The sequence below is a fragment of the Ovis canadensis genome, chromosome 1 (assembly GCF_042477335.2).
Source record: "Ovis canadensis isolate MfBH-ARS-UI-01 breed Bighorn chromosome 1, ARS-UI_OviCan_v2, whole genome shotgun sequence".
NCBI lineage: Eukaryota > Metazoa > Chordata > Mammalia > Artiodactyla > Bovidae > Ovis > Ovis canadensis.
In genome coordinates, this window is record NC_091245.1 from 243,954,776 (window position 1) to 244,098,954 (window position 144,179).

At 42.6% G+C, this 144,179-nt stretch overlaps 2 protein-coding genes and 1 pseudogene across 2 annotated transcripts; 2 read left to right on the forward strand and 1 right to left on the reverse strand.

Annotated features, from left to right (window-relative positions):
• Positions 1-56,888: 56,888 nt before the first annotated feature.
• On the forward strand, positions 56,889-57,434 carry LOC138443918 (large ribosomal subunit protein uL23-like; annotated as a pseudogene).
• A 27,521-nt stretch (positions 57,435-84,955) lies between these two features.
• ZIC1 (Zic family member 1) lies at positions 84,956-88,427 on the reverse strand. Its single transcript, XM_069593440.1, has 3 exons — positions 87,446-88,427; positions 85,869-86,032; positions 84,956-85,153 (listed from the first exon to the last, which is right to left on the reverse strand). Exons 1-3 carry the CDS (start codon positions 88,425-88,427, stop codon positions 84,956-84,958), a joined length of 1,344 nt encoding a protein of 447 aa, XP_069449541.1.
• A 6,119-nt stretch (positions 88,428-94,546) lies between these two features.
• Positions 94,547-113,923, forward strand: ZIC4 (Zic family member 4). Its single transcript, XM_069597313.1, is given in 9 exon segments — positions 94,547-94,660; positions 94,662-94,682; positions 95,862-95,946; positions 101,881-102,498; positions 107,006-107,508; positions 108,197-108,344; positions 109,418-109,540; positions 112,311-112,458; positions 113,668-113,923. Coding segments are annotated over 9 exon segments (2,016 nt in total).
• The last annotated feature ends 30,256 nt before the right edge of the window (positions 113,924-144,179 follow it).

Here is a 144,179-nt window from a genome sequence, read left to right on the forward strand (position 1 = left end):
CACAAATTAATCTTGTCTCTTGTTTATCACGATTCTCACATGCATCTTCTCTATCTAGAAAAAATTGTCATTAAGGCCCAGCAAATATGGCAATGGTTTATGAAACTTGCATATGGATATGAGAATATTTCTTAAACTCTACATCACAACTAAATATCTGAACTTATGTTTTGTGTAGTGAGGGAAAAATCCACCTGAACTGAAATTACAATCTCATATTTACCCATATCTTAATTATACTGCCATGATACCAAAGCCTACAACATTAGTAGAATTTTTATCATGACTCTGATTTAGCTTCATTTTTTTCTCACCCAGCCCCCAGGAAAATATTCATGAGATAAAACTGGCAATACAAAAATAATTATTTGAAAAACATTATATGAGGTGAGTTGTTGCTTCTCTACTGGATGCCAGTTTAAATTGAGCTAATTTGTTTTACCAGTAGCTTAAGAAAACCCCAGCACAGCGGCACAACAATTATATCCAGGTGCAAGGACTTAATTCAACAAATTCTAGGTGGATCCTTCCAGTCTGCATGGCGGGCCCCGTTCTCAGCTGTGGCTAAGAACAGATGCCTTGAAAAGCCTCTGTAAACACGATCCCATCAGTCCTTGAATAGAGATGTTGAAATGTTTCCAAAAAAAATAATGAATGTGATATCCCGAAGACCATAATTCCAATACACACATCACTGAAAAAAATGATGTGGTAGGAATGATTTTAAATATATGAACAAAATAAGGAAAACAATTTGTTTCTTTGCATTATTTTTCTTTATTATGCAAGGTATTAATACACATACATTTGAAAATGATAAATATTCATATAAATTTTAAGAGGATTTGTAATGCTATATATCATATATATACAAACTAAATGCAAACTAAATTATATATAAACTAAAACCATAAGTATCAATATACATATAGCAAAAGTTTCTGAAAGGACTTTAGTGCTGCTCAAGACAAGGAAAGATTAGAATGTCAGATGAGGAAAAAGAGCCTCTGAATAATAAATATGCTTGCCGAAGATCATGAAGCAGCTTAGCTGGAAAGACAAGCCCATAGTACAAGAGCCTGTAACCTCCCATTTTTAAAGTCATGCCTTGTAAAATCAAATAAATTTCATGTTCTTGCCTTATTTACTTTTTAAATAACTTTTTAAAATGACACTGAGCAAAATAAACAAAAGCATATTATGATTTCATGGCTAGAAACATAGAGCCATACAATGAGTATTTTATTTTTCCACTCTTTTAAATAATAATTTTCTCAGAAACTGTTGTTTTTCATTCACCATTAGGTTGGAACTAGAAAAAAATCTAAATATTTTAGCAAACTGCCTTTATTTAAATTGCCAAAATACTTACAGATGTGAGGCATATACTGTATTTGGACATAATTAAAGTTTACTGGTAATTACTAAGATAGCAAGACTAGGTAAGGATTCTCTATCTACATCTCTATAACCTTCAGTTTGCAATGTTGCTAAGTCTAAACATATTAATAGTTAAGACTGGGCATTGTATTGTAAGACAGTTATTTTCCTACTCTGTCATTTCTAATTTTACCCCAACAAAGAGTTTTCTATCAAAGCTAGTTTTTTCAAACAAATTTTTCTGTAAAACTTATGATAATTTCCACATTTATTTATCTAAAATTTTTGTTATAATTTTTTTGTTTCAAAATTAAACCAGAACGCTTTATTTTATTAAGAATAATCTGTAAACATTAATAATACTAATTAGAGATATGTCAGACAATTTGAATTAAGCCATTGGATAGTGCTTATTCAGATGTAATGTGAATAGTCTGGACATTTTGAAAAACATCCAAACGGGACGCAAATAAAAAACTGTCAAAATTCTAAACCAAGTTCAACCAGGCGTATAAGACCAGTTCCCATGAACTGAAAGGAAAAATTAAAAGCAGTACGAGGTCCTGAAAAATCTTACAGCTGGATAACTTTTCTCATCTTTTGCAAGTGGATCCTAAAGAAGACATTAATAAGCTTTAATAGATAGACTAAAGTCTCTGGGGCAGAGCTTTTAGATAATAATCTAGCAATCTCCATCCTCATTATGCCCAATTTCCTCATATGTAAAAAAGTAATTTGGATGTGATATTCAACTCATAACACTGAGATCATAATTCTATTGTAATATCCATATCCAAATAATAAACCTGAACTCAAAGAACCAAGCCTAATTGTTTCACTGTAGAACATTTAAGTTGCCACAAAGAAAGTCAACTTCCTATTTGAAGGAGAAAAACATTTTACCCTGAAAACAGTTTAAAACAACACAGTAACAGACAGAATGTCCCAAAACAAAGATATATTGACAGCCATGTTTTTTTCTTCTTTCAACAAATATCTTTTGAACACTAACATGTGCTAACAGGTATGAAAATACATAAAAATTCTGATCCTGCAGGAACTCAAATTCTCATTAGGAACAAGATACTATAATAAATAAAATCATTACACTTTACTAAGTATTTTAACTAAAAATTATATCATTCTAAGTATTATTTTTTAAGTTTATTTGAAAATGTATACATTTCAAGTTATCCAGGTTTAGATGTTCGTGCCAATTTTCCTACTCAGGTGAACAAGAATTTATTATTCTTTTCAGTGTCCAAGTATTTGATAAGGACTGAGAATCAAAGGTTAAAAAAAATCTGACTTATAAACTGAACTACAAATAATAAAAATGATCTAAAAATTTTAATGTTTCCACACAACTACGTAACCAGAGATAAAAGAGAGAATTCCCAGTCTCCTATGATCCTTATCACAAAGCTTACCATAGCACATCAACACCTATGAGTGACCTTGCAGAGCATCTAATACAAAGGTCCCATTACTCAAGTCAAATAATCAAGGCCCAGAGACAGTGAGTGACTTGCCAGCTCATTAGTGACACAGATCCTTGATCTCCTCTATTTCAGTCTGAAGAACCACAATACTGTATTATGCTAACCCTTAGCTAAAATTCATTATTCTTTCCACATGTATAAAGTAAATTGCTGAAGTTGTTGGCAGTCTAAAGAAAAAGGAGTTTCAAATCACTCAACTTTACAAAATCAAATTGTATCATATGGAAATTGTGTGAATGTTTATCACCACCCTCTATCCCAAGATATAGTGGGCAGCATTACAGGAAAATTACTGTTTATTTTGATAAACGAATGAGATAAATGAAGTTTGAGCATTAAAAAGTATTGATCTTGCTAAAAGTGCCAAGTGACCCAGAATTTCTTAAGCATAGGTAGTTATAAAGAAGTCACTGAGAAGAAAAAGAAAATCTCCTCAAGAATGAAGAAGGAAATATTGCTTTCTGGCATAAAAAAACTTTTTTAACTTCTTGAAATCATTGAAAATTATGCTACCCATGTTAAGATAACTGTGCCACAAATACCCCAAAATCATATCTAAAAATAAACACACGTACTATTCTTCATGATGTAAAACAGCAAAAAAAAAAAAATGTCTCTTGTAACTTACATGAAATTGGTGGGGATAATGATAAAGTCATGAAATATCATTTCTCTGTTGAGTTGTTAATGTGATTTTGAGGACAGTTTAACAATACAGTTTAATTTTAGCTTCAGAGAACATTGTTTTTAATGTCATTTTTTTCTGCTTATACTTCACAATAGGTAATTACAAGTGTAATCATTATTGGTCATTGGCCATTAATTTGTTTCAGCGTATGTACCTCAGTGGGCAGTAATTACTGCACAGCCTTCAATAAGATATCATTAACAAAATGAGAAGACCAGAGAAAATATGTTAATTACTGTAAGTGCTCCATTGGTTCCTCCCTGGAATAAACAAGTCTAACAATTAAGATCACACTTACTTTATGCCAGACTATATTATGAAGTGAAAAAAAGAAGAGAAAAAATATGGCAATGCTACATAATTTGAAGATATTTGGGAGGATTAATATTATTTTCCTTTTAAATTCAAATCAGCAAATCTAATGACCCAGAGATAGAAAACAGTTCTTGAACCAAGCAGCAATTTCATAAAAGCTCATTGTTAATAATGAAGGAAAAAATTAATTGACTACTGTACCTATTAAAATTATGATGAAAAATATCTCAAAATTATGGAAATGTTTTCATATTTTTAAACTACTGTTGAGCAAGTTATATTGATTTCCTATTAGTCCATGTATCAATAAACTGGAGAATGTTTTAAATGCCCCAATTAAGAACTTACAATATACCAAACTCACTTAGAACATTTTGGTGGCCAGTGTAGAGTTCTAAGTATTTCTTAGCATGGTATTTACAGAATGTTACTAACATGAAAGCATAATCAAAATACCTGTCATACCAATATAAAATTTTTTTGGTGTTAAAAAATTAAAATTAAAAAAAAAAACCTGTCAATTCAATTCTCTCTGGCTTTTAATCCTCATTCCTCCAGTGCATTGCTCAGAACTTTCTAGGTATGGTAGTTTTTCCTAAGCATTTGTTTTCTGTGTCTTCAAATATATATATACATATATATATATATATATATATATATATATATACATTTCCCATTGCTGTTTGTTTCAGCTTTGCCTGCAAACTCAGTTTGCCGTGCATCTCAGATCCAAACCCTGCAGCTGTTCCTGCCTTTCTTTATTGTCCTGAGCAAATCACATCTCATTTCACCCTCATTCTTCTGCAGTTTCAGGCCTTCCCAGTCTCCCTTTCAACTGCTCCAACTGTACCTTTTACAACCCAGCTGTTGGGGGCCCTTTATAGAGACCCTCCCGCCTCCTGACCTCGGGCAACTCAAACCCTAAGTTGCAGATTCTCTGGTCCTTTTTACGTTCACTCAGTCCAATTCAAGTCCTTAAAATCCCCCTTGACCTGAGCAGTTTCAAGTCTATTTGGACCTAATTGTGATCACTTGTAAAATTATAGGATTGACTATAAACAATTAAATGTTGATGATTCTCACACATCATCATAATCATTAATATTTACACAGTATACAGTTTTCCTAAGTTAGATGTATACACTTTAATAAGATTTGCAAATAGGGTTGTCTGGAATAGTAACATCAACAATAATTGAAGGCAAAAGATGACAAGCTACACAGACCACTATGGTTCATTACAGACTACCTTCAGATACTTTTTTTTGTTTCCAGATACTTTTTAAGTCCTTAATCAGAAACTTGAATAGCTGGATGTCTTCGTCTTCAAATGGTCAGAAAAGTCTTTTGTTGTTGTTCAGTCACTAAATGATGTACATCTCTTTGCGAACCATGGACTGTAGCCTGCCAGGCTCCTCTCTCCATGAGGTTCTCCAGGCAAGAATACTGGAGTGGGTTGCTATTTCCTACTCCAGGGCATCTTCTCGATCCAGGCGGCAAACCCACATCTCTTGCATTTCCTGCAATGGCCAGCGTTTTCTTTACCACGTCACCACAAGAGAAGCCCAAACTTCTCCTTCAGGAAGTCCTTTTGGGTATTCTAGATTCAGTCTCAAAGAACCCAGGACTTCCTTCTATGAGAGAACGTATCATTTTGAATTGTGTTTCTCTATTTGTCTTCTCCAGTGGATTATGAAGGGCTACAAAAACTGATTACGTATCTCACATACAATGTGTGCTCCATAAATTAGTTGAGTCAATGTCCTCAGGTGAGTATAAGTTTTAAAAAAATGTTTTTGAAGCTATCAAGTAGTTGAGAGACAAGTTTAGGCATTGAGAATTTTGGCTTAGGTATTTTATAAGGAATGGGATGCCTTTTTCCTGTGATTTATTTGTCTGTTGTTATTTATAGAGTTAGCCCTCTGTACCCACAGGTTCTCCAACTCAGGATAGAAAATATTCAGGAAAAAAATTCCAGAAAGTTCCAAAAGGCAAAACTTGAGTCTGCCATATGCCCTCAGTTATTTACACAGCATTCACATTGTATCAGATATTACAAGTTATTTAGAGATGATCTAAAGAACATGGAAGAATATGTGCAGATGACATGCAATACTACACTGTTCTATATAAGTGACTTAAGCATCTGCAGATGTTGGTATCTATTGAGAGGTTGGTTCCTGGAACCAAACCCCCACAGGTATGGAGGGACAGTTGTAACTAGTATCTCAGCTCCAATTCATGTGCCTATTAGTTTGAAAACTACTCTATCATTCTTTTAACCTTGTTAGGACCATTCTGAGTATTTAGAAACTAGAGTATCTGAAAAGTTTCAGATTTCTAACAACATGTATCAATTTATCTGTTCATAGAAATGTTTATATATCACAGAGGTGTATATCTACATACTTACAACTCGCCTATCTAATAACAAGGCCCATATTTCCATTTGATGGAAATAGCATTTCTATAAACACTTTATCTCAGGGAGACACAGTCTTACTTTCACTAAAAATTTATATATCTTGTAATAGGAAAACAAATAAGAATATAATTAATTAATTTCATAATAAATTATTCCCATTTAATATACACAGAAACATAGGAACAAGTCTAAATCTGAGAAATCCATAATTTTAAAAGTTAAATCCAATATAATTTTAAATAATGAAAGACAAGATAGAGTTATCACTGAAATAAAACCAACCTATGTGGTTTCAGGGTGTACCCAAACATTATATTTTTTTTTCAAACATATTTTTAAATGAGCACATAATGATCATTAACTACTTAGAAAATTATCATCGGAATAATGAGAAAAAGTTAGTTAGATAGCTTATGTGAAAGAAAGTGAAAGTCACTCAGTCCTGTCTGACTCTTTGCAGCTTCATGGACTGGAACCTGCCAGGCTCCTCTGTTCTACTGGAGTGGGTAGTCATTCTCCTTTCCAAGGGATCTTCCCAACCCAGGGATCAAACCCAGGTCTCCCACATTGCAGGCAGATTCTTTACCATCTGAGCCAGCAGGTAATCCCAAAAATACTGGCGTGGGTAGCTTATCCCTTCTCCAGGGGATCTTCCTGACCCAGGTTATCAAACCAAGGTCTCCTGCATTGCAGGTGGATTCTTTACCAACTCCTTAACTGTAGCTACTACTAGCCATGGGGATTCATAACTTAATTACAACAGTAATGTAATTACATATTCTATTTTTTCATGAAATATATGAAGCCAGATCTGAGGCATGATTCTGAGGTCCTCTCTAGACATTCCTTAGATTATTAGGGTTGCCTTGACCTAATTTTGTGACTTGTGGCCATCTGTACTCAGAAATCATTTTGAACTCATTATCACAATAAAAATAAAGTTCAATACCTTATTTTTTCATTTGAATTTATTATAGCATAGTCAAAGTTATGGTTTTTTCAGTAGTGTACAGATGTTAAAGTTGGGCCATAAAGAAGGCTGAGCATTGAAGAATTGATGCTTTAGAATTGTGTTTCTGAAGAAGACTCCTGAGAGTCCCTTGGACTGCAAGGAGATAAAACCAGTCAACCATAAAGGAAATGAACCCTGAATATTCATTAGAAGGATTAATGCTGAAGCTGAAGCTCCAATACTTTGGCCAACTGATATGAAGAGCTGACTTATTGGAAAAGACCCTGATGTTGGGAAAGATTGAAAGTGAAAGAAAAGGGGGCTGGCAGAAGATGAGATGGTTAGAAAGTATCGTTAACTCAATGGACATAAACCTGTGCAAATTCCAGGAGACAGAGAAGGATAGGGAAACCTGGCATGCTGCAGTCCATAGGGTCACAGAGTCAGACACGATTTAATGACTGAACAACAATAAATAGCATAAGCGCCTCATCTTTCATAATTTTAAGAAAAACCCTTACTCTCCCTGCCTCTTTAAATAATGCAATAAAACCCAAAGCATCCATCACTGAATTGGGAAGAGGCAGGAAACCAAAATTCCCTTTTTGTGTTAAATATATAGAATAGAGTATTGTTTCCCGATAAAAACAACCCTACTTAATTTTCTTGAGATCCTGATAGCACAAGCCAGTCACGATGCTCAATAAGTACATGATAATTGATTCTTTAGTGTGTTAGTCACTCAGTCATGTCCAACTCTCTGCGATACCATGAACTGTAGCCCCCCAGTCTCCTCTGTCCATGCAATTATCCAGGCAAGAATACTGGAGTGGGTTGCCATTCCCTTCTCCAGAATTAATTCCTTAATTCACACCAAAATAAAAAGGACACTGTAAGTACAATTTTCAGTTTCCATCTATAAGCCACATTACTCTAGAGGAAAATGTCAGCAACTGGCATACTCATTGATGGTAGGAATATAAATTTCTGGAGAAAATTTGGTAAAGTGTCAAAAGTCTTTTTTTTTAATTACATACCTTTTGATAGAGCAATTTTACTTCTGGAGACTTTTTTAAGAGAGCAACTTGGCTAGTAAGCAAAAGTGTAAGAATGTTAATAGAATATTGCACTCACTCATGAAAACTGGTAATAAAATGTTTGATAAGAAAAACAAATCACAGTACCATGAAACAACGATGATATAAATAACAAAAAGAAGTTAAGACATAATGACCAAATAAATCAACAATATTGTACATATAGAATGTAGAGTAAACCAAATGTATAATAGTATGTGAGCATGTTTACACACATATTTGCTATGGCAAAGAGATAATATGTACATCAAACCTGCTTTCCCTCCAGGCTGGGCACACTGCTCTGTGTAAGCAGAAATGTGGGTAATCATTTTTGGTCTGAAATTATAAACACGTCTCTTGCTATCCTCTCCCTTTCTCCCTGGCTGGAGATCAATGGGTAGGGATCTCTAGTAGCAGGCTTTCATGCCAGCACTGCCCTGAACAACGGCATGGAGCACAGCACCCCTGCACTGCTACCCCCACTGCTGGCAATGCCCTCTGGAGTAAGAGATAAACTCTCATGTTAAGCCACTGATATTTTAGAGGATATCTGTTTCAGCAGTTGAGATATCCTGACTAATAGCATTTATTCAAAAGAGTGAAAATACTATACATATCAAAATATTACAGGTAGTAATAGATGATTTTTTATATTTTACATTGTTCTTGCTTAAACACCTGTTTTACAATAAAAACCTCACAAATGAGTTTTCTGACCTCTAAAGGTATGATTTCCAAATACAGAAAAATGAATGTCTGTCTTTCATCACCACAAGAAGTCAATGAAATCTAAGGGACACACAGAATTTCACTAATGCTTCCTAAATCATGCCATGTTCTGGTGTGACCATATTCTTCAGAAAATAACTTGAACATAATATGCAATTAGTTGCTTTTAGGGGTATTTTAGCCTTGCTTAATATCCTTGACAAAAGCCACGAGTTATCCTTTGAACTGCTGCTAATACGGAGCAGAAGCTCTACTGTGAGTTCATTCGCACTCCTCAAATCCTGAGCAAATTAGACACCATCCTGCCCCATCTCTCCGACATCTCCACACTTGGATGGATTATCTCAACTAAACATGTCAGACCTGACAAATTCTTTAGCTCTTAGAATGACTTTGACTCAGTTTTTAAGCCCTCTGACATACCAGTCAAAACTCTGCTAATGTGATTTACAGTTAAATTCAACATAAAAACATCATTAAAATAATGAGAAGAGGTTAAGGCCTCGAACTACAGATGCAAGGAAGAGAAGGCCATGCTGTGCTCTTGAGCTCAGGCAGCACTGCTTGGGGTGGGGGCCTCAGAGGGTCTTCTGTCAGGGGCACCTTATTCAGAGCCAACAACCTCCAACGTATTTATAGTCTCTGCATAAAAGTAAGCTAAAATGTCTTGATTTGTTAAAAACTGGTGACTCAGACAGTCAAGAATCTGCCTGCAGTACTCCACTATCCACTCCAGTATTCTTGCCCGGAGAATCCCACAAAGGAGCCTGGCGGGCTAGAGTCCATGGAGTTGCAAAAAGTCAGACACGACTGGGTGACTAATACTTGCACTTTTCATTTATATACTGTATTATTGTCTGATTCTTACTTTGCCTAGAGATTTTACATCATCCTTCCTCTATACCCACTTTACAGGTGAGGAAACTGAGGCTTAGTTCAGGACAGTGTCAGAAGCTTATAGGGAACAAAGGTGTAACCCTTCTACCTCCACCACCATAATCTGTCTCAAGCAGTCTTTCTCACCGTTTTCCTTTTCTTTCTTCCATGAAAATCCTTTCCAGAAAAATAAATCACCCAAGTCTGAACTCTTGCCCACCTTGAGGGTTCCTGGGAACTTTCGGCTTGCCATTTTCTCCCATCCTGCTTTAGTCTGAAGATTTGATTTAAGTTGTCTGTTTCTCTTTGAGGATTTTTCTTCATGTACTAGGCTAAATTCTCATCACTCAAAATCTTTCATCCCCATAGAATTGTCTGCTAGTCATAGTATTACCTCTGACCAGACTGTGAACCCTCAGAGACAAAACATGTGTTGTATCTAGCCTTGTTTCCACAGAGCCTAACCTAGGGCTTGGCTTATTATAATTTCTCAAAAATAAACATGTAAATGAATGACAGAAGCTGCTTTATTTCTAAAGAGATATCAATTGAAATGAAATTCACAGTTTCTGAATGACTCATTGCAGTATGCACAAACATTTCTGGTTCTGTTAGAATAGTCATTTCAATATTTTCTTACCTACTAAGAGTATATTTCTAACCCTGGCTTTGTCTATCCAGCAGTTAAAGGCTTTGTATTGAAGCTCACAAGTATTGCAAATCTGGGACTCAAAACATTTCCTTTCATAAAATTATCTGAGTTGACTTTCCCTAATTGTAGATATACAAGTTACTGAAGTCACTTCAGTCATTCATTCTTTCCAAAATTATTTCCTGAACAGTGACTCAGTTCTGGGAACATGGAATTTTATGATGCATCCAGTCCAGTCTCTGTAAGCAAACAAGTGAGAGGCTGGTTGAGAAGAAAAACATCCAAAATAATGCAATAATAATGCAATGGAGAAATGCAGTGAGTATTAAGGGTAGAAGTGAGGACATAAAGGAAGGCTTCCTAGAGGAGGCACCCCTTGATCTGAACCTTAATATAAGGCCTGCGTTAGACAGACAAAAAAGAAACTGAAGTTCCAAATGCAGAAGAGATGACATGCAAAGCCACAGAAATGGGGAAAAAACGAGTAGGTGTGGAGAATAATAGGGCTATTTACTAGTAATGAAACATAAAAATGTGAAGACAGGAGAATTTTTAAAAGGAGACTGGTAAAAGAGGCAAAGAGGAAGCAAGTGAGAGATCACTATGCACCATGTTAGATTTTAGTCTTTGACTTCAAAGAATCATTTTGTACACAAAATTCTATTTTTGAGATGAATATTTATCATTGAAAATTTATATACTCTCCAATTTATAAGGATTTGATTATTTTATGCTATTATTAAAATGCTTTACTTAAATAATCTTGGAAGGGACTGTGAATCCCTCATTTATATATTTTATTAAGTGCTTGATCTTCTTTCTAGGAAGGAATCAGGTACTTAGTCCTTTTTGAAGGTAACTGCTACATGTAAGGAATTATCTCAATCCTGTAGGTCCTATTGGTATTCTGTCACTCACTGGCTTGCTTTCTCTCTCACCCTCGCTATTGCTGTCTCTCTTTTCCCCTTTATCAACCATTTTGCCTTTGATACCCTTTTTCACAAAGAGGCTTAGTAACCGTCTTTGTTTCTCCTGAAATGGTTTCCTAAGCCAACAATATGGAACGTTGCTCTCTGCTGACCATCTTTGTACATCCAGCTCCATCTTTTTCAGTTGTCATGTTGGCATTCATAAAGCACATCTGGGACCTCGGGCTGCCCTGAATCTTGCAAGAGGAGGGCATAAACCAAATTTTGGAATCCTCTGTTGGTAATAATCCATTCAATATAGCACCTGGAGTGTTTTTTTATTAGAGAGAGTAAATGCTGTGCTAAGCGATGGTGACGCAGTTTGATGGAGCTGCCCCTGGAATGTAATAAAGAACAGGGGACACGCTCCTCAGAGTGTGTTGCTGAATTAAAAGCCAAGGGTTTAAGAGTTCACTGGAGAACCCAGACAGGGAGAGGTACTTACTCCACGGCTCTTGGCGACAGTGAGCACATCATTAGTCTATTCTAGTTAGCTATTTACTTCCAGGTGCAATGCAAAGTGTAGTGCAAAAAAAAAAAAACAAAAAACTTTATATTATGTTTGGTCTTAGCTACCTTGAAAACAGATTCAAGCCTATGTACTCCTTCAACCATGAAAATGTTTTTACTGCTACTGAGTTCAAAATATAAGACCCTGGAAGCTGGAAGCTGTGTGCTCTCCTCCACCTACCCTTTGGAGATACAGTATGAAATCCTGTATTTTCTATTTGAAAACATGATATCATTGAGGGGGAGGAGTAGTATATGAAATATTGATTTTTTTACCTTATTTGCAATTATTATTAAAAACAAGGATCTAACTAGAGATTCTTATCCTTTTTAAACAAAATTAGCAGCTCGACCACTTACTTTTTCAGAATGAAAAAAAAAATCCAAGATTTTTTTTAATCTAAACAGTCTGGGAAAACTGATGATAATCTAAATCCTAGGTTCACATGATTTAACTCAATCATGCTTTATTTGCAAACAAGAAGTATTTCAGTAATCATTAACAGTCCCTTTAGTAACGTAAGGTTGAAACCTCTAAAAAGAAACATTGATTTTATTATTTCTTTCACTTTTGTGCAAGAGTATATTTTGCAAAAATGATTATAACTAACTCCATTATTCAGGGTATCTCTGAGTAATTCAAATGAGTTTTTTCCACAAAGAATCAGCATGTACATTAAATCACTCATCACATAAAATGGAATTCTTTCACAAGCATATTGACTATTTCCTATCATAATCAGGACCCTATTCTGAAATTATCTTGTTATATGCACTGCTGCTGAACCTTCTTCATTGAACAGCATCAAAATAACTGTGAAATAAGCTTTTAAATAATAGCAAAATCATCAGCTATTGGTATAAATCATATTTATGGTAAAAAGAAACCTAAAGAACACAAGCTTGACAACTTGAAAAATGAGCAGATGTCTTCTTAAGAACTAAAACCTCAATTCATAATTTTTGAAAGAATTAAATGCTTTAGATACTTCTGTATCACCTAGACAACATAGCTCAATTTCTCCTGACGCAGCCTGACATGGCATAACTCCTAAAATCAAATCCACCTCAAATCCTATTTTAATTGATCAGAGTAAATTGATATTTTCAGAGAGAAAAAAAGTACACATCTTCATTATAGCTTCTATTCTCTTTTCCACTTAAAAATGATAAATGTTTATGATACAGCAAAATGATACATCTGTCTGCACTATTTGGGAACTTCCATGATTTGTAGAAAAGTTTTGTTTTTAATTAAAGTGTATTATACAGCATCAGAATTCTTCTTTATTATGCCAAGGAAGCATATGGAAGTCTGATTTATTCTGATTCTAGAGTATTTTGCTCCTATGTAAACATTTCTTGTGACATGAATATGATAACTTTGTGCCCTAAAAATGTCCATTATTATAAGTAGCATATGGTTTTGCCTCCTGAACCACGAGAAATATGCAAAACTCCAGTTTGCCAAACAAGTAATTGTAAACATTTGGTGCACCCTTAAGCTAAAGACAGAGAAAATGACTGAATCTGCTTTTCTTTTCTTCTTTTCTAAGTAGCCAGCTCAATTGTAGTCTCTCCTTTCTTTTGCATTTATTTTTTCAGAAGCTGCGTTGAAGTCTCCCTGCATGATCCATGGATATTAACCAAATATTCTGGTCCTGCAGCCAACTAACTCTGAACATATAGATGTCAACATCAAGATAACTAACTCTGAACATATAGATGTCAACATCAAGACAATGAACAATGATATATTAATGATATTATGATATTATATATATTACCATATTAATGATATATACAAATGATATATTAATGATATATTTTACCCCAAGGATTGTGTTAAAAGTATATACTCTTTTAATTGAATCTTGCATAATCATAAAAATATCCACTTTCACAAAAGACATGGACTATACCTTTTGACATATATTTTTTAAAAAATGAAAGTAAGTAAAATGATTCAATTTTTATGACTTTTCAAAGGGTCCTGGACTTTTCTGAATTATAAAATGCTAAATATGGAGTCCAAAATACTAAATTTAGAGTTAAATATAAATTCATATTTAAAATAATTTAAAATAATATATTAATTTTAATATTATAGGAGCTATTTTTCTGCTAAAAGGAGAATAATTTATACATGCATTAACTCATTGATTTCAGTGTTTCCCATGCATCCTTGATCCATAAGAATCACCCTGTTTTTGTTTAGTCACTAAGTTGTGTTTGATGCTTTGAGACCCCATGGAGTGAGGGTCCAGGCTTCTCTGTCCATGGAATTCTCTAGGCAAGAATATTGGAATGGGTTGCCACTTCCTCCTCCAAAGAATCATCCTAGGAGCTTATCAAAATACAGATTCCTGGATCTAGTGGCTTAGATTAACACTATAAAAACCTTACCTGGGTAAAATGGCTACTATCAAAAAGATAAGAGATAAGTGTTGGTGAGGGTGTGGGAAAAAAGGGAACCCTTGTATACTGTTGGTGGGAATGTTAACTAGTAAAGCCATTGGAAAACAATATAGTAGTTCCTCAAAAATTAAAAATAGCTTAATTCCATTTTCATGATCCACCATTGCTACTATTGGATATATATATATATATATATATATACACATATATATATATATAAATGTGTGTATATATATATGTGTGTGTGTGTGTGTGTGTGTGTGTGTATATATCTCCAAAGAAAATGAAATCAATATGTATCACAATAGCCAAAATTTTGTTTGGCTATTGTTTATCACAATAGCCAAAATTTTGTTTGGCTACTGTTTATCACAATAGCCAAAATATGGAAACAATCTTCCATTAACAGATAAAAAGACAAAGAACTGTGATATATGTAGACATACACACAATGAATATTATTTAGCATTCAAAAGAAAGAAATTCTACCATTTGTGACAAGATAGATGAACCTATAGAACATTATGCCAAGTAAAATTAGTTAGCCAGAGTAAAACAAATACTGTATGGTATCACATATGTGAAATATTACGAAAAATCAAATTCATAAAACCAGAGAGTATAATGGCGGTCACCAAAGGTTGGGAGGTGGGGAAAATGGGGAGATACTGATCAAAAGATACAAAAATTTCAGTTATAAAATGAATAAGTTCTAGGGATCTAATGTACAGCATAGAGACTATGCTTAAAATATTAGATTATATTTGGGAATAACATATACACATATTAATAATACATATACACATAATAATACATATTAAAAAAATATGCTATACTTGAAATTTCCTGAGAGTAGATCTTAAGTGCTCTTATCACAGACACACACACACACACACACAAACCAACTCTTCAGCAAATCCATGGACTGCAGCCCGACAGGCTCCTCTATCCATGGGACTTCTCAGGCAAGAATACTGGAGTAGGTTGCCATTTCCTTTTCCAAGGGATCTTGCCAACCCAGGGATCTAACCCACATCTCCTGCATTGGCAGGAAGATTCTTTACCACTGAGCCACCAGGGAAGCCCCCATAAGAGAGACAGTGATCAAGTATTTCTAATAGTAATAAAGAATTTTTACTTCAGAATTTGAATTTGGAGCAAAATTAAAACATAATAATTTTGACCCTGTGTAGCACAGAAATTAGCTTGATATATTGTAGTCAAAATTAGGTTGGTGTTTGTAAACAATTCACTTTTCATACAAACGAGAGCAGATTCAAGAATTACCTTTATTTTTTTTTAATTTTTACTTTATTTTACTTTACAATACTGTATTGGTTTTGCCATACATTGACATGAATCTGCCACGGGTGTACATGAGTTCCCAATCATAAATCCCCTCCCACCTCCCACCCCATATCATCTCTCTGGATCATCCCCATGCACCAGCCCCAAGCATCCTGTATCCTGTATCAAACATAGACTGACGGTTCGTTTCTTACATGATAGTATACATATTTCAATGCCATTCTCCCAAATCGTCCCACCCTCTCCCTCTCCCTGAGTCCAAAAGTCCATTCTACACATCTGTGTCTCTTTTGCTGTCTCACATACAGGGTCATCATTACCATCTTTCTAAATTCCATATATATGTGTTAGTATACTGTATTGGTGTTTTTCTTTCTGGCTTACTTCACTCTGTATAATCAGCTGGAGTTTCATCCATCTCATTAGAACTGATTCAAATATATTCTTTTTAATGGCTGAGTAATACTCCATTGTGTATATGTACCACGGCTTTCTTATCCATTCATCTGCTAATGGACATCTAGGTTGTTTCCATGTCCTGGCTATTATAAACAGTGCTGCACTGAACACTGGGGTACATGTGTCTCTTTCAATTCTGGTTTCCTCGGTGTGTATGCCCAGCAGTGGGATTGCTGGGTCATAAGGCACTTCTATTTGCAATTTTTTAAGAAATCTCCACACTGTTCTCCATAGTGGCTGTTCTAGTTTGCATTTCCACCAACAGTGTAAAAGGGTTCCCTTTTCTCCACACCCTCTCCAGCATTTATTGCTTGTAGACTTTTGGATCACAGCCATTCTGACTGGTGTGAAATGGTACTTCATTGTGGTTTTGATTTGCATTTCTCTGATAATGAGTGATGTTGAGCATCTTTTCATGTGTTTGTTAGCCATCCATATGTCTTCTTTGGAGAAATGTCTATTTAGTTCTTTGGCCCATTTTTTGATTGGGTCGTTTATTTTTCTGGAATTGAGCTGCATAAGTTGCTTGTATATTTTTGAGATTAGTTGTTTATCAGTTGCTTCATTAGCTATTATTTTCTCCCATTCAGAAGACTGTCTTTTCACCTTTCTTATAGTTTCCTTGTTGTGCAGAAGCTTTTAATTAGATCCCATTTGTTCATTTTTGCTTTTATTTCCAGAATTCTGGGAGGTGGATCATAGAGGATCCTGCTGTGATTTATGTCGGAGAGTGTTTTGCCTATGTTCTCCTCTAGGAGTTTTATAGTTTCTGGTCTTACGTTTAGATCTTTAATCCATTTTGAGTTTATTTTTGTGTGTGGTGTTAGAAAGTGATCTAGTTTCATTGTTTTAGAAGTGGTTGATCAGTTTTCCCAGTACCACTTGTTAAAGAGATTGTCTTTACTCCATTGTATATTCTTGCCTCCTTTGTCAAAGATAAGGTGTCCATATGTGTGTGGATTTATCTCTGGGCTTTCTATTTTGTTCCATTGATCTATATTTCTGTCTTTGTGCCAGTACCATACTGTCTTGATGACTGTGGCTTTGTAGAAAACTATAAAACACTGATGAAAGAAATCAAAGAGGACACTAATAGATGGAGAAATATACCATGTTCAAGGATCGGAAGAATCAATATAGTGAAAATGAGAATACTACCCAAAGCAATCCACAGATTCAATGCAATCCCTATCAAGCTACCAGTGGTATTTTTCACAGAACTAGAAAAAATAATTTCAAGATTTGTATGGAAATATAAAATACCTAGAATAGCCAAAGCAATCTTGAGAAAGAAGAATGGAACTGGAGGAATCAACTTGCCTGACTTCAGGCTCTACTACAAAGCCACAGTCATCAAGAATTACCTTTAAAATAATGTCATTCTTGCTTGCATTCCCACATGTTTTTTGAATAGAGGAAGTAAGGTTAATAAGCCAAAAATATATACAAAATCTGCAGGCTACAATATCCATGCAATATCCATGCCTGTTCATAATATGTTGCTCATGGAACAACACTGATGAATTTCTCAGTGGATAGAAAGCTCAGTATAAAGAACTGAACACTAGAATGCAAGGTTAATCACATATAAGAATATGTTGCTGAGATATTCTCATTTCGTTTCAAAAATAAAAGCTTTAAATTATTATCTTGGATGGTTTCAAGTTTTAAAATGTCACTATCATAATATATTCTAGAGATTTTAAATTTTCTTTAAGTCCTTTTAATTTTTTTATAAATTTAATTATACACTGTGGCAATTCTTTTGCATTCTGGTTTGCAAGCTGGAAAAGTCAAAGGCTATGTTTTCATTTATATTAAAGGTTATAGTACCCCACAGGCTTCCCAGGTAAATTAATGGTAAAGAACCTGCCTGCCAATGATGGAAAGATGGGTTCAATCCCTGGTTCAGGAAGATTCCTTGAGGGAGATCATGGCAACCCATTCCAGTATGCTTGCCTAGAGAATCCCATGGACAGAGTAGCCTGGTGGGCTACAGTTCACAGGGTGGCAAAGAGTCAGACACAAGTGAAACAATTTAGCATGCACCCATGTCTAGGTATGTGGGATACCCATACAGGGTATTGGATACCCTTAAGTATCCCACAGTACCTAACACAGAGTCTATACTCAAAATCCAGTGAATGAGTTTATTGGATTCTTTATCTTCAACATAGTCATTCTCTCTAGAATATCTACCTAGAATTCAGATCCTCTTATATAAAAGGACACATTGTACCGCTTATAATTTCTCTTGAAGAGAGCATAAGAAGAGAAAAGGTAGAAGAAGGATTAAGTTCTATTCTCTTTACGTTTACTCTTAGTTATTGATATGAATTAAGATGGCTGAAGCGAATAACATGCAAAGTACACTTAATAAATTAGAAAAATAGAATCAAAAAGAAGAGAAAAACTAAATATTTTCACCAAAAATATTACTTAGTTCATATGAAAAAATATCCAGTTTAACTCTGAGCTTTAGTCAGTGAAAAAAACTTGTAAAGGTGTATAATTTTTATTAATTGAAGTAGTAAGCACATTAATTCCTCACAGAAGAAAATTCTAACAGTTTCTAAATTCCAAGAGAAATTATCCTGTGAAATTTAATCTGGGAACTGAGAGAAAGAAAGTCTACTGTTGCTACTTTTTGTGATCTCTTTCGATAAAAGTTAGAGGCAGGGAGAGTAATTCCACCAAGTCTAAGCTAATATAGATGACTATTACTGTCATTCATAGGCTTCCCTGTTGGCTCAGACGGTAAAGCGCCTGTCTGCAATGCAGGAGACCCGGGTTCGATCCCTGGGTTGGGAAGATCCCCTGCAGAAGGAAATGCCAGCCCACTCCAGTACTCTTGCCTGGAAAATCCCATGGATGACGGAGCCTGGTAAGCTACAGTCCATGGGGGTCGCAAAGAGTCGGACACGACTGAGCGACTTCACTTTCACTGTCATTCTAGCTTCAAATTGGATCCAGTGACAAAACATATGAGTACTCAAAGAAGTTGATGGAGTTCAGGTTCTTGAACCAAAAAATCACATCTCACACTCAGACTTTGGATGAATGGTAGCACATGAAAAGGATCACAGTCTCTGGAATCCAGGAAATCCAGATTTGACAGTCTATTGGGGCTTCCCTGATGGCTCCCACGGTAAAGCATCTGTCTGAGATGTGGGAGACCCAGGTTTGATTCCTGGGTCAAGAAGATCCCCTGGAGAAGGAAATGGCAATCCACTCCTGCACTCTTGCCTGGAAAATCCCATGGACAGTCCACGGGGTCGCAAAGAGTAGAACACGACTGAGTGACTTCACTTCATCTTGGACAGCTCATTTCACTTCCTTTGCCTCAGTTTCTTAGAGGAAATATGCAGTTAAGAAATAGAGGCAGAATATAAAAATAATCTGGCACACACAAAAAATAATAATGATCTGACATATGTTTTGAAGGAGATATTAGTTGCTGCAGAAAAATAAGAAGGGGCATTGCATTCCAGATGAGCAGATAAAACTGTTAACAATTTTTGTGATGCCTGAAAAGCCTATCTAAGATTGTCCTATGGAAGAACTGCCTACCAACTCAAGGAGAGGAGGCAAAGCCAGGACCCCCTATCCCCAGGAACAACTGGGCTTCACTTTCAGTACTTAGACAAGGATTCACCTGAGATCCCAGATTTCCACACCATATAACCAGTTTAATATCATCATAGGAACTGTACACAGCAGACTCTTCCAATTGCCCATATTGGCTGCAGAAAAACCTCCATGAAACTTCCAATTCTTTAGATGATTCTGAGCTGCTTAGCTTTCCCATGAACATGCCAGAGTTAGTTAGCTGCAAATATATGCCCAGATCATTGAATATGTGGACCAGATATATGCAGACATTTAGTGGTCACTGTTCTAATGTTAGGAGCATGTCTTTGTCAGATAGTGAGTTTCACTTTTCCTAGTTAATGTTGACGCAATCTTCTTGGCAATAAAGTTTAAGGTGATTTGCCTGATGGAGCCATCAAACCAGGTCATCAGACTATGGAAGGTCACCTTTTTCACTATGGATAAGAAAAAATACTAATATGTACATGAAACAAAGCTAGAAAATGGTAAACCCTGTTTTCCACCACTTAATACTATTATCTGACCACTACGTCATGTAATTATATTCCTTGCAGATTCAGAAGTGTGAATCACAACAAATCAAATAATAACATTGATTTCATACAAAACTATTTCCCATAAAATAATGTTTCTTATAATCAAACCTAAATTTTATCATGCCTCTATTGGTTATAAAGAGCTCTACCAGAAGACACACCTTCTTCTAAGTTCAACTGAATTCAATGTGTTTGATAATATTTTGTTTTAGAATAAATCCAGTATCACATAAAATGCAAGCAAGGGACAAACAAGTCCACATTCTTTACAAGTTGGTATTAATTTTGCATTTATTTATTTATACTGGTTTTCTTGCTTGGCACTCCATTCATATTTGAACTCAAAATTAATTTCACTTCTAACCCTCTACCACCACCAGCACTAACTGTTCCCCCTCAGAAAAAATAAAACCTAATTGGGATAAATGGTCCAAATACCCCCAAGGGAAATCTTCTCCACTTTAATCCACATAGAGAAAAAAATGTATATCATCTGCTGATGGCTCAGCAGCCTGTGAACTATGTGTTGGTGAGCTTAGCCTTGTTGTGAGTGACAGAAATAATCATGTTTTTGTATTTATGTAATACCTTTCTTCTGTAGACCTTGCAGGATATTATGTGTCTTGCATCACTAATCTTCATAACATCCCTGTATTTATGGGAATCAATTGAGGTAAGGAGCACATTTAAACCTGAAAGATCATGAAGTGGACAAAACTGATAAAGAAAGATGCCAAACACAGCTGATCTTGTTAAGGGTATGGAAATGTCATGGGGCCAGTCTCTCATTCCCCGTCACACTATATGCACCATTTTCCATAAGTGAATCTTTCTTTCAATCTAGAGAGCCATGACTGAAAGCTGAAAAGAAGAAAGATTCAGTGACTAGGCAGCAGAGTGGAACCTCAGGGCCTCTGCGTTTTCTTTTTAATTCTGTTCCTAATTTGTGATGTGACCCCAAGAAACCTTTTGCCCTCTTTAAGCCTCAATTGTTTTACTTACAAAATAGTATTGTAAAAGCATGCTGCCCTGTATCTTGGCTCTGGCTTCCAACACTCTATCTTTTGTAATGTCCTTTAATTAATTTGTTCATCTATTCAACAAATATATATTGAGCATCTTCCATGTTTAAGGCACTGGGGCAGCCGCTTTGGGACTCTAAAGAAAATTAAGACATTATCTGGAACTTAAAAAATAGAAACAGGAGCTCTTACATGTCTAAAAATAACTATACAATAAGCCACTATATGTTAAGTGTTATTGAATGGTGCAAATGATATACCAAACAAATTCTGAGGATTTGCTTCTGGCAGGCTAGGGTAGCAGAAAGAGCACTGAACAAAGGGTAAAACCTCATCTATAGATCCAGGTCTGCCACCTGTAAAATGGATGCAATAACTGCAGAACTCACAAGATTGTTGAGATCATAAAATAAAATATTATAGGAGAAAGCACTTTATAAATGTAAAAGTTTTTAATTGCAACCAAAGAGACCAGAGAATGCTTCAGGCAAACAACACTCAGAATAATCCTTGGATGCTGAAGAGTATTTCAATAGGTGGATAGCATTCTGCACAGAAAGACTGACATAAACTAAGACATAGAGCAGGAAACATATACAGACAACTAAGAAGTCAAAGGATCAGAAGTCATAATGAGGGGATGAACAATTTCAGAGGTGTAGGATGGTAGCAGAAGTTGAAGGATTGAAAGATATGAAATCGAGGAAATTACAATTAGGGGATTTGTTAGTTTAAGATATAAATTTTCAAAATGTTGGCATGATTTAAGACAGGATGGTGGTTGATCCGTGACTGAAATGAGCTGGGGATTTAACTCAGCAAAACAGAAATGACTCAGGAAATATGAATTCATGATTTATGAATCAGGCACAAAGACAGAGATGAGAATTCAGAGTAGAGAAGAAAATACCAAACTCCGTGCAGGCATCATCAAAGTAGTGAGAGTTGGCGTTGGTAAGCCATTATAGAAAGAGAAGGCAAGCCAATGAATGGTAGAAATAAGGCAGATGAAAAACTGAAAAAAGTCGAGTTACAGAAAATTGGAAGAAATGATAGAAAAGGTTGAAGATATACAGGCTGGAGCTCCAATATTTTGGCCACCTGATGTGAAGAGCCAACTCACTGGAAAAGAGCTGATTCACTGGAAAACATCTTGATGGTGAGAAAGTTTGAGGGCAGGAGGAGAAGGGGGTGACAGAGGATGAGATGGTTGGATGGTATAATCAACTCAATGGACATGAGTGTGAGCAAAGTCTGGGAGGTAGTGAAGGACAGGGAAGCCTGGCATGCTGCGGTCCATGGGGTCACAAAGAGCAACTGAACAACAACAGTACAAAATTCCATAGTTTGCTTATAGAGATGCTCTGTTTGAGGTTCTCCTCAGATAAAATTCTTCAACAACAATCTCCAATCTACCCATCAATCTGGAAGTCTTGAAGGACAACATGCAAGCCATGACCGCACAACATTCTCCATATCTTAGACTTACTACAACACAGCTGGCAGCTGTACACTTCTCTGTGATCAAAGACTTTCTGGTCAGGACATCTTCCAGATCTCCCCGCTTTCCTCTTCTCCTCCCACAACACACTTTTACATACCTACTTTTAATAGGTCAGAAGTAGCTAAAACTCAGGAAGAAGTTAGGATTTTTCACCCTCAAAGAAAGAACTCTGTGCTGCTTGGTTGAATAGTATCTACCATGGCAGTAGAGTCATGGACAAAATTTTAAAGTTAATGCTCAATTATTTCATCCACATTACATGATCATATAATAGCAATTGTAAAATACTCTAAATTATAAATTCTGGGTAGATTCAGAGTGGCAAGATTACCTCTTTTCCACAATTGCAAAGTATGCTATTTGTCACATTTATAAATTATTGTCTAATATATAGAACACCACAGATTCTGTTCATGGGTCTAAATGGGTGAAAACTAGTATAATTCATGGTATCTTACAATAACTAAAATATTTAAATATGTTTTTTTAAAAAAAAACACATGATTAACTAATGATCTAGGAATGAGAGATATTTTCTTTTGGTTTATTCCCATGTGTTTTTCACCTTTTGATCTAGTTTTTCTTTCTTCTTTTGATAACTGGTTTGCCTTTGATCAACAAGAGTGAATGTTCATTGATCAGAATGCAAGTTTTACTTCAAAGATCAGAACAATTTCGTGATGGCCAGTTTTATGAGTAATTCAGTGTTAACTGGTCCATTTAGCTAGAGTATGTCACCATTCAGATTTTTCACATACATTTTTCATTATAAAAAAAATTACTTTAAAATGCCATACCTAGTCATGAGTAGACCTCCTACAGACTACCAAAATGTAAGTGTAATGATCATTATTGTGTTCAAGCTATATCTTTCAGAATGACCAGACTTGATACTTTAGGTTTTTATATGATCTAATTTCTAAATAAAGACAAGGCAGTCTTTCTCGAAAGCACCCCCATATATAATACTTTTGTTAATGTGATTTGCTTTTTCTCAAATATTCACCTTTTTGCTGAAACATCAAATTGACATGATTTTTTTCAGTATTTAATTTGTCAAGCTAAATTTTCTTCTAATTGGCTCCAAATCAATCACTAAATAAAAAGAGAAGTTCTTAACAAGCATATGACTATTTAGACAGTTATTTATGGATAAAATAGCTCCCTTAAAACAATTCCAAAGAGACAGATGCAATAACTCCTTTATAAAGGATGTATAATTTAATCTATGCATGTCAATTTACAATATTTGCTTTCACATATTATCTTTCATTTGTTCTTCACAACATCTCGGTAAACTGTTTGCAAATGTTCTTATTATCCCTATTCTCATATGAGGAAACTGAGACTCAGTTAAACAATTACTTGCTCAAGTTTACACAGATTATAAGTAGCACAAACTAGAATTCATATCTTCAAAGGGCACCATATCATTGGCCTGTTTGATCCAAAATGAACACTAGGGAAAGAACCTTAATGATCAGTTGGTTCAAAAATGCATTTAATTTCAGTGTAATATAATATTAACAGAGAAATAAGAGGTTCAGTTCAGTTCAGTTCAGCAGCTCAGTCGTGTTCAACTCTTTGTGACCCCATGAATTGCAGCATGCCAGGCCTCCCTGTCCATCACCAAATCCCGGAGTTCCCTCAAACTCATATCCATCGAGTCGGTGATGCCATCCAGCCATCTCATCCTCTGTCCTCCCCTTCTCTTCCTGCGCCCAATCCCTCCCAGCATCAGAGTCTTTTCCAATGAGTCAACTCTTCACATGAGGTGGCCTAAGTACTAGAGTTTCAGCTTTAGCATCACTCCTTCCAAAGAACACCCAAGAGTGATCTCCTTTAGAATGGACTGGTTGGATCTCCTTGCAGTTCAAGGAACTCTCAAGAGTCTTCTCCAACACCACAGTTCAAAAGCATCAATTCTTTGGCGCTCAGCTGTCTTCACAGTCCAACTTTCACATCCACACATGACCACTGAAAAAACCATAACCTTGCCACGACAGACCTTTGGTGGCAAAGTAATGTCTCTGCTTTTTAATATGCTATCTAGGTTGGTCATAATTTTCCTTCCAAGGAGTAAGCGTCTTTTAATTTCATGGCTGCAGTCACCATCTGCAGTGATTTTGGAGCCCCAAAAAATAAAAGTTTGACACTGTTTCCACTGTTTCCCCATCTATTTCCCATGAAGTGATAGGACCAGATGCCATGATCTTCGTTTTCTGAACGTTGAGCTTTAAGCCAACTTTTTTATTCTCCTCTTTCACTTTCATCAAGAGGCTTTTTAGTTCCTCTTCACTTTCTGCCATAAGGGTGGTGTCATCTGCATATCTGAGGTTATTGATATTTCTCCTGGCAATCTTGATTCCAGCTTGTGTTTCTTCCAGCCCAGCATTTCTCATGATGTACCCTGCATAGAAGTTAAATAAGCAGGATGACAATATACAGGCTTGACGTACTCCTTTTCCTATTTGGAACCAGTCTGCTGTTCCACGTCCAGTTCTAACTGTTGCTTCCTGACCTGCATACAGATTTCTCAAGAGGCAGGTTAGGTGGTCTGGTATTCCCATCTCTTTCAGAATTTTCCACATAAATAAGAGGTTATAGGATTGGAAAAGATGGGAAAAAATGTCATTTACAAGCAAAATGGTTGCCTATGGAGAAAATGTAAGTGAATCTATAGATAAACTATTGAAAGAAATGGGTTTTTCAAAGAGATTGAATGAAACTAAAATAATCAACAATATTTTTTAAATGTATAATAAAGTATATGTAAAATATTATTTTTAAAATTATATTTATAATAATGAAAAAAACTTTCAGAGTAACTAAAACTAGAATACCAAAAATATACAAGACCTGCATATGAAAATTATAAAACTTCATGAAAGCCATAAAAAGGACCCATAAATAACATTTTCTCTAACCTAGGAATGGTCATTTTAATTAGAAAACCATGAGATAAAAATGTTCCTGACATCATCAAGTGTTTTAAAAATTGAATATATTATACAACAAAATAAAAAAAGGCTAAAACCTTTTAACGTGCCTATGTGCTTACTAAGTCACTTCAGTTCTGTCCTACTCTTCAGGACCCCATGGACTGTAGACCACCAGGCTCCTCTGTCCATGGTATCCTCCAGGCAAGAATACTGGAGTTGGCTGCCATGCCCTCCTCCAGGGGATCTTTCCAAGGACTGAACCCACATCTCTGAGGCTTCTGTATTTCTAGCAGATTCTTTACCACTGAGCCACCAGGGAAGCCCACCCTTTTGACATTTTTAGCCTAATACTACCCTAGTTTGAAGATTTACACCACCAAAAAGAAAAGATTCTTTAACTTGTTAATATCACTTTAAAATGGTAGGTAGACCAGAATGGCTCAAGTTAAGAGTCTGACCTTTCCACGGGTAGAGGAGAGTACAGGTAATTGGAACTCTCATGCTCTACTGGTGGGACTGTAGAATGGTAAAACTCTGTTAAACAGCTTAGTAATTTCTCAAAAAGTTAAATGATCCAGCCATTCCACTCCTAGGTATTTTACTAAGAAAAAACAAAGTGTATGTCCATATAGCAAATTGTAGAGCAATGTTCACAACAGCTTTATTTGTAATAACCAAACATTATAAGCTACCTAAATATCTATGAACAGGATGGATAAACACATTGTGGTAAATACATATCATGGAATACTTGGCTATTTTTGTTTAGTCACTAAGTCGTGTCTGACTCTTTGTGACCCCATGGACTGTAGCCCTCTAGGCTCCTCTATCCATAGGATTCTCCAGGCAAGAACACTGGGGTGGGTTGTCATGTCCTCCTCCAGGGGATCTTCCTGACCCAGGGATCGAATACAGGTCTCCTGCATTGGCAGGCAGGTTCTTTACCATCTGAGCCACCAGGGAAGCCTCACCAGGGAATTACTACTCAACAGTAAAAAGAAAGGACTTTGATACACACAAAACAAAAGAGGAATTTTAAATAATTATGCAAAAAGAGTCCAAACAAAAAAAAAGAATATACACTATACAATTAAATTTATATAAAACTCTGGAAACTACAAAATCATCTGTAGTGACAGAAAATGGATCAGTAGTTTTCTGGGGGTCAAAAGGAAGAGAAGAAAAGATGAGAGGGGACTTTTCATTACAGCATGAAGACAGTGAGGTGACAGACATTGTGGTGATAACTTCACATGCATATGCTTACCAAATTGGACACTTTTAAATTATGCAATTTAAAGTATATGTCAAAACTGTTTTAAAGTGATAGGTAGACCAGAATAGTTCAGCAGAGGGTAAATTTCCAACCTACAACATGCAGAATACTACACTCTTATTTTATTAATTTTAAAAAAGAAATTTCCTTCTATAAAAGATATTTATGCCAGGTATCTATAGAGAAATAAATTTATAGAATTTACTACAATAGGTCATTGCATTTGGCCAGTAGGAGACTAACTTCATCCATTAGTCTTTTAATAGCATCTAATCTTTTGTGAAATTACAGAGATTCAGAAACCAAAGTTTATTATTCCCCTGCCCTGATTGAAAGCAGAACAACTTTGGAATTAAATAAACAGGTTCAAATTTAACAGCTTACTAGTTATATGAGCCTGTGAAAATCACTTCAACTCTCTAGGCCTCATCTGTAAATTTGAGAAATTGTTCACCTTTCTTGGCTGGTGTTATAAAGAGAATTTATATCTGTATGGCATTGTGTACAACAGTAGGTATATAATAAACGGTTACTATTATTACATAGTATTATGAGATGAAGAAATTCCATGGAAGATTTTGGTATTTATTTCTAGTCTCTTCCTAGCCAATTGAGCCAATTATGGTTGTTTACACATATAAATAAAAGAGCATTATTAATGTACATGTATATACATTCATTTATTCAAAAAATACTTATTAAACCTCTATAGAACTGCAAGGCAGGCCATGAATTTTTGTCGTATTTTGTATATTCAATTTCAGAGTACTACTTATCCAGAGTAGTAGCCAGTCCTTTAGAATTCTAACCATTAAATTCCAACCTTCACAATAATTATTACAATTACATTTTTAAAATTTCAAAGCATTGTTTAAAGATTGATAAATTAATAAAAGTTATATGTGTGCATTCAAAGAAGTAAATTCAGTTAAGCGATTTTTTTATAATTAGCAATTATTCTTTAATTTTTCTTTCTTGCCTCACTATAATGCCAATTCTTTGAAAGTATGCAACTTCTTTAAAATGAAAGATAAATCTCAAATAATGAATGAAGTATATACTGCCTAAATTTGGCCGTGTCCACAACGGTTACATTTAGAAACGTCACTTGGATTCTAGCTCCTGCTCATTTCCCGTCACACTATATGCACCAACTTTCATAAGTAAATCTGTCTTTCAATCCAAAGGGAGAACCATGACTGAAGGCTGAATAGAGGAAGGATTCAGTGACTAGGCAACAGACTGGAACCTCAGTGCTTATGAATTTCATTCTAATTCTGTCCCTAATTTGTGATGTACTCTAGGGAATTTCACAGCCAGTTTCTGCCCTTCTTACTTGGTTTATAAAATGGTGGCATTCACACTTAACTCTTCACCCTGACCCTACCTGGTTTCTGAGCAAGTATTGTGTATGCAATTCAGCAGCATATGGGTTGCTCACAGTGATGCCTAGTAGAGATCACATTCTCCCACTCAGAGCTCAGCTTGCAAATATGCAAACAACTATCAAACAGTCACTCTTTCAGACTGACAAACAAGTTAATCAGTATCACACCATCATTCAGTTTTCACTGAGAAAAAGTTCAATATTGGTTGGCTCATCTTCATGTCACTCTCTATATCCCAAGTGGATTTATCAGTGGTTATAAGCCCCAAGAACATTTCCATTAACAGTACTAACTGACCATATCTCCTTGTCCCCTAAACATGCTAAGACATGAAAAAACTGAAAAGTAGCTCCTTCTCCAAGAAAATGAGATTCCGTCTTGAAGGTGAGGAGCTTTTTATTTCACACATTCAATCACTACTTACCACAACATGTTTAATAAAATCCTATTTGAAAATTTTAAAAATTAGTATAGCCCAAGCTAGGGGATCTTAAATTAAAATTTAGGATCATTCAACAAGCTATATCATCTCTTCCAACCTCACGCCAAGTTGCAATTCATAAATACATTTTACCATATTAGCAACAAATTTCTCCCAAACTTCAAACTCTGATACTGAGAAATAAATATCTAAAGTTCCAATAAAGTCATATAGAGCAACTACAGATGCTTTCTGCATCTATAAATACCTATAAATAATGGTAGTGGTTAGAAATCAAGGCCCACCCTGTGGTATCAGGTATGTCATCCAGTGCTGGTTGGGGGCAAGGAGGACTGTGACCGTGGTAGAGACCAGAATGACAGAGCCCTGGCAAAGGAATAGTTTTTAATCTCTTGAGCAAACTTGATTTAAGTTAGTAAACGATATCCTGTGCTGTAAGTCATAAAGCCACTGAAGGAAAGATAACCAGTTTCAAAGATATTTGTTCAGAAAACCTAGCTTTAATTACAGATGTTATTGGCTTTCCATGAGGGAGAGTGAGATATACAGGTTAGTAATTAGCAGAAACCCTTTAGGACCTTTTGCTAGAATGGTGTCATGTTAACAGTTAGCCAGATTCAGAATGAAGAAAATGTTTACAATTTTTCACTGATATTCTGGCCCATGGTTCCACATTTTACTTCCTGAGAGCCTGCAGGTTTCTCATTGATCATTATCTGGTGATACTGCCACATTTTCATTCACAAATAAGGTTTGGAGGACTCTGAATTTACTCTTTTTTCAGGTAGTCCCCAGCTATCAATTTGAAAACAGAATTCAGATATCTTCAATTTATGATGACATCTAGAAAACAGTCACCCACACAGGTTTCCCTATTTCCCACTAAAATATACAGGAAAAAAAAAAAAAAAACCCACCAAATCCCACATCAAAACTAAAATTGAGACTGAATAAAAAATACCTCATACAAAATTAGGGTGAAAACCCCATGAACTATGAATTGTTAAAGGAATATAACTGTCCTGATGTTTTTTAACAATCTAGACTTCATCTCGGAAAATACAGACTACCTTTTAAAGGAAAATATATTGATGATTGGGCTTCCCTGATGCTCAAACAGTAAAGAATCTTCCTGCAATGCTGGAGGCCCAGGTTTGATCCCTGGGTTGGGAAGCTCTCCTGGAGAAAGGAACGGCTACTCACTCCAGTATTCTTGCTTGGCAAATCCCATGGACAGAGAGTCTGGTGGACTATAATCAGTGGGATCACAAAGAGTTGGACATGACTGAGCCACTAACACTTTCACACTTTTACATACTGATTCTCTAATTTGCACTCAAAAACACTCAACACACCAGCAAATTTGGGAAAGTCAGCAGTGGCCACAGGACTGGAAAAGGTCAGTTTTCATTCCAATCCTAAAGAAAGGCAATGCTGAAGAATGTTCAAGTGAAAGTGAAGTTGCTCAGTCGTGTCCGACTCTTTGTGACACCCTGGACTGTAGCCTATCAGGCTTCTCAGTCCATAGGATTCTCCAGGCAAGAATACTGGAGTGGGTTACCATTTCCTTCTCCAGGTGATCTTCCCAACCCAGGGATCGAACCCAGGTCTCCTGCATTGTAGGAAGACGCTTTAACCTCTGAGCCACCAGGGAAGCCACCATTCTCTAATTTAGACACCCACAAATTGTAGCAATCTGGATATCAAGTATATATTTCTTTACAGGCTTAAGATGTTTCATTGTTAATTATTCAGAAACCTATTTTATATTCCACACACAGAGAAACTCCTCCTCATCCCTACTCCCCAGATTTATACTCCACACCACTTATACACCATCTGAAAGGATGGGGAGTGGCAAGTTGTCTCTTGGGATGTGTGCAAGCTTTTGCAAGCGAAAGCCAGGAAGCAACGCATGCTGAGATTTGCAGTTTTGAAATACATTCCATTAGTGCAGGGAATTAAGATCAAATGGAAGAAGTATAAAAAGGTACCTTGAGGGCAGAATTTTACAGGGAAAATTTTTGCTAGAAATGGGAATGTGTGTGCTGAGTCACTCAGTTTAGTTCAGTTCAGTCGCTCAGTCATGTCTGAATCTTTGTGACCCCATGAATTGCAGCACGCCAGGCCTCCCTGTCCATCACCAACTCCCAGAGTTCACTCAAACTCATGTCCATCGACTCAGTGATGCCATCCAGCCATCTCATCCTCTGTCATCCCCTTCTCCTTCTGCCCCCAATTCAGAGTCTTTTCCAATGAGTCAACTCTTTGCATGAGGTGGCCTAAGTACTGGAGCTTCAGCTTTAGCATCATTCCTTCCAAAGAACACCCAAGAGTGATCTCCTTTAGAATGGACTGGTTGGATCCCCTTGCAGTCCAAGGGACTTTCAAGAGTCTTCTCCAACACCATAGTTCAAAAGCATCAATTCTTCGGCGCTCTGCTTTCTTCACAGTCCAACTTTCACATCCATACATGACCAATGGAAAAACCATAGCCTTGACTAGACGGACCTTTGTTGGCAAAGTAATGTCTCTGCTTTTCAATATGCTATCTAGGTTGGTCATAACTTTCCTTCCAAGGAGTAAGCTAAGTCACTTAGTCATGTCCAATTCTGTGATTCCATGGACTGTAGTCTGCCAGGCTCCTCTGTCTATGGGATTTCCCAGGCAAGAATACTAGAGTGGGTTGCCATTTCCTTCTCCAGGGGATCTTCCAGACCCAGGGATCGAATATGCATCTCCTGTGTCCTTGTATTGCTAACAGATTCTTTACCTCTGAAAAGGTAATAGAATGTTAATTTTCCTTCTGACTTCTGATCTGAAAAAAATTCAACTACTATTCATACAGATAAGAATAGGTCCAGGACTAACCATGTTTAAAATCTTGAGTGTAGCTAGATCTTGTCATATTGATAAATACATATACAAGTTTAACTTAATGTCTCTGAGAAACATAATGAATAAAGGAAAGCTAGAGAAAATTCTAAAACGATTTACTCATCTGTTCAACAAATATTTTTTGAACTTGTTCTATGTAATCAGTACTGTGTGAGGCACTGGACATAGAAGGGGAAAGAAATTAGACACAGGCTTTCTGCATTAAGTTTAAAGTCAAATTAGGCAAGACAGGTATTAGCAAAAAAAGAAAAAGTACAGATATATTTAAAAGCAGCTGCAAATATAAAGAGATACAGAGGGAAATAGCTGTATTACAGTACTCAAGACAAAATTTTTAAAAATTGCTTGCTATTCTCATGTATGGCACTGTGTATAAATACACTTTGTACTCATAAATGTAAAATGAAGTGCAAAAATATGTCACCTTTATGAAAAGAAACAAAAGATCATAGTAAGAGAACAAGTCAAGATAAAGAACTGTATGTACATTATGGACTTAATACAAAGAAATTAAAATCAATGATGAAATAAAAATTCATAATGGAGAAAAATAGAACTGAACCAGTAATTTAGAAACAGAATCAGTAATGTATAGAACAAAATTAAGAAATTTCCCTAGAATAAAGAGGATATGGACACAGAGATGGAAATGATAGAAATGAAGATAACAGTTTTGGAAAGCACAAAACAAAGAACCAACATGTGACTAGCCTGAGTTTCTAAAAAGTGACCACAGAAACTAGAATCCCCCAAAATAGTCTAAAAGTGGTAGGAGAGATAGAAGTAAATGGAATACTCTAAACTATAAAAAAAATCTGTGTAGCTAGCATCACACTCAATGGTGAAACGCTAAAAGTGTTTCCTTGAGATCACGAACAGGGCAAAGATGGTTACTTTCACCATTTCTATTCAACATGGTCCTAGAAATTCTAGCAGAGCAATTAGGAAGACAAAAAATAAAAAACATTCAAATTGGAAAGGAAGAAATATAAGTATTTCTATTCACAGATAGCACACACTTGGTTAGCAAATATTTGGTCCCATTCAAAACATCCATAAAATATTTGGTTTATGTCAAAAGGTCCTTGATATTTCAGTTCAGTTCAGTCGCTCAGTCATGTCTGACTCTTTGCGACCCATGAATCACAGCATGCCAGAACTCCCTGTCTATCACCAACTCCTGGAGTTCACTCAAACTCATGTCCACCGAATCAGTGATGCCATCCAGCCATCTGATCCTCTGTGGTCCCCTTCTCCTCTTGCCCCCAATCCCTCCCAGCATCAGAGTCTTTTCCAATGAGTCAACTCTTCACGTGAGGTGGCCAAAGTATTGGAGTTTCAGCTTTAGAATCAGTCCTTCCAATGAACACCCAGGACTTATCTCCTTTAGAATGGACTGGTTGGATCTCCTTGCAGTTCAAGGAACTCTCAAGAGTCTTCTCCAACACCACAGTTCAAAAGCATCAATTCTTTGGCGCTCAGCTTTCTTCACAGTCCAACTCTCACATCCATACATGGCCGCTGGAAAAACCATAGACTTGACTAGCTGACTTTTGTTGGCAAAGTAATGTCTCTGCTTTTGAATATCTTATCTAGGTTGGTCATAACTTTCCTTCCAAGGAGTAAGCGTCTTTTAATTTCATGGCTGCAATCACCATCTGCAGTGATTTGGAAGCCCAAAAATATAAAGTCTGACACTGTTTCCACTGTTTCCCCATCTATTTCCCATGAAGTGATGGGACCAGATGCCATGATCTTTGTTTTCTGAATGTTGAGCTTTAAGCCAACTTTTTCGCTCTCCTCTTTCACTTTTATCAAGAGGCTTTTTAGTTCCTCTTCACTTTCTGCCATAAGGGTGGTGTCATCTGCATATCTGAGGTTACTCATATTTCTCCCAGAAATCTTGATTCCAGCTTGTGCTGCTTTCAGCCCAGCATTTCTCATGATGTACTCCGCATAGAAGTTAAATAAGCAGGGTGACAATATACAGCCTTGACGTACTCCTTTTACAATTTTAAGCCAGTCTGTTGTTCCATGTCCAGTTCTAACTGTTGCTTCCTGACCTGCATACAGATTTCTGAAGAGGCAGGTCAGGTGGTCTGGTATTTCCATCTCTTGAAGAATTTTCCACAGTTTATTGTGATCCACACAGTCAAAGGCTTTGGCATAGTCAATAAAGCAGAAATAAATGTTTTTCTGGAACTCTCTTGCTTTTTCCATGATCCAGCGGACGTTGGCAATTTGATCTCTGGCTCCTCTGCCTTTTCTGAAACCAGCTTGAACATCTGGGAGCTCACGGTTCATGTACTGCTGAAGCCTGGCTTGGAGAATTTTGAGCATTACTTTACTAGCGTGTGAAATGAGTGCAACTGTGCGGTAATTTGAGCATTCTTTAGCATTGCCTTTCTTTGGGATTGGAATGAAAACTGACCTTTTCCAGTCCTGTGGCCACTGCTGAGTTTTCCAAATTTGCTGGCATATTGAGTGCAGCACTTTCACAGCATCATTTTCCAGGATTTGAAATAGCTCAACTGGAACTCCATCACGTCCACTAGCTTTGTTCATAGTGATGCTTTCTAAGGCCCACTTGACTTCACATTCCAGGATGTCTGGCTCTAAGTGAGTGATCATACCATCGTGATTACCTTGGTCATTAAGATCTTTTTTGTACAGTTCTTTTGTGTATTCTTGCCACCTCTACTTAATATCTTCTGCTTCTCTTAGGTCCATACCATTTATGTCTTTTATCGAGCCCATCTTTGCAAGAAATGTTCCCTTTGTATCTCTAATTTTCTTGAAGAGATTGCTAGTCTTTCTCATTTGTTGTTTTCCTCTATTTCTTTGCATTGATCACTGAGGAAGGCTTTCTTATCTCTCCTTGCTGTTCTTTGGAACTCTGCATTCAGATGCTTATATCTTTCCTTTTCTCCTTTGCTTTTCACTTCTCTTCTTTTCACAGCTATTTGTAAGGCCTCCCCAGATAGCCATTTTGCTTTTTGCATTTCTTTTCCATGGGGATGGTCTTGATCCCTGTCTCCTGTAAAATGTTACGAACCTCCGTCCATAGTTCATCAGGATAGATAGTTCATATCTATCATATCTAGTCCCTTAACTCTATTTCTCACTTCCACTGTATAGTCATAAGGGATTTGATTTAGGTCATACCTGAATGGTCTAATGGTTTTTACTACTTTCTTCAGTTTAAGTCTGAATTTGGAAATATCTGAGCCACACTCAGTTCCTGGTCTATTCTTGCTGACTGTATAGAGCTTCTCCATCTTTTGTCCAAAATATCCATAAGACTTTTGATCTAAGCTGAAAGGTCCTTATATTTGTAGGATATTTTGTTTCTGTCCAAAACATCCATGGATGTATTTGATTCAAAATGTCCTTGATGGTTGGTCCTGTTCAAACCATGAACCAAACCTGAGCATCAACTAAATATACTCATAAATGGGACTGGACAAAGGAGTAGACATTCAGCAATCTTAGCAATTCTGCCCCTCTCTCTTTATTTATTTATTCTAAATGAACTAGTGAGCATTAATTGAACATAACCTCTAAGAAACTCAAGAATAATATCTTGCTGTTTAAATTGATTCAAAAAATGTATACAGACAACTACAATATGTTTAGAAATTTTCCAATGATTGGAAAATGAGAAATACCCAAGGCCTTGATTATAATCATCAAAGAGAGTTAAGAGATGCATGAACAGTTGATAACACCCCCATCTGGTGTACCCCTACTGTGTGTAGTCTTTAAGGTAGTGACCCCTCCCACCATGGAAGTCCAAGGGAGCAGAACAGACCTGTCCCTGCCCCTGTCCTGCCAGTAATCATGTGCTTGACTTAGATTCCTCAATCAGAAATACAGCTTCATACAAGGAACTTCAAGTTCTGAACAAGCGACTTAACCATATAAAGACTGCTGCTGTTGCTGCTGCTGCTGCTAAGTCGCTTCAGTCGTGTTCGACTCTGCGAGACCCCATAGATGGCAGCCCACCAGGCTCCCCTGTCCCTGAGATTCTCCAGGCAAGAACACTAGAGTGGGTTGCCATTTCCTTCTCCAATGCATGAAAGTGAAAAGAGAAAGTGAAGTCGCTCAGTCATGTCCAACTCTTCGTGACCCCATGGACTACAACCTACCAGGCTCCTCCATCCATGGGATTTTCCAGGCAAGAGTACTGGAGTGGGTTGCCATTGCCTTCTCAGATATAGAGATTACTGGAATTCAAATTTCCTTGCAGCATAAGGAGAGCATGGGTAGGACTATTCTTCTTCTTTAGTATTTGCTGGTGGCTCAAATGGTAAAGTGTCTTCCTACAATGCAGGAGACACGGGTTCAATCCCTGGGTCGGGAAGATCCCCTGAGGAAGGAAATGGAAACCCACTCCAGTACTCTTGCTTGGAAAATCCCATGGATGGAGGAGCCTGGTAGGCTACAGTCCACAGGGTCACAAAGAGCTGGACACGACTGAGCAACTTCACTTCACTTCACTTCAGATGGTAAAGAGGGCTTCCCTTGTGGTTCAGCTGATAAAGAATCCGCCTGCCATGAGGGAGACCTGGGTTCAATCCCTGGGTTGGGAAGATCCCCTGGAGAAGGGAAAGGCTACCCACTCCAGTATTCTGGCCTGGAGAATTCCATGGACTGTGTAGTCCATGGGGTCACAAAGAGTCAGGCATGGCTAAGCAACTTTCACTCAAACAGTAAAAACTCTACCTGCAATGTAAAAGACCTGGGTTCGATCCCTGGGTTGGGATGATCCCCTGGAGAAGAGAATGGCTACCCACTCCAGTATTCTTGCCTGGAGAATTCCATGGATGGAGGAGCCTGGTAGGCTACAGTCCACAGGGCTGTCCTGGCAGGCTGTAGCTGGGCTCACAAACAGTCAGACATGACTGAGAGACTTTCATTTCAAGTTGCCTAATACTTGTTTTTGTTCACTTTCCAGCCTGGTCTTCAGCCTTTCTGTGATTCTATGAATCCCTGATTTTCATCCAGATAGCCAGGGCCAATTTCTATTGCTGATGACCAAGAAGTCTATCATACCAACACGGAAAGCAGGATAACTTGTGATATACATAGAGCTATTGCTATTACAAGGACAGTTAAGAAAATATCGCTGTTACTCAACAATATGAATGTATCTAATAAGATTGAATTGTACACACAAGAAGGTTATGGCAGTAAGTTTTATATTATGTGTATTTTACCAAAGTAAGAAAAAATTGAAAAAGGGGGGCAGGAGTAAATCTTGGTTTCAAAAGTATAACCATATATATCAAAACACCAAAATGTACATTTTAAATATGTGCAGGTTAAGTCAATTATGTTTGATTAATTCATTTATGAAACAAAAAAATGTATCATTTCCTAATCATTTTATGCTTTAGAAAACCAAAGACTATGTTGTGAAATGGATATTGACAAGTTCTGCACTGAGTAAATAAAACTTGTGTTGACCTTTGAGATCTGGACAAGAATTAAATGCATCCAGAAACAGAAAGAAAGAGAACATTCCAAAGTGGATGTTACCAGATGAGTGTGGTAGTACAGCTGTACATAGCAGGTGTTGGGAAATGAAAGGAAAGGTCGGTGTTAATGAGTCATGAGGGTGAGTATGCTGAGTGGTTATGGAAAAACCAGCTCTGGGAAACTTTGAATATCAAAAAGAGGACTGGGTCAGTGCTCTGTGGTGACCTCACTGGGAAGGAAATCCAAAAGAGAGGGGACATATGTATACGTATAACTGATTTGTGTTATTAGAAACTAATACAACATTTTAAAGCAACTATATGCCAATAAAATTTTAAAAAAAAAAGAGGATTGGGAGCCTGAACTTCTATACAAGAACAAAGGAAATTCTGAATATGAATCAATATCCTAAATATGAAATTGTAAAACTAAAGAACTACACCTGCCATTATTTAAGCTTTTAATAGCTATTTAACTTACACATTCCTTTGTGTTACTGTTCTATGTTAACTGTTCCTTTCTATGGCATATCATGTAAACTGCTTTGTTGGATCTTTCCCAATCTCCTTCTAATGTGCCTTTGTGTGCTAAAAAGTTAAAAAATGAACTTCTCAGGCTCCCTTGCCATTAGTTTTCCAGATACCGCGTTCTCTCATCAGATGTATTCATGCAAGACTAGAATCTGGGTCTGAAGTAAATGGGGGAGAATTAATATGAGACCTCCATTTTGTCAGTGGAAATTGGATCAGAGGCAGCATGGAGCTGAGTGGTTCCACTGCAGCTTCCCAATTAAATAAGGTCATGGCAATGTCAGCAACTCCCTTGGCAGCCCAATTCAGGAATATGGCTCTTATAGGTGTTCCTGGAAGCTCAATCTAAAGTCTGTTTCTTGAGTCCTTCCCTAGATTCAGCAAGCCATTTTACACCTGCAATAAATCTTGTTCTGATGAAACTAGTTCACTGGGTTCTGTTCTTGGTAACTAAAACAAATGTTTATTGTAACTGCACCAGTGTGAGAAAAAGATATATCATGTTGTAAACAGTTTGTTAATGAAAAGCATGTTTAGGTACAAAAACAGTAACTTACCTCTTTCTTTCAAAATTTTGAAATATTAAAATTCACATTATTATCACACTCAGTGACTCTCTGTGCCCTTAATGAAAGTGATATCCTCTTTACCTAAATTTTATTCAGCACAGAGTATCAGAGCTAAAAGAATAAGTATGATGTATGTATCTTGTTTGGTGTTATTTCTCTTGATTAATTAGAAAAAAGTATAAGGTGATTAATTCTGATCAGGAAATATTTGTTTGGCAGAAGTGAGTCTCAGTCTTATTCAAGATGTTCTTTTAATATATGCTAAAATTCACTGTTGCAATGATAAATTTCACCAAGAAAATTCTATGATATTATTAATATGATGAGTTTTTTTTAAGTAGCCTATTTGCAGAGTTGTCTCAAGATAAAGTCTTTTTCTTCTATAACAAAAGTAAAACAGATTGCTAGATTACTCATAGTAGCAAAATTACATCATTTGTTTGATGAAAAAGTGATTTGTTTTTAATAAACAAAGCAGTCGAGTGGTTGACAAGTTGAAATAATAACACTAGTTGGTTGTTGTCATTGTTTTTAAAAAGAAAAAGATTATGAGTGTGTGTGTATTGTTTCATCCTGTATATGAAAGCTATTGGCTTATTCTGTAATATATGGTAAATATTGGGTATGTGTGTATGGTGGTTTGCATCCTGTGACTAGGAAAGCATAAAAAACTGATTTTAGCATGCTTCTGCCCTTAGCAGCAGAGTATAATTATTTTTAAAAGAAATTATAAAACTGAACATTAGTGCACTGTGCACATCTCAGATTCACAAGCCTATATCAACGTACATATATTGCTTGTAGATGCAGTGAAAAACCTTTCCCACCACCTGTCTCTGTTTTCACTTGTTTAAACAGTAGCTCAGCAAATTCTAGTAAGGTCATACTAATATTTCTCCATGCACTGTCATGTCAGTCATGAAGCATTTAACATATTTCTATTGATTTAAATATTAAGCACCTTACTTATCTTGAGATATTATGCTTTTTATAATGTTTTCAGCAAATACACCAATGGATGTTGATCAGATAAAACCTTAAAAATATGAACTTGTAAGCAGAAATAAGCCAAACCAAAAGTCAATTTGATAAAGTATTTACGAGGTCTCTGCTATGCACATTGCATTGACTTAGATCTGTGGCTGCATAAAGATTCATCTAACCAGCACAAAAGAGAATGATGGAAAAAGAGAAAATATATTGCTTCTAAATCTGAGCATACTCCAAGTCCATGGTTGAATTTTTCATACAATGAGGTCTGCATCTGGGCCTCAGAGCCATTTCCAAATACTCTCAGAAAAGGGGACAAAATGCAGTCATTCTGACCTTAGATACCCAACTGCCTGATCCTCTTCTTGTAAAATCCTTTTTTATTCTGAAGGTGAGTATGCTTCCTGGAATTTATGCTCAAATGCAATTTGGAGTTCTTAAAAACATAATCTCCTTAACTTAAACATTTTGCATTTGCATGAGACACCAGGGAATATGAAATGATGCACTAATTGAAACATGACTTAATAAGCAGTCCATGAAACCAGGAGAGCCCCTGAACTGTAATCCCAGCTTGGATACCACTTGCTGTGTTTCTTTGGTTTAATTGAATAATACACCAGAATTTTAGTTCCCCTATTTGTTGAAAGAAATAAACAGTGAAGGTGCCAGTCACTGAAAAATGGAATAAATTAGAGAGTTATTTTTTGCCATTTTGTGAGGGTTAACTAAATATTTAAGTCACAGTTTACAGCCTAAAAAACCTCTTCCACAGTGAAAAAGCCTACCAAAATCTATAGAGTACGTCTTGGTTGTTTATTACTGATTTCTCAACCTTAGCTGTTGCATATTTATTTAATGGAGTAATATGCTAATTGATAAGTCAACTAATTAAAATGGCATGAGCCCCTTAAAAAGAGGCAAATCTGCATGTACTGATAGGGAAAAAAATCTCCAAATGTTTTGCTAGGTGCAAAATATCTAGGTACAATGCAGTGTAATGTATTCCATGAGTTGTGCTTTAAAGGAGATGACAGAAACAGTAAGAGGGAAAGAGAAATTGATTCTGACCCAGCCACAACGTGATGTTTCTGAGTGTTTAAGACATTTATTTTATCCTCATAAATATAGCACCTGGTTTAAATCAGATGGTAAATAAGTGCATATGTATACTGTGACTACCATCTCTAGGATGTCATTTAGACATTTCACAAGTAAAGTAAATATATTTATACCCAAAATTAACAAAGATTTTAAAAACTCTTTTTTAAGGAATTTGGAAATTATAAGCCAGCAAATTACTGAACCAGAAAGGAAAAGATTAAGTAAACTGCATTATAACCACTTACTGAAATATTGTGTAACTATTAAAAACTAGTTTTAAAGATCATGTAATCAGTAATCAATAAAATATATATGGTAGGAAGTTAAATGAAAAATTAAGTATCCGTTTAAATAATATGCATTTACCTATGACCCAACAATTCTACTTCAAGGTACATGGCCAACAAAAATGTATACATATGTATTCACTAAAAGACAGGGGTAATAATTTCCACAGCAACATTATTTGTAACCACCAAAAACTATTTATTCATTCTACTGCTGATGGACAAGGAAACATCCTTTGGCACCATCACATTTATTTTCTTACTGTAATGATTTTCATAAGAAATATTCTATTGCCAACCTTCGAAGCACAACATAAGAAACTAGAAATCATTTCGATTAGAACTCATACAGAAAAATAATAGATAGCCGTTTGAAAAAAAAATCTTAAAAGTATCATGATGCTTAAAAGATTGCCGTACAGCTGGACACAGCAGTTCATTGAGTGCCCATCTGACCAGCTAGAGCGGGCTGCAGCTCTGTTTTCTGCCAGTGGAGGTGGGAGCAGAAGGCAGGTGTGCCTTTTCACAGTAGTCTGTGCACAGCTCTCTGCTACACTCTGGGAAACGACACTTCAATGAAAGAACAGCCTTTTGCTTCAGACATTAGAGTCACCAGGAGCCAGGAGCCATCAGCAATAGCAGGGAAAAGCGAGGTAGGAAAACCCTGGCTAGAGACGATGCTGGCAGGAGAGGGCGAAAAATGACTGCAGGGTCAGCAGGAGCCAGAGATGGCAGTAGGAGCCACAGGAAGAGATGCTGTGAGCTGTTCACTTGGTATAATGACTGCCCCAAGGTGAATGCATAAAAGTATCAAATCATGACATCTCATTATAGGCTGGCTTTAGTGTCAGCCCTCAGTCAGCATGACTGACTGACACAAGCTAAAAATAAAACCAATAATAAAAATCTCCATTCCCTTGGTCTCTGACACCTCAGCGTAGTAACTGCTTATGGAAGGGACAGCTGCAACCTTTGACAGCCTCAATTACTTCAAATAATAGTGTCACTTAACAACTAGTTTAAATAGTTTGAAGATTCCGGCAGTAACTACTTCAAAATAAAAACCCTGCCTCAGGTTTTTTTCATTTTCTCTTAATAATACAACTAGTAGAGAACAGACTAGCTAAAAGGCTAACCCTGAAAAGACCATCAGAGAACATTTGGAAGCTCTCAAATGTTCAGGCACATCCTCAAGCTCTTTGTCCCTCCCATCAGAAGGCCAGGGCTTTTCTGGCTTCTCTCTGGAAAACAGTTTGTGGAAAGCAACTAATAATGTCTGTTGTTCACAAACATCATCTGTTCCTCGTATATGAATATCATAATTCCTCGACGGTTTCATACAAAGTTCTCCATGATTGCTCACTATAACCAATAAACCCCAGCTCAGAAATCTGGATCTCTCCTAGGAAAAAGGTTGCCCTACTTCATATTCAGAGAGTGAAATAAAAAAAAAATTGCACATTTAAATTCAACTGATGTTGAAAGGATTTGCTTGTCCAAGCATTAAACATATTATGAGATTTCAATCACCATTACTCACAAAATAATCTCTTTGGAAAATTAACCCAAGGCTGAAAATTTAGGTTGGAAATCATTTAACAAGAGAGAATTCTATAAGATTCTATAGTCCTTCAAGGACAGGTTTTTAGCATTATATACTAATAACCTGAAGCTTAAGCGTATTTTTCAGTGTCTGAATTTTCAGTCTTCCATTCAACAAACACAGCTCAGGACCTACAACTTACAAGAAAATGTGCTAGTATTAAAGCAGATAGAAAGATAAACTGGAAGCAATCAAAGACTATGTGTTTATAATCTAATAAGGAAACTGACATACATGATAATTCCAAGGAATATGTGAGTTTAGGATTGAATGACTTCTATGGGCTTGGCACTGTAGCAGCAGGTGTCAAGTATACACACCAATACTCTGGATTTGTGGAGTTCACAGTATAATGAAAAGGGCAGATATACAAACAAACAAGTTATAAAACAACATGATATAAGGGCTAAAGCAGAAGTACATAAAATCTGTGCTATAAAAGCATACAGAAGGACATGGTTAATTGAGCCAGCTGGGGAAACCAAAGAGAATTCATTACTTCTGGCCCGTGGCAGCTGAATTGGGTTTTGAAGGATGGGTAGAATTTCACCAGGAAGAGAATGGGATTAATGACAGAGCGGGTAATCCAAGCAAAATGGACAATAGACACAAATAAGACACAAATATGAAAAACTGGGTTTATTGACTGTGATCCAGTTTTCACCTGTTGTCCTGACACAATTTTTTAGTTCAATTCAGTTCAGTTGCTCAGTTGTGCCAGACTCTTTGTGACCCCAGGCTTCCCTGTCCATCACTAACTACTGGAGTTTACCCAAACCCATGTCCATCAAGTCGGTGATACCATCCAACCATCACATCCTCTGTTGTCCCCTTCTCCTCCTGCCCTCAATCTTTCCCAACATCGGGGTCTTTTCAAACGAGTCATCTGTTCACATTAGGTGGCCAAAGTATTGGAGTTTCAGCTTTAACATCAGTCCTTCCAATGAACACTCAGGACTGATCTCCTTTAGAATGGACTGGTTGGATCTCCTTGCTGTGCAAGGGACTCTCAAGAGTCTTCTCCAACACCACAATTCAAAAGCATCAATTCTTCAGCGCTCAGCTTTCTTTATAGACCAACACTCACATCCATACATGACTACTGGAAAAACCATAGCCTTGACTAGACGGACCTTTGTTGGCAAAGTAACGTCTCTGCTTTTTAATATGCTGTCTAGGTTGGTCATAACTCCAAGGAACAAGCGTCTTTTAATTTCATGGCTGCAGTCACCACCTGCAGTGAATTTGGAGGAACCAAGATATTAATTAATGGAGAAGAAAACCTAGGTTATGTGAAATCAGTAAGACTTTAAAGACTAATCTACAAAAGAAGACAGCCTTTATTCTCATTTCCCACTAACGTGCTACGTGACTTCAGTCTTTTCCAACTCTTTGTGATCCTATGGACCCACCAGGTTCCTCTGCCCATGGGATTCTCCAGGCAAGAATACTGGAGTGAGTTGCCATTTCCACCTCCAGGGGACCTTCCTGACCCAGGATTCAAACCCAATTATCTTAGGTCCCCAGGATTGGCAGGCGCATCCTTTACCACTAGTACCACCTGAGAAATTACCACTTAGGTTTCTTTTGAGCTGTTGGAGGTATTCCTTCAAACTAGAAATTTTGTTCTTGTTTAGCTGTGAAGTCATGCCCAACTCTTTGTGACCCCATGGACTGTAGCCTGCCAGGCTCCTCTGTCCAGGGGATTTTCAAACAAGAATACTGGAGTGAGTTGCCATTTCCATCTCCAGGGGATCTTCCCAACACAGGGATGGAACCCGTGTCTCTTACATCTCCTGCATTGGCAGGCAGGTTCTTTACCACTAGCACCACCTGGGAAACTCATTTCCCACTGAAACTGTTTCTAAACCTTTAAGATCCCAACCGTAAATACTAGACCCCAGGTGAGTGTCTAGGAACATGTCCACTAAACTGCCTGATTCTAGCTCCAAGATTTTCTCCATCTCTCTTTTGTATGTTTAATAGCTCCCCTTGTCTACATTAACCTATGGATCTATCATTTTCTCCACCTCAAAAAAAACTATCCCCCTTATGTATGTTCCCATGTCTCTCATGCCCGTCCTCTCTACACATCTTGTAGGACTGCATTATACTCACCACCCCCAGCCTTCTACTGTCCCTGCTACTAAGCAAATAAAACCAACAACCACAATAATCACCAACATGGACTAAGCACTTACTAGGTTTCAGGCATGATGCTTTATACACTCTGCCATCACTCTTCTCATCAAAAACTCATAGTACAGATACTATTATTATTCCTTTTCTACTTACGAGAAGATATTTACTGAATGAAGCCTGAGGAAATGAGGCTTAGAGAAGGACTCAAAAAGAGCTACTTTCTGGGGAACATCACCTGTACACTGATGAGTCCTAATATAAACAATTCCAGAACTGGCTGCTCCTTCCTGAGCTCCAGAGCCACCTTCTGAACCTCCTTCATGACATTTCCATTTGAATAATCTGCTGAAAACCCAACCTCTACATGCACAAACCTGAACCTATAATCTCTCCCTTGAATATATCTGCTGGTAATCTATACTAGGTTCTTGAGACTAACTCTTGATTCTTTCTTCTTCATCTTCTGTCCTTCTTCAACCACCACCATTAATTCTTCACCATGTCCCATGAAATTCACTTCCCTTCAATTCATGCCTTCCTTGCCCTACACTGCCCAAATCCAGCTCTACGTGGTTTCTTAACTATAACATCACAATTGCTACACGCTTCAAATTCTGAACCACTTCATCCCTCCTCAACACACTAATCACAGGCATCTTCCCTACACAGATGGCTATGTCTGTAGACTTCATACACAGCTCTGATCTTCCCCATACTTCAAACCTTCATGGACTCAAATTTTAGCTCAAATGTTATTTCCTTTTTGAAAACTTCTGACTGTGCTCCCCACTCAAAGGAGAATTTGTCATCTCTACCTTTAGGGATTTTCTTTCTTTTTGTTCATATGCTAGGATAGTGTTTCTCACATTTTAATATGTGGTTGTATATGTTATGTCTCAGGCTTCCCAGGTGGCTCACTGGTGAAGAATCTACCTTCAATGCAGGAAATATGAGTTCAATCCTTGGGTGAATCAGGAAGATCCCCTGGAGAAGGAAATGGCAATCCACTCCAGTATTCTTGCCTGAGAAATCCCATGGACAGAGGAGCCTGGAGGGCTACAGTCCATGGGGTCACAAAGAGTCAAACATGACTTAGCAACCAAAGAACAACAGTGTTATATTTCTCTCCTCACAGCCCAGATTGCCTTCGTGGTAAAATCTGGACTTACTCACCTTTGCATACCCAGCATCAAGATAGTGCTGTACACCCATGTTAAATAAATATTTATCTAATTAATCGATTTAGAAATGAGGAATGATAACCATACAGTATCATGTCCATGTGCTGAAACAAGCTCTAACCACATCCTTTTCCAAATATGAGGACATTACTGAGACATTTTACTACAAAAATCTCACTAGAAGGAAAACAGTAGTGAGAAACAGTGTCTAGTAGTCCTTGTCTGAAGCAGAAGATGTCAAATTTCATAGAAACTTTGCACAAAACATTTTTTTCAGATCAGGTTTGCAGTCTGTAAAGATGCAGAGGTCAGATAACTGGCAGATTAACTTCTCGGTGCACTGCCATTCTGAAGACTTATCTGAGCATTTCTAGGGTTTCTTCTTCCCGTCTTCCTCTGCTTTATCCTTTACACTCTCATCATTGAGGATGTTAATAGCCTTTAAAGAAATCAATATCCTGCCATGGGGCTTTTCACAAGGAGTACAGCGCAGATCTAGCAGGTGAGTCATTACAGCACTGGCTATGGAAACAGCTGCAAACCTTTTTCAGGGACATCAGCTGGTTTGCAAAAGGGCAGAATGTGGCCTTAAGATGAAACTGAATGCAAAGTCAAAATTAATTTAACATATTTTATTTATGATTCAATGAATTAATAATCAAGGATATTTGCATGGGCAAGTTTTTTAAGCAGTATCCTTTGATTGAATTAGTATTTCCCTCCATAAGATACTTAAAATACTAACATAATAGAGCATATTGGAGTAAAATCCAAAACTCAATTTGTGAAAATTCTTTATATCTTAGGCAGGTATTACTAATCCAAATTTGTGAGTAGGTAGCAAGTGATGCCACATTACCTTATATGGGATAAAGCCCATCCATAACAAACTGTTTTAATGAAATTTTCCTTTACTAAAATTGTATTACAAGTATGGGACATATTGACCTAAGTGTCTGATCTAAATCAATATCCTTAAGTATTATTTTTCTAACTATGTCCAAGAAGCCTTTTCAAGTAAGAATCTACTTAGGTTCAAGACTGATAAAGAAAGTAGGAATAAACACTATTTTGGTACCAAGAAACTGAGAGGCATAAACCCAAGCGGTTCCACATTTCCGAAAGGAGATAACTATTACTACTAATGAATTTAAAGTCTCCTTGAGATACCCCTAACCTTTTATTCCTATGTGACATATATACATCCAGATCTTTCCTTGCAATTATTTTCATGTATTTCATATGAAGAAACAAGTAACTGTGTCTGAGGCCTTTATACCATGCCAATCTCATTATTCTGCAACTTATTTTCATCTGTCTGTGGTTAAAAATAGACAGCATAGGGTCAAACCACAACTCGGCCAATTTATCACCTGTGTGACCTCAAACAAGCTACTCAATCTTCTTTCTGCTTCAGTGTTCCTATTTGAAAGGTGGGGATAATAAATATTACCTCCCTCCTAGGATTTTGTAAGGTTTAAATGTAAATCCTTTAGAGCAATGCTTGATACATAAACTCTATATGTGTTAGCTTATTGGTATTATCAGATGCTAGTATCTCCCTTATACTTCTTAATTTTTGAACATTATTCTAAATTCTGGAGACTGACAGGAGAAATATCAATAACCTCAGATATGCAGATGATACCACCTGTATGGCAGAAAGTGAAGAGAAACTAAAAAGCCTCTTGATGAAAGTGAAAGAGTAGAGTGAAAAAGTTGGCTGAAAGCTCAACATTCAGAAAACAAAGATCATCCCATCTGGTCCCATCACTTCATGGGAAATAGATGGGGAAACAGTGGAAAGAGTTTTATCAGACTTTTATTTTGGGGGGCTCCAAAATCACTGCAGATGGTGACTGCAGCCATGAAATTAAAAGACACTTGCTCCTTGGAAGGAAAGTTATGACCAACCTTGATAGCATATTCAAAAGCTGAGACATTGCTTTGCCAACAAAGGTCTGTCTAGTCAAGGCTATGGTTTTTCCAGTGGTCATGTATGGATGTGAGAGTTGGACTCTGAAGAAAGCTGAGTGCCAAAGAATTGAGGCTTTTGAACTGTGGTGTTGGAGAAGACTCTTGAGAGTCCCTTGGACTGCAAGGAGATCCAACCAGTCCATTCTAAAGGAGTCCTGGGTGTTCATTGGAAGGACTGATGCTAAAGCTGAAACTCCAATATTTTGGCCACCTCGTGCAAAGAGTTGACTCATTGGAAAAGACTCTGATGCTGGGAGGGATTGGGGGCAGGAGGAGAAGGGAATGACAGGATAAGATGGCTGGATGGCATCATCGACTTGATGGACATGAGTTTGGACGAAATCTGGGAGATGGTGATGGACAGGGAGGCCTGGCGTGCTTCAATTCATGGGGTCACACAGAGTCAGACAGGACTGAGAGACTGAATTGAAGATACTAAAATCATGGTTTATGATACACTGGTATTTGTTTTCATATAAAAAGATTTTTATGAAATATTCATGTAGAACCAAAGCTTATGCTATTTAAGGAAATACAAAGATATGTGTATATTGCAATAATTTTAGTAAAGATAATACAAGAAAAATTATAGTGCCATATTTTAAACAAGTCTAAACATCTTGATAATATGTGCTATTATATTCTACATATTGCATGAGAATTGTTTAATGCCCACATTATATACTGTTTGTAAAGTATGTGTTTAATCTGCACACAGAACTACAGTTTAATTTGTATTTTAAAATAAAAATCAATTATGTAAAAATTTTATCTGGTAAAATCTATTATTTACCAGAAACCATAACTATGTAATTCAATTAAAATATTGCTCATCTAGTGAATTTTAATGTGTATGTGCTGCATATACATTACTTTGTGGAGTAAAGGAAGTTATCATTTAACCAGGGTTTAAGAAAGCATGTCAATATATTCATTCCCACATAAAATGTTTGAAAGGAGAGACATATGTATATCTCATTAAGAAGCAATGACTATGGTGTCAGTGACTTTTTGAAAGCCGAAGTATTTTGACATACATTTTTCTGAAAGATAATAAAAATTTGTGAATGAAGTCAAGAAAATAATATTCAGTGTTATGAAGTTACCAGTCTTGTTGGGATACCAATAATGTGAATCAATTGCCTGAAATTTACAAACCTCAAAAGTATCAGCACCAATTTTTAGGAGCAAGCCATTTTAGCACAAAACACATATAAGTGTGATCAAGTAATTCATCTTTAGGATTTCCAGTTGCTTTTAATATTTGAAAAGAAGTAAACTTTTCATATGATTCAGTTCAGTTCAGTCGCTCAGTCCTGTCCAATTCTTTGCAACCCCATGGACTGCAGCACACCAGACTTCCCTCTGCATCACCAACTCCCAGAGCTTACCCAAACTCATGTCCGTTGAGTCGGTGATACCATCCAACCATCTCTCCCTCTGTTGTCCCCTTCTCCTCCCAACTTCAATCTTTCCCAGCATAAGGGTCTTTTCAAATGAGTCACCTGTTCACATTAGGTGGCCAAAGTATTGGAGTTTCAGCTTCAACATCAGTCCTTCCAATGAACACTCAGGACTGATCTCCTTTAGGATAGACTGGTTGGATCTCCTTGCTGTCCAAGGGACTCTCAAGAGTCTTCTCCAACACCACCGTTCAAAAGCATCAATTCTTCAGTGCTCAGCTTTCTTTATAGTCCAATTCTCACATCCATACATGACTACTGGAAAAACCATAGCTTTGACTATTCATATGATTAGCTACTATTAATTACAGATTATTTTTATTTACCATCTCAAAATATTTTAGAAAATGGATGAAAGCTATTCAGAACCTCCTTTGTTTATTTTATCTAATTCCACTTTTCATGCTATCCATGTTCTCCTTATAAAATGCTATAATGAAATAAGTTCATATTAGAACATTAGGTGGCTTTATAAATAGCTAATTTCTCAGTTGTCACTTTGGAGGACAAGCCAGGTACCAAATTAAATTTTTTATTATGCTTATTTTCTTATAAGACCCAAACTTATATTTCGGTGACTTTTATTCAAACTCACTACTGCTGAATCACAAAATGTTATCTTTGTCCTTAAGACCATGACAGAGAACTTTATCTGCATTCAGATTGCCTACTGGTTTGTGGTATTTCAATAATAAAACAGCAGGATTGAAGGCTCATGATGAGAAATCTGACTAATTACCTGTTAGATGATAGATGGTTGTAACTCGGCAGTGCCAGTCACTGAAAACAAAACACTTCAAGATATCAATCAGCTTCCTGACAAATCCAATTTCCCTCACATTCAGTGGACAATAAATGGGAATTTTACCTCTACATCTACATAGTAGAGTCTTAACTTTAAAATATGCATAAAGATATTTTAATAAAGTACAGATTTTTTAAAGTAAATTAGTATTTATTTACCTGACATATTCATATTTCAACCTCACAGCTTTTAAACAGATAGATGGTGGAAATAATTAACATTGTAAATCTGTATTGTATTCCCCTGAGAAGGGCAAAATGTACTTAACAGTAGTTTTCCTATTTTTTTTCTGCATTTACGTTTAACTCAAATTATTCACAACAACTCTAATGACTACATTCACTTCCATCATTTTTTTTAAATTTTGTGGTAAGTGAGTTGGATGTACATTCTACCTGAGATTCAAAAAGCAGAATGTCCCAATTAACACTGCCACATACCAGCATGTGGGCAGAGTTAAAGCAAAGAGGGACTGAAGCATGGAAATTGAATGTAGGCCCAGAGAAACACCCCTTTCCTCCTTACGAGGAGTGACTGCATAGTCAACATCTGGAATTGATGCTTAATTCTAGTAAGTTATAACCATCAACATCTTATTCCATGATTAAAAATAAGAAAATTAAAGGTGGCAGGAGAATGGAGAAAAGAAGAGAGAGTACTTCTGATGTATTGAAGAAAAATGAACTTGTAGGCAAAGTTGGAAAAGTTTGATAGTGAACAGTCTGAAATCAAGCATTTTCAAAGGTTTTAGTGGAAAGATATGTTGATGCAACTTCATTGAAGGACAATTTGGCAATTACTATTAAAACTTAAATGTTAGACATAGCTATCTACTTCAGGGATGTCTCCAATAATTATCCCCATAAATCTCTATGAATACTGACTGCAGTATTTGGCTATTATCCTTAATAACCAAAAAGAATTTTTTAACTGGAAATAAGTTCCCTCCATAGGGGATAGGTAATTGAACCAATAATCAATGTATATACAAAACAATAGAACACTAGATAGCCAAACATGGTCTCTAGAAAGATGAGGCTGATCTATAGGTGCTGTTTTCAAACAATATTCAAGACACATTTCAAGTGAAAATAAGTCAGATACATCTGAGCTTTCTAACAGAATCTAAATTAAAGGGCTAAATACAAATATGTGCTTGATTATAAACAGAAATTTTATGGAGGGACACATTAGAAAATGCCAACTGTGACCACCTTCAGGAAAGGAGTTTGGAGACTTTGAGACAGAGAGACTGCTTGCTTTCCATCACATACTCTTAAATTTGTTTGAAATTGTATCATGCTCTTTTATCCTCTTTTTCAATAATAAATGTACAAATGAGAAAATAAACAAGAAAGGAAGAAAAGAAGGGAGAGAAGGAGTATATACACATGGGTGGGTCATTTTGACTCCAAAGCCCATCCCTCTCCAGCTGCTGTTCCACAGTCAAAAACTTGGAGACACAGGATTAAATTTTTCAAAGCAGTCTGAGTCCTGCACTTTCCTAACAGAATTATGAGAACAAAAACAAGACATTAGCCCACGTTGGTACTAATGAGCTGAACTTGAACATGACCATCCCCTGAGGCTGATTGCTTGGCTGTGACCTAGTCTGTGACTAAGAATTGTGATTGAGTATTTGAGGACTGCAGTATCTGATTCAAGCCACCTGGGAGAATGAAAGGTCATTCTGGCAGCGTAGCTCTTCAAGCTTACACTTTATCCACCCAGCTAGGCAAAGAACAGGATATGTAAGGACTAGAGAATTGATAAAAGTTTGAAAAGTGTAAAACTCCTCCCCAACTCATCCTACAGAAGAATATTATGAAGATACTGAAGAAGGATACATTTTTCCAGGGCAATAAAACACAAGTTGGTTTATACACATGCACACACTCATGATGCCTCCTGCAGTCTTTGCAGGATACGACTTAGATACCTGCAACAGTCAGAAAAAAATCTAGAAATGACCAAATGTACTGTCAGAACTAACTTTATAGAAGAAGAGGTATGTCTTCAAACAATACATGATTAAGGAGCATTTATATTCATAGCTCAGCCGGTAAAGAATCCTCGTGCAAGACAGGAGACCCAGGTTCAATTCCTGGGTCTGAAGATCCCCTGGAGAAGGAAATGGCAACCCACTCCAGTATCCTTGCCTGAAAAATCCCATGGACAGAGGAGCCTAATGGGCTACAGACAACTGGGTCACAAGAATAGGATATGACTTAGCGACTAAACCACCACACATTTGACTGAAAATCTCTACCACTAAAGGTATTAGCACATTAAATACAAACTCAGGAGTCTAAAGCATAAAAGCTTTTGTCCCAATGTGATGAAAACCAGAGGGAGAGGTGTGACTTGTAGTGAAAACTCACCTTGGAATGAAGAGGTGCAGGAAGCAGAGATGGACTCCAAGAGAAGAAAAAGAAAAACCTTTGCTTCTTTCCCAATTTTACCCAGGGCCAGTCTTGGCCAGAAAATTTGTAGGTACAGTAAGACAGTGGATATTTGTATCAGTAACTAGAAAATGAATAGCATTTTTATCTTTTAACAATTTTTTAATTAAATATATGTACATATAATCAAAATATAAAGATTAACTATGAAGACCAAAAAGCATTGCAAAATTATATTAAATGAGAAAATAAAAACAACTATGTGTCACATTGGGACTTCCCCAGTGGCACTAGTGGTAAAGAACCCACTTGCCAATACAGGTAGAGGTAAGAGAGGAGGTTTCAATCCCTGGATCAGGAAATTCCCCTGGAGAAGGGCATGGCAACCCACTGCAATATTCTTGTCCAGAGGATCTCATGAACAGAGGACCCTGGGGGGCCACAGAACATGGGGTCACGAAGAGTCAGACGTGACTGGAGCAACTTAGCATGCATGCATGTGCCACATGAAGATGTAGAGCATCTCCGTTTCTCACCAGGAATGGTATTCTATTTCTGCTGAGAAACTAAAATGGTATATTTTGTAAGTTATACAAAATAAGACCTATATTTACCATACCAACCAACAATTCCACTCTTTAGTTATTTATTTAAAGAAAACAAAATCATATATCTGACAAAGATGTGTACCTTAATGTTCATAGCAGCTTTATTCATATTCCCAAACTGGAAACAACCCAAATGGCCATCAACAAGTATATGTAGAAATAAGTTGTTGTATATTCATACAATTGAATACTGAACAGCACTTAAAAGGAATTACTGATACAAGCAACAACATTATGCTGAGTAAATGAAGCCATATATAAAAGAATATATGCCATATGTTTGCAATAGTATGAAACTCTAAAAAAAGCAAAGCTAATCTCCAGTGACACAAAGTATGTCAGGGTTTGCCTGGATCCAGGACCATAAGGAGATTGATTGGGATGGAGTGATGAAATGTTTTTTATATGCTGATTGTAGATATGGCTACCTAGGTATACAAATTTGTCAAAACTTTTTGAAACTTTTCCAAGATATACACCGAAAATAGGTACATTTTATTATATGTGACCTATACCTTAATAAAGTTGATTTTTAAAACAAAGTATATGGCAACCCACTCCAGTATTCTTGCCTGGAGAATCCTATGGACAGAGGAGCCTGGAGGGCTGCTGTCCATTGGGTTGCATAGAGTCGGACACAACTGAAGCGACTTAGCATGCATGCACGCACTGGAGAAGGAAATGGCAACCCACTCCAGTATTCTTGCCTGGAGAATCCCAGGGACAGAGGAGCCTGGCAGGCTGCCGTCTATGGGGTCGCACAGAATCGGACACGACTAAAGCAACTTAGCAGTAGCAGCAGCATCCATGCCAATAATTATAGCTGTGTAAAAATAATTTGTCCTCACATATCTGGAGAAAACTCAAATTCAAAAAGACAAGTGTACTCCAATGTTCACAGCAGCACTATTTACAACAGCCAAGACATGGAAGCAACTTAAGTATCCATCTATAGATGAGGGAATAAAATTGTGGCATATATATATATACATACACAATGGACCAGTACTCAGTTATCAAAAAGAATGAAATGAGCCATTTGCAGCAACATGGATGGACCTAGAGATTGTCATACTAAGTGACATAAGTCAGACAGAGAAAGGGAAATATCATATGACATCACTTATATGTGGAATCTAAAAAATGATACAAATGAACTTATTTACAAATCAGACTCACCTACATAGAAGATAAACTTGTAGTTATCAAAAGGGAAAGGAGGGGGAAGAGTAAATTAAGAGTTTGGGATTAGCAGATACAAACTACTTTGTATAAAAAGGATAAACAACAAGGTCCTACTGTATAGTGCAGGAACTCTATTTAATATTTTGTAATAAACTCTAATGGAAAATAATCTGAAAATATATATATATATATCACTTTGCTATATACTAAAAACTAATGCAACATTGTAAATCAATTATCTTCAACTTTAAAAAATATTTCTTTTAAAAAAAGCTATTTGCCCTTATAAATAAGTAGCAATTTGGAAGGAAAATAGATTAATGAAAAAAGTTTGATTTATTGAATCATGGAGCTCTGGCTAAACGTTTTTTATGCTTTATTAAAATTCCATTAATTTTGCTAATATTCTAAATACTTATAGTGCATAAGACCATAACATTTACATACGTCTTTATTTATATTATGATCAGCTAGTATATGAAACAAAATAAAACATGGTTTTTCCTATCTAGATTTTAAGTCAACAGAGTCTACCATATTTAAACTTTATGTTGATTTACTGATACACATATAAAAGACTGAGATTCTGGTCTTCAGGCACTTTCAATGTAGTATGAAAGGTATATGGGCTTCCCAGGTGGCTCAGTAGTAAAGAATCCGCCTGCCAATCCAGGAGACATAAGAGACATGGGTTCAATCCTGGGTCAGCTTCCTGCAGAAGGGAATGGCTACCCACTTCAGTATTCTTGCCTAGAAAATTCCAGGGACAGAGGAGCCTGGTGGGCTATAGTCCATGGGATCACAAAGAGTTGGACATGATTGAGCAACTGAGCACACAAATGAAAGGTATATGCTTCTTAAAAATACATTTATGGAATTTTCTGGTGATCCAGTGGTTAGGATGCCATGCTTCCACTTCAGCGGCACAGGTTTGATCCCTGGTTAGAAACTAAGATTCCCGTGCTACATGGTGCAGCCAAAAAATTAAAAATAAAGACGCATTTAATCATTTGGTTGAGTTTGAAAGAAATAAAGTCTGAGTGACTCAGACAGTAAAAAATCTGCCTGCAATGTGGAAGACCTGGGTTCAATCCCTGGGTCAGGAAGATCCCCTGGAGGAGGGCATGGCAACCCACTCCAGTATTCTTCCCTGGAGAATCCCATGGACAGAGGAGCTTGGCGGGCTACAGTCCACGAGCACAAAGAGTCGGACACAACTGAGCAACTAAGCACAGCACAGCTCTCATTTTTAAACCATGCATAATATATGCACTTTGAAAATGCTGAAGTTGGATCTATGTGAAGATTAAATAATGGGAAAGAATGCAGACAGGGATTACCAACATATAAAGAAAAGAACAAAACAATGTAACACTCAAAAAGAAAATCTGAATGTAAGTTATTGAAAAAAAATCATAGAAATGAAAAAAAAATTTAATATAGAAAAGCATAAAAATGTAATACTTTTTATTCTATTCAAGTTTCCCAGATAGAATACAAACTAATAAAACTAACTTATTTGAGGAATCAATTATTTCTATAATCAAATTGTATATGCCTTCCTACTAAGTTGCTTCAGTCATCTCCAACTCTTGGCGACCCTATGGACTATAGCCCACCTGGCTCCTCTGTCCATGGGATTCTCCAGGCAAGAATACTGGAGTGGGTTGCCATGCCCTACTCCAGGGGATCCTCCTGTCCCAGGTATTGAACCCATATCTCTTACATCTCCTGTGTGGGCAAGTGGGTTTTTTACCACCAGTGCCACCTGGGAAGCCCCCAAATTCTGTGTGTGTGTGTGTGTGTGTGTGTGTGTGTGTATAATATGCTGTGCATTCATATGTATTAATCTAACAAATTTAAACTATGAAGAAAATTCTAACATATAAAGTCCTTAATTTATCAAAGTTTAACAGTCATGCCTCTTCTCTCTGATCATTAGCAACTCACAAAGTTTTTCAAAGGACACAGTCACACATTTCCCACCAAAACATCAAATGAAACTTGAAATTAGACCCTAGGATTAATCCACAATAGACAACAGAGGTCTTCAGAGAACTGCAATCTGGCAGGGCAAGGCAATGACATAAATCCACCAAAAATTATTCAAGGGGCAAACTAATGGGCAAATCAACATTTGAAAAGATGGATGCAATTAATGGACTAGAAAAAACAAAATTTAAAATATTATCTTCTATATTTAATAACAAATTTAATTATACTTTGTTTTTAGACACAAATAATGGATATCTCCCTCAGCAATAAGAAGTATTCGACTCTCAACACTAGCATTCAGGAACAGGATGACAGATTTTGGCAGACAGAGGGGAAAGAAAGAGACTACAAAGAAGTCAAGGTACTAGGGAAAATAAAAACAATTTGAAACATAATGGGTTAAAATTTAAGTGTTTAGTGGTGAGTTGGTACTTATTTAATATTGACTCAAAAGACATAAAATTGTGGATAAAATAATACAGAATCTGAGATTTCCTTCGAAAGACTACAGAAGGTAGGGAGTAGCTAAGGATATAGAAGAAACATGTATGGATGTTAGTTGATAATTGCTGAAACTGGATAATGGCTATATAGAGGTTTAAGATGTTTATCAGTTTCTTAAATACTTTAAATGACCCATCATAGCTTTTTAAAAAATAAATTTAAAAATAAGTGACCTGTTTTCATGAAGATGGTACCAAACGCAAAGAAGTAAGCCCCAGGCCCTCCCAATGTCAAAGCCAAAGCAAAGACTTTGATGGCCAAGAAATCAGTGTTGAAAGGCATTCACAGCCACCAAAAAATAAAAGAAAGAAGGAAAGGAAAAAAATCCAAAGGTCACCCACTTTCTGAAGGTTCAAAACACTGCAGCTTAGGGAGGCAGCCCAAATATCCTTGGAAGAGCGCCCCCTAGGAGAAGCAAGCTTGACCACTAAGCCGTCTTAAAGCTCCCCCTCACCAGGGAGTCAGCCAGGAAGAAAATTGAAGACAGCAGCACACTTCTGTTCATTGTGAATGTCAAGGCAAACAAGCACCAAATTAAACAGGCTTTGAGGAAGTTCTCTGACATGGACAGGCTAAAGTCAACACTCTGCTCAGGCCTGATGGAGAGAAGGCATATGTTCAACTGGCTCCTGACTATGATGCTTTAGATGTTGCCAGCAAAACTGGGATCATTAAAACTGAGTCCAGCTGGCTAATTCTAAACATAAGTCTTCACTATTATAAATAAATAAATAATAAAAGTAAGTTTAAAAGGGGTGGACAGTAGGCATAAAAGAGACTTTTAATTAAAGTGTCTATATAATTTACTATCCAAACTGGAACATGTCAGGAATGAAAGGAGACAATATTAATACATATTAACTGGTACATGCCTAAGCCAGTGCTAAGCTGGGAAGTCCTGGATGTATGGTCACTCTGCTTTTAACCAGCAGGTTTCAGATATCAGGCTACTGTGATTTAAGATTTGTTGCAAAAACAGGAAATATAGAGAACAACCTGTAATTGAGAACATTTAGATCATTACCAACCAGTTGTTTTTAAGTATGAAACAAACCAGTCTCAAATCATCACCATCACCACTGATCCATCTGGACCAGAAGGCACAAACTGATGGCCTGGCGTCGGATCCAGCTTGCAGATGTGTTTGCATTGGCCTGCAATGTATTGGGTTACAGAGTACTTTTCTTAAAGCATTGAGTTTGTTGCCAACATTTCCAAGCTGAACGATGTCATATTAAAATCCAGATTCCTAGCTTCTCTTGAAACACTTAAGTATTGAGAGCAGGCAGACATTCTCACATGGCAACTGACTGGAACAGAGCTTTCTCTCCCTGATCCAGCCCAGTCCTCATCTCCCTCCAGTGATTTCTAATACCAGGCTGCTTTGCTTGGTTTCTTCTTGGACTCCTACAGATATCTGACTTTTCAACCTGCATACTAGACCAAGTTCTCATCCTCAGAACAATGAAAGTGAGGTTGGCTGCAGAAGCTGTCATTTTATAAACCATCAAAAATAGAAATCAATCAACCCAGATACTAAATGGGAAATTTTCTGAAGATTTGTAGGGGATGTACTATTACTACTCTTTAAATAGGCCTAACAACAACAACCACCAACTAATTCTATTCAGAAAATTCCTCTTTAATTTTTCTACAGTTCAGATCATTTCATATTTCCCAAGTCACATAGCCTGAATGGTATAAGTAAAGCTTCCAGAAATTCCCTTACTAAAAAATACAATAGCCAATCTACAGCCCATTGGCAAAATGAACAACTGAAGGTCCACCCCAATGACTGCTGTCCACCCTGCTTCTTTCCACAAGCGATTGTTAGAAGATCTTCATTAATTACAAGTTTCATAAACAGGTGTGCCATGTGGGAGGCTGGGGAGAGACAGCTCCTGTCTTCATAAGAGTTTGGAACTAAAAGAGGTTTCTAGCTAGAAAGCATTCCAAAATAGGATAAATTATTTTGAGAGTAGAGAGAATAGCATCAGAAGGCAAGGATGTTCATCCTGGAGATTGGTACCCAAACAACATTAGCACTTAGAAGAAAGAAAATGGAGAACTATGTACTTGGTTTCATAACCAAATTATGAGAACTTACATGTTTTGAAAAAATTATATTATGGCAGAAGAATCTGTGGCCTGAAAGGAGTCTCTTAGGATTCAGAGAAATGAGTTTGCCTATGTAGTGTTGGTCCTAATCCAAGGAGAGTTGTCAAAGATGAGTTTAGGAATCTTTCTTTTCTACTGGTTTCCTTATGAAATTTCCACTGTAGCCAGGCTGCTGTCCACTGTTGTCTCCATATAGACTATTCAAAATGCTTTGGCCTTTCCTGTGATTTTTGGATTTCCACTTAACATTTCATTTCATTTGTATTAGTGTTTTAGGGTAGAGATAACTGACATTCTTACTACTAAAACAGAGAACCATCTGTTTAAAGAACCATCCTAAACACTTCGTGGTCATTTATCTAACTGGAAACTATGGAATGATTAAGAGAAGTAAGATAAGCTATAAAGAATAGCATGAGGACTTCCCTCATGGCCCAGAGATTAAGAATCCGCCTTGTAATGCAGGGGATGCAGGTTCAGTCTCTAGTTAGTGAACTAAAAGCCCACATGCGGTGAAAAAACTAAGCCCCTGTCCCACAACTAGAATCCATGCACCGAAACAGCAATGCAGCAAAGACCCCACGTGCTACAACTAAGAGGCAACCAAATAAATTAATACATAAATAAATATATATCTAAAAAAGAACAGTATGAGTCCCTAGCACATATTGCTCTGAGAAAAATCTGTAGAAAACAATACCATTTTATTCATTTTATATATTCATTGTGTCCATTTCTTTTTTTCGTCTCCTTCAAACCCACTGCAAAGATATCTTTATCTCTACCACCACAATCGCAACTGTTTATGTCAAATAGCCTCTACTTCACTGAATCAGACAAATGATCACTTCATTTATCTGATGGCCTATAATCAATATTTTACACAGCCCATCATTCCTTCCTTTTTGAAAGACTTTCTTCCCTTCACCTGGCTTCCTGGATACCACCCTCTCCTGGATGTCCTCCTTTCTCACTGTTTCTTAGCCTCCTTTGCTAATTCTTGCATTATCTCTAAGACTCCTAAATATTGGGGTGCCAAAGACGGGATTTGCATGCATGCTAAGTCGCTTCAATTATGTCCGACTCTGCAACACTATGGACTGTAACCTGCTACACTTCTCTGTCCATGAGATTCTCCAGGCAAGAATACTGGAGTGGGTTGCCATGCCCTCCTCCAGGGAATCTTCCCAACCCAGGGATCGAACCTACATCTCTTTTGTCTCCTGCATTGGCAGGCATGTTCTCTACCACTAGCGCCACCTGGGAAGCCCATAGGAAGACTTCTAAATACTGGGGTGCCAAAGATGGGCTTTAAACCTCTTCCTTTGTACCTTTAAATTCATTTCTCTGTGGTCTCACTCAGTCTCAAGGCTGTAAATACTGTCACTACGCTGATCACTCAAATTCAACTGCCTGCTCAAACACTCCACCCAAATGTCTAAAGTGAAAGTGTTAGGTTCTCAATCATGTCTGACTCTTTGCGACTCCATGGCCTGCAGCCTCCTAGGCTCCTCTGTGAATTTTCAAAACAAGAATACTGGCATGGGTAGCCATTCCCTTCTCCAGGGGATCTTCCTGACCCATAGATTGAACCCCAATTTCCCACATTCTTTACCATGGCATCTTTAACATTCCCAAAACCACATTCCTGACTTTCCCACACACACATACATACTAAAACCTTCTCCTTCCACAGTCTTTTGTATCTCAGCTAATGAAAACTCCATTCAAGTTCAAGAACTTGTCAACCCTGACTTCTCTCTTTGTCTCACGTGGACATCTAATCTATAAGAAACCTCTGTTGGCTCTATCTTCAGAACCAATTCAGTCTTGACTACTCATCACTTACCTGCTACAATACTTCTTTGTCAAAGTCACTGTGAGCTCTTGCCTGGATCATAGCAACAGCTTCCTAACATCCAACCACTGCCAGTCTCCTTCAGTCTGGTCTCAACACAGAAACCATAATGATCCACAGAAAATGTGTCAGATCAGGGGTTTCCCTGGCGGTCCAGTGGCTAAGACTCTGTGCTCCCAATGCAGGGTGCCCAGCCTGGTCAGGGAACTAAATCCCACCTGCTGCAATTCAGAGCTCACGCTGCAGCAAAAAGGTCCAGCATGCCACACTAAGACCTGGCACATTAAAAAATAAATTATTTTTTAATGTCAGATCAGTTACTCTGCCCAAAACCTTACAGTGTCTTTTACTTCACAGAGAATAAGAGCCAAAGGCCTTTAACTTGTTAGTGATAACCTGAATGATCAGTCACCCACCTCCTTCCCCCAGCTCCCAGGATTTCTCAGTCACCCTGACTGCTCCCACTCTCTCCTCAGTCTGCTTCAGACACAGAACCTCTTCGTGTTTTTTGAACATGCATGTCACTTGATGTTCCCTCTGCTTAGAATGTCCTTTCTCTAGATGACCTCTTACGAGTCTTGGCTCAAAGCTCACCTCAGTTGGATTTCTTCTCTGACCACTGTATTTGTTTCCTACTTATCCTCAGGATTTTTTTTTTTTTTTTGGACAGCAATTATGATCTTATCAAATATAACACTTAGTTTTATCTCTGCATACCCTAGAAGGTAAACTCCATGCAGGCATGAATTTTTTTATTCATTTTATTTTTTTATCCATTTCATTCAATGCTAAATCCCCCATGCACAACTCTGTGTATGTGTGTGCTCAATCACATCTGACTCTTTGCGACCCCATGGGCTGTGGTCTACCAGGCTCCTCTGTCCATGGAATTTTCCAGGCAGGAATAATGGAGTGAATGGAGTGGTTGCCATTTCCTCCTCTAGGATCTTCCCAACCCAGGGATCAAATCTGCATCTCTTGAGTCTTCTGCATTTGCAGATGGATTCTTCATCACCCCATGAGAAGCGCATACCTCCAAACCTAGTTTAGTTCTAGGGAGAGCAGTGGTGGGGTGGGAGGGTTGGTGAATGGGCTCAGGATTGCTGTGGTTGAAAAGTCTACAAATATGGTACTTTATCTTTATAAGGACTATTCTAAGCTTTTAAGTGTGATATAGTCATTAATTTTTATGTAATGGGGGATTATTTGTTAATAATTACCTAATGTATCACAGATACTACTATGTAGCCCCTATCTGCTGTTCCCATACTCCAGCTACATCTGATTGGATCAATTGTTATTATTTAGTGGATAAGTCATATCTGACTCTTTTACAACCCTGTGTACTGTAGCCTGTCAGGCTCCTCTGTCCATAGGGTTCTCCAGGCAAGAACACTGGAGTGGGTTGCCATGCCCTCCTCCAGGGGATCTTCAGGATAGAATCTGCATCTCCTGCAATGGCAGGCAGATTCTTTACCACTAAACCAGTAGGGAAGCCAACTGGACTAGAGTATATAACTAATTCAAGGTTGGAAATAAATCAGATCATCTCTCCCAGGAATTTGGAATAGAGATGTGGAGAGATTAAGTCAGTCAGAGAACTGTGAAGGCTGAAACTATAGACCATGTAGAGCCTGAGACCATTATCAACCAACACCATATGTAAAGTGAATTTTTAGACAGAAAAAAAAAACACATAATTAAGGAAAGAAAGCTTATGAGAAGAAAGAACAGAATAGATGGTGCAGATGTATAGAGACAGAGAGACATTTGGTCTTCCACTTTTCAGTGCCATCCACATTTCTAAGCTCTGTTTCATTACTCATGCTCTTTCCTAACAATAACACCATTTATCATGAATTACTTTAAACAGAATTGGATTCCTTACAATGTTAGACTCTTAACTTAAATATCCACTATATTTTCCATGGTACAAACTAAAACAATATTCCAACACTTCAAAAAATATATAAAATACAAAAAAAGGTTCTCAATGCTGAATCCACTGCTTTTAATTTTAAAAAGTATAAGAAGGCAAAAACCAAGTCTGATTCTTGCCTTTGCAGGATTGCTCATATTCACATTAATTTGCATGCCCTCATTATTTAAGTTTGATCGCTATTAAAGCTATTATTTAACATTTATTCAGCAAAAGCTCCTTAATTCTGCCATACATTCCCATCCATTAAAACAGCTGTTTTGCGGCTAAATATCCCAAGCCCTTGGTGAGAAGAGTTGTATGTAATTTGCTACTACTAATAAAGTACATAAATTTACAAACTATTTCCCTTTTTTATAAACTCACACAGCTGGAGTTCCTTGCATTCCCACATGCATTCAACAGTGGAAGAGAAAGTGTCGAGTTTACTAGTAAATCCACAGGAGCCACACATTATCTTCAGCCTGTATTACTAGGGCCCGGTCCATCGTTTGAAATAGCCGAAGGGAATAGGTGACACAAATGTGTACTTCACATTGCACTTTCTTAATACACAGGTGACTTACTCAGAAAGGCATTCTCTGGCTCCACCAAAAAAGTTTCTATCATGGTATTCTTTCTCACTGAGTATTAATTCACTATCATCCGATACTTTTCTCGTTAGCTTTTGCTTTGTCTTTCCCACTGGAACATAGTTCTATGAGAACTGGAACCCAACTTGTCTGTTTTGCTCATCACCATTTCCCTAGTACTTTAGAGTATGTTGTACCTGGCACAAAATAGGCACTGAGCAAATACTTGCGGAGAGGATAAATGGATGGTGTAATGAACACATTAAGATGTTCCTGTCCCAGGGCCTTTATACTTTCTTTTCTCAGCCAAAATCTCCCACCCCTTAATTCTTCTCATGGCTAATTCCTGTACAGCATTTGGGTCTCAGCTCAATCACTGGCTCCTCAGAAAGGCCACTGATTACACTAGACTCTCCATCCGTCAATATCTTCTCTAACCTGTCACCTTATTTTGGTTTAACACAGCCCTTAAGTCTATCCAAAGTTTCTGTTTATATGTGTTTTTTCCATGTTTATCATCATCACATGTCTACTCACTGAAGTGTAACTTCCACAAGGAACTTTGACTGGTTCATCAACTGTCTCTAAAACTAGAAGAGGGCCTGACTCTTAAGAGGCAGCCAATAAATATTTGTTAAGTGAGTGAATGAAAGGTTGAAAACTGCAGTTTTAAAATATATGCCCACACACACTATTACTGTTCTTCAGTACTGGGATTCAAACAACAAACTAAACTGCTATAAGCACAAGTAATTTTTTAACAATTAAAATATCACATATGATATACATCAAAAGATTGCCAAATTATATTTCAGATGGATTTAAAATCCTGGTTGGGTACAAGCAGTACATGGTCAGTAGTTGGTTCACCTTTGACTAGCTGCACTTACAGTTTCCAAGAGAAAATCTTCCTTTCTTTCCTCATATGGACTGGAAACTAAAATTGCAAAGGAGGTGTTGCTATAATAAAACCACAACCAGTCAGGCTTGCTACATGTATTTCACCATTCAATATATTTCTACAGGCAAACAGACAGAATTCCTAAAGAAAGAAAATTTTCTAATTCCAAAAAGCACCTTCCCGTGCCTACTTTCCCAAATAGAATTAAATTCCACTTTGTAACAGTCTCAGATCTAAAAGGGGGGTGCAGTTTCCTCCCCAGAGCCAGAAAATCACAATTATAACCACTCAAGAGATCAGTAACTGGATTAGCCCATAGGAGGCAGACTAAAGCTGTCAATCGTGAAGACATTTAACCCTCTAAGACAATTTATCTTACAATCCCATAGCCTCCACCTAAAACCATTTCCTACCAACCTATGGGCACCTGTGAGATCTCCCTTACACTCATCACCTTTTGGAAATCTTTTCTGATTAACTTCATTTAGTCAACCATAATGATAATCAGACAACAAATATTTATTGAACAAACATTATGGAGCTGACATAATCTGTGTAGTGAGAACACATCAGTAAAGAAAACAGAGTAAAATGTTCACCCCCATGGAGCTTAGATTCTAATTACCTCACATCCACTTTAAAAGCAGAAAAATATAGATATGATAAATACCAGGTATTTGAGAAAGATGACTACTTAAATTCATAGATACATCAACAGATAAAATGGTTGGTACATAAACACAAGGTTACCCAGTATCATCCAGGGAACTCAGATTTGCATCACTAAAGAGAATATTTGGGGTATGAATCAGCTATGTTGCTTTCCAATCATTTTCATGTAACATTATGTGTGCCTGTTATCCTCATTATAGACTTCCCTTGGGCAGAAAATATGTCCTTCATTTTCTTTGTACTATGTTCAGGGGGCAAGTTATACAGTGCCCCCAAATGACTATGAGTTCATTAACTGTTTGTTAAATAATACATTGCACTTATATAGTGTTTTAAACTTCATGAAAGGCACTTTCATGTGCATTATTATTACTAACATAGTGTACTTATTCTTACTCTAATACTAGATCAAGAAGAAGACAGTGAATTGCAGCAAGGGGACTGGTAGTAGTATGTTTGAGACAACCACTTTTGCACGCCAAGAACCAGTCTTGTTTATGTTTTTCTACATTTCTACTAAAGTCAAGATACTAGCAAGTGCAGTAATCAGGCAAATTTAAAATCATAGCAATGGAAATCAGAGAAAGAAGAGAAAACCTGGGCTCAGAAAAAAACTCAAATCCAAGGGCAAAGTCTATGGCTTTAGTTAGTGATTTTTAAGCTTCATTTAATTAAAATGTGCTTTCCTGGGTATTCCCTGGCAGTCCAGTGGTTAAGACTTCGTGATTTCACCGCCAAGGGTGTGGTTCAGTCTCTGGTGGAGGAACTAAGATCTCACAAGCCGCACGGCACAGCCAAAGAAATAAAAAATAAAATAAAATTCACAGTCCTACCTTATCTTTGACAAAGGAGGCAAGAATATACAATGGAGTAAAGACAATCTCTTTAACAAGTGGTGCTGGGAAAACTGGTCAACCACTTGTAAAAGAATGAAACTAGATCACTTTCTAACACCGCACACGAAAATAAACTCAAAATGGATTAAAGATCTAAATGTAAGACCAGAAACTATAAAACTCCTAGAGGAGAACATAGGCAAAACACTCTCCGACATAAATCACAGCAGGATCCTCTATGATCCACCTCCCAGAATTCTGGAAATAAAAGCAAAAATGAACAAATGGGATCTAATTAAAATTAAAAGCTTCTGCACAACAAAGGAAAATAAAAGCAAGGTGAAAAGACAGCCTTCTGAATGGGAGAAAATAATAGCAAATGAAGCAACTGACAAACAACTAATCTCAAAAATATACAAGCAACTTCTGCAGCTCAATTCCAGAAAAATAAACGACCCAATCAAAAAATGGGCCAAAGAACTAAATAGACATTTCTCCAAAGAAGACATACGGATGGCTAACAAACACATGAAAAGATGCTCAACATCACTCATTATTAGAGAAATGCAAATCAAAACCACAATGAGGTACCACTTCACACCAGTCAGAATGTCTGCGATCCAAAAATCTGCAAGCAATTAATGCTGGAGAGGGTGTGGAGAAAAGGGAACCCTCCTACACTGTTGGTGGGAATGCAAACTAGTACAGCCACTGTGGAGAACAGTGTGGAGATTCCTTAAAAAATTGCAAATAGAACTGCGTTATGACCCAGCAATCCCACTGCTGGGCATACACACCGAGGAAACCAGAATTGAAAGAGACACATGTACCCCAATGTTCATCGCAGCACTGTTTATAATAGCCAGGACATGGAAACAACCTAGATGTCCATTAGCAGATGAATGGATAAGAAAGCCGTGGTACATATACACAAAGGAGTATTACTCAGCCATTAAAAAGAATACATTTGAATCAGTTGTGATGAGATGGATGAAACTGGAGCCGATTATACAGAGTGAAGTAAGCCAGAAAGAAAAACACCAATACAGTATACTAACACATATATATGGAATTTCGAAAGATGGCAATGACGACCCTGTATGCAAGACAGGAAAAAAGACACAGATGTGTATAACGGACTTTTGGACTCAGAGGGAGAGGGAGAGGGTGGGATGATTTGAGAGAATGGCATTGAAACAGGTATACTATCATGTAAGAATCGAATCGCCAATCTATGTCCGACACAGGACACAGCATGCTTGGGGCTGGTGCATGGTGATGACCCAGAGAGATGTTATGGGGAGGGAGGTGAGAGGGGGGCTCATGTTTGGGAACGCATGTACACCCGTGGTGGATTCAAGTCAATGTATGGCAAAACCAATACAGTATTGTAAAGTAAAAATAAAAATTAAAAAAAAAAAAATTCACAGTCCTGATGAGCATCCTAACCCAGCCATCCTGATTCATTAGACCTGGAGTAAAGGCAAGGAATATGAATTTTTACAAACATCCTCCAAATGATTTTGATGCCAACCCTCTAGAAAATGGTGGCCCCAGAGAGTTTAACTTGACTATAAAGGTTGGACCAGGGAAGGTTAGTCAGTTCAATGCATGGCATCCAAAGCTTGGCATGTTCAAATAGGCTTTGGTACCAGAAGTCTGTCATAGCAGGCATAGCACAGTGATAAGAAAAGTCACCATTTTTGAGTGTGGTCAGAATAACCACTGCTACTGGAGATGAATGGACCAGGATCTAGCCCCAGAAAGGAAAGGGCTAGACTGCTTCTAATGTTGGTCCAGGGCTCAATCTCAGGTCTAGAGCTGTTTTGTACCCTAGGGGAGATGTGAGTTCAAGGCAGGAAAACCTGGCACAGCCAACACATGTAGAATCCCAATCTATGGGACGATCAGTCAGGAGGAAGGTAAACTCACCACTTTGAAGGGCTTATTTGTCCTCGTCCCTAATATTCCAGACCAGGCTAGAAAATTAGGAAGGGCAACATAATCTAAAAATAGAGATATGTTATGAAAACCCAAGTCTGAAAACCATGATTCAGCTCCAAGTTCCACAATGAATTACAGCTGAGGATGCTATATTCTCTCTCCAGCAGGAATGGCCCAGAGAGTCTGAAGGGCAGATACGGTATAAAGGAAGAAACAATGAGGCAGGGGTTAACCCTGAACTTCAAGAGTCTCCATTCTCCACCAGGAAAGTGGACGGCCCAGCATTATGCTCTAGCAATAATCTCATTCTAAAATCTACAGCTATCATTATTTTCCTCACATACTAAGAACGGTTTTATTGTAATCATTGCACAAAACAAGTACAAACAGAAAGTAACAACTAGGTCTTTCCAGAGATCCCAGAACAACCAGACAGCAAACATTCAAGTAACTGCAAGTTTAAATTATTAAGCAACATTTTCGCTAGCAAGGTGTTAGCAAAACAGAGCAGGACTCTATGATCTTGCCATCCATGTCCTCAGCCTGCCTTTTGTCTGTGGAAAAACTTTAGCCAAAGAACAAGTTTAATCAGAGAATTGAGAAGATGCAGAAACAAAGGAAAATAGTCAAAGGAGACCAAATAATACTTTAGTCATTAAGCATAGTCAAAGACCTTCAGTTCATTCTCAAGGGCCATAGATAATATTCTGATTCATATCCTGCAAGCTGTCTTACAGTTAGTAAAACTCCAGGTGGGGAAGTTAACTACATGATGACCAGACTAGCCATGTCATAAGGGGCCACAATTCTGAGAACCGACCTCAAAGAAATGGAAAAAAACCAACCCTAGAACTGAAGATTAACTGTACCTAAAAACAATCAAGATGATGCAGATTAGACTACGGCATGACCAATTTCAAGAGGACTGTCAGAGCTGACTATACTATTTCGCCATGTAGCCCCCTTACTCTGTCTATAAAAGCTCTTGCCCCCTGATTGTCACCAGGGAAATTTGGCCTTTGGATAGGCATCCCCGCCCATCCCACCCCATCCTCACCACCACCCCGTCCAAGGTTACCAACTTCCAAAATAAAGCAAACTTTCCTTTCCATTAACCTGGCCTCCTTATAGACTTTTGAGTGGCGAGCAGCTGGATCCTACTTTCAATCACATTAGGAATTTATATCTAACATATAGGGGTATATGGAAAAATACTGGGATTTATTTAAAGCAGATGGAGCATTTTATATGTATGAAAATGCAAACTGAAAGAGATTCATTGGCCTTTTCAAGTATACACATAGGTATTCCAAGATGAAGGAAATAAACCTCCTCCTTTTTAATTTTAAATTCCAAACATTTCCATTCTAACTTTTGACTTCTCTGCTGACACTTTTAAAGTGATAGACAGTTTAGTGGGATATTTTTTCCTGGCTTTTTTTTTTTACTATTTTATTAAGAAAAAAATTATTTATAGAAGTAGTGAGAATATCATCAAGTACCTATCACCCAGCAATAAAAATCTTGATTCTTCTTTCATTCACTCACCACCCCTCCCCCAAGGTTATTGAAGCAAATTCTAAACATTGTTATTACCTCATCCATAAACAGTTTGGCATAGAACTCTAAAGGATCAGTACTCTCTTTTTAAAAATTAACCACAACATATGGCTTCATACAATTTAATAAGATAAGAAAACATTATACATAAATCTCAGTGCACGAATTCATATTTATTAATGTATGAATAATTGGTGGGGGGTTGCCTTGAGTAGTATGAAGTTGAAATTCAAGGCATATAGGTGATAGTTTTTTAAGTACAATGGTTTTTCCAAATCACTACATGTTCATCTTATTTCTTATAAAAAGAATTTATAGTCATCCCATTTTTCCAAACTCAGAAACTTCTGAGTAAATTATTCTGATTCCACTGTGACTATTAGACTCTGGGAATTGTGAGATTTCCCACTTGAAGCTTCCATCTTCATTGATTATGAAGATAATCAACTGAACTATTCTTTTCCTCTTGAGAACTACAGAGCTCCTTGATTCCAGTGGCTAATAAAGGCTCTGTTATTAGAAGTAAAACTGTTAAAAGGATCAAGTACAGCAACCTAAAAGCTCAAACCAGGCTGTGTTTCAGAAAAACACACTAACTGCTTTTAAAAACCTACTTTGCTTTATAGCAAACATTAACTATATATAGTTAAATAATAAATATTTACATATTAAATAATATAATGCCTGGAATATGCTTCAAAATAATCCTGGGAGAGAATGGTAGATGGAAATATAGACAAAATTAAATTGGCTATGAGTTGATAAATGTTGATGTAGGGTAATGGAGATTTATTGCTTGTGTATGTTAGAATCGCTCAGAATGAAAACTTTATTTTATAAAGAGGATAGGAATCACACAAAAATGATAAAACAAAGTCCTCAAACACACTTTGCAACCCCTCCTGCCTGAATCTACTCACCCAAACAGCCAGTAAGTACTAATCAGACTGGTCTGGGCTGTGCCACTTTCCAATCAACCCAAAGAACAGCAACAAAGAAAAAGAAAAGAGGAATCTGAATAATATATAACCTGACCAATTATTTCTACTTCTTTGGTTAGTTACAAGTTAGTCCTCCTTGGAGCTTCTAAAACACTTGAATGCAACCTATTTTGGAGAAAATTAATTATTTCTTGGTTTCATGGCATAACTATCAAATATTATAAGCAAGACATAAAATTTCCCAGGAAAATACTGCCAGAAAATCAAGTCAGCCTCAGGGAAAGGAAAAACAGCTCAACAGCTTAACATTACAGAACAGATCGAAAATTTATGAAACAATTATAGTAAATAAATTTAAAATTGAATAGAAATGAACAAGTGAACCATCATAAAAACAAGAAAGGCTTACTTATTAGTGACAAAGAACCTGTAACAGAGGAGAGAGAAATCCTGCACAGTTCTGCAAACTGTAACGTCCTTGCAAGCAATCAGTGTTCTCTTTTCAAGTATTTGCCTGGAGTTGTTAGAATTTGGTCTCTGCTTGCCCTGACCCACTTCAACCAGAAAAATGGACACTCTGGTACCTGAAAAGCTCTGACCCAGCTCTAAGGCCCCACATTCACAGAGCTTAAGCTCATCCATGGGAGCCCAGGCTAGCTGGCTGTAGATGGGCACTCAGACAAAACTGCCCCCCAAAGACAAAGGCCTGGGGAGGACTCAAGCAGCAAGCTCACATACCCACCACCACCACCCTGGAAAGGTCTTTTGCAAATGTCATATTGCCTTAGGTTCCAGAGTCAGGGAGAGGGGAAGAGAAAAGGGAGGAGAGCAAGGGAGGGAATGGAGAAAAGGAGAGTATGAAGGAGAGAGAAAGAAAAGTTTGTGATGCAGTATTTTGTTCTGATTTTGTAAATCAGCAGGTGATCAAAAAGTCAAACATTGTCCAACCATATTTTGTTCATGCCTCCCTTTTGACAAATATCATATTTTACCTTAAATTCTGTTTAATTCTATGTGTCTCGCCCATTGTATTCCTGTAGGAAGAAAGCATTTGGAAATTTTTTTGAAATGCCACACTCTCAATAACAACTACCATACTTGACTTTAATGTTTGTTGATTTAATTAATCAATCAATTCAATTAATTAATTGGTCCAGTCAAGTGTAGTCAGCTTATAGGTAAGTAACAAGCAACAGCTGCAAAACCTGTAGAACTGAATAATATACTCAATATATTTAGCCCTTCACACTGATCCAGGAATGAGTGTGCAGAATTGTGTTTTCTTCTTATTTTTGTTATTTGACTTAGTGGGATCTGTAAATTCAGTGAATTAATATGTACTGCAAACATATTTTACATACATTTGCATACAACCAGAACTTGAAGTTCATAATTCCCAAATGGATGCCCTTAAACCACTGAATTTAATAATGCTTCCATCTCCTAAGTACTCTCTGCCCCAGGTCCTTGTAATTCACATAAACAAAACATTAGGAATGTATGTTATTTCCTTTTCAAACTCAGAAAAAGAGAAAGATAGATTTCCTGTATCCCCCACCCCTTGTTTAATAGACTGCATATTTCTAAAACAGGACTCTCTCTCTTAAGTACACACACACAAAAGAAAAATCTTAACGATGAGTTTTACAATAGGAATTGCTGATTACATTTATATCCAATCAGTTAAGTAAATTTTCCTGATTTAATTTTTTCACAAATAAAATTCTATCTTTAAACGTTTTTAAAATGTCAATCTATAAGTAAGAGTAACCAAGACCATTGCTTTAAGAACTATATAAAAATTCAGTGAGCATCTTATCTAGGGCACTAATTTTACATTAAAAAAGCTGAGTCAAGGATATCAACTAACTTTACCTGGTCAGCAAGTGAAATCTTGACTAGGCAACACCAAAAATCACATAAGGCCCATAGGATACTATCCAAATTGTACAGATTACTTATGTGGAGATACACATACATACATAATGACCTTGAAATTTGGCACTTCAATTCAATTATTGCCTTAAATCTATAAATAATTAATTGATTCAGAAACTATACCAATATTAGCTGACTTTTTTAATCTAATGAATATCTCAAGGTTTTTCTCAGCCAGAGTGTAACACATATAGTCTGGAAAATATCTCAGACCCATAAATTTCAACCTGTTGCACCAAAAAAGAGCAGAACTCTCTGGGAATATTTATAGTATATAAAAGTAGTAGTAAGTAAAGTAGCACTGAAGTTGCTGGATGCCGACTAACTGTTGTCCTCAACTTCAAATATTTCTTATTACAGTTAACACACATTTTTGGAATTCAAAGTAAAAATCTAGGTACAAGCCATGAAAACAGATAATAATAATTAAAGAAAAAAAGGTTGGAACTTGGACCTTTGTTTTATTTACCCTGAGGTTCCTTTTTTCCCTCTTGGTATGCAAATATCTCTTTTCAAATACTTTTAACACAATTCCTGGAAATTTGTATTGGTGTGTGTTTCTGGAATTTTGTATTCAATACAGGTATTAATATGACCTTTTAAGCTTTTTAAAATTCTCCATAGAATTTCTATACTACAAATATATTTACACTTGGTATTAAGCATGGGCTCCATTTTTCCTCATATTTTATGAACTAGATCTCTTCTGAGAAATCAGTATATACTTGTTAAATGTTTATAATTATTGGTTCAAAATAAATTACTGATTTCAGAATAAAATGGTCATCATCATAGATCTGAATCAAAAACTGCCTACAGGGTTCTAAAAGTTTCAAAAGAAAAATTAAAGTTCAGTTCATTCTTATTCTGTCAGTGAAACTCTAACAAATTACCTGCTATTTAAAGTACTTCTCAGGATATTTCTACCTCCTATAGATATAACCAGAGAGGCTTTGTGTTCTGACTCTGGGTACTATCAGATGCATTCTGTATTCACATGTATGAAGATAATTTTATATTTGTGAGAGCTGCTATTTATTGATGATATGCAGTGATATATGTGAGTTTTATTTTTATATTCAGGATTTTCCAAATGGCTAATTCAACTAGCCAGTTTCAAGGAAATTATTTATGGCAAATAATATAATATTTAAGATGTTTGAATTTGTGGATTATTGTTTCCATTTACATAAAAAATTTAATTTAGGGGGGTTTTAGTTTAACTCTAAGTTCACTTTGTTCTTTTTTTTTGTTTTCCAGAAAGTCACTTCACTATCACCTGTGGAATTTATCATATTGCACGATTTTTGTTCCCTTTGCAGAGAAGGGCCCAAGAGAGAATATGCCTCACAGTGACCCTGCCTGTGTTTACTCGGCAGTGATCCTCGGAGAAAGGATTTTTGAAAATGTATTAGGGCTAGAACCAATAATTGGTGTGATTTTGAAGAAGTTATTACAGCTTAAAATTCTATTTTGAGCTAGATATTGCATGCCTAATTCCTTTTAAAACAAAAGAAAAAAGGAAAGCTGCTTTTGACATTACCAGTGAAAGGTTTCGTTGCTAATACCGAATTTCACTATTCATTTATCTTGACCCTATTGGTGTACGTGGGGTTTTCCCTCCTCTTTTTACTCAACAACAACCATAATAATATCAGATCTCTGGCTAAAGATCTAACCAAATACAAAGGGTGATACCAACATCCTAGATCTATTTTTAGGACGCAATGCCCACCCTATCTCACCCCCTTGGGTTCTGGAGATAATTAAACTCCTCAAACTTGACTCCTCAGGGAAGTTGTCGATGCGAGTCCCGTAGGAACAAATACTAGCGCTTCCACCGAAAATCTGCCAAACCAGCTACAAAGTGAGGAGCCCACACCTACGGAAGGGTGCACATAGGGGGCGGACCTGGACACTGGAGGGTGAGAAGTTACTAACTATGCTTTGAGAAACCGAATCACTGTTTCTCATTCCATTCCCTCCCCCCCACCTTCTTTTCTCGCTCCCCACACCAATATATATATATATACACACAGACATATAACTCTCAAAATCAGCTGCCTCCTGAAAAACCTTGAGCTTCCCTTGTAACATTTAGCGTCTGGTAATTAATGATGCCCGCGCCGCGCGCCTCCTGGCCGGGGCTGGAGTTCGGGTCACTGGGAGCCCCTGACGTCAGCGACCGCTCTGCCTATGTCAGGTCCAGGGCAGTCCCTGGGGTGGCCAGGCCTAGAGCTGTGGGGGGCTGCGGGGAGGAAGCCCGGGTCAGGGCCGGAGGAAACCCCCAAGCGGCGAAAGGCGCAGCCCTGGAGCCCGCCAGAAAGTCCTGCGGAAGTCAGAACCACAGCGTCCGCGGCTTCCGAGCACAAGCGGGCACCCAGACTCCAGACCGCGTGCGGAGGCCACAGCGCTTGTGGAGACTCCCGGGGCTGGACGTGGGTGGGCGGTCTAGACAAGAGGGCCAAAGAAACTCCAGACTGGTCTGCAAACTGCGGGGCTTCCTTCCTTCCACTCTTTATAAAAGTCAACGTTAGATGGTTTCCACTGACTCCAGAAGTGGACCTTAAAATGAAACAGACCCACCGTTTTTCTACCTCAAACTTGACACAACTTGGCAGTTGGTGATCCGGAGAGTTTCTCCCCCAAGCATGGTTGCTGATGCTACAAACCCGGGACCCGCTACCAGGGAAAAATGAACTCGATCTTGAAGAGGACTGGCAGCAAACTCTGCTCTCTCCACTCCCAACCTTTCCTTCTTCCCCTACTCTCCTGTTCACCGTTAGGCCAGCTTTTGTAACCCTCCCAAACCTTGGGCGTTTGTTGTCAAAATTGTGCAGAGGTGTGATTTTTCGAAAGGGGGTCAGAGCCTGAATCCAGAAAAGTGTTCCGCCCGCTCAGCTGCCCTGATCCGAAAGGTCGGGGACACGCGAGCCTGTCAGTCTGTGAGTGGGACTGGGTCTACAGAGCTCTGTCTGGAATGAATCCTGTACCTCTCCTGGGCCCTGTATGAATTTCTTCATCATAGGTCTGGGAGAATCACTTCTCTCTCTTAGCATCCTTGTTTTTAAACTGTCTCTTTCTTTTCATGATAGTTAATTTTCCATCTTTTTATCCACACTCAGAGGACAAGAGGGGATTGGAGGCAGACTCCCAGAGCAAAATTTAAGGCCAAAAATTGCTTCGCCTAATAAACTCTGGTCCCAGAAACCGCCCCAGTGCAGCCCCAGCGAAACCCTGAGGCAGAATCCAACACTCAGGTGTAGAAAACTGCCACGGCCGCTGAGACCCTCCCCCAGGATGGTAGTTGAGGGCAATCGGCCTTTACAGGGCTGCAGGGCACAGATACCTCCTCCCCTTTCCACCCTAAGAATGGCTGGCAACTCGTGCAGGAGCGAATTTCTCCCCCCTCTCCAATTCAGAACATTTCGCGGGCTCTGCTTTTGGGAGAAGGAGGAGAAAAACATTTTCTAGAGGTGCTTATTTTATTTTATTTTTTTTTAAGTTGGAGCTCTATTGTCAACTTAAATAAAATCACACCTTTCCAAAGTCAGTAAATACTGCGGGAGCCGCTGCGGCCTCCAACTGGCTTCCTATTCCACTGTCACAGCCAAGTCCCCAACTTCAGTCTCATCCGTGAGGCTGGCGAGCTGCATGTTCCGACCCCTCGCGCCAGGCCGGGCTCCCCGTGGCCAGCCTGCCTTCCCTTGATGGGCTCCGAAGTCTGGACACGAGTCGAACCAAATTAAATCGAGACGCGTCAACTTTGAAACGGTTTTGAAATCTGTGACTTTCCCCTCCATATGTGCCCCCACTGCCTGGCAGAAATGAACTGTCACATTCTAACATCTCCAGCGATTAATGAGAAAAAAATTATATAATTGTGTATTACATATATATATATGTGTATATATTTCCATGCACACACATATATATCCATAACTGTGACACTGTCTTCACAGCTTTTCCTCGTGTTAGGAATTAATACAACCGAATTCACTAGAACGAGATGATTAGCCTTATTTATAAGCATCACTTAAAAGGAGCGACTTGGGAGGATTTCGGAAATTTTTCAAAGATGATTTGGGGGGTTGATTTTGTTTGTTTTTTAAGGAGCAGTGAATGTGCCTTTTACACAGTGTCTTTCCCTGCCCTTTTCAGGCAGCAATCGGCCCTCCTGACACTTGGTTAAGCCTCAGGACTTAAAAAGATCATTTCCTCGTACACTAATTTGAGCGAAATCTGGATTCAGAGTGTGGGTTTACACGCCCAGCTCGAATGTCTAATGTATCAAATCCTCGTTAGCGAACGGCCCGCTCCGTGGCCGTGTCAGCCAAAGGTCAGCCCCGTGCAACAGGGCAGCGCGGTTCAAAAGCACTCTTCCAGCGCTCTGCCTCCCCCTCCCCCCCAAAAATCCATCTTTCACATTTCAATAACAGAGCACGCAGAGTCCCAACGAGAAATGCCAAGGTTGTTTTTCTTTCTTCCCTTCTTCCCTCACATTAGGGACTTGTAAACGACGTGTCCTAAGGCAACTACTGAAAAATTAAGTTTATTTTTTTTCCAGTGGGAAGGGAGAGGAGTTAGTGGACAAGGTAATTGTCGAAATGCCCTCCAGAGGCACGTATATCTGAGAAGCTGCGACTCTCAGAAATCTTCACTTGAAATAGTAATGATAATAACTTCACAGCATTCGAATGGAAATCATGAGTAAACTTTGTTGGGGACCTCAGGAATTAGAAACTGCTTAGGGGAAGGGGCAATTCTCCTCCCCCTGCTTCCCTCACCCAAAACACACACACACGAGACCAGCAGAAAGCTTATTCTTAAAAGATAGCTTTAGTGGGTGTCCACAGGGACGGAGGATCCAGAGGAGCGAGGCTGGACCACCCCGCTCCGCTCCCTCCTCACAGGGGAGCCCCACGACACCTCTGACTACTTCGGGTACTCTGTGTTCACACACACCAGCCGCAGGGGCCCAAGTTCTCGGCGCGCGCCTCCGGCGGCTCGCGCGCACACGCAGCCGCCCGCGGAGTCCGCTAGAAAGGTGGCGGGGCGGGGTGAGGGGAGAACGCGACTTACCGGATCTGGGGTCTAGGTTTCGGGCAAGGTTGGCAGCAGAGTAAGGCCGGGCAGACGGTCAGTCCTACCGGAGACAGGCAACTTGGGCAGGGGCTGGGAGTGGGGCGGAGGGAGGGGGAGGGGAATAAAGCGCCTGTCCGGTTTGGGGTCCCCGGTTCCTTGGCCCTGGCCCGCGTCCCCCGCCGTCGCTTCCTCAGACTAAACTCGTCCTGGCTCGGGGAGGCCCCAGAGCCCGCCTCGCTGCCTCAAGTCAGAGCCTCCGGGCCGCCAGGTCTCTGGCGCCGACCCCGGGGGCGCTGGGGGCGCCGGGGGCGGGGAAGGGGCGTCCCCAACTCTCTGGCCCGGAGAGGGCAACCGCGTCGCCCGCACGGACGCTGGCGGCCAAGCGGGGAAGCCGGGCCTGTCCGCCACGCAGGGCCGCCGGCTCGCGGACCCCGGCCCGCTCCCATTCCCGCCCCTCCCTCCCCTCGAGCCCCAAGCCAAATGAAAAGGGTTCTTTGGGCCTTGGCCTTTGGGGCAAGAACGCAGGAACCCACGCTGAGTTAGAGCTTTCTGCTTAAAATGAGCCGACTCAGGTCTTCATAATTAGCGTGGAGTTAAGAGTTAAAATTGCACCCCCCTCCCCCCCCCCCCCCCGCTTCCCAACATACTAAAATACAAAGGGACCCAAATCGGAGCGAGTTTCCTGTGGGGTGGCCCTTGTAACGGAGGTTCGGTGGATCTAGGGCCTCGTCTCCTCTAATTAGACGCGGGGTGCACTGTCCTCCCGGGACCTCGAACAAGAGAACTCTGATGCGCCAACCCCTTTCCACCGAGTCCTTGGGACCGATCCCAGGTTGGTTGACTTCTGCCAGGCCTCCCCAGGCCCAGGTCCCCGGCAGCTCTAATCCAGCCATCCCTGTTATTTAGCTCTGAGCCTCTGGGTAGGCCTTTTCCTAGCAGGAACGTTTCCAAAACGCCTCTGCTGCACCTCCGTTTCAAAGCTGAAGACTTGGCTAGTGATGGCTGCCAGGTGAACTGATGCTATGGCGCCGGGATCTCAGAACTGGCAGGAGTGAAGCTGGCTCTTGGTTAGCTGCACTGAGAACCGGGCAGTGACAAAAGGCCTCTCCTGTTGGCAGTGAGGGGAGCAACAGGGGTGGGCCCCATGGAATGGGTCTGCCTCTACTTGAAAGTAAAATTCAGAGGAGGATTGGGACCTGTCTGGGAGCCATTTTCTGATGTTATGGAACCTAGGATTTTTGACCGAAACACTCAAAAGCCTAACTCCATGGACACTGGTGTGAGGATGAAGTAACCCAGGGGCGCTCCACGACCCCTCCCCTTTGCTTGCAAGTGTTAGTCACTCCACTAGACAATTTATGCACTCGCTCTGAAATGTCAGCACATTGGCCACAAAATATCATGCAAAGTGCAGAACCCAAGGAACGTCACCAGGAAGGCAAAGCAATAGCCCAGCACCTGAACTCTGGGCTTTTCTCCCCAAACCCTACACTTTCCAGGTCTCCTGGACAGAGTAGTTCCTCCCCCAGTGGCTACTTTTGAGCTTATATAGAACTACACCAGCTCTTACACGTGCGTCAGCGGACGTTTATAAAACGTTTGGGATGGGTCGAGTTAAAACCTTAAGAGCAGTTGTTCAAACAAGGGGCTGACAGTCCACCAGATAAGTAGGTAGGTACTGGGGGACACAGTCAGAAACAGGACTGGGAACCCGGAGAGAAAAAGGAAAAGGAGGAGAAAGACAAAGACAGGCCTGTATCAGAGCAAAGAAAGAGGGTGGGTGATAGGAAAACCCTTAGTACCCTGCCCACCATCTCAGGCGTGGGGTCTGTGACTGGAGAGGGGCCAGGTGACTAGAACAGCCATGATGCCAGCTCCCTGGAAGGGGACAGGAGGAGGACCGCTTCTAAGCGGCATAGTTTGTGGTCCACCGGGGCGGTCTTTAAGGAAGGGGAAACTGCAGGGCCCACCAGATTGCTGGAGCCTACGCTGTCTGCCTGGCTTGCTGATCTCACTTAAACCCACGAGGTTTCAAAACAAACACGTGCAGCTTCCTCGCCGCACTATTTTGGCAGCCAGGCCACAGGCTTTCGCAGGCCGAAGCCTCAGAGCTGTTTCCTCCGCGGCCCGCGTGGGCGGGGGACGCCTCATGCATATTCATCAGCACGTGGAATCGCGGGCCTAGGGCCACGCATGCGTACTACTCTCCCAGCCCCAGCCCCAGCCCGCGGCAGTGACTTGGAAAGCACCTCGCTGGGGTGCAGGGTGGCATAGGGGGCCCATCAAACGCTGACCGCCAGACCTTTGATGAAGGTGCTGTGGGGAAGCCTTGGTGTTCCATCCCACCACCACAAACTCACCTCCAAAGCCTCTGTCTATATGTTTTCAAGAAATTCTCCAGGACAAAAATCTTCTTGACTCACAGACTCACCCACCCCGATCCTTTTCCGTGGTTTTACCTTCCTCCACAACTTTCAGTTTTCTTTGCCAGAGGCTAGGATTTTCCCGGATAGACAGAAAAAAAAATTTAAAGGGGTTAGGATGTGAGCTTCTCTCAGCTTCTTTTTCTCCTTGTTTTCTGTAGCTTAATGGGGATTTTTACACAAAAGTAGATGCAAAATAATCATACTTTTTTAAAGTTTGCTAAAGTCGCTGGCCTTTGAACGTCTTGTTTTTTTTTTAAGATAGCATTCCCATCTGTTTATATCCACGCTTAATAATTGATTCTTGTGTATGCTGTAGGTAAAAATATCACTGTGTAAGTCTCACAACCCACGAATTCTTACTCATAGACTTACAAAGTACACCCGCTATGTCAGGGACAGCCAAAATTTTGTGGACAACTGACAGACAATGGGAAGTCTCTAGTAGTATTGCCCAGCAATGTTTCTTTCCATACTAAATAGCTAAAGTCAGTTTCTTATTCTTGAAAAACCCACCTCCGGTATAGCATCAATTGGAAACTTCATACTGTTTTAGGTCCTTGCTCTAAAGTGGAAATAAACGTTAAGAACTAATGCCAGAATTCAGTTTGCATGGTAAAAATAGCCCCTGGTTTGTTTGGCCTGATCATGTTTCCTCTTGCTTGGTGAGACATTCTGGAGTGAACTAGCCTTGCATAGATAAATAGAGAACACTTCCCTTATTTTTGAATATTATGCCATTATAGTTGCAAAAAATTTTTGAGGGAAAGGCTCAGATGTGACATGCTATAGGAAGTTGTCAACATTTTTTTTATTTCTAACCCCAAACTAGTGATTACTATTTGAAAAAAGAGATTGCTCTATATTACCCCCATAAAATCTTACATTCTGTTTATATAACCAGTTTAAATGGATACATATTACTGATGTGAATGGGTTGGTAAAAAGTTGAAAAAAAACCTAATATGAACCTTTAGTGGTTTGCCTGGCATAGATGACATAAATCTTTCCATTGCCACTCTATTTTCAAGAATTCTAAAACCAGACAGTGATATCAACTGTGGCAAATTTTATGAAAACAACAAAGACTTTGTTTTCCTTATATGAACACATAGTTCTAAGAACTGCATTTGATGCTAGGAACAAGAACTCTATACCTAGACAGGAGAAGATAAATTTGCAATTAGTATTTTGAATTGGAAAAAAGAAAGAAAGGTGAGTTGGTAATCTGCTGACATCATACCTAGCTCACAATTAATCAAAGGCACAAGCTCAGTGCCTTCATTTTGATTTTGCCAAACCACATATAGTGAGTTCCTCCCCAACCCATCATAAGTTGATGCTCTTTAAGGACCATGGCCTTCCCCAAGCTGCTTCCTGAAAAGCAGTATGCTCAGGTACCAACTCCACCAGCACTGATTCAACAAGGGTTCCAGGACACTGATCACAATTTGACCTCAAAAAGGGAACATCGGGAGGGTTTCTAGGCTGGGTAAGGTATTTAGGGAATTTAGTTCTGTTGCCAGCCTTTAAAAGTTCTGAGAAAACTTCCCCATCAACAAATAAAAACATCTAAATGCCAGGCCCATCAGCAAAGAAGGTTAGTGTTATTTTCATTGTCAGCTAAAGCAAAAAAAAAAAGGAAAAAGAAAAAAAAATGATAAGCATATGGGGCAATTGAAAGGTTACATCTTTCTTTTGGAGGTGGTTTGCTTCTTAAAGGTTAACTTGAATGCTTGACTTTAAAAAATCAAAATCATCAGCTGCAAATGCTTAAAGCAGTTGGGGGTAGCTTTTGAAAAAGAAAACAAAGGACCTGAAATGTTTGAAAATTACTTAGTCCCCACATAAATGGTGCTTGTATATTTACATGCTTACTCTATAAATGTACACACACACATACCACAACTCATTTCTCATTTCTCAAATATGATTGCTTGTACTCAGGCATTTTTTGTTGACACAATATAACTTTTTAATAACTTGTTAGCTGTTCTTATCATTTGATAGTAACAGAATACAATGCAGTCAAAATATGAACCAGGACAACTTTCTGCCTAAATCAATATCCACAACTACACACAGAAACCAGCCATTTGCAGCATCTTCAGCTCCTGCTAAATAGGGTCTAACAATATATTTCGATGTTCACATTCATGTATTTCAAAACCTAATAGCCCATGAAGAAAAGTATGAAGAATACATCTCAACAAGCAGACATTAAAGGTACCAGCAAAATAATAGACTACATTTAAGTATGAAGCATTATTTTAGGCAACCTACATCATTAATGACTTTTTCTTTGTTGTAAGTGTTAGAAAAGAGAATGCATAAGAGGAACTGACATAAATATTGGCTGCTACTAGAAAAATTCCTTTCTGGTAAGTGTGATTATTCACACACAGTACTCCTCAAATGGTTTTGTGGGTTTTTTAAAAAAATTATTTGACCTTCAATGTCTAAAAAAATTTTTTACACTATGAAGTAGTTGTGAAGTAAATATTTATCCCTAAAATTTATCTTTAAAATATCCTATTTAACTCTTATATCACAGTATGATATTTCATTATTACACTATGTTATTAAAGTTTAAAAGTATCAGGTATATAACAAATCATGAGACATTTATATTTCAAAATTTGAGGTAAACTGCTTTCAGGAATAGTCAAAGGAAAAATGCACTCATTGAGTATCTTCCTAAATGTTAACATCCTAACAAAGTTACAAAGCTACTGTTATTATGAATATTATATCAGGCTCCCAGAAATTCCGATCTCTAAAGGAAAGGATTATTTTTTTGAGGTGCTTACTTTTCCTTCCTAGAAAGTTGAGCTATTTTTATTGTTCTTTCTAGGTTTATTAATTATTGGGCCTAATGTCTGGAGTCACCTCAAACACTATGCTGTTAGTTTTAAACCTCCAAAGCCATTGGGAGGCAGCTTCTACTCTCACAAAATTTCAGAACCAGCAGCAATTCCTGCTTAGGTGTTCCAACTTCCTTAAATCTCACCAAACCTTGCAAGGTGGCGCTCTTTTCATGAAAGGTTGGTATCTACTCTTATAGATCACAATAACACTTTTTTTAAGTTAACCACCACCAGCTCTAGGTTTCTGATGTGCGGCAGAAAGTGTAGCAAATCCCCTCCTTACCCAATAAAATTTTGTTAACTTAAAGTGACAAATACAAAGAGCAAGCAACAAAAGGACAAGCCCCCCCCCCCCCAAATTTAAAAGAATTTAACATTTTGACTTTGTAAAGGGTTGAAGGTATACTTTGGAACAGATGTATTTTAAGGGGTTCTTGTTTTCCTCTCTTGCTTTCATTCTCAGAATCAGTATGGCCTGTGACTTCCTGAATACACACAACATATTAAACAACCAAGTCTGGGTTCCTCCTGGCCTTCAGTGAGGTCAGTTTCTGCTTCCAGCTCTGACCCATCCAGCTACACCCTTGCAGCTACAGCCAAGACCCTGATTTGTGATCTCCGGCTACGCTGTCTGCTTAATGGGGCGATCATGCAAGCTACAACCAGAGACAAAGAAGCTTGCGTTCCTACCAGTGCAGCTAACTTCTAGGGAGCAGCATAGCTTGCAAATCTATCAAACTAAACTGCAAGAAAGACAATCTGATTTAGAGAAAAGGCGTTCTGCTACAGTCATTAAGCACAAGTAATTTAGATTTTTTATACTGTCTCCTCATTTACAAATTTACTGTATCAACGCCAGCCAATGGAACGAATTTCTTAAGTAAATGAGAAATAAATAAAAGAGATAGAGATAATCAAATTGCATAAAATAATTCTCTTCCCTAGATGTATTTTTGAGAGAATAACAGTGGCAAAATTATAGGAATAATAACATATCATAGGAGGTAATTAATTTAAATTAGCATCACGTTTGAAGAAATATAAGTAAAACGCTTTATGGACATTTACTTTTGCACAAAGAAGGCAGGCCTGGAAAAACATGCATCGACATCCTGAAAATTAGTTATGGCCATAAATGGTTTAATTGAAGATGGCAATTTAAAATATGATATTGTAAATCTGCAACTTGGTTTCAGCTGGGGGAATTTAATTTGGGGGACAGCAGAACCCTAGGCTGCAAGTTCATTTGCAAAGCTGCAGATCCAGCCCCTGAGCTTCTGACAGTTCACCTACATTAATATTGATGTCGCCTGTGCAATCTATTTCTGTTATTTTTATGGTTGTTATTCTACGTCTGCAAAGGTCATTTAAATTATACTGCGGCCGAAAATTTGTTTCATAAATTTTGATATAAATACTAATTACACCCTCTCGGAGAGCCAGCAGGGTAGCTTTCATTTATCATGTTTATAGGACCTGCGATGACAGAAAGGGAAGACTGGTGAGCTTTTCCCGAGACCCACTAAGGCTGGTAGAAGAGGCAGCAGGTTGCTGGGAGTGAAGAAGAAATTCCTACCACAATCACTGAGATTTCAGAATCTTTAATAAGGTACGAAAGGTTACCAAACAGTCTGGAAACTAAAGTGTACATACGAGTTCTTCTAGCCATAAATATTGAATAGCTGTAACATGAATAAACCGGCCCTTTACATGCGGATAAATATGGAAACTAGGAATTATATACATTATGTGGTTGTATCTTTTGCCAAAAGCAACTGGACAGTTATAGTTTATATCTTTTTTTAATATCACTTTACATAAACAAATGGAACAGTTTGACACGCAAATCCAGGCTCGTACTATACGAATTCTTGACAGGACGTGAAACAACATTTTACTGCACTAAGGTACTTAGACTTTGGGACGAAATGTTTGCACTTTATACAAAAAAAGCACATTAATACCAATAATATTCTGTTAGGTCGACGTGGAGACTGTAATCGTACAAAGTAATTCACATTTTGGTACACATTTACTAGAACATTCTTGCCATTCAGTACAAACAGTTGGCTTTCGGCCTCCCAACCCCCCTTCCCCTCCCCCTCCCGCTCCCGCCCGGCCCCTCCCCCCTCCCCCAATGCAAAGACCACAACGCCACGATCCCACCCGCCCGTTCCAACCGAGATATAACTATATACAGAATCCAACAGTACAGTTTTAAGCTAATAATTCTGTATTTACAAGAATGCAAAGCAAAAAAAAAAAAAAGGCCGAATCCCAGAGAGCCTGTTCCGATTCCCAGGAGAAACCGGCCTTCGGGGTTGGCGGCATTTGGTCAGGCGGCCGCCTTCTCCATGCCCACCCTCCCACCCGTTGGCTACCAAGCCTTTGCCAAAAAAGAAAAGAAAAAAAAGTAAAGGTTTGGTGCTTTCTCTCACTCGGTCCTGGTTCTACCGGCAGGTTTAGAAAAAAACAGGATTGGGGGGTGGGTGGGGATGCTGTTTTGATGCTCAGGGTTCTTTCAGTTATGTGTTGTATACGCGTGTGTGCTCAGTCTCTTAAATAGGGTTTTGTTCGGTGTTTTGTTTCTGATTTTAAACGTACCATTCGTTAAAATTGGAAGAGAGCGCGCTGTGGCCGGCTGTGTGGTGGACCGCGGAGGATGAGGGCGACAGGGAGCTGGTGGTCGGGTTGTCTGTGGAGGGAGACACGATGGTGGGCGGCGTGGAGGACTCGTAGCCCGAGCTGGCGGCAGGCGAAGGTTGCGACCCCTGCGAGGAGGATTCATGGACCTGCGGGAATAAAGTCGCGTTTTTACGGAGATAAAGAGCCGCCACGGCGGCCGTTAAGGGAGCATGAATGCTGAGCGCTGCCTGCCGTCCCCCAACCCCCTACTCCGGAGCCCTGGATCCCCTTGAACTCCAGGGAGGCCCGACCCGTGGGACTTAGGCTTGGTTGCCCCGCCTCGGCGCTGCAGAGACCCAGCTCTGGAAAAGGACAGTGCCCCCCACACCCCCGACTCACAAAAGAAGAGAGATCTGGGAAGCAGGAGGCTGGATGTGAGGCCAGAGCCCGAGATGGTGTCCACCCCCCACACACACACACGCTCCCCAGCAGCCGCTGAAATTTGCTGGCTCAGGGTTAGGTGAGCCAGCGCTCAGGCTCGCGTGCAAGACCCCAACTCCGTGCAGGCGCTGCCAGCCAAGCCGCCGAGGCCGCAGCTTCGGCAGCATCATCCCGCCGGGACTGTCCTGGCTCCCCCTCAGTTGCAGCCGCTGCTCGCTTCTTTTGACTCTCATTATTAAACAGTAAATTTAGAAGGGCTTTGGGTACCCACATCCCCTTTTCCAGCCCCCGCGCTTTCTGCGAAGTCTGCAGAAAGGAATCGTGGCCTTTTCGCCTCTGCCGGCTCCTGCCACCGCCCAGCTGCCACTCGCCGCCCGATCCCGGCCGAAGAGCTGCGAGGGCTCCTGGCTCCAAGGCGGGCGGCGAGAGCGCGGCGATTACCTTCATATGTTTGCGCAGCGAGCTGGGGTGCGTGTAGGACTTGTCGCACATCTTGCAAAGATAGGGCTTGTCGCTCGTATGCACGTGCATGTGCTTCTTGCGATCGCTGCTGTTGGCAAAGCGTCGGTCGCAGCCCTCGAACTCGCACTTGAAGGGCTTCTCCCCTGGTGCAAAAGGCGAGAAACAGACAGGTCTGATTAGAACAAACCCCGCGGCTCTTAAAAAAAAAAAAAAAGTAAAGACAAAAATGAAAAAAAGCAGCGGCTCAGAGTTAGCACTTTTCAAGCTCAAAACCCGGGTCGTTTATGAAATCATATATCTGCGTTGGAATTATAAACATCTGAAATATTTTAACTCAATCCAATTAGATCCAGATTTTACTATTTTATTATTATTATTATTGGTGGTGGTGGTGGTAGTTTTTTAGATCCCAGAGTACCAGCAGGTCTGGCTGCAGGTTTTTAGGCCCGGGGCTATACAGACGACTCCGGAAAGCTTCTACCTAGGTCTCGGTTTCTAATTTTCACATTCCGGGCTGATTCTCCTACGGTTTGGCTCTTCTCTCCTCCCCTTACCCCCTCCTCAACGCTCCGCACCCTCCTCGTCGCCGTCGCCGCCCCCACCCCACCCCACCTCCTATACACACATTTTATAGGATAATCTGGGCCGAGAGTTCAGCACTGCAAGTTCCTCTCTGACTCAGGCGTTAAACGCCAAGTTCCAAACGCGATTCTCAGAAATCACCCAGGCCCGCCAGAACCATGAAGCAGCATTCCCGGCTTTGTTGGCCCAAGAAGCCCAGAACGGCCTGCCCGACCCAGATTGCAGCCCTAAGCTCGCTGCGAACTTTTCTTTTAACTGCTCCCGACTGGTCTCTTTATTTTTAAAGACCATCTCAAGGTATTCGGTGTTTTGAAAATGTCCTCACAGAATCTAATTGACAAAAAGGAATTATCCGCCTTCTGCCGATTCTCCCGACTCCTCGAATCTACTTACAAACAAGTCATTATTAAATTCGGGGCTCTTTATGCATAAACCTCCAAAAGCCTCCACAGGCCCGACTGACTTGCTTTCACCAACGCCACCCCCTCTATTCTGTTTTTGTTTCTATGCCCTTTCATCCGATCTCGTCCAGTTTCCTCAATTCCTCCCTTTGGCAAAGTCCTCACTAAGGTGCGTAGAGAGGGGATGTTGGCTGGAAGCAAACGTTTAGATTTGCCTGCAGCTGAAGCGGTTGGCGCCTCCGCCTCCACCGCCGCCGGGAGCCAGCCACCTCTCCTGTCTTCTCGCGCACCAAGGACTCCCCAAAGCCGGTTTGTCTCTTAGCTCTCCCGGCCTTTTTTAGTTCTTATTTAAAAATCTATATGCCCAGATCCTTCTCCTCCAACCTTCTCTATACTTTATTAGACTTTCAAGCCTCAAACTAAAACCCAGAGCACACTTTCGCTGTCGGCTGAAATCTGACTTCCAGACCCAACCGAGGCCGGGTTTGCGCGCCCCCGCCGCTGACTTGTGAATTGCGGGTCTCAGGGCCGGGATAGGGAACCGAGGGCTGTCTGGGACAGCCGTTTCCGTACCTGTGTGCGTCCTTTTGTGGATCTTTAAGTTCTCAGAACGGGCGAAGACCTTGCCGCAGCCAGGGAAGGGGCAGGGGAAGGGCTTCTCTCCCGTGTGCACGCGGATGTGGTTGACCAGTTTGTATTTGGCTTTGAAAGGCTTGCCCTCGCGCGGACACTCCTCCCAGAAGCAGATGTGGTTACTCTGCTCCGGTCCGCCGACGTGCTCCACAGTGACGTGCGTGACCAGCTCGTGCATGGTGCTGAAAGTTTTGTTGCACGACTTTTTGGGGTTGGCCAGCTGCTCAGGCTCGATCCACTTGCAGATGAGCTCCTGTTTGATGGGCTGGCGCATGTAGCGGAAGAAGGCGCCAGCGCCGTGGTGAGCGGCCATGTTCACGTTCATAGGCCCGTAGCCGTGCAGCTGCGGCGCGGCATAGTGCTCTGAACGCGGACTGGTCACCTGGCCGTACTGCTCGGGCCGCGGGTACATGTCCCCCGAGAAGCCAAGCCTCATCTGCCCGTTGACCACATTGGGCGATGCATGGCCCGCCGCCTGCTCGTGAAGGCCGGGGAAGAGGAGGTGGCCCGCGGCGTCCGTGTGGCCGTGTGGGCCCCCGAAGCTCCCGGCCGAAGCCGCGAACAGACTGTGTTGCGCGCTGGCTGCAGCCGCCGCGTCGCCAAAGCCCCGGTTGCGGAACAGAAAGTCCCGCGTGGAGTTGAAGGCTGCGCTCGAATAGGAGCCGACGTGGCCCGGGTGGTGGTGATGTCCCAGGGCCGCCGCCGCCGCGTAGCCGGGAGCCTGGGATGTGAAGGCTGTCTGGCCCGCGGAGGCCAGCTCGTGCGAGCTGGGGTTGAGCTTGAAGGCACCCATGCCGTCGGCGAACGGGTTGATGCCCAGGCCCACGTCTCTCTCGGCCACGTCGCCCGCCGAGTGGTGGCGGGACGCACCAAAAGTGGTCACGCCGATCGCGGGGTACTGGGGGCCGGCGTCCAGGAGCATCGTGGCTGCTCGGGGCGAGCCCCGGCCTCCCCCGCCCCCCCCACCCTCGCCCGCCGAGGAGGGAAAATTAGGAGGAGGAGGAGGTGGTGGTGGAGGAGGAGGAGGAACCGGAGGCGGAGGAAGAGGAGGAAGAAGAAGAGGAGGGAGGAGGAGTCGACCCACCTCGCGAAGTCCTAGCCCGCAGGCAGCGGCGCGGCGCGCCGGGGCGCCCGCCTGGCCAAGCGCAGGGAAGCCGGACGGCTGTGGGCCGCGAGCAAAGCGGGCTCCGGCGCCCGCCGAGCGGACCCCGCCGGCCCGGCTCTCACTTTCTCGTCGCTCAGTTTCTGCCGAGAGGACCCCGCGTCAAGGCTGCCCGGGGAAAGGCATGGAGCATCTCAGCCCCCCAAAAAAACTTCCTCCCGGATTTGTAGCATAGAGGAATGTGAGCGCCGGAGCCGCGACTGCTCGCTCTCTCTCCGCCTCGCTCCGTACGCCCCTCCTCACTTCTCCACTAGCCCCTCGCCCTTTCTTTTCTCTCTCTCTCCTTTCTCTCAGGCTCGCCTCCTCGCTCCTTCACTCTCCTTTTTCCCCCTCTGCTTTTTGCAAAAAAAAAAGGGGGGGAGGGGGAGAAAAAAGAAAGAAAGAAAAAGCCAAAGAAAAGGCGCAAATCATGCACAATATTGTCTTTTGCGGTTTATCTTCCTGGGGAGAAACTTTCACCTCCTCAGCCGGGCGGTGAGCGCGAGACTGATAGCAGCAATCATTCCTGCAGATAAATGAATTGAAAGGACGACACCGTCCCCCCCTTGATGAATGGGAGCAGGGGGAGGCGTCACGTGCTGCTGACGCGGGCGCCCATTGGTGTGCCGGCACTCCCCCCGCCCGCAGCCGCCGCGCCAACGGAGGGCGCGCCGAGGCGCCGCGCGCCGTTCATTGGCCCGCCCGCCTCATCAATCCCAGGTATTGTAAAGCGCTTGACATCCCCTTTTGACAAACGGGGCTGCCAGGAGTAGCAACTTTTTTTTTTTTTTAGCCAAATTTTTCCCTCTTCTCATGCAAAAAAAATTTTGCCACTATTTCTTTTCCTTTTCGCGGTCATATTCATTCTCTCTGTTTTTATTCGTACCCCTCTCGCTCTCCACCTCTCTCTCTATCTTGTCCTTCTGCAAACCTGCTCTTAGCTGAGCGATTAGCGACTTCGGGCGTCTCCGAGAACAAGAGGCGGGGATGGGGCTGGTAAACACAGCTAAGGCACTTCCAGAATGTCCCGATTCAGCAACTTTCTTTTCTTTCTTTTCCCCTGTCCCCGCCTTGAAGAGAAGCAAAGGAGGCTTTTGTTATTTGGTCCTTTTGAAGTTTGCTTCCCTCTTGCTTCGTCCCCCTCCTGCTTATAATTTAAGATCGCGGGAGCACACAGACACTCCACTCTCTCTTCACAAGAAATGTTATTTCTCAGGATGAGCGGTTGCCTCGATTTTTCTCACTGTTATTAAATCAATCGGGCTTTTTGTGCCCTACCCACCACCACACCCCCCCCCCCCAGAAAAATAAAAACCTCAGGTGGATCAGAGCTCTAACTTTCCTGGTTGATGTCTGATTTTTGTTTTTGTTTTAAGCAAATTAAAAACATTATTGCCGATTTTCCTTTCCTGTGTTCTTTTCTTTTCTCCCTTTCCCCTAGTCTCCCTTGTCTGCCCCTCCCGCTAACCCCTCCCTCTGCACTCGTGTTCCCAACCCGGGCCCCTTTCATTCAGGTAAAACTGTAAATTTCCCAACGTGCCATTGTTCTTCAGGATTGCCCAGAGCTCCCTAGAAATCCCCGAATACTTTTTTTGGTATTTAAATCTCCGATAGATAGGACCAATGTAAATTTTGTGACATTCAAACCTTTTCTAGTTCACAAATCAGTCACCCTTGTCACAGTTATTGAAATTCCCCAACTCGCCACACCAGGACGGTGGAAAAAGCGGGCGCGGTCTTTGTTGCCGACCAGGCTTTTGATCGCCAGAGAAAATTTACTTACCTTCAGATGAGTGAGCAGAAAAAGAAATAACACTCCCTTTGATTTAGTTAGGAAAATGCAGACATTTGGATTCAGTGCAAACATACAACACTCGCTTGTTTTCGCGATGCGGCCCTCGATTAACCTGTCTTTGCCCAGCGCAAAGTCTATTCAACAACTGTGCGTAGTTGCTTTTTGTCCCGTCCACAAAGAGCCATTGACTATATATTAAAATGATTGTTGAAAGGTAGAGGAGTATGGCACTTAAAAGCAGGGGGAAAAAATCCCTGTGACTCAATCAATTAAGGCGAGCAACATTTATGCATTTCAAAAAATGCATGCAGTTACGGGGGTTGGGGGATGAAGGTTGCATTTCTCCGCAACTCTGTTTAAAACCCAGCAGCCCGGGCCGAGGGTTTAGCAGAAACGTCTGCATATTCATTAGGTCTAATTATTTTCTAGTAAGGAAAACACAAAAAGCCAAGAGTCGGAATCCTTCAATTTGCCCTTTGTTTCTAACTTCATTTGGCTTCTTTGCAGCTGAATCAGAGCCCTAAACTCTTTTCTCAGACAAAGAGACCTCAACTCATCCTTTCACAGGCGGCCGGTTAGGAAACTCACCAGTGCCTGGGCTAGAGGAAAATGAAAATGAATATTTTTGCCCAGCCGTCTGCTCAGGCTGCACTGGCTGCAGGAAGGCAGGGTCAGAGTCGGCCTCTCCTCCTTTCTGGTTTTCTGGTCTTTTCACCAACTAGACTCCTGCTTGGGGTTGGTGAGCTGAGCTGCTCTTTTCCTGGGTTCTCCCTCCTCAAAACTGTACTTCTGTTAGTTGGGATGATTTCCTGGTGTCTGAGGGAACCTGGCTGAGCATTTGAGCTTGTTGTGCTGGGAAACAGAAATTTGAGAAAGAAAGAAAAAAAAAATCAAATATTCAGTCCCCAGCAACAAGTCTGAGTGCAGCAGCCCCCAAATCCCCTGCCAACTTTGAGTAGAACTGGGATGCGGAATGGAGGCAAAGGGATTGAGGGTTTGTTTGTTTTAACTGCCATACACTTTGTTCAAAAAAGATATAGTGGAGCCACTCAGAGTCTTTTCTGTTTCCTGTAAGGGGAATTTGGACCCTGCCTCACGGTAGTCATAAAAATCTTATCTGCAAGGTGAAGTTTTCTCTAGAGGCTGTACTGCTTTCACCAGGGAGAACAAATATTGAACCCACCTCGCTTGCCTTTCAAAAAAAAAAAAAAGAAAGAAAAGAAAAAACAAGGGAGGGGAACTGAGGAGAGAAGGGTAGCGGTTGGGAGGGGGGAAGAGCGAAAATAATTCTTCAAAAAAGAAAAGTCAGTCCTCTCCTCTCCAGTCCGTGGAATATCCAAGGGGGACGTTGACAAGAGGGTATTTTTAGGAAACGCGTCCAAATATACAGAGTAAGAGTGAATGTGAGAGAGAGAAAAAAAAAAGTTGTGGGTTGTAGAAGTTATCAAGTGGGATTTGCGGCGCTCTCTGCAGGAAACGCAAGCGGCTCCAGTTCAAAGCCACATGCACCAACGTGACATATAAGCCATTAAAATATCATCCTGACGGCTCATTTCTGCTTCATCATACATTCCCTAACTGCTCCCCGAAAGCTGGAAAAGGAGAAATGAAAGATGACCGCCTCGCTGGAACCACAAAAGAGAGGCTTGGAGGGTTCTGTGGTCCCCCCTCCGCCACCCCAAAGTGATGTGCAGAAATGAGGCGATCCCGGCAACAGGTGGAGCAGGGTAAGTGCGTGAGTCCGGGGGGCAAGCTGACCGGACCTGTACCCCCAGCCGCGGGGTAGAACGCACCCTTATCTCGGCCATTGGCACCCAAACCCCTCTGGGGTAAAAGGCCCAGCTAGACGTTTTTCCCCATCCCCCGCACCTTAGCCCCCCAACTGTGGGTATAGGCCCCACCCCACTGACATTGAGGGGAGGAGGGGGCCCTTCCGCGGAGAGGCTACGCTGGGGATGAGTCCATCCCTTCTTCTCAGAGTGGGGTGGGCAAGGGGGTTGAATGGGGCTCCCACTGGCACTCGGACCAAGATCAGATCGTTGCCTGCCCGCCTTCCCTCCCTTCTTTGTAAATCGCCTGAGTGCCCCACCGTTGGCACCAGAAGGGGAGTCATGGCCCTGAGCTTCCCTCGACCCCAGGCCGGCGCAGGAGGGGGTACCCTGTAAGCAGCTTCTCCGTCCTGCCCCCTCCACCTCCACCCAGGACGGTGGGGAAGGACTTGGCTTCCCCTCTCCGGGGTCAAAGGAGCCGAGTTAGGCCGGCTGGCTGCAAGATGATGGAGCCTCTCCGACCCAACCTGCCGGGAGATGCCGGCTGGGTCAGCTGCGGGGCCCGCATCCTCGCCCTTGTGCGGTCTGGTCCTGCCTCGGGACGCTGACCGCTGGGATCCACTTTCTGCGCGCGGCCTCCCGTGGAATGGGGACTTGGCTTTCTTTCTCCCGGATGCGAACCAGGACTAGGACTAGCTCCCAAGGGAGAAGGCCGCAGCTATCTGGGGTTCTCGGCACTACCCTAGACATCTAGAGGCCCTAGAAATTAGGGACCAGTGGGGCGGGAACAGTCAGACTGTGAAAGAAATCTAGCACCGTTCCAAAGGTTTAATAGGAAAGTTTGGAGTTGATGAATAGTCCGTGGGGACAGCTGGGAGCCAGCGAGGTCTTAGGAATGGAGAAGGGGCGTTGGAGGGGCCGCAACTTGGCCTGCACCGTCTGCAGGAAACTCCCTTTGGACTTTAAGGTCATATTTCTACCCCTTTTCCGACAGCAATGGCCTCAGAGCGACCTGCGAAGAGGCACCACGTACCCTTCCACTTTAGCCGCCGGCAGCTTGGAGGCGGGGGGCGATTCAAAGGGAAGGTTCAATGTCCAGGCTGGTCCTTTAAGGGACCCACTAACGCAGATTCTATTCTGGGCACACGGAGGTCGCCCAGGCTTCAGCCCCCAGCTGGAAGAACCCTAGCTTTTCCCTCTAGGGAACAGAAGAATGAGCCAAGGCCGTCGCACAACTCAGCCTCGCAGCCCAACTTCCTGGCGCCTGAGGGCCCGACGGAGGGGAGCCCGGGAGGTGCCGGGTGCAGCTGGCGAGCGCAGACCGCGGGCAGAGGCCGGGAGCCGTTTCGCCTTTAGCCGGGACGCTCCTAGGCATCCTGCAGCCAACCCGCACCCCCCCCCCCCCCCGCTCTGCCCCCTGCTCTGCACCTGCCCCGCTGGCTGAGCTGTGGCCGAGAGGCGGGCATCCCTTTGCCGGAGTGCCTGCGGGGTAATCAGAGTGGAGCAGCGGGGAAGGCTCCGAGACTGAGGTCGCTGGCTTGGGAAGCAGGCTGAAGACGACCTCTGACCTTGGGCAGGAAACTCCCTTTGGATTTCACGACCCCACAACGTGCAGCCTTTGTGTTCCCCCGCAAAGAAAAATGATGCCTTTTGCCCGTACCCACTGGCCCCACTTTCGTGGCTCTCCCCTAACACGATGAATTACCGATGCTCATTGGCACCCCTTCCTTGTCTCAAGAGAAGAAAGGCAGATTCTAATAAGTTTCCAGGTTGTGCTCCCGGCTGGAGATTCAGTGCCCAGGCTGGGGTGAGGAGACAAGTCAGGAGCAACCATTTGGAGGAAACCAAGCCGAGAATTTTCAGGGCTTTTAGATCCCAGGGTTGGCAAGAATCTGAGGTCCAGGGGCCCAGGGACAGCTCCTAGATTCTCTTACCCCTCCTTCAGTGAGATGACTGGCTTGCTAAGTGGGGTCAGAGTTTGAACCAAAGGAGAAGATATTTACCCGGGTTCGGTGCACAGGCTGGTCATGGAGCTGCTACAGGAGCAGCCTAAGGTCGGTCCCAGTTGCCTGCCTGAAGTCCAGCCTCTGAAACATTTGTTTGTGTGCCTTTTAGTTTATAATGCACAAAGGACCGCCAGGACTGGGGGTAGAAGTGACCCAAGCCTCTCAAAGGGAGGGCTCGGGCAGCATTGTGGGTGGACAGAGGTCTCTAGGGAAACTCACACCCATTTCCCTCTGAAGCAAAAAAGTAAATTCTATTAGTTCCAACCAACCAGGACTTTTCCTGTGCCAGACATCCTGCCATGAGGAAATTTTAGAGCAAGGACTCCCAGCATGCCGCCCTTCTGTAGGAATGCGAAGTTGGGCTTCCTTTCTTTCCTGATCTGTGCGGGAAGGAGCTTATTACCTTTGGGGACAGATGCCTTTTGGTTAGAAAGAATTGAAAATAAATAAAACACTCTGGGAAAAGGTGAGTCTAACCCCCTACCCCCACCCCTCAGACTTGAACCTAGAAAAGAAGGGAGAGGGAAGGGTGAAAACACCTAAGCCAGTTCAAGCCCGGGTTGGGGATTGAAGGCTAGAGAAAGAGATCTTTGAGGACAGAGAACTGGAAAGCCTTTGAGATAGCAGAGCCCCACTTGGATTTGGCCTGTGGTTCAACAAGTTAAACAACTGCTTGTTCTGTGGGCTGGAGTGTCAAGACAGGCAGACGTCCTCATTGACAGAGAGCTTGCTGTGTTTGTCCAGCCTGAGAACTTTTCAATGACTGTTTGTCTTTCTAGTCCAAATTGAGGGTTGGGGCTGGGTGAATCGCCTGTTTGGCTGCTCCACTGCTTTCAACCTTGCCTGACAGATGCAAAGATTCCCCAGGATGGGTTTAAGTCTTTAAGATGGCCAAAGACTGGGTAGCTGTATCCACAAAGTGAATCTGATAAGGAATGCGAATATTTTGGGGGTGGGGTGGGTTATTTCTGAGCTTCTTGAGTAAAAAATGTGGACAGCCAGGACCAAATGATAGAAAACATCTCCCCGAAATCCGATGAATTTTACATGAACTTTGAAAAACCAACAGCTACGGCTTCCAAATGGGTGAGGAGGTGCAAGCCATATGCGGTTTAGGGATTCCACATCACCTTGGGCATAACAGGAGCTACGCACCTGCAAAAAACTCCCTCTCCTATCAGTTTCAACACTTACAACTCAATTTTAACCTGCTCACCTCCCAAAGGACACCCAGCCTGCCTTCTCACTAAACTTAATTAATTAATAAGTTTAAAGAAAATGATGGGGGCTTCTCAGATTTAAAAAATTTCAGTTTCTGGCATGAGACATGTTTGAACATTGGCTGATGGAAAGGGTGCGTAACTCTATTTGCAAAGAGACCCACAAATAAGTTACATATAAAAATCTAGTTGGAAAATGATGTTTTCTTAATATTTTTCATCACCCAGGATATATTATTTTGCTGTAAAGAGGGATAGTTCTCAGCAGAATTCTTTCACTTCCAAATTTGAAAATATTCAAAGAAACAATGAAAAGCTCTTCAGACCAGCACTTTCTTTCACTCATACATTCAGTCCACACAGCCTTGCCATACAAATGTGTTAGGAAATCATTTACCTAGTGACTGTCTTTTCTTCCCAAACAGGCTCAAAGTCAGAAAATGAGATCCAAGACTTCTTTGGTGATGAGGAAACGAATACGGCTTTACCGAAACGCCCTGAAAGAGTCGAGTAAGTTAGTATCCTCATTTGAATATTAGTGTGCTGAAGTTATTTTTTAAGTCGGAAGTAGGTTACTTTTGTATGTTTTTGTTGTTGATTTTTGGTTATGCTGGTTGTGAGTTTGGGGTGTTTCTTGAGTTTCAGTGAAACTTAAAACAACACCTTAGTGTTAGATGCATTTGCATACAAATCAACAACACAACTTTCCACCAGCAACCAGCTAATCCCCCTCAATGTCTACTCATCTGGACGTTCTAGAATTAATATTTGACGACTCTCTCATTGAAACAACAACCCCTGACCTTCTGCAGTTCCACTGTCACATTATTCTATGACATATTCATCTTGAATTCATTTCCGGACGATTTGATTGGAATGAGGTTTGACATGTATTGGCTTCCATGAAAGGAGCAGACTTTGATCTTGGTGATGGGGTTTACATGATATGCATCATCTTTACCAGGGACACCAGCCTTCTGCAATGTGGCAGCCACGATGTTCCCACAATGTGGTGTCTGAACGGGAAGTGACTGACAGCCGCTCTGTCAGGAATACCTTCATTGTGAAGAATTTAATTTAATATTCCATTTAGAATAAGCATATGATTTAGGGTTGAGAGTTTCCCCTTTCAGGCATCTAGTCTGCCTCATTTCAACTACACTACCAGCTGAGGTTGCTTCCAATACCAACAGCTGCCTTGTTGGTAGGAAAAGCAACCTTCTTAACAAAAGCTAAATGGACAACTTACGAAATGACTCTCTTCTATTATTTTGGGAGGATTTGATGGCAGAATTCTCTAGAGAAATGTGGTTATTATGTAAATTCCGTTGTTTTAATTCCTCAATGCTGTTCTGGAAGATCCTTTAACCATGTTTACTAATCATTTGTCAAAAGATGGTTTGTTTGGAAATTAAATTTTATCCAAGCATGTTTTCTTTCATAGGCACTTCCACTAATGATAATTAAACCCCAAACTTCCATAGCAGAGGGGAGGAGTATCTTCCTTTATCTTCACAATCCTGATAGATCTCACCTCCTCTTATACTGTGATCATGGACCCATAGAAGGCTTCAGGGGCTTAAGGTATTTTTCCCACCCTTAAGACTAGAGACAGCTTCTCACTCTAGGAATCTTGAATTCTGTCTGTGAATAACCTATGAAAGGATTTGCCCCCCTGCTTTGGGTGTGACCCTAGCTAGAAACAGAGAAGAAAAGATTAAACCAGTGACTCTGCAGACCGAGATGCAGAATATTCAGCCAACAAAGTTAATGCTTTGGCCAGGCTCTGTGCAGTGGCCCTCAGGTTTGGGGATCCTGGCTTTCAACATAACCTGCAAGAGATCATCACTTAGCATTGATGAAAAGATCAAAATAGAAAAAATAGCCCAGCTATTGACTGTACATCTCTCTCTCTTTTTTTTTCTCTCTAAGGAAGAGAAATTAGACCTTTGCCCACTTAAGCCAGTGATGTGAGGAGCTATGGCAGATGGTAGGGTCACCAAATATGTTTCTATCCAGCAGGACTAGAAAATCACTTTAATATGATGTTGCTTTATCATGGCTGGAGTAAACCATGCTTAGGGCATGATTCTGAGGTCTGGAAGGATGTTTGGAGTCTGGTGGTGGAACTTGCTCCGAACAGGCTCCTATGAAAATCCCCAGTGCTTCCTGAAACTCTGCTGAAGACCTCTGAGCTGCAGAATGTATCTTTTTTCCTTCTGTATATTAAGCAGAAATGTGGACTCAACAATGCTATACTCCCCATCATGGTTAGTGGACTGCTCCAGTCAAGCATTTGGTATTTGGGGTAAGTGTGGTGAGATAACTTTCTGAAAGAAAAATTCTGAGCATTACTGAGGGACACCACTACTCAACCTGCCCAATCAATAGTCAATGGAACCTGGAATCCTTGCTTCCTGGGTTCTGAAAGACTCAGAGAAAGAGATTTGAAAACTAAAATATGCCTCCCTGATTTCGGTGCCCCATCTGTCATCTGTGACTAGCTGGATACTGCTTTGGGGTTTATTTCAGAGAATCACCCTGAAGACCCTTATGTAATCACCCCAAATGTCCCTCTTTATAAATAATAGTGAGTAAAATGGATTTTTTCCCTCCCTATATCTATCCCTGGGGAAATGTCCCTCTGGGAGAATGCATGGTCCCATTCTGTGTTTAGCCAATCAAAGTGTGAACCAAGGCACTTGCAAAGATTAAGCAACCTTAGTGACCTTAGGTCAACTGACCCCTGACTTCTCAAGAAGCATCTACCCAGGATGCATCCAGATGTTTTCAGTGCTTCAAGAGAAGGCTGCATCTGGGAAGGAGCTCCATGGGGCCAAGTTACTGTCCATGAATTTGGCTGAATCAAATGCATCTGCCCTTTCACTATTGGCACAAAAAGTCATACACATGTTCAAAGCTTTTCAAGGGTAAAATTATTAAGAGACACTGTGTGGTATAGTTACAGTCAATGTATGTAAAACCTGGCTTCTTATCCCTGGCTTCTGTGGAAGTGCTTAGAATTCCAGGGGAAGAAGTATCCACAAACTTAGATGGTCAAAAGGGGGAAAAAAAAAAGCATCTTTATTTTCACCACCTTCTAATGGAATGTTATATGCTATGAGTGTGGGCAACAAACACAGGATTATTAAAGTCCACTAGCTTCACCAGGTTTCCAAAAGAGCCCACAACCAAAGACCAACCTGAATATTCCTGTTCTGTGCTGTTATTCAAAGCTTTTGACAAGGATGGGGTCACAGCGCCTATACTAAGTGGTTCCTCTTTGTGCAAATCAGTTTTAATGGAAGCCAAAGTAGATGGTTAGTTTGACGGACAACCTGAACATTAGGTTGTAGATCACCTACTTTGGGATGGGAAAGAAAATCTAATTATTTAATTGCTGGACTAGTGCATCAGTGCCCCTACACTTAGGCCTGAATGCTACAGGATGATCTAAGTTCTATGGTGATAAATGGTTAGGAGAAAGAGCCTTTGGGCCAGAGGTGCCAAAAAGGAAAACACTGGTTTTGTTTTTGGACTATGTTTTCAGAACCCGTCATGGGTTCGTGGGTTTGCCTAGACGACTGTTCCATTCAAAAGACACCTTCTCGGTGGGACGCCTTGAAACCAGCTCTTTGTGGAAGGGAAAATTGGGGGCGGGCATACGGAAAGGAGGCACCTGTGGGCAGAGGGGATAAAATCCGGCAAGGGAGAGTGTGGGAGAGGGTGAAATCTCGGGAAAGGAGACAAGTCGTCCGAGTCTAGCCTCAGCACTACTGGGTGGAAGCCCTTGGTTTCAGAGCAGAAGGGGTCCGGCTGTCAAACGCTCTCCTTCAGCTTCTTCTTTTTTTTGTAATGCTAACGCAGCATCTATTGGTAGCTTGCTTAAGCTCTTCCGGCCAGAGTAGCAGAAAGACCTGGACTTGTCAAAGCCGAGGGAAATCGTTGTGGAAGTTAATCCCTCACCAAATTGCGGCCCTAAGCAAGGAACAATGCATTAAATGAATAAAGTCTCAAAGACTCTGCCAACCATTATTCATAAGTTAATTATTTTAAAAAATTTAAAAGAAATCCTTCTTGACTGACCAGGAAATGTTTAAGAATAGTCCTTGCTGCTGAGGTTGGCTGAGACAACTCAGTCAACTCCATCAGGGTCCCCTGTAACATGTCCAAACTCCTCACCCCCTCCTAGGCGAGCCGGGTATTTTACCCAATCCTTAAAACTTCTCTTAAGTCTTTCACTGCTTTGAGGACGCTTTCTGTGGCCGCCGGGGAGGCCCGAGAGAACTTAGGTTGGCATTTTCGGCTACTGAGTGCAAGGCCGGCTTGAAGGCAAGCGGCCCTTTAAATCGCCGGGTGCTGCAGCCGGCCCCAACCGGTCGGCACAAACAAAGAACCGCTCCCCACCCTCCCTCCGCCCCCGTTGAGGCCTCACTCGGCTGGGCAGGGAATGAAGACTGAAGGCTTCTTCCACCGCCGACTTCCCACCCCAAGACAGCGGAACCCGCAGCCCGGGAGGGCGTCCGGGGAGAGGAGGCCGTGGCCGGCCGTGGCTCTCACAGCCCGGCCGGAAAACGTGCCCTTGGCTCTAGGAAAGCTAGTAGAGGACAGACTCCGACCGCGGGCAACAAGTGGCCTGAGGGCGCTCAGAGTGGAAGTGATTCTTAAGTCTCCTTTCCCAGGGGCTCCGTCTGGCGGCTGGGTACCTAGTTCAGGACCGCAAACGAAGCGAGGGAAGAGACCTGAGGTCGAGGACCCGCCCTCTTCGCTGCGCTCCCCTCGCCTTTGTCTTTGTGGCCCATTGACCCGCGGCTCGCTGTGATTTGCTTCGGGGAGGAAGGATCCTTAGGCCCTCTCCGGAGGGCGGCGTGGGTTCGAAACCAGCCTCTCCTAGGTCATCACCGTCTCTGGCCCATTCCTGGGGCTCGGTTCCGGGCCCGATTCTAGAGTCCGCCCGTCTCTAAGCGTTCCAGGCACCCGGGAAGAGGGGCCGACAAGGCTAAACGGGAAAAATATGGAGTGGAGTGAAGAGAGAGGAGGAACGGAGAAGAAAGGATCTAAGTAGGAAGGCGAAGTGTGGTCAGAAGGCTCGTGGAATTGAGAGCGAGAGCTGGAGAAAGAGCTAGAGAGAGAAAGCTGAGCGACACGAGCAAATTCGGAGAAAGCGAGAAAACAAAATTAGGGGCAAGGGCTGCTAGCCCGGGAGCTCCCCTGCTCTCGGCCTCCTAATCTGCAGCCGCCTTTCCTCCCAGGATCCCTGGCCCTCGCCTCCTCCCGACACCTGGGACCAGCTGCCGAAGCAGGCCGCAGTCCCCGCGCGCCGGCGGTGGCAGAGTTGGGGGCTCCGGGCCGCCAGGAGGACATGACGCACGTCGCAACGCCCCCTCCCCGAAATCTTGGTGACTAGAGGCAAAACCCAGCCTCGTTCGCTTCCGAGAGCGCGGAGGCCGAGCAGATCTGCCTAGCTTTCTGGAGCGAAGGGGGAGGGGGTTCGCGAATAGAGAAAAGAATCCGTGCCCGGGTCAAAGCGCATGAGCAGTAGGGGCGCGAGATGGGGGGTGGGGAGGGGAGCGCCAGCAGTTGTGACTCTGTACGTGTGTGTATGTGTGTGAGTCCCCCGTGCGGAGAGACCTGTCATCGCTGACGTCGGACCGGGCCGCGGGCCAATGGGCGACCTAGGCGATTGTTCCTCTCGGCGGGCCCGGGCCACGGCCCCGAATCTCTATTCACTTCCTCACGCGCCCCGCTGCTGCCTCTGTAGTGTAAGGGATTTCAAGTAGACATTAAAGACCGAAAGAGAGAGGAAGGAAAAAAAAAAGTCACAACCCAAAACTTGGGGGGCGGGGGGGGGAGAACTTTGCAGAAGTTGTTTGTGATTGTTCTCTCCCCTCCGCGCTTTTAGGTGACGGTGGCGTGAGTGCCCCGACCCAAGGAGCTCCAGGGAGCCCCGGCCTGGATGCAGCAAGCCTCCTTCTCTCAGCCGATCTGGGCGCTAAAATTCGTATATATGGCCGGGGAGCTTGGGCACCACCGCCACTTACAACATCGCCACTTCTCCCACCTCCACTCCCCCGGGGAGCTGACCGCCAAAGCGCACTCGGAGCGGCCGGTCGGACCCCTTTGGAGCAGAGCCCGGGGACCCCCAGCAACCCACAGACTCAGCTTTGCGCACCCCACTACCCCTTCCATCTACCCCGCCGCCACAATCACTCTCCTGCTCGTGAAGCCGCAGGGGGCTCTACGAAACAGCCGCCCAGCCGAACCGCGGTGGCGGCGCTTGCCCCGCGTTGTCCACCCAGGTCGCAACCGCTGCCATCTGACTCTCGGTCCCGGCGTTGACCGCAGAGGCCGTGGTGTGGCTGGGCTGGGCCTGCCCCCTGGGGCCCGGTAGAACGCTCAGCCCACGCCACACGTTCTCATTCGCACTATTTGTCTCAACAACAGGTAGCAGTTCCGGACACCATGGCCCCCAGCTCGCTGCCGCCTCCAGCCCCTCGGTGTTCCCGGGCCTTCACGAGCAGCCTCCCCAAGCCTCCCCTAGCGGCGCTCTGAATGGACTCCTGCGTCTGGGGCTCCCCGGAGACATGTACGCGCGACCTGAACCCTTCCCGCCGGGACCTGTGTCCCGCAGCGACGCCCTGGCAGCTGCCGCAGCCCTGCACAGCTACGGGGGCATGAACCTGACCATGAACCTCGCCGCGCCGCACGGTCCCGGCGCCTTCTTCCGCTACATGCGCCAGCCCATCAAACAGGAGCTCATCTGCCAGTGGCTGGCGGCCGACGGCCCCATGCCCCCGCGCCTTTGCTCCAAAACTTTCAGCACCATGCACGAGTTGGTCACGCACGTCACCGTGGAGCACGTCGGAGGCCCTGAGCAGGCCAACCACATCTGCTTCTGGGAGGAGTGTCCGCGCCAGGGCAAGCCCTTTAAAGCCAAATACAAACTTGTAAATCACATCCGCGTGCACACGGGCGAGAAGCCCTTCCCCTGTCCTTTCCCGGGGTGTGGGAAAGTCTTTGCTAGATCAGAAAATCTCAAAATACACAAAAGAACTCACACAGGTCAGTATTCGGCACTGTCTGTTTCGTGCGGACCTTCTGGGGGAAAAGGGGCCTTCGAGCTGGATTTCCTCAAGTTCCACCTGGGGGGAGGAGGAATATTTTGGTGTTTCCATGAGCCACGTTCATAAAATATTAATTATGCCCTTCTATTAGAATCGCAGAAGTTTCCCGAGGCTGTGTGTGGGAAGGATAGTGTGAGATTTCTGCTGGGCCGGGGGTGGGGGGTGGGGGGGAGGGTGCTTGAGTTTCTGTGTGTGCAAATGTGTGGTCCCTGCTTATCGAGTTTTATATTAAGGTATTTTGAAGGGCACTGTTCATCAGAGTCGTAAAGACTTAGGAACAATTTGTTTTCCTGGTCCCTTTGGAATTGTGTGGGGAGTACTCTCCAGTGGTCAGCCTGACAACCTGACTGCCACCTGGACTGAAAGCTCACCAGGCCCTTGGTGCCTTCTTTAGGATTTGGGAGTCTCATGGGCTAACTTTGCCTCTAGTTTGAAGCCTTGGCCACCCATACTCCGGATGTTTCACAGACCCTTTTGCTTTAGCAGAGACCCAAGGAGACTCATCTGCCTTAAATGTCATTTACTGAGCTGTTAAGTGAGATGGGGACATGTGTCAACAACATCTGTTAGTTCTAGTTAACGGAAAGAAAAGGAGCGAGCTCAAGAGCCTGAAAAGTTGAACTCCACTGGCCAGAAGCATCTCTAATTAATGCAACTGCAAGGAGAAAGTTTTCACACTTCCCAGAAAAGCCTGTGAAGTTATATTAATTAGTTTAGCAGCCAGTGTTTTCGCTCTCCTTAGCTAGGGTTTTCTTCTCTTGCTTCCTCAAAGTTTATGAAGTCAACATCTACCCTCCTCCATTTTGGGGGCCGGAGAAAGGCACGTATGGGAGAGACAGAAAGGATGAAATAAGTTTCAGCTTAGTGCCCCTTTCTACTCCCTGGCACTCTGACTTACCTCTATTCTTGGTGGAAACATCAGCAATTATCAAAGAATTCCCCCAAGCAGGCACTACCCAGGAAGAAAAGCTTGCTAAGATCCCACTTTCTCCCCCCAAACCCTGCAGCTTTGGGGAAGGTCTTCGTCAGAACACTGGCACACTCGGAGGCAAGAAAAGTCCACTGTTAGTCTCCTACTTTATTTCCGGAAACGTACGGTTTATCCGAGCCGTTTCCAGGATCCACCCCCCCGCCACAATCTCTTGCAAGAGTTTGTTCCCCGCCCCCTCCGATTTTTATCCAGGGGAAGAAGGAGAGAAGTGAGACCCAGATCGCCGCCCTCAGGCTAGCTATTCTTGGAGCTGGCGACCCGCACCGGGAAGGTAGACTCGAGTCCTGAGCCAGAGAAGGAACTCATTTTTAATGACAGGGGGTTTTAAACAAACAAACTTTTACTGCTCTTTGCCGGCCTACTGTTTGAAGTCCGTGAAGCAGAAAATGGTTAAATTCTCAGTGCAATCGACCTACAGCAGAGAAGCAAGTTCAGTGCGCCCGAGCTGGCTCAGGTTTGCGTCTATTCAGAACACAATTCTAAGTGCATCCTTTCCCTTTCTACTGGCAGTCCTGATTTATTGTCAAAGAGTTAAAAATTTTTTTCTTTACAGAGCTTCTGCCTTGGCGTTTCCCTCAAACCCTCCTCCTAAGTAATGAAAAGAGGAGAAACAACAACACCACCAAAATGTTTCTGAAATGGCAATAGACCTCACTACAAATTATTCATGAAGACAGTTCTCGATTCAACAGGAAAATAATTGCCTTTTCAAATATTAATGGCGTTTCATTTCCTTGAGTCGCGGAAGCGGCAATCAGGAGCCGCTTTCTTGGGAGTTGAGATTTTCTCGGATCCGAATGCCGGGCCCGGCTTCAGAAGCAGCGGCTCCGAGCCCACTCCGAAAGCTTTCTCTTCGCGGTGGTCACAGCGATCTCGGAACAATGGTGCTGCCGCGAGGGAGACTCGGGCCGGCTGCCCGGCGCCCTTCCCCGGATCCCTGGGCCGGTGGCTCGCCCTACTTTCCCAGGCTAACGGTAGAGGGAGGCAGGGCTGGGATCCAAGGCAGAGAAGAGACCACGCCGGGGCTGATGCTCGGCAGGCCGGCCAGCCACAAATGCGAGAAAATGGCGCGAGCCGAACCGCCCCGCCGCTGCCCAACTTTGTCGGCGGGCCTGGCGCCGGGCCGGGGAAGGAGGGCTCTCTCGGCGGCTGAGCCTCTGGGAGGAGACTGCCGGCCTTTCAGGACTCAGCCTCAGGCCCAGGCTGCTCTGGGCGGGCTGCAGGACCCCGGCCCAACCCTGCTTCCCCACATCTATCCACCCACCCACCCAGGGCGCAGCGCCCAGATCTGGTGGGAGGGAGAGGGCGGGAGGCTGCGTGTTGGGTGTAGGGGCGGGGTAGGATGGGGTGTGCAGAGTTAGGCGAGGAGTCCGGGGCTCCTCCTGCTGCTGGGGAGAGGCCGGGAGGACGCCGGGGCGCAGCCTCACCTGGCCTCCCCTGGGCCTGCGAACTACCAGCCTGCCCGTATCACCTTCAGTGCCCTGCTTTTTTCGCCTCAGTACCTCGTCTGGGACGAAATCATTGTTTCTGTTTTACGTGAATGTTCAACAAAGTGCTCACAAGATGGGTTGGGGAGGGAAGCAATATTGGGGGTTGCAATCAACCTCAAATTCTATTTCTCCTCTGTTGTCTTAGCAAATCTTGCTTTCTTTTGCAGGCTCTGAATTACATGGTTTTTGTAAGTGATCTTAGAAGGAAAAGATGGAAGAAAGGGAGGAAGAAAAGTTTTAGTTTTGCAGATGCTAACAGGGAGCAGAAGGGAGAAAAGGAGAGGCATATCGGGACACTGGTTTATTCTGCATCGTTCTACTTTAAAAAAAATAAAATTATACAAGTGTGCCGAGAAACGGCAGACGCCAGCACTGTCCAGTGTTTCCACTGAACTAACAATACTCCTGCAGTGTGAACTCACAGCGGCCGCGCGGTGAGGGGGCCCTGGGCTTCTAACCCGCTGCCTGGCGGAGGCGAGGGTTGTACGCAAACCTCTGGTTCAGCCTAAGCCCACGGGATTCGGGAACAGGGGCTTTGTTTATTCAAACCTGCCCCAAAGCACTCATCTCTCCTGGAAGCGGCGGGAGAAGGACCACAAAGGCAAACAGTCCTCCAGCCGTGCATCTCTTCCTCCTTAGTCAGACGCTTGGTAGCCTCTCCCTCAACCCAGGGAGCCCGACAGCCTCTATTTGTTTAAAGCGCCCGGACATTTCTTCCCCTCCTTCCCGCAGCATCTGCAGCTCCAGCAGAAACCTGGGCTTCCGGATTCTTGGGGTCCTTTCCTCCCCCAGACGCTAGCGAATCCAGCGGGCTGTGAGCTCCCAGACTGGGGCTCGATTCGCGGCCAGTATTTCCACCCTAACGCGCTCTCGCGCCTTCCCGCGGCTCTACAGGGCATCGCACCGCGGAGCAGGCTGAGCCCTCCCGGGTCTACCCTGGCTGCCCGCTTGCCCTCCGGTCCACCAAGCCAGGCCTGGCCTGACCGCAGCAGCTGCGCTCATCCTGAAGCCGCCGCGACCAAGGGTGGGATTACTGGAGAGGCCATAGATCCTGCTTGGCCCGCGCAGAATCTGCCTTGCTGGTTTCTCTGCTCAGGCCCGGGAGACCGGACCGTGGGCCGTGGGTGGTCTGTGGAGGTTGCTCGACCTCTCACAGTCAGTTTGGACTGGGAGAGACGGCTGCCCGAGGCACAGTTTCCAGGAGGCCGCTGGAGCAGCGTAATAAAATATTATTGCCTGCGCGCGTATCTGGAGGGATCCGGGACAGTTTAGGCAAGATTTGAAGAATGCTGCTAAATGTTTGCCCTCGGGGGGTAAAGGGGAAGGGGGAGGGGGCTCCATTTCCCGTAAAAATCGCGTCTGAAGTGAATCATTTCTCAGAATACCTTTCCCTGCAACACGAGTCCACATTAGGCACACGCCGTGTGCATCAGCTGCGCATCCTGAAATTATTCCATCGTCTTGGCGTTTGCACAAAACCTACTTTAGGAAACAATGTGGGCCAGGACTGGATGTGTGAGGGGTGGACCACTGGGCGGGGAGCAGGGGGCGAGCAGAGACGCTTGGCTGGAACAGCAACTTTAAATTGAGCAGATGCGAGCTCCTCAGTCAACTCTATTCTCCGGGCAAAGGTGCTTCTGGCTCCGAGTAGAGAAAATTTGGAGGAAAACAACCGGAGTGGATCGGGATGTTCCAAGGAAGGCAACTCGACTAAGATGGAGCCTTTGTCGCTCCTCCTCCCTCCCCTCCCCCCAGGCCCAGGCGGGAGAGGGGGAGGGCTGGAGGCTTGCAGGAGAGCTCAGGGGGCGCGCTCCGAGTGGGGGGAAGGGGGTGCCGGGCCTGCTGCACTGGGGAAAAAGGTTTCTGAATTTTTTGGTGTGGCCCTCTTCCCCAAAATGGAAGAGAAACTGGGAAAGGGTAACGATGTTACCCACGCGCACTAATGTCTCTGTTGTCTCCACCAGGGGAGAAGCCCTTCAGGTGCGAGTTCGAGGGCTGCGAACGGCGCTTTGCCAACAGCAGCGACCGCAAGAAGCACTCGCACGTTCACACGAGTGACAAGCCCTACACGTGCAAAGTGCGCGGCTGCGACAAGTGCTACACGCACCCCAGCTCGCTGCGCAAGCACATGAAAGTGCACGGGCGCTCGCCGCCGCCGCCCAGCTCTGGCTACGACTCAGCCACGCCGTCTGCCCTCGTGTCGCCCTCGTCGGACTTCGGTCGCGAGCCCCCGGCGGCCTCCTCGGCGGCGGTGGCGGCGCGGGGCGCCGACCTGAGCGAATGGTACGTGTGTCAGGGCGCGGGCCCCGCAGCGGCTGCCCCCGCGGCGCCCCCAAGCCCCGCGCCACCGCTTGGCCCAGCCGCTATCGCCGCCGCCGCCGCCTGTGCTAAGGTTGCTGCTGTGGGTGCTGCTTCCGCGTCCACTGACTGGCAGGTGCAGGTTGGGTTACTGGGGCTTGAAGAGAGAGTGAGGAAGTCAGCGAGGGAAGCAGGGAGGGAAGGTGGTCACCATTAATAGGGGGTAGAGCTCACCGAATCTGCCGAAATAATGTACATTGTCTCAAAATATCTATATGGTACCCACATGGATTCTGCAGTCACATCCAGCACCCTATCCACCCACCCAGATGCCCTCGACTGTGTTGCGTGAAGCCAGGGTTGGGGTAAGGTAAATAGAGAAAGAGGCAGAAGGTTAAACAAACAAACAAACATCTTAGGAGAGTTTCTGCGCAATCTTGGCAACTGCAGGTGGCAAAAGTAAGCCCTGTGTGGTTCACAGAATGGGAAATGTTTTCCTCGAGGCCTGGGCCTCTCCAACTGCGACCCTTTCTCCCTTCCCAGTTTCCAGTCGGAGCCTCCTCGGAATTCCTACGCGGGAAGATGGCAGAGGAAACTCATGAGCCATTATCTTCCCTCCTGTTTTCTTCCTCTTTTGCCTCCCTACACTTCCCCTCCCCCTGCTGTTCAAGTCCCAGATCGAAAATTTTCCAGCCACTTCTGTAAAGGACACGATAGGGAAGTGGGGGGTAGGGGTGTGGGAGCGGGAGGTTAAGCACCTTCCCTGCGGACTATATGCCCCTCCTCCAAAGACTGGCCCAGGCACACTGTCTGCGGACTTGTCTGCGGCTGCGGTATGCATTATATACCGGGGGTAGGAAAGAAGTCCCAACACAGGAAATACAAAAGAGTGTGCTAAAGGGGCTTTGGGATTCAATGCTCTGAGGACTCCACAGACCAGTCACGCTGTCCTCACGTCCCACCTTGGTCCAGGAGCTGCCTGTGGAATCTTGCGGGTGCTTGGCGGTTTGGGATGCAGAGTGGACCAATGACGTCACTGAGCCTAGGCCTCCACAGCAAAGGGATCCCGCCTAGGCGACAGTGTCTGGGTGAATCGCAGCAATTCTGTGATGGTCTTTGTCAAAAATCACACAATGTTGGTTTTGTTTAAAAAGGGGCGGGAGGGGACGCGTGGGACAAGAGACAAACTGCAAGAATAAATATTTTGAAGGCAAACACCCAATGGGTCTAGATTGAATGTGTATTTGATGTGCTGGGTACCAAATCCCCTGAAAAAGAACCAGATGTTGGGGGCAGGGAAAAGGAAAAGTCTGCAATTGTTGCCAAGGGGGAGGAAAGATCAGGGCCTGGTTCCCAATCAGTTACCCTCTGAAGGGAAGGATGGTGCTGCCTCAAAATTCTTGCCAAGATTTGGGGGGAGGGGCAGATAAAAAAGACAGGGAAAAGTTTTGGTAGACCCATCCCAGGCCTTTAAGAATTTGGAGATAAGTAGAGGTGTGATACTCCTACCTATGGGGAACCCCCAAAGAGCTCAGTTAAAAAGCTGGACACAGCAAACCAGCCCAGATTCTCCCACTCTGTTGGCTTTTCTTCTGTTCTTCCTCTTCAGACACCATTGGAAGACTGTCACTCCTGCCCCATCGCCATACACGTCCATCAGATAAATAACGTCCTAACTGGAGAGGGACTGTTTCCATTAGCTCTAATAAAAACCAGAATCTTCCAAATACATCTCTAGTGAATCCGCCCTTGTGGAAGGGGCTCTGCAGTCCTCTTCCCACCCTGCCCCCACTACAACAGGGCCCAGAGGCCGTCTGGCCAAGGGCTGGAGGTCGGCTGCAAAGGGTTCTCTCCCATCCAGCAATTCCCGCCCCGCCGCCAAGGTGCAGGGGACATCTGGGGAACTTGCTTCTTCTGAAGATGTTAAAAAATGTCCCAGTCTCCAAAGAGGACTCCTTTCTTTCTCTTGCTTTTCTAGGCCCCATTTTTCCTTCCACCCCCATGCAAAATAATGAAATAAAATAAAAAATGCGTAGTCGATCACTAATCGCCTTTAATTTTTCATTTGCTTGTTACAGATGTCCACCGCGTTGCTCGCAAGGTAATCTCGCCCGGCGCAGCTGAGCGCCCGCATCTCGCGCCTGCGACATCAAAGGGGCCGCGCACAAAGCAATGTTTCTTCGCCACGGTGCATCTTCATGGTAAGTTAGGATTTCTATGGCAATGGGCAAGTCGCACTGAAATCCTGAAAGGCCGAGCCTGGAGCCCGTCCAGGCTTTTCATTAAGGACATAATATTTACGTCTAACAGGCCTTTTTTCTTGTGTATACAAGTATATATTTTTGTTTGACGCGGACTAAATCATTTTCATTTAATTTCCGGTAAACAAAACCCACGCGAATGGGCACTTGTTCCCGATCATAATAAAAATGGATAATAATGTGAGGGAAGAAAAGGGCCGCTTGAATCGCCGCTCAGCCCCCTTTGTTTCTGCTTTCTGCGGTGATCAGAGGGCGCATTTGGGTTTGATGGCGAGTTTCTAAAGGCGAGGAAATGGTTTGTAAGAGGGGAAAGAAAAGGAGAAAGGTCTAATCAAACTCGGGTTGTTCAAAGAGTCGGGTTTTGGGGTTGAAAGTGTGAGTTTGACGATGCATCAGCATGCTGCGTTAGGCTCGCCATGGAAATACGCGCGGGGAGCGGCCGCTTCAAAGGCGGCACACTTCACTGCAGACACTCTATTAAGATACATTTGCGCTGACCTTTGCTTTCACGCCATTTAATACTGTCACTGTGCTCTCCAGTATATACTTCCTCCTTAGGACCTGCCTCGCCAGCGTTTAGGGGTTCACCTTGCACTCTGATGCGGGGGAGGGGCGCTTGACACCAGGGACGCTTTCAGGAAAGGGAGGAGCCGGACTCCGTGCATCTTGACTGCGCCCTGAAGAGGCTCCAGGGTCAGGAGTAAATAACTTTAGGGCAAGCTCGGAAGCTTAACAAATGAGCATCCCCAGCTCGGTTTTGTGCCAAGCAGCTCTCCGCCTCTGGAGCAGGTTGGAGGCCTGAATTTAAATGGGACTTTGGGGAAGGAGCAGGAACCGCCCTGGATGAGTCTGGGGAGTTCAGACTGTGCCTTTGGGACATTTCACCCTGGCCCCCAGCACAGCTGATTCGGCCTCTCTGTCCGAGAAGTTTCTCACACACACCCAAACTTGTTTCTCCCCAGGGTGGGTGGTAGGGAACCCCTCAGGCCTGGCTGGCCTGGGCACAGATTCAAGAGCCCAAGGCCAAGGGGATAGGGAAGATGGAAGGAAAGTTAGAAGTCCATGTTCTCTTAATTGTCTTGTTGTTTATTTTATCCAAGTACCCCAGTGAATAGGGGAAAAATAAACACGGTGGAAAAAAAAATCAAACAGTGGAGTCTTCTTTAGTGCCAGTCCTTGTGGCTGAATAAAAAGGATGGTCCGCTTTCTATTCAGCTGAGAAATCTTTGAAGTGGGAGTTATTATCTGAGACATTCCTCCTTGTCGTCCTAACAACGCTGATGAAACGTAAAAGGTTCTTTGTCAGCGATTTGTTCTCCTCTCTGTCAAACTCCCTCTGCCCCCGTTAGTTTCAAACCGTTTCTAAAGAGATAAAATCTAACTTCTTAAAAAAAAAAATACATGCACACTACACTAACTGGTAACTTAGGGCTAAGTCCTGCCAAAGGGAAAACAAAAGCATTGCAGCGACATCAGGTCCAGAGCCTGTGGAGGTGTGCAGATGTTGAGGGGGCTCTTTGCCCAGGCTCTGGGACACGAGGGAAAGAATGCAGAGACAGTGCAGGCAGAGGGTAGACACCCTAAGCCCACACTGTGGGTCTGCTTCTCTCTTTGCTGCTCTGCACTCAATCAGTCCAAGTCAGGTCACCTGGGGACCCCTCAAGCTCCCACTATTCTTGTTCCCTGTCCTTGGAACCTAAAGCTGCGGCGGAGCAATTGTTCATATTTCCTGCTCCTTCAAAGACAATCTCAGCTAAAAATAGACCCATTGTGTGTTTCTTCCACTAGCAGCTATCAGCAAGCCCTTTCTGCCATTAGTAGAAAGAAGAGGGGCTTGAGGGAGAGAGACATTTTTATAATTTCCTGTTTTCTTCAGCATCTTGGCAATTGGAGTTCAGAAGGTCGTGGACCCCAAAGTGCATGCAAACGTCCCGCTCCCCCATCCACATGTGCAGTCCTTCATTTCATATTGTGCCCAGGAAAAAGAGAGAAACTTTTACCCAGTCCAGCTTTCCGCAGACATTTTCATGTGGTTTTAAAGGTGTTTTACAAAAAGGAGGATGTTCCAGCCTCCCTACCCCCGTGTGTGCTGACTAAATGGTTTGTAAAGAAGTTTCCCCAAGCTGTAACCCATGCTGTTATTATAGTTGCTACAAAATGTTGTCTCTTATATTGATTTTTATTTGTTTACTGAAGGTCCCCACATGTTTGTTTATATTGCTAATTTATGGGAAAATGTAATGATTGTAATGAATGTGAATTATACAGACAGGCAAATGTTTTGTGATCGTAATTTACTCACGCAAGAAAGCCTGGCTGAAACCTTAGACTATTTGGTACCCTCTCTACCCACACTGTTAGTGATTTATCATCTGTCCCCTTAGCATCCTTAAATTATGAACTAACTTGAAAGGAAAAAAGTTGTTATGTATTTCACTGAAAGTGATTGTTGAATGAAAATATAGTTGAAACCTGTGGTTTAATCTGCTGTAAATATGTAAAAATGAATTAAACCCGTGATTCCTTTTCCCTCCAAAGATTTTTGTGTACATGGAGATACACTTCCCTATTTTCTTTGGAAATAAACGATGTGATGTTCCCCTTTCCCTTTGAAATTCGAGTGTCCTGTTATTGCTTCGTCGTCTTGGGGAGATTTGGGGCCCGCCCAGCAGCATCCCTCCTTTTCCCTGCCATCCGTCACGACTTCCAGATACATCTCCAAAGTCTTGTCGTTCGGAGCAGCAAAAACAGAAGGACCCACCAAAGCAGCCCTTCTTAAAGAAGACTTCTCTCGCCCCCAATTTCACCCCAGTAACATTGGCACTCATTAACTGGTTTCCATCGCGGAAGGGGAAAAGGTAGGCCGATGCTTTCAGTGTGTTCCTGGCAGGGGCTGTCTTGCAATTGTACCACAACTTCTCACAAACCACCTCTAACTTCCTAGAGAGATGACTGGTACCTGGCAGGAATAAAACAAAGAAAAAGAGAGGGCAGGCTGCCTCCAAGTCTTCCTTAAGCCCCGATGGGGCTTCCCTGGTGGCTCAGACGGTAAAGAATCCTCCTGCAATGCGGGAGAAGTGGGTTCGATCCCTGGGTTGAGAAGATCCCCTGGAGGATGGGATGGTAACCCAATCGAGTATTCTTGCTTGGGAAATCCCATGAACAGAGGAGCCTAGCGGGCTACAGTCCACGGGGGTCGCAAAGCTGGACACGACCGAGTAACTAAGCAGCGCAGCACAGAACATAAACCCTTGTGAGGGTACTTCGAGTACAGTTGCCCGCAGGAGTCTTCCCAGCGGACGTCATTCCCCTGAGAGTAGCCGGCGCTCAGACCGTTCACCTCCCCGAAGATTGTGTGGCTACAGCCCACAGGACTCTTCTCTGATCCCCAATTGGGAGGTTGGGATTCACTGAGTTTTAGCATCTGATGGAGAAGCTACTATCCCGTCCGGCCACTGGATAAATTATTTCAGATATATCAGTACCACCTGAACCACCAGAGCCTTCTTCCTCCCTCCCCTGCGGTCACGGAACCTCTGGTCACCCGCGTGCCTTGCTCCTTCCCTCCTAACGCGCAAGCACAGCATCCGTCGGACCCCTTCCTGATGAAAGAGAAATTAGGTTTCGCGGGCCTGGCTGGGGCTTGAGATGAGCTGAGTGAGTGGGACGACAACGGCTCTTGGGGTCTGGCTGTTCCCTTCGAGAACACCTTGAGAGAACCAACTCGTAGGGCTAGGGTGGCAGGCCTGCAGAGAAGGTTGCGGGAGGGACCCCGGCGCGCAAAGGTGCCAGGGCGACACGCGAGTGTGGAAAGACAGCCCCGAGGGAACGGCGCCTGGAACAGCCGCGACACGTCGCAGTCAGTGGGCGACGCAGGGGAAGAGGTTCCTGGACTTTAGTCCTGGGGTGAGCGCCCCCTCCCGTCCTTCTCGCGGAAAGGTCCCCCTCCTCCGGCTCTGGGCCGAGGTAAAGCCTCTCCAGCTGTTTGGATCTCTGCGCCCTGCCCCTGTGGGAGAGGGCACTCAGTAAAACCGGTTCACCGACGGAATCCTTGTTGGGGGAACAAGTGAGTATGAGAAAGGCCCGGGGCACCCTGGGCCTGGTCCCCTGCCTGGATTCCCCACGGCCGCCAGAGGAGACCACGGACCTTCCAGCTACGCCTCCCTAATCCCGCCCCGGACCACGCTGTGCCCGCGGGGTCGCCGGGGGAGTCGTAGCCCAGCCTTCCCTCGGAGCCGAGAGGAGATGTGGAGAGGGCAGCTGCCCTTGCCCCCATCTCCCCCACCCCTCCACGCGGGTCTCTGGCGGAAAACCCGAGATTGAACCGGCCAGGTTCGAGAGGGAAGGAGAGGACAAGGGCAAGTGTGCTGGGGCACCTGCGTGCCGCTGCCCCTAAGAGTGCTCGGGTTTCCTTGGGAGAAAGGCTATTTTTGGCAGAAAAGTTGAATGGTGTGACCTTTGGCAGAGGGGTGGTCACTGGTGCCCGAGTGCCCCTGGCTAGTTCACCCTAGAGAAAATCTTGAGGGAAGTTGCCCACCTCCTATCCTACACTGGGTGCCTCGAAAGAAGATTGGGGACGCCTTAGCCTCTTCGCTACTTCCAATGCGAGCACCAACTGGAAAGTGCGAGTAAGAGGGGAAGACTGGCTAGGCTTGTCCACCCGTGGCCCTGTGCTTCAGTTTCCTTGTCTGCTGAAAGAGAATTTCCAAGAATTGTCTTCACAAGTTTGCCTGGAGCAGTAAATAGGATAATCCTTGAAACCATTTAGAGTGTAGGTGTCAAGTGCTTGTTGTTGACATTGTTGTTATTAGGCCCACTTACAAGACTCCATCTTTCAGACACATCACTTAGCTCCTCCTTGAATTAGGTCTCCAGACCCTCCTAGAAAGCGAGGCACTTGCAAAGGTCTCAAGCTCCAGAGCAGGGTGTGTCTTTCCAGGCAGCACCTAGGCTAGCTGAGGGTCCTGAAACAGCATGAGTGTCTGTACTCTGAGAGTTCTAGATGCTAGTGCAGTGGGGGAGGGAGGAGAGCACGGAGGCAGAGACACCATTTATTTTTAAAAGCTCAAGAAAAATGAGAGGGAATCGAGTTTATTTCTGTGCAAAACTAAGCAGGAGAAACCCGATCGTCTTAATGTCACTCCCATGACTTGTTAAGACACTAACACTGCAGCCGGCCCAGATGTTGATTTATTTTTTTTAACCATAATTCTGCGGTTACTTTGAATCCAGATGGTGGCCTTTTCATGGCCCAGGTGTGCAGGGCGGGAATGTGCAAGTGGGGGGTAAAAGTGAGCAACCTAGGACAGAGCAGTTTGGGGCAAAAGTCACACAAAGGCACATTCTTTCCAGGAAGGCATCAGAACCTTTTTTAAAAAATAATCATAGTTGTTTAAAATGCTGAATCTTCATTTAAATGCTGAATCACTTTTCATGCTGAAGTCTCATTCTTGTTCTGAGAAAATTAATAATATCTTTGTCACCAAGTGACTGAGAATCCCACAATAACATGTTCTACTTGTCACCAACTTCCTGTCTGGGCATCAGGACAGCATTGCCTTTTTAGCCAAATATCTTCAATGAGGAAAATGCCTGAGAGTTTTCTAGGAACATTACCAAGTCCAGACCCCAACATCATTTAAGAAAAAGAGAATCTCATTAGACAACAAAGAGAGTTCTTGGCGTTTGCCTCTGAACCTTCCAGTGGTTTTCCAAACATCCAAAACAGCTGTGTAAGAAAAGAAATGAGAGAGAGAACGGAAGAAAAGAAATGAGAGAGAGAACGGAAGAAAAAAAATTACTTCAGGATGTAAGTTGATAAAATATAAATAGGACCAGGGAGATGAACTTGAAACCTGTCTTGCGTTTTTGGCTTCTTTAGATCCAATTTAGACTCTGTGTGAGCCAACATGCAGGGCAAAAATATTCATCAATTCAAAACAAGTCAAGCAGGCTCAGCATGCTTTTGAACCTCAATAATAAATGGGCAGGCTTGAGAAATGTCTGTGCAGAGAAAAACCCAAATTGGGTAAATTTCTATGGTTTTGTCTGTGCCACGTGATTGTAGAATAATGGGAAGAAGAAAGCGGGAAACCCCAAACACAATATTATCAGATGATTCATACAGAAAATCAGAAGGATAACCAGTTTTCTCTTGTCTGCAACTGACGACTGGCCCATGAAAGATCAGATTAGCCAGATGAGGATAATGTTCTTTGCCAGAACTGGGGAGAATCTGCAGATAGCTCAAGGTCCTTGGCTTATGCCACAGCAAGGTCTTGCTCAGGGTTTAATGGAGGCATATAGCTTTTGTGAACTCAAGGATGTATTCATTAAGCGTTATAAAAAACTACGCCCAGTATCTTAGTGAAAAGTGTTTTGCCTGAAATGTGCATATTCTGAGTCACAAAAAACAAGCATATCACCCCAAAAGATTTGTTTATTTCCTCTGAGAGAAGGGAGAACAATTGCCTGATGCACATATGCAATTCTCAATCACATTGCAGCCACTTTCACCTGAGAAAATGTGTTTCAAACCTGTCGCTACAAATTTCCTCTACATTTTCTGGCACTGCATTTAGTAAACAAGGAATCCATAGTCAAATGCTTTGTATCATTCAAAGAACCTGCCAACTTTCTTACACACACACACACACACACACACACACACACGAACAAACTGTTATAGACAAACAGAACTTCCTTTAAATGTGAAATATCATTTCATTGTATAAAGGTAAAAAAAAATAAAGGAGCAGTAATCCAACTTCCGGATACTGTTCTGAATTATTTCACCAGACCCTTTTAAAAGGGGATTAGCAGGGCTTTGGGAGCAAAATCCTTCTGTTTTATTCAATCTCTGATTTTATGTTTTAATTACGTGTTGTAAAGGCTCTGGAATTAGTATGCAGGCCCCGTCAGGACACGATGCAGGTGCTATTCTAATGGTTCAGCTTTTTAATTAAGAAAGGAGGTAAGAGAATCGAATCATAAAAAACACTTTTGTGAGAGCTGAGAACATTGCAGCGACTGCATGAATAAGGCCTTTATACCTTCCTCTGACAGGTCAGCTACCAAGGCGCTGACTTACGACCTTTTCAGGGTCAGACAATAGTTAACAGCTTTCTCACCTTGTCCCCACCAAACCTATTCTTCTAGCACAGATCTTAGGGAAACTGCCTTAAGTAGCTAGACTTCTAAAAAAGATACTGCAATTAGAATAGATACATATCCATATCTCAGGGCCCAACCACTTATCTCTTGTTTTCTGCATTCCTTTTCATGGGTGGGGGAGGGGGAAGTTTAGGAGGCCCAAATATAGTAGTATATGAGGGTGAGGAGAGAATCTGCCCTAAAATATCCACACAGGAGGAAGCAGGACCAAGGCCAAGGTGGACACGGCTCCCCTCCCCTCCATCTCTGGGAAACTAAAACAAGGAAAGTGTGGGAAAATAAGGAAAGTGCAGGAAAAGCAAGGTAGGGCCTCCAACCAGTTCTGGATGTCTTGGAAGTGGGCTCTCCTTTGAAGAAGTGATTTGGCCTGAACACTTTGGCCTTCCTCAATTGAGTTCAATTCAGCTCAGTTCAGTCACTTAGCCTGGAGCAGTCCAAATTGGTGGGCGTGTCTTAGTCCTTCCTAAGTTCCTTCAGCTCTCTAGTCACTTCCAAAGAATCCTCACCTTGGAGTAAGACTGTTCTTGCCTATGACACCCCTGGCTGTCCCACTAAAGTTACACTGGAGGCCCTTCAGCCTTAAGACACCTCACCATTGGGCCTGAAGCCGTCAATCCCCCAGGATTCTTCCATCCCAGGTTTTGCCAAAATTGGGGGCCCAAATCTGGACTCCTAGGGACTCCCCCACTCTGTCTCCCATGGGCCCCTGTAAAACTCCTATCCATCGCCTTTTCTTCCAGAACCCAGACAGTATTATTGGGAGACCTGGTCCAAGGCCAGAAACTTGGGCTCTGCCCTTCCTGAGGAGGCCAGGGAGGCCTGGGCCCAGCTGAGAACAATGCGAGTATTAGGATATCAGCCGCCCTCGCAATGATCACGCGTTCAACGATTTTGTTTTCACGGCTGAGGGGGCTTTTTTCCAATGTAAATCAAGCGCTTTAGTTATTAAGGCCGAACACTAATCTCCAACAACCTTGACATAATGTGGCCGGGCGCGCCGGCCCACTTCGCACCTGCAGTCTGAATAGGGCGCCTTGTCAATGGGGGACACGCTTGTTGCCCCGGCTTGCAAAAGAGGGGAGTGAATAAGTCAAGCTTTGTGAATGTCCATGCGCGCTCACCCTCCCGCCTTTGATCACGGAAAATGTCTTCTAATTTGTTCTTTTTCATTGTAACAACGTTTTCAAGGCCCTTTCTATTTTTCCAAACCACATTTTTATAAAGAACATAAATCGCCCCCCGAAAACAAAAGGGGCGCGTCCCGGCCAACTGGCGCCATCACGCTTCAGTGTTTCGCGGTTCTAGAAAGTTTGTTGCGTCTAGAAGCTACCCTCACTGCAAACGATGCGCTGGAAGGCCCCAATCATCTAGAGCTCCAGATCCGGGCTTCTGGAAGGAGAGTGGCTATGGGTTACGCGAAGGGAATGTAGAGGGGACTCCCTTTGGGGTAGGGGAGATGCACCGGTCAGTGGCAGGCGATCCCAAGGGCCAAGGGGCTAAGATTCAAACGGTCAGGACCCAGGGGTCAGTTGTGTCCCTTGGGGATGTTATGCCACTTCCTGGCCGCTCCTGAACTCAGCAGGCAATTCCCGGAAGTGGACATGGATGACCCACTTTTTCCTATGCAAAACCGATTCGCTCGCTCTCTCCAAAGCTTTCCGCAACCGTTTTTCTTCTCTCCTATCCCTGCTTCCGCAGTCGGCAGTGGTCCCGCGTTTCCAACAGACCCTGGGAAGTTGGGGTGTGTCAGGAGAGACTTCCTGCCCGAAGACATTCCCCCAGATCTTCGGTGGGAATCCGGAGCATTTTAGGAAACATACTTCCCCATAAAAACCCTACAAGAAAACAGAAGTAGTGCTATTTTATCCCGGGCCATGAAGCAATTTCTTTGCTGAACGTGGCTTTTATTCGGGTTTGCAATTCACTAAGTCTCTCTCTGGGAATACACAGGCATTAATGACGTTGATGTCTCATTTGATGGGATATTAATTATCAAGTTGTAAATCAATGAGCAATCTCCGCCCCTCCTCCCCCACCTTCATTCCCAACACTGATTTGGATTTCCAAATGTTTTGGGGGACCCTTTGCCAGGAACGCATTTATCCTAGAGTTTTAACCTCCCCCTCTCCTAGAAGATCAAATAATTTTTCTAAGACAGAGACAAGCCAAGACTTCTTTTTCCTCTAGTTAGCTATTACTTCAGCGCAGGCTCCGCGGAGTAAAAAAACTAACATCATCCACTAATACAGTTTAAAACACTTTGATGTCTTGCCAAGAAACACACTTCCTTCAAGAGAGAAGTCAACATTTGTTTTTCACATTAAATGGCGTTTAGTCGCCAGTGGAAAAAAAAATAATTCTAAGGACCACTTTTTAATTCGATGGATAACAACCGCAGGGGTCTAAAAGAAAATAACGACGATAGCTATAGACACAAATAACTAAATTACCAAAACGTTAGTATATCTCCCGGCTTCATTAATATGTAACAGACTCCCCAGTTAATCTCCAAAAGCTAGTGTTCCCCCTGTAAAATAGCACTCTGGGACGAATTGTACATGAGATCAATCACTGCTAATGCAGGAAGGTTTACTGCAGGAAAGAAAAAAAGCTATTTACACCTTCAAATAGAAGCTTTTCAGATTTAAGAGTAAGAGCCATACATCACCCAGAATAAATGATTATGAATTGGTAAACGCGCCCTCCAGCGATTAGCTATTCGAAGCTATTTATCATTTCTTGGGTAGAGATGGTGGTGGAGTTCCCTCCCCACCCGGCTTCTTCTCCTTTGCCTTCTTTTTAAAATCATCTGACTGTTTGGAAAGAAAAGCTTGACAAGCAGAGTAGAAGGAGGGAAAAAAAATAACGCCACGGGAAAGTTTGTTTTTGCATATACTCGAAGTCATCAAAACACGGCTGTGCAGATAGAAACGGGGTCATGGATGGAGCGCTTAACAGGAAACAATGCAGCCCTTTCATTGTTTCATTTGTTAGAAGAGTGTTTGCCCGTTGCAGTTGACACATCAGCAGGTATTTTTTTCCCTCTGCCCCTTCTCTTTATTGATCCCCTCCCTGATTATATTGCCCTCCATCTAGTCCCTGAATTCAGAGAGTTCATCCTCAGTGCAATTCATCCTTAAATTACTTAGTTAGGAACTATCTGTGTGTACGCGAGCGGCGGGAGCCGCCTGTCTGCCCTGGCTCGGATGTGCGCTGCAATGTGCGTGCTCAAGACCATCACCCGGAAGCCCACCGAGTCACAGTCGTCCAGGGAAACTGTGCTCGCGTCAAGGCATGGGCTTAGGGACTCCTGGGGACCCCGCTTGGTGTTTGCAACACGAAAGCATATGCAGCCCCTAAACATTTCAAGAGAGACAAAGGCTGGAACAGAGGACTGACTTAACCCTGGTGAAAACTAACCCACAGCCCACCTCCCTTGGCCCTGTCCAGCTCTGGAGCCAAAGAGGGGTACCGAGACCCGGCTAGGGCCAGGGACTAACAGACTTAGGCCTCAGCCTTGGCTGCACTTGGGATCGCTGGTGGGGGCGATTTCTGGCGTTAAAGTGAGAATTCTCTCCAAAGCCGGGTAGAAGGGCGACCCAGGGCACTGAAAGGGTAGGGTAGGGGGATAATTGCTGGTCTGTTCATCAGTGACGTCAGCCTGTGGGATGTTTGGCGGAGGAGCATCCCCATGCCATCTTCTTGAAGGTGGAAGGAACATCAGGCACGTGCTCTGTATAGTAGGGGGAAGGGCAGAGCACAAGTTCGTGAGCAGAGAGTTTTCGAGTCCAGGTCACTAGACAGGGGCCTCACTTGCCCACTCCCCTCAAGTGCTGTGCCACATTCAGCGACGGTCCACGTGTGGCAACTGGACAGCACTCTGTGGGCCCCCTTCAAGAACCCTTGTACCTGTGCATCCACCTGAGTGTGTTGAGCCGTCCAACAGGGAGGCATGGGGGAAATTTTGGAGGCCGGTTACATTTCCCAATTGAAAAAGGGCTGGGCACAATTCTTATATGCTTTCAGTGCCCCCAAATTCAGATTTGAGTTGTGTCAAGGTCTTTTTGTTTTTCCTTCAAGTTGAAGGTTTAATAGGACTGGGAGGGAAATTGTGGCTATAAGTCCATCATGGCAGATAACACTGCCTAAGGGATCTTCCAAGCAAAACAAGGAAATATACAACAGGCCTTGCAGATAGTCTCAAGGGTGCAGAATAAACCTACGGCATTCCCCACACAGGTAGGTAAAGGGCCCGTTTCAGGCTTGCTTTTATCATTGACTTTTAAAGCTAACGCATTTGCAAAACATTTTACCTATAAAAACAAAAGGAAGGCAGATCCCACCTCCCCCGCCAAAGTTGATAAGAATAGTTGGAGGCTGATTCTTAAGTATCTAACTGTGCATTCCAGATTTAAAACATAATATGAAGTTATTATGAAATAAATTAGTGTCTGGGAAATGGGAGCAGAAATTAAACATTTCCTGGTTAATTTCAATTTTTATTTCCTGTTCTGGTATATAAACTTTCCTCTTCCTTTCCCCCACAGAATCTTCTCCCATTCTGATAACTCATGACAGGCTAGTGTAGAAAATCTGCTTGAAGGATCAGCTCAGACAGTACTGACCTTCAGGTAATGGATTTTTCTTTAGTTTTCAAAGCTGGCACAGTCCTGTGCTTAGGAAAAGAGAAATGGGGTGAAGGAATGAGCTCAGAAGTTTGAAAGAGGAAACAGACATTCCTCTTGTTGCTCTCTCCCCCAAAACCTTTAATACTTTGCACTTAACATTGACTCCAGGAAGGAGAGGGAAAAAACAAACAAATAAACAAACTTGATAATAAACCCTGTGAAATAAGCACATTGTCATCATAAAGGTTTAATTTTTCAACTCCAGCAAAGAATATTATTCATTTACTTTCTATTCTCTAAGCTTTTATTCTTAATTGAAAAATTTAATGCCATTATTTTCTTCTGTACAACCCATTTTTGAAATAAAGGATATGTTTTCAATAGTGAAAGTCTCTGAAGGTCTATAATATTATTTATCTGAATTTTGTAGCTCTGAGGGCTGTATATGCAAAGTAATTGCTTTAACATGTTTTCATAAATTACATTCAGAAATGTGTCATAGTAAATTACCTTTGTAATAAAATGTAAAAAATGCAAATGGCTGTTGTCTTTATTACGTTTTAAACCATTGGTTTATCTGCACTATTTCACTTGTCACTTGCACAATATGTTGGCTAAAGGGGCGGCACAGTTTGATAACAGAGAGCTGGGTCCTGTGTGTAATCTTGCAGGCACGTACAGTTTGGGTCATTTCCTCATCTCCCGCAGAAAAGACATTACCCGGCTCATATTTACATACTTTTCAATATTTGTCAAACAATCATAAATTATAAATTAATGAAATGTTCGACAGTCTTCAGAGATCAGACTAATGAAGACATTTACCTTTTTGGTGATTCTGAGTCTCATCTTTGTAAGTTTAATGACATTTCGATGCTCATGCTTTATTAGGCTTTATTAGATTTGTCTTCCACTCCCGCTGTCATTCAGATGTCTCTGCTGAAACATCACCTGCTTCAGGTAGAAGAACAAATAGACTTCAACCAAGAAACCTCCAAAATAGGGGCTATGTCACCTTAGTTTTAAGAATTAATGTTGAGTTGGGTCTAAAGACCACTGGAAATTTTACCCTTCTTAACTGTTTTAAAGAGACTGATGTAACAGTTGTTTCACTAGAAGGCAGTAACATGGAGAATCAAAAAGATGTAGGGCTGAGATAGACTGTAGTTTCAAAGTGGTTTACAGCAGCAATATTAAGAATGAGGGAGATCAACTCTGATCCTGATTTCACAGGAATTTGGGGGATGTTTTAAAATTTTCTTTGGACTGAGGATGGGCGCACAGTTCCTAAACCATCTCTTGAGTCCAAAGGAAGGGGACTCATTTAGAACTCAGCCTAAATCTTGGCATCATCTCACTCAGCTTTGGTCTTAAGCAAGCAAAGAGCTCCTCTTTTCAAATGTCATCACCCATGGGAGCCAAATTAACCTTGTGTCCTCAGAGGGAACCCTAGGTGCGTGCCTGCTCAGTTCAGGACAGCTTGAAAGGGATGGTGTAAGTGCCATGTGTCTGTGAAGTTGACATATTTCCCTGGAAAACGTTGGCTCTCAATGCTCTCATTATGATTGATGGCCACGAGGCTTTTTAATAAAATTATAGGTGATGAATTTAGTTCAATCCAGAGAGGTCAAACGATCAGCCTTGACTTAAGATTCAAATAGTAAATCACAGGAAACAAATGCACATCGTCATCACCATCCCCAACCAGCAGGCCACCAGGATGGAAGTGAGGGGTGGGGGTGGGGGGTTTTGGCGCCATCTTACTCCAAACAAAGGGCAAGGAACTGAGGAAGTCAGAATGTCAATGTCTCTGTCATCAGGTTGTGTAATTTTATTAGCCCTCTTGCAAATTTTATCAACCCGTGTTATACATACTTCCCCGCTGGGCCACCAGACGCCTTGCTTTTCTTAGGCTTACCCATGAGGGCATACATCCTTCAGGACACAGAGGTGTTTGTGGAGCTGAGATGAGGCTCCGGAAAGGAGAGGGAGCTCATAGTCACTCTGAATCATCTTTAAGTAGAAAGAGATTGTGTGTGTGTGTGTGTTTGTGTGCGCGCGCGTGTGTGTGTGTGACAGAGAGAGCGCGCGGGGAATCTGAAAGAGATTTTAAAGGACGCTGCCCCGGCCTTTATAGGGATCCGCAGCGTACCCATCAGCCAACTCGGCTTGGAGCGAAGCGCGAGGCGTCGCTGGGTGGAGAGAAGGAGGGGGACTTCAATTCTCTCTCGGTGCAGGGCCTTAGGAGTTTAGCCTTTGCCCCTTTATAAAATATACATCAGGAATAAAACGGCAGTCCATTAAAGGCCACCATCAGTACCTATAAAAACGTTGGGAGCGACTTCAAAATATTTCCAAACACTACTTTTTTAATACACAACTGAGAGTTATTAAGCGGCTTCTTGGTGAAGCGAGCATGGCTTCCGCAATCATCAAAAATTGATATGTACCGCTAGTAAAGTAATTATGCGCCATCCTGAGGATAAGGGAGCAGGCAATTGTTAATCCACTTGCACACCCGTTGACTTGCAGCATCAAGCTGCAAATAGCTTAATTAAGTCATACACGTGGACTATAACCATATTGTTCCGTTGCATTATGCACACTATATCTCAATTTATTGGGACAATTAATGCGAGAGCTCCACTTCGGTGGGAAAGTCATCCACCCTGCGCCCAAGTTCCTTTCTATGGATACTTGCCAGACATAGAAAGCCGAAGACATGGAGAATTGAGAGAGAGGGGGAGAGAGAGACAGAGAGACAGGATAAAAGAAAGAGGGATATTTCGGGTAGGGAATGGAGGTGAAATATGTCGTGAGTAAACATTGGCCCAGTGGTGTTGTCTGAATGGGGTGCCCTAAAAGCTGAAGTTAAGCAAGTGCCTTGGACAGACCATACGGTTCATCACGTCAGAAATGGACAGGTGTAATTATAATTGTAAAGCACAAAGCAGAGGCTGTTGATCAATCATATGAAATCTTCAGCCCAGAGGTCAGAGGTGTGTTAGGACAGTTATGTAAATCGGCTCCACCCCACCCCCACAAATGTCTATTGGCCACAGGCAGTTTGTTTTTCTGAGTGAAAACTACAGAAATCTTCAGAAGTAAGCCAATAGACTCCCCCCATTTCGGAGCAACCTAGGCACAGAAGTCAGTCCTGGAATCCCCCTCGCTCCCGCCGTCCTTCTTGAGGGTGTAAATATTCGAGGTGATGCGTGACCAGGAACGCTGTCACCCGCCTGAGAAAGAACCGGGCAGCAGCTAGGAGAGGAGGGAGCAGACCCCGCCCTAAAGTCAGGGATGCTTGAGTCAGCTTCCCCTGCAGGAGCGAGAACCCGAGGCCTCAGTTGGACTTTGTTGTATCCCCTTCTTTTGAGGTACCCCTCCCCTTTAAGTACCCCCTTCTCTTGAGGGCCCATGGGAGTGCTCTAATTTAGGTCTGAAGTGCAAGATGCCCAAAGTAGGGAAAACATTGACGTAACTCTGGTTCTCATTGCCTCTTCAGACCAGGTGGGGACCAGGAATCACCTTTCTCAACTTCCAACACCACAAAGGAGTGGAGGACTCCAAGTGGAGGTAAAGGGGCTTGTTGCCTATGTGTCCCTTAAAGCTGGTTGATGTGAACCAGCCTCAGGTCTTGTGGATTTTTAGTTCGGTTTGTCCCACAAGACTGGGACGTTGATTATAATAGTTATTTCAGAGATGAAGTCTGGATTCCGATCTGCTGCTTTCCTCCATGGTCCTGGAGCCGTTGGGGGCTACAACTTTCATTCCAGATGGCCCAGCCCCCTCCTCTTCGCCCTCTTGCCCTCAGGTCTGGGGGGCCCGCAGCAGAGGTTTCCTCCCTCTGCAAAAAAGAAAAAAAGAAAGAAAGCAAAAAGGCATCCCCTGCAAAAAACACTTGCAAGGGAAGCTCCGAGGTGTTAACCTGGAGTGAGCGGGTGCCTAGCCTGAGCCTCTCAGCCACCCCCACGTCTTTCCACCAGTTCCCCTTTCCCACTTGTTTCCCTTCACTTCCAAAAGGAAAGCAAACGCCTCTCTTTTCCAATCCGTGCTGTAGGCTTTCTCTGGAGTCTGGGCACTGTTGAGAGACCAGGTTGGGGGACACTCCAGGCCTTCCCAGAGGCATGTGGTTTCCCTGGCTTTCTGCAGGGAAAGGAGGGGGACAGCCAGGCAGCCACTAGAACTAGGTCGACACGGGAGGGGACAGCCAGTCCAACCCCAGGATTGTCGAGGTTTCTGTCAGTTTCCAGGGACCCGATCCTGGATTTCCAGCGGGAGAGGGAGAACGTGGGTACAGAGACCCGCTTGTTGGGAGCCTATGCTTCAAGGTACTATCCTGACAAAGCCTACCTCAGCATTTATATCAAAAACAGCAGAAGTAACCCTGACAACAGGGCAGTAAATGTTTATTGTGCTCCTCTACTGCGCTTTGCACTCTCAGTCCTATTTAAAACGAACCAACCAAAACCCCGGTTTGAAACAGAGTCTACTTTTATGCCCATTTTAGAGATGAGGAAACAGAAGTGAAAGTTGTTCAGTCGCGTCTGACTCTTTGCGACCCCATGGACTATACAGTCCATGAAATTCTCCAGGCCAGAATACTGGAGTGGGTAGCCTTTCCCTTCTTCAGGGTGTCTTCCCAAACCAGGGATCGAACCTAGGTCTGCCCCATTGTAGGTGGATTCTTTACCAGCTGAGCCACAAGGAAACAGAGGGCTGAGACTTTATTCAGGGACCCTTATGAAGTGGCACAGCAGGTACTAGGAGCAGGGGGTCCCTGAAGGACCCAGGGTTCTCCTTTCCTGGGCTGCATCTCCCCTTTGGCTTGGGGAGGTGGGGCACATCAGGGGGTGCCTCCCCTTTCTCTGCCTCCGCAGGATCTCCAGTGCTAATCCAGTTGAATCTCCAGTGCTAATCCTTGTTCCTCTGGATCCTGTCCACTTTTCCAGCCGTGCCCCTAACCGGCTGCCATGTGTATGTGGGCGAGGGGGGGGGCTGTTTTCTGGGTTTAGACTAGAAGAGGAGGTGCCCAATTCGCCAATGCCTTCTGAAGACCCACCCTCTTCACACCCACCTCAGCCTGGAGAGTCTCAGTGATTCTAGGACAGAGTTCATCTGGAGGCCTTCCTGGAGGCGGTGGTCAAACCGGCAAACCAAATTAAATCCTGTGAAGGCCGAGTCTGAGGAATGGGATCCTGGGTGGTTTCTGATCCTGCCTTACATGTTGAGAGGAGGGGCGCAGGTGTTAAGTCCTGTCATCCGTTTTCACTGTCCCCTCCCCAAGTTTTCTGCTTAGCCAACATCAGACTTCAAGAACAAGGTTTAAATAGGATATATGTTAATCTCACAACTCCCCTTCCAAGTCGGAATGAAGACAGTGGCCATTCCAGTCTGTTCCTCTTTGATATTATAGGAGACCCTAAGGATATTATAGGAGTTCCTAAGGATATTATAGGAGACCCTTAAGAAATTTACATGGGACTCTAACGCTGTTCAGGCTGGGATCGTATGGGAGGGACCCATGAGGGTGAAAAACTGAGTAAGCCGAACTCTTCTGATTTTCCGCGGTTGCGGATGGGGGAGGGGCGCTGTCCGGCAGGGTGGGATGAACACAGCTCTCCTTATATTCAAAGGCCTTAGCTGTCAAAGGCCGCAGCATTTGAACTAAGAACCTGACGATGGGTCACAAACAGCGGGCCTACCGCCTTCAGAGTTAGCTTCTCTCCAGGCTGCGTGCGCTGCAAAGTTTAACTCTATTATCAAAGGGGAAACTGCAAAGTGACTTCTGCAAATCCCAAGACGGGGTCTCGCCAGCAGCTCTGGGGTGGATAGTGGGGTGGGGGACCACAAGTGAGGTGAAAAAAAGAGCTAGGGAAATCAATTGAAAAAAAAAAAAAGAAAGAAAGATACATGCGGGATTAAATAAACTAAGAAGCTCAGCCGGCGGAATTCCAGATCTGGGTTTTGAAAGTCTATCTACCTTTGGCCATCTGGCTGTTTTAAGCTCTGCCCCATGCTGTATGATTTTAGCTGAAAATCTCTTCCGTTGCAGCTTCGCTTTTATTGAATTCATCAAAAGCAAACTTTCCCTGAGGTTTTTTTTTTTTTTTTTTTAAGAAGGCTAAAATAATACGCCGACCACTGTGACATTCTCCGCGCCCAGGCCATTTTTCATAACGCCGCGGATCGGCTTTTGTGCCTCTGAGGCGACTAAACAGATGAATAACGAGCAAAGTCTCCCGAAAGTAAGCTAGCAGCTTTTCTCAGCTCGAAAAAAGTTAACTGAAATGAGAGGTGCATGTAAAAACCCACACCCAAAGATGGGGGCCACACTTTTATTACTCTGAATGACAACGACGTCTTTTTAAAAGCAACTAACTCCCACACCCGCGCGGGCGCGCGCGCGCGCGCACACACACACACACACACACACACACACACACACACACACTAGCACATTTGCGCACACAAACCACACAAACTTTAAGCTTTGTGAAGCTGCCCAGGTGGTGTTTAGGAAATTTGGGTAAAGAAAGAATGAAGGAAGAAGTACTTGAGGCAGATCCTAACTGGCAAGATGTGAGAAGGGTAAAACTCGGTTTTATTTAGTTTTTGTTTGTTTTTTTATTTTTTACATTGTAGCTAGTTTGAAAGTTGGTTTCTGGCAAGAGGAAAGAAAATGCTGCAGCATTAAAAGAAGAATCAAAGTGTTAAAAGGACGCCTAAAATGTAGTATTGTGGCAGGTCGGGGTAAGTTACTTTTTTTTTTTTCCCTCTCCTATGTTCTCTTTGGTTTTACATAGCAGTAAAAATGCACTTCGGGGAGAGTTTTTCCTGTTGTTTCTAGGGAAAAGAAACTAACTCCAGGTTCCCTCCTGGGATGGCTGCCTCCTGCTACTTTGCTCTGTTTTTGCGGGTGTTTTACAGGGAAGCGTTTTCTTCCCGATCCCTGTCATCACGGTCCCAGAGGCCCCGGAGCCCAGGGTGTCAAGGGTTTGGAGAGCCGCTAGGGCCGCAGAGGCAACAAGTCCTGGCCTCTAGCCCCGGGCGAGCGCCGCACCGCTCCGCAGCTGAGCCAGGGACTTGCTTCGCAGGAATGAATTTTGCACGTGTAAACTATTTGCCTGTGGATGCGCACAGCTGAGACTCTCCGGTTTATCAGGGGAAAAAACTCTCCCCTTAAATGGAGGGTTTCGAAAAAGTCAGCCATTGGTTCTCGCCCAGATGATTATTGATGCAAAGTGAACCCTACGGGTTGGAGCGCGGGCGCGTTTCTTTAACCCTAAAAGTCTTCCACTTCCGAATTGGTTACGCTGACTTCCACTCGAAATCGCTTGTATCTTTTTTTTTTTTTTCCAGGGGTGGGAAAAATAACTAGGAGTGATCTGTGGGAGATGGTGTAGACATGTATTAGTGTGAGAGACACATCTCACCGGAAAGCGATACCCCATGTTCGCTGAATTGTAGAAAAGTGGCCCCATAGAAACTGGAAAAGCGGCTCCCAGCACGCGTACACACATTTCCACAGATATGTGTTGGAGATGCGTACTTGTATGCACTTTACTGTCGCGAACTCGCGGCTCTGGGATTCGGATTTGTGGTTTGAATAATATTGTTGGTCTGCTGTGTATTTCATGACACGAATATTTAGGGATCCGTGCTGAGTGGTCGTTCATTGACGCGCTGAACAGTAATCTGCTTGCGTCTTCCATGAGCCAGATTTTAATCAGTTTTAGTTCTCCCCTACTTAGCAGAGTGGAAGAAACGCGAGCTGCGCCAAAGGTTGGGCAGAGCCGATCCAGTTGTTGGCAAACAAATCTTTGCCAGTTATTGCTGAGGAAGCCCAGAGAAACTGACTTAGGAAGCCAGAGAGAAGTTGACAAGAGAGCTGATCGCGGATCGGAGGCGATTTTGTTCATTAGCAGGCGCGACTCTTGCTCTTGGGTCTGGCGGGGCGAGCATATAAAATGCAACTTTTGCCCCATTGGTTCGCTAGGTGAATTAGCACATACTGGGACTGAACAGTCCTTGACCTTTGCCTTTATGTTTGCGCAAATGTTTGCCTAAAACACAATCGGCCTTGACAAGGGAGCATGCTACCGTGTGACACTGCCTATTCACCAGATAGATGTTCCCTGCCACACACGACCCAGAGCAGCCTTTTAAATAGCTTAGGTATTTGTGCAAACCGTATAAATTAATGTCGGATGATTGCTAGTTGCTAGTTAAATAGAAGAAAGTTCGGGTGTGGGATACACATCTCTCTCTGGTCTTTTCTTTCTTCCCCTCTTCAAACAGTCAATAAGATAATCAGGAAACAAAACTGGTAGTGGAGGAAAGTTTATATTTGGGGGAGTCAAGAAATTCTTGTTTGATTACACCCATGACACAAGACTAGTTTTCCTACAAATGACATTTCCACAAAGATGGGGAGTGGATAAAGGAAGAGAGGGGAACAGTGGGGAGAACTGGGGGACTAATGCTTAGGACAGTTGGTAATGGGGAGGTTTAGGAAAGGAACCCGAAGATCCTGGAGGATTTATTGTTCCTGGAGGAGCCATGAGAGTGAAGAAGCTCTCTGGGGCCCCAGGAACCCTGTGGGACTGGGGAAGTTTTCTCGACTTTTGAGCTTTATGGTTCTGAATACTTCCTCCAATAAAACTAAATACTTTAGCAGGTGGAGAAAAACATCTTGTGGAAATCTAAAATTGGTTCAAACCCTTTTTTTAAACTAGTACTTTGTAGATCTGAAATGATTTAGAGGGCTGGGCTGCCTTTCCCTGAACTTTGACATAGGAGAAAAAAATGAACTTCCCTTGGCTTTGTTTCCTAGCTGGCTTCAGAATTTTCCACATTCCTTTCTTTGCCATCAAGATGGCAACACATCACAAATTTCCAGGGCTTAATTTCTGTGGCAGGTAGAACTCTAGTAACAGAGAGGACAAATTAAAAAGAACTGGGGCATTTGAAGTACTCCCTTTAGGGAGTGTCATTCCTTTGGGTGAGTGCAGTGTTTACTTTGTTCCAAAAGGATGGTGTTGACCAGAGAAGCACAAACTCAAGCCACAGTCTGGGGATGCAGATTTGAACGTCCCAAGAGCCTCTATAGTTTCTCCAAACACTGGCCAGGTCTCTTTCTGGTTTCCTTTAACCTTAGGCAGGTGGACAGGAGGATGGGTCACCAGTTCTCCTTGGAATCCCTTCTCTAGTTCTCTGGGCTGAATTTACTTTTTCACTCCCGGGGGGCTTATGGGTCAGAGCTGGGGGAAGTTTGTTTAACAAAACCTTTGTCCCCCGTAGAATTTTGGTGTAGCACAAAAACAGTAGAAAGGTAACAACAAGCAGCCCAGAATGCAAAGGAAAGATAAATTAGAGAACAAGTAACTTGCAGAGAATTGGAATCAGGAGGGGCTCAAAAGAAGAATGAACCTAAGGGATACAGAAGAAAATTAAGGACACTACCTCTATTTTTCAATAATTCCTCCTTAAGAGTTTCTTCATTTACATATAAGATTCGTTGGTTTATCCTTATTTAATTAATAATGTGGTAGGTATGAACCATTTCAAAACAGTCTGTAAGTTTCACAGAAAACACTGTGAACGATAGCCTGTGTAATTTGCTTTTAGGTTTAGGAATGTAGGAAATTGGATATACACAGAAATAAGACTTAAGTTGTCAGAGAATATTTGCTTATTTTCTTAAACTTATAATCATTGAAACTATTTTTAAAAATTGTTTCATTTAAAAGTAAAATGACTCTAGGAATTCCCTTTCCCCTCCTTTCCCCTTGTCACCATTCCCCAATCTTTTAGAGAATTTAGAAATTAAAGAGGTAGAATGCACATTTTAGGGCTCAGTCTTTTGAGATTCTACAATGATATGGAGAAAGCAGGGCAGTAATATGTTTCTAGCCTCTAGCAATATGTTTCCAGCTATCCTAAGGTCGTGCTTGAGGTAGATGAAGTTTGTTCAGGCTTATGGGTGAATTGGGACCTAGAATTCACAACCCATGATGATGAATATAAAAGAGAGGTTCAGGTCTAGTTCTTGTAAAAATCAGTTTTGGAAACCAAGAAATTTCCAAGTTTGCTTAGTTCTAAATAGATACATTTTGATAAACCACATCTAGTTAGAAAATATCTGTTATATAAAACATATTTCACATATATTCTAGGTATCAAAAATTATTTAGTCTCTGTGTTCATTTAGTTATTCTAATAAAGCAAACTGAAGAGAGATGATCAATTTAATCTTATTGCTGGAAGACATCTAGAAATTGTGCATATTTTTGGCCAAAGTTAAAATATCATCAAATATTTATATTGTGAAGTCTGTGTTTTTTTCTGGCAGTGCTTAAGATGACATATAGTAATTTTATGGACACAAAATATTGATACATAATTGCCAAAACCATTCTTATTCAAATGAATAACAACTTTAATGGAAAATAAAGGAGGAAAGATTTTTATCATTTCTGAAAATAATCAAGCTCTTATAGTAATGTTATTTTCCTTAGAGGAAAAAATAGATCTAAAATTAGTTTGTAACTACAGTTGAGAAATGAAGGATGAAGGCAACTGATTTATTCTTATGAGTTGAGTAGTTCAGAAAATCTTTGCTGAAAATTTATTTGCATATGAAATTAATGTTCAGTTCATTAAAGGTAAAATGATTGCATTTGGCTGACACTGAAACTTTAACATCTTTTAGATGATTCTATAGTACACATTAACTTCTGTGTTAATAATAATCTTACTGATGACTATAAAATGACATCTGCCAGGATCTGTGAATTTTTTTAAAATCTTACTATGCAGTGAAATTATTAATAAAATGAAAAAGTAAGGTTTCAGGTGCTGGAGAGAGCATCCTAGACCTTCCTACCATTTTATCTCTTCAAAGATAATTCTTATCCCTTAATTCATGCAGACATGGCATATATTGTTTTAATAATCCTCAACAATTACTTGCTATTAAATTCCATTCTACACAGCAAGTGAACACTTACAGATGGCTTGGAGGCATGAGAATTTTACTATTAACAAGGGAACTTGAGTTGAAATAGCCTAAATTTGCCACCCCTAGACACTGTGTTTGTGCAAGTGAATAGCCAGGCTGTGTTAAAGTTGGGGTTCAGAGACCAGCTATTCCCTGGTTGATGACAAATCTAGGTTTTCTTGGAACAGAAAAGGAGAGTCTTCTCACTTCCTTCCTGATACACAATCTCTGACCAAATTGTGCTCCTATCTCCAATGCCTATTGCATCTGACATCAGGCCCTAATTACCTGGTCCTGGCCAAGAGAAGGGGAAGGCTGGTGTAATACTGAACTGGGCTTGAATGCCAAGGGGCATTTCCAAGGGTCATGCAGATCTTTGCCCTGAGAAGTGAGATTTGAGACCTGGATAAGCAGAATTTGTTCCTGTGAACAGTTGTGGAAAATCCACCCCCTCCATCTTAATCCTCTCTATTTTTGGTAAAAGTTGTGAATTCAGAGTTAAAGAAGAGGGAGGAGTGAAAACATTAGAGAGCGGTGAAGGGCCCCAGGCGCCGGCCCTGGAAAGAGCCCACACCTGAAAGGTCTGGGAACATATTCTCAGCTGACATTTCAGGAGTTCCCTTAATTTGTCAATAGGGCTCCGCGCAGCGCATGTTAATCTGTTACTCTCAGAAGCATATCTACACTGATCAGAGCGAGGCGGTTCCGCGAGAGAGCGTGCGGAGGGGTGGGGGCTCATACTCAGATTGATCAGAACGCTGGCTGGTGGGGGAGTGAGGGGCCGGCAGTGAAGTTTTCCTGGCTTCCTACGCAGTTCCTCGGGCTTTTGGGACCCCTGTTTATTTGCAGGACCCCGCCTCCTGTAGCAGCCCTTGAGACTGACCCCTGTGGTCAGCTCCATCCTCCTTACTCCCTGTCTCCCACTTCCTCTGACACCTCATACTCTCTCATCGTTTCCCACTCTCTCAGTCCTTCACAAATCCTCTAGTCCTCACACTCCTTCCTAGTGCCTCCCAGCCCTTGACTTTTTTTCCTTCTCACCCTATCCCACACACCCACCAACTTCTCATATGTCCTGCACTCCCTTATTTCTCTCAGCCTCCTCATGTCCTTCACCACCCCACCCACACCTTTTCACCTCTATACCCCATTAAACTCGTACACACCCTCTCACAACCCCACAGGCTCCTCTTGCTTTCTGACACCTCTGCACCTCCCTAATCCTTTTACACCAGTCACTCCCCTCCCCTTCCTTCACAAGTCCTCATCCTCCACAGTCCTCAAATGCCTCCTGGCATTGCCTCCACTTCTTACACCCACTTGAGTCGCATCTCCTCCACCACTCTCAATCATGTACAGAGGCCAGCCCCTCAAACTGCCTTTGGCCTGGTGATATTTGAGCTCTTCTCTGTTTTGGAGAAGCTAGCTTCCAGCCTCTTTCCCTCAAACCCTCCTCCCTCCACATTTCCCTCCACACCAGAGGTTAGTATTTCCCCTGCCCATTCTGGAAACAGACTTCTTTTGGGGGAAGGAGACGTGGCTGCCTCCCCTCCACCTTCTTCATCCATAAGGAGCAGCTGGAAGCCAGTCCTCTGATTTGGCTTCTCTGCTGTCAGTTTTCAGCTTCAGAGTTGTCAGTCCAGCTTCCTGGACTCTACTCCTAGATTTGTCTTCTGAGTTCAAAGAGACAAACTCAAAAGTATAACATATCCATCAGCAGCGTGAGTGATAGGGTCCTTTAAACTGATGGTTTTTCAGCTTGTTCAAACTTCAGAATCACCCAGAGTCTCTTAAAAAAACAAAACAACCAGAGATTGCTAGGCCCCACCCCAGGACTTCTGATTCAGTAGATTTGAGGTAGAACCAGAGAGTTTGCGTTTCTAATAAGTTCTCAGGTGGTGCTGAGGCTGCAGCTATGGGAGCACCTTTTGAGAAAATGTAAACATCTCGGCAGTAGAGACAGAGAGAAGTCTGAAGAACATAGACGTTCAACAGTAGAATGATGCTGGCTAGATGGGAAGAGTGCCCTCCCCAAATTTCCCAAGCCAGAAGATACTTTGGAAGTGTGAATTCACTCGGACAAAAGTTTAGTTCCTCCAGAAATGACCAAATTATCTTCATGGTGAGAGCCTCTTACATGAGAGGCTGGGAAAAAGAAAGTAGACTTGTGTCCAGGACATGTCTTTTTATAAGCCCTTAGTGTCCATTTTTCATGAAGCTATGGTGTTTAGAACTGGAGGGAATTGGGCTTTGGTCACTGAAAGTGCTAGTCACTCTGGGTAAGTGAAGTCGCTCAGTCGTGTCCGACTCTGTGACCCCATGGACTGTAGCCTACCAGACTTCTCAGTCCATGGGATTTTCCAGGCAAGAGTACTGGAGTGGGCTGCCATTTCCGTCTCTAGGGGATCTTCTCAACCCAGGGTTTGAACCTGGGTCTCCCACAATGTAGGCAGACACTTTACCCTCTGAGCCACCAGGGAAGCCCAGTCACTCTGGGTAGGTTTACTCTTTGTGAGACTTGGTGTCTGTGTGTGTTAGAGGCTTTGCTGACTACTTTTGTGTTTAGGCTTAATTCTAAATGGACAGGAGAACTCAGGCCCTACAGAATCACCTTCTTTAGCCTAGGTGGTAGTTGCCATGATTACATCTTGGTCTCTCTCCATCTGCTTGTCAAGAAGCATCATAGACCTCTCCCTTTGGTCCTTGAAGGCTGGAAGGTGGGCCAGAAACTTTTAGCCAGTGTATGTTCTAGAGAATGGTTTTCTTAATTTATTGGAACTGCAAATGTATGTGTATAAAGGAGGAAAAACATAAAAAGAAAAGAAAATCCCTCAAATTCAACTTTCGTTGTGTGGGTATATGTGTGTCTATGCGATATGCTTAACTGGTTAGAGAACACATACCATAAGCCTTCATGATTCTAGGCAATAGTTTGTTTTAGATTTGGGTTTACTTGACAATATAAAGCCCAAGTCCTGGTCACATGGATCAAGAACATCTTTATATATTTGATCCCAGCTGATTTTGCCAACAGTTTTCAGTCTTTTTTTCTCTAGGTTTAGTGACCAAGGAAGATATTTCTAGTCTGCCTTTGGAGACTATGTCTAAGGAGATCTTGGTTAGAGTTTGTACAAACCTTTCTATGTTCACAAATCCTTAGCAATGTTTCAACACCCCCAAACTTTCCCTCCACATTACAAATAATTATTCTGTTCTAATATGCATTATGAAACATCTAACTGCACTGACATGTCCCTCTTATAATCCTGTTATTAAAAATGACTGGAATTTTGTTAATGCATAGCTTCTTTCCTGGTTTGAAGATATATTAAATTTTCCCAAATGTCCACTTGTTGGCACATTTTCTTAGTTATATTCTAGCCCAAAACATTACAGAGATTGCTAAAATGTTCCAAGAGATTAGAAGCACACTAGCTCCTTGAGAAATGCTAGGTTGGACATCACACTACCAAAACAATCATCATCCAGATTTTCAAAGATTTCAAGTTGGTCTTGCTTTCCTTTCTTCAGTTTATGATTTTATAACAGAGTGGAGCTTTACCTAGTTTTATTTCAAATGGGAGCTTTTAAATACAGCAAGCCAGAGGTTGGTTGCCAAAGGAATTGGATACTTAAGTGTAAAAATTTTTAAGTCCTCTTTTCTTATTAACTTTGAATTGAGATGAATGTAATACACATCTATTTGTGTTTTCTTCTAAGTAGAAAATTCATTGGGACAAAAATCAATCTGTAAACATGTCTGCATATAAGACACAGGTGTAACTGGCTCAATTAATATTGCTTATATTCAAGTCGTGAGTGATGAACATATTATCTAAAGAAATGCTTCAAGTGTCTTAAGGTTGAAGTTCTTACAATGGTCTTGGCTTGGGGAAAATGGCCCAAGTATGTTTTGGCTCAAAGGTGTCTCTCCAGAAATCTATTGTGGCAAGTGACATATGATGATTATAATAATATTGTTACTGTCACTTTTGGGGGGGACCCACTGAATTTAGTGTCTTTACAGATGGTTTGGCATTTCCCCCAACCCTCTTATCATCCTTTATGGGAAAGGATGGCTGTTGATTGTTTCTTGACTGCTGTGTCTTAACCACTCCCTCCTGGCTGGGTAAACCCCTCTCCTGCCCCCTAGCGGAGGGTTTGACAGTCTACCAGCAGCCAGGACAACCTGCGATTATTTATTGATCATCTGCTGTATGCCAAGTACTGTGGAGAAAGCTGAAGCCTGTCCAGGTCGGGGCAGAGCCCACTGCCATGCAAGGGCTTTGTAACATGATTTAGGATTGAGCAGATATTCTTGCTTTGGGTCCCTGTGTGGCTCCTCACCTGGGGGCCTCTTCAGAAGCCTGATCTCACTCACGCTGCACTTGGAGCCCTACTGGGTGCATCTCTGACCACCAGAAGCTCTTAGCTACAGCCAGTTGGAGCTGGAGAGGCTGGCTGCCTCTTGCCCGGCCGGGTTATAATTTGCGTCCTCTTGTATAGAGCTGTCCAGTTTGACCTGTAGTTACAACCAATCCTGGATCAGCATTGTCAGACCGCGGTTCCACCACACTGTTTGAAGAGCCCCATTTTGTGCAGTGGCAGACGCAACAAAACCCAACTTTCCTCTGTGACTTTGTTCTTTTGATTTTTAATAGATCAAAGACGTGGAGGGAGGAAGGAAAAGCAGGGGAGGGGGAAAGAGAGGGTGTAGGGATTGTTGTCGTGTCAAGATGCAGCGCCCATTTGAGGCCACTAGACCCATTAGAAGGGAAAAGTGCACGGAAAAGGGCGAGAAACCTGCACTTGGCGCGGCATTGTTCCGGAGATTCGAGCTGCGGCAGCGGCCGCCGCCGCCATACAGTACAGTCTCCATGGCAACGCAACCTGCTGCTGCCGCCGCCAAAGTTGAAGGCGCTTGAAAGGGCTTGAAGAGACCAGAATCACAACCCTATTTCGGTTCCCCGGGAACAACGGGGTGAAAATGAAGCAGAGAAAGAAAGGAGGAGGAAAGGAAGAAGGAGAGAAAGAGGAGAGGGGAAGAGAGAGGGATACAGAGGGAGAGAGAGGATATGAATGAATGAGGGAGGGGAAGAGAAGAGAATAGGAGAGAGGGGAAGGGGGGAAGGCCAAGAGAAACCCCACCCCAGGCCAATGAATGCTGGCATTGTCTCTTCTTTTTTTGGATCTGATTTACCATATCATAACCCCCAGGAAGAAGAAAACATCAATATCCCGAAGGAATGGAGATGTTTCTATGGAAAACCTAGGAATTTTAGTCCATAACAGATCTGGTGTAAAAAAATCAAAGAGATCAAAGGCAGAGCTCCCAGGAGTATAGATGCGTCTGTGAATTAAAGATGGACGATGCAGACTACAAAGTACTTTTTTCTTCTTTATTCAGTCCTCTGTTTCCATTTCAAGGGAGGTGCTGGCCTCATCATATCTGAACTAGACCATCACTGTGAACAATGCCATGAAGGGGAATAAAAGGGGGACTGGGCATAGCACCCCACTCCAGCACTCTTGCCTGGAAAATCCCGTGGACGGAGGAGCCTGGTAGGCTGCAGTCCACGGGGTCATTGGGAGTCGGACATGACTGAGTGACTTCCCTTTCACTTCACTTTCATGCATCGGAGAAGGTAATGGCAACCCACTCCAGTGTTCTTGCCTGGAGAATCCCAGGGACGGCAGAGCCTGGTGGGCTGCCGTCTCTGGGGTCACACAGAATCTGACACGACTGAAGCGACTTAGCAGCAGCAGCAGCAGCAGCAGGGGCACCAGGAACTTGGCTTCCCCTGCCCAGCCTGGTTTCCAACCATCTTCTCCAGTGGGTCTCAGGGAGGTGTCAGCCCTGCACTCAAAGAGGGAGCTCCTGGCAGAAACCTACCCTCACCCTCAACCCTACAGGGGCACTTAGGAAAAATGAGATCTGCTGAAATTAGGGGAAGAGAAGTTGTGTTAGGCCGGCTTCTCACATCACCCAATTAAACTCAGGACAGGCTAAGTCGTGGTGTGCAGTTCTGGGGTGCAGAGGACACAGCAGTGTCTTTAGGCTGAGATGTGGACTCAGGGTGGGCCATAGGACATCCTGGGTCTGGGAGTTTTCTGGCACCCCAAAAGTTGTCTTTGCAGATGTGGGTTACTGGCAGCTCTTCCAAGAGAGGGGCTGGCCAAAGGGGAAGACTTTGAGGGGGCAGTTCAGTGAGGTACCTCCCACCTTGTGTGTGTGCAAAGTCACTTCAGTCGTGTTTGACTTTGTGCAATCCTATGGACCATAGCCCCCCAGGCTCTTCTGTCGATGGGATTCTCCAGGCAAGAATACTGAAGTGGATTGCCATGCTCTCCTCCAGGGGCTCTTCCCAAGCCAGGGATCGAACCTGGGTCTCTCAAGTCTCCTGCATTGGCAGGCGGGCTCTTTACCACTAGTGCTATCAGGGAAGCCCCACCTCCCGTTACATCCCCTCATTGCACATCTAAGAAACAAATTCTAAATGTTTTTGAGATACTGTTGGCAGAATAGGCTAACGGACTTCACTTTTTAAGTCTAAGGCAAGTTGCAAAGTCAGGGATGGGGATTCCAAGGTGATTCGGTAGACGAGCATGGAAGGAATGGAGCAGCAGCAGTCCTAGATGGATGTCTCATCCACGTGCACAGAGAGAATCCTCTGGTCTAGACTGCAGAGAGAGTGAGTGAGAGAGAGAGAGACAGAGACAGAGAGAGAGACAGAGACAGAGAGACAGAGAAAGAGAGACAGAGACAGAGAGACAGAGAGAGAGAGAGAGACAGAGTGTGTGAGTGTGTGTGTGTGTGTGTGTGTGTGTGCGTGCGTGCAGCGGCTTGTGGGCTTGCTGTCAGGTTTCTTCTGGACCTTGTGGCTGAGAAATTAAAACAGTAAATTTTCAAAAGCTGGAGACTCTCCGCCTCCTCCGGAAAGAGGCGAAGATAATCAGCCGGACGGCTTGGAAGCGTGTGTGGGGAGCCAACCCTCTGGAGGCGGCGGGCCTTTGCCCCACGAGTCTCCCCTTCGATTTCTCCAAAGCCAACGCCAGCAGACGAATACTGGAGAAGTCAATGAAGCTGTTTGCAAACACGCGCGGGCCGGCGCGGACTCGCCGGAGTCGGAGCGGCCGGAGGGGAGAGAGCCGGTTCCCAGGGCAGGATCAGCATCTGTACCCGCCGCCGGCGGCCCGGGGTCAGGCCCGACACTAAGTAAACAGAGCGGCGGCCAAGGGGGCCCTTTGTATTGGCCGCCGTTGTCCAGCCGTGCATTGTCTGGCCGGGGCCGGAGACTCCTTTGCTGCTCTGGCGCCAACTCTGTGCACCAAAACACACAGGACCAGGCTGCACATACCACCTCCCACCTCCCTCGAGGCCGCCAGGGCTTGTCTTCGGTCTCTTCTTAAGCAGCGCAGCCTCTCTGGATCTTTTTTCTTCTTCTTAAGTAATAACACGGGTGCGAAAAATCCAGAACTTGGGGAGAGAATGGGACGGGGAAGGGGGAGAGAGTCGGGGAAAGACCCCCTCCCTTCCCGAGAATGGGGGTGAGAAGGACTTTATTACAGAACCAAAGAATAGGGGGTTGAAAATCTCAATAAACACGAAAGCTAGAATGGTCTTGTTAAACAGGGGATCTTTGGCTCTCCTGGTGGCTCAGATGGTAAAGGACCTTCCTGCAGTGCAGGAGACCCGGATTGGATCCCTGAGTCAAGAATATCCCCTGGAGAAGGGAACGGCAACCCACTAGATTATTCTTGCTTGCGAAATCCCGTGGACAGAGGAGCCTGGCGGGCTACAGTTCATGGGGTCCCAGAGTCAGACTCAGTCATGTCTGAACGACTTTCACTCGTTTATCCCGAGTTGTCTGCCTTGGAGAAGCTGGCATAGGTGCTGGAGGAAAGACGCAGGAGGCAGGGGAAGGGACCAGAGAAGTGCCTTTCCTGAGCTGTGAGATAGGTGTGTTGATCTTGGATTCACTGAGGGGGCTGACAGAAATGCCCTGAGGGTTCAACCCACTTGGGTGGCACTTTGTAGGCCTAAATTCTACAAAGGATGAAAATTAAAATTTTTACACTTTCTCCCCACAACACCTGCTCTTTCCCCCACCCAACAAGGGTGGGCAGGGCGCTGGAAGCGCTCAGGAGGGGTAATAGGGTTTTAAACTGGTTTTGTCTGGTTCAGGTTCTCCCAGAACTACAGGGCAACTTCAGCCTGAGCTGCTGAGCCAAAGTTTACTAAGTAGTGTTAAATGACTTTTCCCTCCCCCAGCTCAGAGCCTGGAGCAAGAGGGGGTGCAGGCTGAGGGGAAATTCGCAGGACCTGATGAGGTCAAGAGATGGCTCCTGAGATGAGGCTTCTTACAGCTTCCAGACCCACCTCCACCCAGACAAGCTCTTAAGACTCTGTGCTTCCCAGTTCAGAGGTACCTGTGGGAAGCACTTCTTGAAATTAAGTTCTGATGGGTCAAGTCCAAGGCCTGTCAAATGTCTGGGACTTGCTTTTTGGGTCCTCATTGAATCCAAAGTCAACCAAAAGGTTCAGATTTTCAGAGAGACCAGCTTGAGTTACCTCAAATGAGAGTGGTGCCTAAATTCCAGAGCTGTGGCTAATGACACTTGCCAAAGGGTCAGTCACTTGCCTTCTTGCTCTGGGGAGGGGAAAAAATAAAGAATTGGCTGCTTTTTTCTTGGTGCTTGGTGCTAACTCCCTCATGATCCCTTTTCTCTATTTTGAGGAAAAAAAAAAAAACCCCATTAAATTCCATTTTGAATAATGACCATCTCCCAGACATTAAAGAATGAGACTTCATCTGGCTTAGGTAGCTTCTCTCATTTCTTTTATTCAACCAACTCCTAGATTTAGGAAGCTGGAAGCAAAAATCATACCAAAAGATTTAAGCACTGTCAGGATGTTGCTGCTGAAATAAACTTTAGTGCCTGAAGGGATAAAACCTTTGACTTGAGTTTCAAGGACTCAAGCTTCTTCTGAATATCAATGCTCAAGAATTTGGATTTGTTTTCGCCTTTTTTGTCTTTTTAACAATCAAGAGACTGGCAGAGCTGAGGGCCAAAGTTCTGAGATGCATAAGCTGCAAAGTTTCTGACATACAAGTGTGTGTGTGTGTATGTGTGGGTGGTGTGGGGTGGGGGAACCTTGAGGTCCTAGCCCATCGAAACTGAATTGTCAAAGTTTAATTAACACGAAGAATGGATGAGTTTTAAGCATTCTGACATCGGCTCTAATTGCTTTTGTGTGTGCTTTTATGTGTGTGAAAGATTTGCTGGTGGTGGAGTGGGGTGGGAACTCAATCCAGCCACCGGGTTCCAGGAAGTTTGTCTTCCTGTTTCCCTAACCAGGAAAACTGTGGGAATTAAATGGAAACTTTTGAATGAACACGGGTGTCCTGGCCAGATGCAGCAAGAGCGTTTTTTCTCCTCAGTCAGTGCAGTGCCCGGTGGACAGACGACAAGGGGATCGCGAGCCTCCCAGTACGGTCAGGTGTGTAGAAGTTTTCCAGCAGCCCTTTATCCTGAACACTTATTTGCAACTTGCAGGATTTTGTGTGTGTGTGTTTGTATTTGTTTGGTGAGCCATTTGCCGAGGACAAATCCGATGGCAAATCGTTCCTCAGGCGGTGGTCCAAATTCTTCAAATAGCTGGCGCTCGGGGGCGCGCGTGGCAGAAGAGACTGGAAGCCCCGCCAGGCGACTCCAGCCTCAACTTTCCAAACGCTGAGCTTGTTCTCTGCGTTGGATGCGAGCCTGCCCTGCTCGCAGGACTCCCCTATGAATTGGAAAGGATGTGGGAAAATATTGGGTAACTCTGCCACATCCCCAACAAATAAACAGGGTAATTAAAATGACACAGATGCTGGTGTTGGACTTCGCGGTTTCTATGATCATTAAGGCCAGAAACTTAAAAAAAAAAAACTTAATTAAGGCTAATGACGGCGCTCTTCTTCTCCTGAATAGTTGGCAGGTTAAGCCAATTAGACACATTCATCAAATTCTTTCCACCAAGTTTTGATAGACATTAGGATATATTCTCAATTATGCGCAGAAACTCGCACACTTCTAATCGCTTAGCGGCAGCGCAGCGGGGAGGCGTCCCGACCCACGTTGGGGAAGAGCGTTCCTTCCATCCGGTCCCAGGAGGCCGTTTGCGCCCGGGGGCGTGGGTTCAAGCATGGATTTTTCTAGAGTAGCACTAGTCCCTTTCCCACCCAACTTCTTTTAATAGTTTCTTAAAATTAACGAATTTTCCGTTCTCAAAGTCGCTCCGAGTGGTCAAAATTTCGACTTACGGGAGCGTTTGGCAAAATCTAACTCTTCTTGGCGCAGAATAGCGCCTAGAAAAGGCCAGAATTAACAATCCGGAGAATGGAAATCGAATAGGAAACTCGGTATTAATTCTATTTTTGCACTTGCCCCAGGATCTGCTGCAGAGGCCAGGAGGGAAGTGTCTCTAAGGGGTCAGATCTTGGGGGGCGGGAGGAGGAGCTTCAGGGGGAGGCGAGTCTGGCTCCTGCCCAAGTGTTGAGCACCCAAACGACCTGGCCTGGCCAGGTCAGCCCGCCTGGGCGTGATGTGATCGACGTGATCCTAACGGGTAGATTTAAGACTTCTTTACGTCAAGTTGAAAGTTGGATCCAGCCTAGCAGAGAGAGCTGTGGAAGCTGAACTTTTAGGCAGTGTTCCTGTGGCTTATGCTGTCCTGGCTTCCTCTGAAGTAGAAGTTCCCTGCGTTGGCTCAGACCCCATGCAGCCTGCTATTTGATCAAGGACTTCCCTTCCTTTATCCCTGGAGTGATAGACATCTCGACGAGCTTGAGTTTGTGGGGAAGAAAGAGAAGATTCTACGTGCTAGGTTCCACCTCTGGTGTGTATTAGTTGCTCAGTTGTGTCCCACTCTTTGCGACTCCGTGGAATGTAGCTCGCTAGGCTCCTCTGTCCATGGAATTCTCCAGGCAAGAATACTGAAGTGGGTAACCATTCCCTTCTGTATTCAACAGCAGAAAATGGGGACTCAGAGCCAATCCTAGTGTCTAATACACATCATCTAACGTGCCCATAGGTGTAACATTTTTATGCATAAATATATTTGCATTATTTATGTATATTTCTATATTTATATCACCTAATGCAAAATACCATCTTGGTGTATATTAACATACTCTTTCACTTTCTTTACATATATTACAAGAGTACATTAAATAAGGTGTATGTGTATTACATGGTATGCGTTACATATTAGGATTTATATGTATAGATGGTGATACATATCGTAGATGTGTATTGCCATTTGTATATTAAGAGATAATAAAATTGCACATGGGGACTGACATTATTAGGAAGCATATTATAAATTAGGTGATCTTTATATATATTAAAGCTGGAGACACATGCATTTGTTTTTAGTGTGTTTTACAATTTTGCATGATGCAGAGGATGTCTTTGAGCTCTAACCCTAGATGGCGGAGACGATAATAAGCACCTTCTTTGTTGTGCCATTTCTAATTTCCCACATCACTTCCACTACCTTGATATAAATAAAATCATCAAAATAGGTAGATGAACTAAACACTCCAACTTTCTCTCCAGTTACCCTTAGCTCACTGGCCCCTTAGCCTTAAAGCTAGTTTCCTTGGGTTTTGAGTTTGGTTCCAGTGTTCCCTCTGCATGTCGAGTTTCAAGGACCAAATTCCATGGCCCTGAGACCTGGGATAAGGCGAGTTGAGCAAAGGGCGTGACTCAACCTTACTCCTGACACCAG

What these genes read in the sequence shown, in the direction of transcription:
- ZIC1 (XM_069593440.1), bottom strand. Translation starts at nt 88,427, where the DNA reads ATGCTCCTGGACGCCGGCCCCCAGTACCCCGCGATCGGCGTGACCACT. An exon ending in CCACAAAAGGACGCACACAG is followed by an intron (nt 86,033 to 87,445) that starts GTACGGAAACGG and finishes CTTTTGCACCAG; the next exon opens with GGGAGAAGCCCTTCAAGTGC. An exon ending in CGCTGCGCAAACATATGAAG is followed by an intron (nt 85,154 to 85,868) that starts GTAATCGCCGCG and finishes TTATTCCCGCAG; the next exon opens with GTCCATGAATCCTCCTCGCA.